At 35.0% G+C, this 137094-nt stretch overlaps 21 protein-coding genes across 32 annotated transcripts; 15 read left to right on the top strand and 6 right to left on the bottom strand.

The window, feature by feature from the left end:
- Nucleotides 1–6009: 6009 nt before the first annotated feature.
- Nucleotides 6010–11286, top strand: LOC102631296 (U-box domain-containing protein 5). 5 transcript variants are annotated; one of them, XM_006466746.4, is made up of 7 exons: nt 6012–6279; nt 6538–6660; nt 6841–6921; nt 7502–7687; nt 8121–8228; nt 8705–9810; nt 10214–11286. In XM_006466746.4, the coding sequence occupies exons 3-7, from the start codon at nt 6865–6867 to the stop codon at nt 10968–10970; spliced, it is 2214 nt and encodes a 737-aa protein (XP_006466809.1). In that variant the 5' UTR covers nt 6012–6279; nt 6538–6660; nt 6841–6864; the 3' UTR covers nt 10971–11286. The 5 variants fall into 5 exon arrangements, with proteins under 5 accessions (XP_015381284.1, XP_006466809.1, XP_006466808.1 ...); XM_006466745.4 differs by having other exon boundaries at nt 6457–6660; XM_006466747.4 differs by lacking the exon at nt 6012–6279 and adding an exon at nt 7220–7377 and having other exon boundaries at nt 6309–6660.
- Nucleotides 11287–15814: 4528 nt separating this feature from the next.
- LOC127898935 (uncharacterized) lies at nt 15815–16907 on the top strand. Of its 2 annotated transcripts, XM_052431522.1 has the most exons (4): nt 15815–15946; nt 16062–16136; nt 16251–16428; nt 16538–16907. In XM_052431522.1, the coding sequence occupies exons 1-4, from the start codon at nt 15854–15856 to the stop codon at nt 16558–16560; spliced, it is 369 nt and encodes a 122-aa protein (XP_052287482.1). In that variant the 5' UTR covers nt 15815–15853; the 3' UTR covers nt 16561–16907. The 2 variants fall into 2 exon arrangements, with proteins under 2 accessions (XP_052287482.1, XP_052287481.1); XM_052431521.1 differs by having other exon boundaries at nt 16251–16907.
- A 15561-nt stretch (nt 16908–32468) lies between these two features.
- On the bottom strand, nt 32469–35028 carry LOC102607292 (tubby-like F-box protein 5). The gene is made up of 4 exons (XM_025098907.2): nt 34130–35028; nt 33954–34041; nt 33630–33759; nt 32469–33537 (listed from the first exon to the last, which is right to left on the bottom strand). Exons 1-4 carry the CDS (start codon nt 34484–34486, stop codon nt 32865–32867), a joined length of 1248 nt encoding a protein of 415 aa, XP_024954675.1. The 5' UTR covers nt 34487–35028; the 3' UTR covers nt 32469–32864.
- A 3152-nt stretch (nt 35029–38180) lies between these two features.
- On the top strand, nt 38181–41164 carry LOC102607588 (laccase-11-like). Its single transcript, XM_006466750.4, has 6 exons — nt 38181–38473; nt 38574–38725; nt 38850–39094; nt 39199–39327; nt 39467–40390; nt 40471–41164. The coding sequence occupies exons 1-6, from the start codon at nt 38183–38185 to the stop codon at nt 40599–40601; spliced, it is 1872 nt and encodes a 623-aa protein (XP_006466813.2). The 5' UTR covers nt 38181–38182; the 3' UTR covers nt 40602–41164.
- Nucleotides 41005–44413, top strand: LOC102608177 (putative glucose-6-phosphate 1-epimerase). The gene is made up of 10 exons (XM_006466752.4): nt 41005–41164; nt 41272–41379; nt 41492–41605; nt 41797–41848; nt 42282–42419; nt 42667–42765; nt 43292–43389; nt 43526–43633; nt 43734–43815; nt 44122–44413. Exons 1-10 carry the CDS (start codon nt 41091–41093, stop codon nt 44185–44187), a joined length of 939 nt encoding a protein of 312 aa, XP_006466815.1. The 5' UTR covers nt 41005–41090; the 3' UTR covers nt 44188–44413.
- On the bottom strand, nt 44334–46409 carry LOC102607883 (pentatricopeptide repeat-containing protein At5g66520). Its single transcript, XM_006466751.4, has one exon. It carries the CDS (start codon nt 46299–46301, stop codon nt 44433–44435), a length of 1869 nt encoding a protein of 622 aa, XP_006466814.1. The 5' UTR covers nt 46302–46409; the 3' UTR covers nt 44334–44432.
- A 328-nt stretch (nt 46410–46737) lies between these two features.
- Nucleotides 46738–51280, bottom strand: LOC102608467 (syntaxin-112-like). The gene is given in 7 exon segments (XM_015525441.3): nt 46738–47840; nt 49187–49288; nt 49402–49471; nt 49712–49806; nt 50220–50279; nt 50705–50776; nt 50890–51280. Coding segments are annotated over 7 exon segments (1494 nt in total). The 5' UTR covers nt 51016–51280; the 3' UTR covers nt 46738–46871.
- Nucleotides 51281–51400: 120 nt separating this feature from the next.
- On the bottom strand, nt 51401–54335 carry LOC102608756 (uncharacterized). Its single transcript, XM_006466753.4, has 4 exons — nt 53580–54335; nt 53395–53497; nt 52184–52392; nt 51401–52071 (listed from the first exon to the last, which is right to left on the bottom strand). Exons 1-4 carry the CDS (start codon nt 54176–54178, stop codon nt 51807–51809), a joined length of 1176 nt encoding a protein of 391 aa, XP_006466816.1. The 5' UTR covers nt 54179–54335; the 3' UTR covers nt 51401–51806.
- Nucleotides 54336–56487: 2152 nt separating this feature from the next.
- On the top strand, nt 56488–59716 carry LOC102609047 (pheophytinase, chloroplastic). Of its 2 annotated transcripts, none has more exons than XM_006466754.3 (7): nt 56488–56693; nt 56815–56916; nt 57194–57332; nt 57714–57884; nt 58108–58348; nt 58933–59024; nt 59315–59716. In XM_006466754.3, the coding sequence occupies exons 1-7, from the start codon at nt 56564–56566 to the stop codon at nt 59586–59588; spliced, it is 1149 nt and encodes a 382-aa protein (XP_006466817.1). In that variant the 5' UTR covers nt 56488–56563; the 3' UTR covers nt 59589–59716. The 2 variants fall into 2 exon arrangements, with proteins under 2 accessions (XP_006466817.1, XP_006466818.1); XM_006466755.4 differs by having other exon boundaries at nt 56492–56693; nt 56837–56916.
- A 256-nt stretch (nt 59717–59972) lies between these two features.
- On the top strand, nt 59973–64549 carry LOC102609520 (uncharacterized). Its single transcript, XM_015525695.3, has 11 exons — nt 59973–61520; nt 61598–61708; nt 61804–61836; nt 62283–62460; nt 62535–62716; nt 62810–62946; nt 63236–63331; nt 63435–63504; nt 63593–63667; nt 63754–63799; nt 63923–64549. Exons 1-11 carry the CDS (start codon nt 60240–60242, stop codon nt 63982–63984), a joined length of 2271 nt encoding a protein of 756 aa, XP_015381181.1. The 5' UTR covers nt 59973–60239; the 3' UTR covers nt 63985–64549.
- Nucleotides 64550–64731: 182 nt separating this feature from the next.
- Nucleotides 64732–67334, bottom strand: LOC102609801 (protein RER1B). Of its 3 annotated transcripts, none has more exons than XM_006466758.3 (4): nt 67051–67334; nt 66458–66847; nt 65205–65385; nt 64732–65098 (listed from the first exon to the last, which is right to left on the bottom strand). In XM_006466758.3, exons 2-4 carry the CDS (start codon nt 66796–66798, stop codon nt 65048–65050), a joined length of 573 nt encoding a protein of 190 aa, XP_006466821.1. In that variant the 5' UTR covers nt 66799–66847; nt 67051–67334; the 3' UTR covers nt 64732–65047. The 3 variants fall into 3 exon arrangements, with proteins under 3 accessions (XP_006466821.1, XP_006466820.1, XP_006466822.1); XM_006466757.4 differs by having other exon boundaries at nt 67143–67334; XM_006466759.4 differs by having other exon boundaries at nt 67000–67141.
- A 4606-nt stretch (nt 67335–71940) lies between these two features.
- On the top strand, nt 71941–75566 carry LOC102610517 (soluble inorganic pyrophosphatase). 2 transcript variants are annotated; one of them, XM_006466761.4, is made up of 9 exons: nt 71941–72287; nt 72699–72847; nt 73054–73082; nt 73456–73521; nt 74151–74258; nt 74345–74410; nt 74750–74870; nt 75151–75232; nt 75351–75566. In XM_006466761.4, exons 1-9 carry the CDS (start codon nt 72205–72207, stop codon nt 75391–75393), a joined length of 747 nt encoding a protein of 248 aa, XP_006466824.1. In that variant the 5' UTR covers nt 71941–72204; the 3' UTR covers nt 75394–75566. The 2 variants fall into 2 exon arrangements, with proteins under 2 accessions (XP_006466824.1, XP_006466825.1); XM_006466762.3 differs by having other exon boundaries at nt 71944–72172.
- A 486-nt stretch (nt 75567–76052) lies between these two features.
- LOC102611246 (gamma carbonic anhydrase 1, mitochondrial) lies at nt 76053–79420 on the top strand. Its single transcript, XM_006466763.4, has 5 exons — nt 76053–76304; nt 77167–77310; nt 77661–77786; nt 77883–78034; nt 78794–79420. The coding sequence occupies exons 1-5, from the start codon at nt 76190–76192 to the stop codon at nt 79070–79072; spliced, it is 816 nt and encodes a 271-aa protein (XP_006466826.1). The 5' UTR covers nt 76053–76189; the 3' UTR covers nt 79073–79420.
- Nucleotides 79421–84551: 5131 nt separating this feature from the next.
- On the top strand, nt 84552–91754 carry LOC102611526 (auxilin-like protein 1). The gene is made up of 8 exons (XM_006466764.4): nt 84552–85202; nt 85960–89353; nt 89421–89496; nt 89630–89727; nt 89802–89867; nt 89959–90048; nt 90607–90783; nt 91310–91754. The coding sequence occupies exons 1-8, from the start codon at nt 84799–84801 to the stop codon at nt 91343–91345; spliced, it is 4341 nt and encodes a 1446-aa protein (XP_006466827.1). The 5' UTR covers nt 84552–84798; the 3' UTR covers nt 91346–91754.
- Nucleotides 91755–93690: 1936 nt separating this feature from the next.
- Nucleotides 93691–98014, top strand: LOC102612005 (pentatricopeptide repeat-containing protein At5g66500, mitochondrial). 2 transcript variants are annotated; one of them, XM_052431592.1, is made up of 3 exons: nt 93691–96355; nt 96948–97115; nt 97622–98014. In XM_052431592.1, the coding sequence occupies exon 1, from the start codon at nt 93979–93981 to the stop codon at nt 95560–95562; it is 1584 nt and encodes a 527-aa protein (XP_052287552.1). In that variant the 5' UTR covers nt 93691–93978; the 3' UTR covers nt 95563–96355; nt 96948–97115; nt 97622–98014. The 2 variants fall into 2 exon arrangements, with proteins under 2 accessions (XP_052287552.1, XP_006466829.1); XM_006466766.4 differs by lacking the exon at nt 96948–97115.
- Nucleotides 98015–100903: 2889 nt separating this feature from the next.
- LOC102612514 (uncharacterized) lies at nt 100904–105305 on the top strand. The gene is made up of 4 exons (XM_006466768.4): nt 100904–101252; nt 101876–102738; nt 103175–103609; nt 104627–105305. The coding sequence occupies exons 2-4, from the start codon at nt 101880–101882 to the stop codon at nt 104806–104808; spliced, it is 1476 nt and encodes a 491-aa protein (XP_006466831.1). The 5' UTR covers nt 100904–101252; nt 101876–101879; the 3' UTR covers nt 104809–105305.
- A 697-nt stretch (nt 105306–106002) lies between these two features.
- On the top strand, nt 106003–109745 carry LOC102612817 (GTPase ERA-like, chloroplastic). Of its 2 annotated transcripts, XR_008056503.1 has the most exons (10): nt 106003–106462; nt 106536–106681; nt 106799–106939; nt 107018–107131; nt 107341–107466; nt 107828–107926; nt 108039–108140; nt 108545–108625; nt 108999–109140; nt 109215–109745. XR_008056503.1 is itself a non-coding variant. In XM_006466769.4 (9 exons), exons 1-9 carry the CDS (start codon nt 106117–106119, stop codon nt 109299–109301), a joined length of 1242 nt encoding a protein of 413 aa, XP_006466832.1. In that variant the 5' UTR covers nt 106009–106116; the 3' UTR covers nt 109302–109687. The 2 variants fall into 2 exon arrangements, 1 of the variants encoding a protein (XP_006466832.1); XM_006466769.4 differs by lacking the exon at nt 108999–109140 and having other exon boundaries at nt 106009–106462; nt 109215–109687.
- A 1893-nt stretch (nt 109746–111638) lies between these two features.
- Nucleotides 111639–114309, top strand: LOC102613112 (mannan endo-1,4-beta-mannosidase 7). The gene is made up of 5 exons (XM_006466770.4): nt 111639–112171; nt 112281–112475; nt 112800–112922; nt 113357–113559; nt 113674–114309. The coding sequence occupies exons 1-5, from the start codon at nt 111839–111841 to the stop codon at nt 114128–114130; spliced, it is 1311 nt and encodes a 436-aa protein (XP_006466833.1). The 5' UTR covers nt 111639–111838; the 3' UTR covers nt 114131–114309.
- Nucleotides 114310–115405: 1096 nt separating this feature from the next.
- Nucleotides 115406–118812, top strand: LOC102613409 (putative pentatricopeptide repeat-containing protein At3g47840). The gene is made up of 2 exons (XM_006466771.4): nt 115406–118037; nt 118138–118812. Exon 1 carries the CDS (start codon nt 115562–115564, stop codon nt 117704–117706), a length of 2145 nt encoding a protein of 714 aa, XP_006466834.1. The 5' UTR covers nt 115406–115561; the 3' UTR covers nt 117707–118037; nt 118138–118812.
- On the bottom strand, nt 118633–121119 carry LOC102613696 (lipid phosphate phosphatase epsilon 2, chloroplastic). Its single transcript, XM_006466772.4, has 4 exons — nt 120666–121119; nt 119963–120188; nt 119287–119360; nt 118633–119059 (listed from the first exon to the last, which is right to left on the bottom strand). Exons 1-4 carry the CDS (start codon nt 120960–120962, stop codon nt 118835–118837), a joined length of 822 nt encoding a protein of 273 aa, XP_006466835.1. The 5' UTR covers nt 120963–121119; the 3' UTR covers nt 118633–118834.
- Nucleotides 121120–132601: 11482 nt separating this feature from the next.
- On the top strand, nt 132602–133450 carry LOC102623882 (uncharacterized). The gene has a single exon (XM_006467085.3). It carries the CDS (start codon nt 132602–132604, stop codon nt 133448–133450), a length of 849 nt encoding a protein of 282 aa, XP_006467148.1.
- Nucleotides 133451–137094: the final 3644 nt, after the last annotated feature.

Below are 137094 nucleotides of genomic sequence, written 5' to 3'. Positions count from 1 at the left end.
AAATGTAATCATAATTCATCTGCCAATTGCCACTAGTTAGCTGTATCAACATCAACATCAGGTTTGTAGACATATGACCTCCATAACTCTTGCGTAGTTTGTGTTCACCAACACTTGTTCAAACTATCAAATTAAAAGAAGGATTTGCAGCACTGCTAGCACAATTTATAGGATGTGTAACGGGAATTTAGGAGGATTCTTAGTGAAATTGTACAGGAAGAAAAGATTTGTACTGGCCACAAATTGATATCGAATGAGGCTTTGCCAAGTGCAAGCTTCTCTTTAAATGAAATTTTCATCAGAGATAAAATTGTAAATTTCAAGTAAGGGTTTTAAGAGGACTTTTGACTTTTGAGGAGTTTTAGTAGCACCTTGAACGGGCAAAATCGAACCCCTTAATTTATTTGTGAAGATGCTAAAGTTTAATGCAATTATGATGAATGCATGCAGAGGAAAGCTTGTGTGGGGCTTGTTGAGGTAGTGCATTTGTTTCCGAAGACTTGTGATTTGATAGGTTTGATCGGTAAGTTTCACAAATTAAATAATATAGTTTTGTATTATGTTGAAATAAAAAATTAGTAAGAATCTTGTTGTGAGACCAATTAGACCAGTCAAAGATAATGCAACTTCTCAACACAAGTTTCTTTGAAAGCGATTCGTCGATTCTTAATACAAATAGGCAATATGGTGAGACTTTTGAATTGGTTGATATATATTTTTTTAAAATTAATTCCGGCTAAATCGTTGTAATTTTTAGTCCAAAAAGCCATAATCGTTTCTTCTTCTTTTTTCGAACACGTTACGTATTTATTGTGGCCGCATATACGTCTAACCTTGAATCCATGAAACCCATTGCCAGTGGCCAGTGAATCTTGACAAAGAAGGGGAAAGAACGTCTGTAAACTCCCCAGTTGATGTGCAAATTAGATTAAAGCAACCTGATTTCATAAAAGAAGATATGAAAGTAACTGAAAAGAGCATGTACCAGATGCCAATCTTGGCTTTTTTATCATGCCAAATTGCCAATGATACACGATGTTTTCTTAATTTTCTGCTTAACTAAAATAAAATTAACTGTTTGCCCTCTGCTATCGAAATGCCTAAGGCCAGGTACCAACTTGCATGAAGCGTTTCTCTCTCAATTCGTGCTTTGTCAAACTCAAACTATTCAATTTCTCCATCTTCTGAATTCATCATTCAAAGTTTTAAGAAAATAGGACAAATTTTATCCGATTTGCAATCATTAAAGGCTTAGTTGTAGCTTTTAAGTTATAGTAATAAATTATTTTGATAAATATTACTTGTTAAAACTCGAAAGTTATTGATTTGATCATATACATATATGACGAAAAACCTATAATATTTTTACTATTTTTATTAAAATTATTATTTACACGTTACATTTACTATATACTATCAACTTTTATTTCATAATTACAGTTTTTTTTAATATTAACCGTAACTTAAAAATTATAGTACCTTAATATCAAACATGTATAAGATAGCTTGCCAAAATGTAAACATCCTTACCTTCTTATTAAGATCAGGAATTTGAATCTACCGTATATGTCGTGCCACAAAAATGTAATGGTGATAATTTAAAATTTGTATTGATGTAATGTTTTTAGAGCAGATGCTAATGCTATTGATCTTGATTCCAGATTGAAAAGTTGGTTTTGCGTCATGTATAGGCCACTTGCTCAGAAAGAAACGTATTCGAAAAGCATAGGCATGAAATACGTGCTGCGTGCATGTCAATTTATTTCACTTCAAACTTGAATGTAGACTATAAACCACTGGCCTTGACATTTCATTGTCGTGCGTGTTTGCACTACCATTAACAATGTCATCCAAATATATGTAAAGCTTATTTATTTCTTATATTTTAAGTTAAGTATTCATTTAATTCATATATTTTAAAAAAATTACCTCAAAATATTCTGTTGTTGCAAAGGCACACAAAATATTAGTTCTTTTATATTGATATTTATTGGTTAATTTGTTAATAAATAATTATTAGTCAATTTGCTAATGAACTTTTTTTTTATAGATAAATTAATTAATGTCAAGAATGTTGTTGAAAGAATATTGTTATAAAAAGAAAAAAAATAAGGGTAGGAATATGACATATTTAAGTACAAGGTAGTTTGATGTAGAATAAATGAAATAAACAAATATTTAAATTAAAATATAGAGACTAAATGAATATTTACATATTCATTAATTCCTTTTTTCCTAAATATATAGAAAAATTCAAATTCCTTTAATCTCAAATTTACAAACCTAAATAGCACACTTAATGACAGTATAGTATTAATATCACCAAAACAGTGAATCAACATCTGATTTGTTTACAAACCTAAGCAGCACGTACATGTAATGGTAGCATTTACACGATGCAAGCCTAGTTGTTCTTGAGAAATTGCTTTAAAGTATACATATAACCCACAAGTCGTCTCCTGGTTCCTTCTTCTTTTTTGGTGCCTATCGCCCTTTTTTGCTTTTGCCTTTTAGGTAGGCCATTTGTGTAGAAAAAAGGGAAGCAAAGCTTAAGACTAAAGACAAAACTAAGCCATTATACGTACTAGCCAGGGTGAGAAGATTTGAACGGACTAAGAGGTGCATTCACATTAATTGGGTCAAACCTAAATTAACATATCAGGTAGTTGACGGTAAATAAATCATTAGATCATTATCGGGTACGTGGTAGCCACATATTTAGATGATAGAATTTGCTACGAAATGTTAGACTTCATTTTCAATCTATATCTCTGAAGACATCCAATCTTCAGTCATCACTCAGAAAATCAACAACATTAAGAAAATATTAGAGAAAGATTACCCTTTCTTCAAGGCATGCACTAGTGGTGCTTGCTCATCATTGAATTCCAAATACAAATACTAATCATGTTCACTTTTTAAGTTTTAACTATCCAATGAGTGCAACTAATTAGAGAGAATATTTCGCTAACCATCTATCATATCTAGTTTAGTGTAAGGTGACGCTACCATGTCATGGGCCCCTCAAAATTCCTAACAATCTGGCGGCAATACGTTCGGCTCTCATAGGTCAAACAGTAAATGATTTTGTATATATGATTTTATAAATTTAACCCACATACATACAAACACACACACATATAGTAGTATTATGATCCGAGATCTTAAAGTGCAAGAAAAGTTTAGGAAAGTTTTAAAACAACAAGATTTTAAAGACTTACAACTTGAAGCACTTAAACTGCACGGTTTATGCGTTTTCCTGGACGTTCCCGCACTTTATAATTCCGAATTGGAACATATATATATTTTATATTTACATAACCCATATACGCTCGCGCACACATATATAAAGTTTTCCTTTAATGAAGACATATTTACTTTAATTATGCAACTAAAATATATAAAAGAGTACATATTTTAATACATTTGAGATTATATTTTTTGTCTTTTGATACATTGACATATGTGTTTGTTTGTCTATCGGTAGCATTTTCATTTTGTTAAAATGAGGTCATCTTTATAAATATTTCTTCTCAAATTAGGACAAAAGTGAGGATGCCCTTAAAAAACCAAAAAAGAAAAAAATTCAATATATGGGAGACAATATTTTTTTGTTTGTTAATATATCAAAATTAATATTTTTTATCTATTATTATTACCCTCACTTTATTAAAATGAATATGTCCTCATTAGACACGCACGCACACCAACACACATGCACACCAACACACATGCACACACACAGTGGTGCTTACATGAAAATATTCGCACGTAATTAATGTGAATAGAATTAAAAGACAAGAAAAATATAGATTTTAATGCATTATATTTTATCTTTTTGTTTACTAGAATTCGTTTTTTTTTTCATATATTAGCTTCGTTCGCATTTTAATTTCATGTGAACATCTACACGTGAACACTAATTAGGAATCCTTAACTATATTAAAGTCGTGATAAGTTAAAAAATAAAAAAACATAACCAACAAAGTGTTGGCTCCACTGACAATGGAGTCCCTTTAAGTGGCTTGATTGGGTTTGCTCCCCAGTTCGAGTCGCAGGGAAGTCGCCTTTGTTGGGAGAACCTGTGCCTCTCAGTTCGAGCGGGGACTTCTAGTCTGGGTTGTGGTACGAGCTTAAAGGTGCTTCCCACAGTTGGGGCCCTCCCCAAGATACCTCGTGGTCGAAACCAAAAAATAAAAATAAAAAAACATAAATTTTAGTATATTATAAGATAAAATATATTATATTAGAGTCTGCATTTTGTTGTCTTTAACTTTGAGATGATAATGGATTTTTTATTGAAACATATTTATAATGCAAGATTCTTTAGGTTATTAAAATGAGAAATAAGCCAAAAGATTAAAAAAAATATTTTAATATATTACAAGATAAAATATATTATATTAGAGCGTATACTAATAATAATAATAATAAATTATTCGTGAGACTTCGTGGCTGTGCTCCTTGTGGTGCCAACCCCCCAATTAAGCATTCAATAAAGACTGCAATATTATCATCCAGGAAAAATGCCAAAAATTTCCTATTTTTAGTAAACGTGACACAGCCGTCACAACTGACAACACATTTACTGACTGTTGGAAACTTGGAATCACTTAAAAATCGTTGTAAAAGTTTTCTGTTTTCGTATATCAAACTCTAAGTTTTATCTTTTCTTTTTAACAAAAATATTTTGCGTATAATTAGTGTAATACAGTCGGCCAATATTTTATTTTTCTTAGAAGAATAAAATCGAAACTTATATAAAATGTATTTGTAATTTTAATCTCTAATTTTTTTTTCCGGTTCGGCCTCTACAACTTCTTCAGAAGTTTGACAACTAACCCAAATATATTTTATTTTATTTTTAATTTTTGACTCCAAAAGAGTTTACTCATATGACTTTTGGCCTAAAATTTAAATTTGGGCTCCACTCAATATTATGCTGGATTTGAGGGTAAGACTTTTTCTATTTAACTATTATGTTCTTCAAAACAAAAAATGTTAAAAATAATGCCAACCTTTATTCAGCATTAAAATAAAGACTGCATTTGCTATGGCATGGTTATAAGTTTATTTGAGCTACGTACTGATTCTATATTTCATGGTCAAATTATTCAACCTCAAAAAGTTTGGGTATCCGATTCCGTCATCTCAAAAAATTCCAAATAATAATAATAATAATAACAACATCAACAACAATAGCCATTAAATTTTTCCCAAAGCGACAAAAGTTTGTGGTTGTAAAGTAATGTTAATAATCTCATTCACTATCAAGCGTTTATAAAAGACTAAACATGTCATATTATTATATCATGCCATGGAAAAAGTCCAATGATATCCGGTTGGAGGTGGTCAAATAAGTTATTAGATCGTGTTTGTGTAGTGTTAAATTTGTATCTTGTTAAATTTAGGTTAATCTGAATATAAATTATTTAATAATTTTAAAATATTAAAATTCTAACCTAACATAAAAAATAATTAAATTACTCAATGATCTACTTAATATTTACATGTTTAATATAAATATACTCATTTCAAACAAATTACATTGTATGATATGTATGTGTGTGTATATATAATAATTTTCTGATACGGGATCTTAAAGTATAGAAAAAATTTAAATTTTTTTTAAAACGGTAGGTTTTTAGAAGTTTAAAATTTAAAGCCTTTAAATCGCACAGTTTATTTGTTTTTTTTGAATTTTCTTGTATTTTGAAATTTTGTACTGAAATATTTCTTTATATATGTGTGTGTGTGTGTATGTATATATATAAAGTTTGTATTAACCATTATGTATTTGTGTCGAATTAATCGGCTAAAACATATTTATTTGCATGGTCTCCGTATTAAATAGTTGGGATAGATGATAAATTTGGTCAGTTCCGTATCCCGTTATGGTCAACGTTGAAACGCGGTAGCCACTCACCAACACAGTCGTCACTCGTCACAACCCACCTTTCGACCGTTGGATTGACGTAAAAGGTAAAAATAGAAGGCACAATCCTACCGTCTACATCATTTCTAATATGTATCTACGATTTAAAGTGATCGCGGCCATCGGAGTGTTGTCACGAAGCTGAGATGGCTGTTCGAACTTTTTTTTTCACCAACGTTATCAATATATTGTACCTTTAACTCTTCTTCAGGTCATAGAGCGAGACGACCAATAAAGTAAAGAAAAATCTGATCATGTTATTGAATTTTACTATAAAAAAAAAAAAAAAAAACACCTAGTTGAGTGGTTGACGATGATTTTATAATCTCGTTGAATTTTCGCCGGTAAGTTGTCATTTTTTTAATTATTTTTTTTTAAAAAATATTTTCTGGCCTCCTCTCTTATTTTCTTCTCTGCAAAAGCAAAACTCCGCAGTGCTGCGAGAGTCAACTATCTCATGTTAACAGTTTGAATGGAACTTTGCTTTTGCCTTGTCGTTGATGACTCACTCAACTTTGCAGGAGCTGCTAGGAAGATACTTGATTACTTGAATTGAATCTGCTTGGAATTTGATTTTTTTTTTTCCTTTCCATTTTCCCCAGTTTTTCAGGCTGGCTGTGGCTTGTTTCCGTTTTGCTTAGACACAGCCTAATATTTTGCCAAAAGTTGATTTGTTCTTGTGGCTTCCTGTCATTGATGTGTGCTTTCCACTTTACTGGGTTGAGGTAGTATTCTTTTTTCCTTTTTCTTTAAGTTTAAAGTTATTCTTTTGATGAACTAAAAATCCAAACTTTATGCTTATTTACCCTTTCACTTTGTTCAATTGTACAGCATAATAGTTTATTTGCTGCATGATATGCACAAGTTTTATGTTTGTGACGCTTTTGGTTGTTAATTCAATGTAGGGATCCGGGTTGCTAAGCTTTTTAATGGGGACTGATGAGTCTGAGATTGTAGAAATTTGGTCCTCTCCTACTTCCTTTAAGGTATGAAATTTCTCCCTTTTTTTTTTCGTGCTTGGGTTTCACTGTTTGGTCTTTTTGTTTTGTCTGCACCATTGACATTTTACAGACTGTTTCCATGAGAAACAAGATATTTTAATTCTATACTACTCATTTTGTTATGTGCTTGGCCATCACATATGTGTATATCACAAACAGAATGTATGAATGGAATCACATATAGTTGCTGCTTATGCAATTGATTATTATTCTTCTGAAGAAACAGGATGATTTGTTGTTTCTGTGATTTAATGAGTTCAATTTTTTACTGAAAATTTTGAAGCTAGGAACAATAACAGAATGAGAAAGTTTCTAATATGTCTTCAGTTAAGCAAGTAGAACGGAGTCTTCTAGCTGTCTCTAAATTAAGTTGGTATTTCACTGAAAAGAGAATGGAGAGGTACAGTGATGTAATTTATTCAAGTGACAACGGATAGCATGGTAATTCTATGGAACTGGGCGAGTTTCAGCTCATTTGCATCTTTGAATGTTTCAAATGCTCTTAATTTAGCTTATATATCCCCTTGGACCACAATTGCTCATGAACTGTGGTTTATGATTGCAGGTACATCATGGTATGTGCACACAACTTAGCAAATTTGTAGAAAGAATTGCAAAGGTATTTCCAGAAATTGAAGCAGCTCGACCTCGATGCTCATCTGGAGTTCAGGCACTGTGCCTGTTGAACAATGCAATTGGAAAGGCCAAGTCACTTCTTCAGTACTGCAGCGAGTCTAGTAAACTCTACCTGGTGTGTATATGCCTTTGATTTGTTATAAAGAATGGGTGGGAGGTAAGAACAGTTTTTTCTAAATGTAATCAGAGTAATAATTGTCACTCAAGTAGACGCAGAAAAGAAAGAAATAAAAATGGGAATATCTCTCAACTTTTTCTATCAAGCATAAAGCAAATATTTTCTGAGACTAATTAATACATAGTGATTTAATGGCTAGAGTTTCTACCTGTAATTGGCTTGTGTTCTTTCATTTCAGCTTTCAATGTGGAGCTCTACGTACTCTGCAATATCTTAGGAAAATCTTTTATTGATGACAATCATCTATAGACATTTGCTTCTTGTCTAACTTTATGTCATGTGAAAAACTGTTCAAAACTTAATGGGACTATTCCAGTTATGCTTATGTGGTATTATCTGTCAATTAATGATTGGTAATTGCATATTTCAGGCAATAACCGGCGGTGTGATAGTCTCGAGGTGTATGAGATCGACGAACATGATGGAGCAGAGTTTAAGCCAAATTGAAAGCATGGTGCCAGTGATGCTGGCAGTTGAGGTTAGTTAACCCTGTGTGCTTTAAAAACATTTTGTTTTCTGTTATATTTATTTCTGGTGGATAGTGGACATTTGCTGGTGACTGGAGCAGGGTGCAGGACGAGTTGGCTGGTTTTGGCCCTAGCATTAATAACTCTTTCTTTACTTGTTGCTCTCAAGACAAAACCATGTACTTGCACTTATTGTGCTAGACAATGGTCCCTATGGACATACCTTGATTATAACATAGAAGCCCTTGGAGGGAACTCTTTCTTTTATTCTGATTTGACCTGATTTAGTCCAATTGTTGATTATAGATTTCAGTTTAATTGTTTCATTTTGGAGCATCTTGTTCTTATTTGCTCTCTTCATTGCTCAGAAACAGTGTTTGACATATTCTGTCTTAGTTCACCTAATTATTCTTCTTTATTTTCTTCCAAACGCTTTCTTTTACTTACGCTGCACTTTGATAGAACTAATGCTAAATGTCATTTGCAGATCTCTCAAATTATTGATGATCTTAGGGAAGCAACTTTTATCCTGGATTCATCTGATGAAGAGGCTGGAAAGGTTTTGCGGGAATTGCTCCAGGAGGACGTGTCTGCAACAGATTCACTGGAGTTCTCAGAAATCAAGGCTTTACAACTTGCTGCTTCAAGGCTTTGTATTACTTCACCAAAGGCCATCTTAATTGAGAAAAGATCTATTAAGAAGCTGCTTGATAAAGTTGGTGATAGTGGCCAATCCAAAATAAAGGTGTTAAAATATCTTTTTTATCTGTTGAAAAAGTATGGAAATTCAGTTCTGGGGGAGCAGAAAGATAATGCCTGTGCTCAGGAGGAGGGTTCATATACTGTTTGCAGTCAGTCTTTTGAAGTCGATTCTCGTGTAGGAGATAGGAAGTTTGGAGCTCAAACCAACAACTTAAGTAGATCTGTAATCCCTGAGGTATTTAAGTGTCCCTTATCTTTGAGATTGATGTATGATCCTGTTGTCATTGAGTCAGGACAGACATTTGAAAGGATGTGGATTCAGAAATGGTTTGAGGAGGGTAATCATACCTGTCCAAAAACTAAAATGAAGCTGGTACGTCAGTCGCTGACTCCGAACACAGCCATGAAGGATCTGATATCAAAGTGGTGTATGAAGTACGGAATCACCATTTCTGACCCAAGCTTGGAGAAAGCTGCTCTTCCTTCATTGGATTCTTCTTCCACTTCCATTTCTAGCCTTTGTAGTTCTATGAATGATCTACATTTTCCATTGGACATCAGCAATATGTCACTTGGATCTTTAGATACCAGCTACGGTTCGGATACTTCATCCAATAAGATTGCAGATGGCTCAAATAGGATGCCACTGTGGACTAATGTACATGATATAGATTTATCCAGACTTACCGAGCTTAATTGGGATTGTCAATGCAAGGTGATTGAAGATTATGAAACCCGTTTGGAACGCGATAATCAAGTCTCTCATTCTCTGTCCTCTACGAATTTTGTTGAACCTCTCATTATATTTCTAAGGGATGCAAGAGATTTACATGACTCAAGGGCCCAAAGAATTGGATGTCGGTTGCTACTGGCATTTGTGAGCAAAAACAGGTAATTTATTCTTTTGGTGGGCATCTGTTACAATGAGATTTCTTCACGTGCAACCAATTTTATAATTCAAGGTTATTTATAGTGTTTAGTATCTTGTAAATTGTCCGAGAAGTTTCTTATTTCATTCAGTTTACTATGACTTCAGAGTTTGTACAAATGAGAAAGCTTTCTTGTCAACTAATCTAACACTTGAATTTTTTGGCAAGTATTTTTGCTAAGTACTGTGTGCATGCTCATTTGTGTGATTGTTATTTTGACCACACAATTTTACAACTTTTGACAGTTTGGAAAATAAAATAGTTTTTCTAATTCTCTTGAGCCATTGTCCTCATTTGTTAATTATATATATTTTGGTAATAGTTTTATATAATGCTTATTCACTGCTCTATGCTGCTTCATGCAGGAGTGGAATACCATACTTAAATGAGGATTTGTTCAGTCTGCTGGCGTCTTTTCTTCATTCAGCAGCAGCGACTGAAGAGACCCTTGCCATTTTAGTAGCGTTGTCTAGCTATGCATATTTTATATCTAAAATTGTAGCAAGTGGTGCTCTTGCTTCCATTTTAAACATGCTTGACTCTCATAATGGAAAATTTCAGGAGCTTGCCATTAAAATTCTGCACAACTTGTCATCAGATGTTGGCATTCAATCTCATATTGCACCTTCGGAGTTCCTTCCAAAGTTGGTTCCATTTCTGAAAGATGCAACCCTTGCAGTAAGTTGCTTGGTTATACTGAAAAACATGTGCAATGCTGAACATGCTAGGGTTTGTGTTGTTGAAACCAGTGGGTGCCTACCTTCTGTAGCGGAGCTACTTGAAATTGGTAGCGAGGAGGACCAAGAACATGCAGTAGCCATTCTCCTTTGTTTATGCTCACAACGTGATCAATATTGTAAGTTGGTCATGAATGAAGGTGTTATCCCTTCCCTTGTCAATATATCTGTCAATGGAAATGACAAAGCAAAGGTGAGTGCATTGGAATTGCTCCGGCTCTTAAGAGATGTTGCATATTCTGTTGAGCAACAATGTTTTGGTTCTGAGATAGACACCTCTAAAGATGCTAGTAGTGACCCCAGGAAAGAGAAACCATCTTCAAAGACTTCAAGGATTTTTGGATGGAAATTTCCTAAGTTATCAAAAAAATCAGTTCTCTCGTGATTAGAAAGAAGGAATAAAACTAGGATCTTAGCTCACTTCTTTCAAGGTTTGTTTTTTTTGAACTTTGTGGTAGACTGAATGTATATACAAGTCAAATAGCAGAGCATCTGTAGGGAGGAGGTTAGAATTTTCTCCAGGGCTGGAGGCATCAGTTCTCTTCAGGATAGATTAGAGATAACTAGTTAGCTGATGAATGGTTTGAATAGTGCTAGTCCATAACATGTAGTTCTTATGAGCTCTGGTTGTATTCTGTGATGTACCTGTCACCAATTTTCTACTGTTTCTTTTTTTCAATAGAATGTGCAGCTTTATTTGATGTTCTACTATTCGTAATATTGAGCCCGTTTTCTTATCTTATTGAGATCTTAACTGCATAAAATCTAATTGGACGTGATACTTGGTGCATAATTCTCGACCCCACGAGACCAAAAGTAGTTTTAGTGTATCGAATTTCAGGTCAAGTGATCTACATATTGCAATTGAATATCAGAAATAGCAGTATAGCACGCGTCATCAGCAGAAGTTCAAATGCGCGTTCCAAGTTGAATTATGTTGTCGTTTTCTGCGTAAGCAGGGGGCAATTTCAGTTGCTGCTGCTCCACATTTCTATGCAAGTTGCAGATGTGTTCACTAAGCCTCGCGGGACGGTCGGGATCTTTTTCATCGTCATATATGCAATTTCGGCGTTGTTGATCTCTACGCTCCAACTTGAGGGGAAGTATGAAATAGTGGGAGTCAAATCTAAAATTTTAGGACAATTGAGATTCTGTAATTTCAGAAAATCCTGGATTATATCCTTGTTTGGTGTGAGTTCCCGTATGGCTTTAGAGAAAATGAGAGCCAAATATTCTTTGCACATAAAGCAGCGAATGAGCGTCTCCATCATGGTACCAAACTTGGTTAGGTTTCTCCTTATAAGGTGGTGCCTAAATGGCTAGGAGGAGCAAAGTGAAATGTCACTGATCATTGTCGCCAGTCAGGCCGTTTTGTTTCCCAATAAGTTGAAACCATCAAAGATGATGTTATTGCTGTATGTGTATATCTTTTCATTAATCGAGAGGAAGGAACAGTATATTAGTTATTGTTGCATGCATAGGGGAGTAAGATTGCATGTTACATATGAGTGAAGTGGAAGTGGGGCTTATTAATATCAAGGAACGCTAACATCAGGCAATGGCCGAAGCTGAAAAGATGTTAGCGTTCCTTGATTTACGATTATGCTTTCGTGAACCTTCTACAGCTGAGGTCTACAGTCTACTACGTCTCCAGAGGCAGATTTGCTCGCATTTATTCTTTTGATATTACCTGACCTGATAGGAAAAATCATACCCAAATCTCCGCATTAATCCGTAACTTGATCTGTCATTTCACTCTTAATTATGGAGGGAGAGAGAGAGTGCATGTAATCAGAAAAGAGTCAGAAAATTACTGCCCACTGATGTTTTCTTCGGCTACTTTTCCCTTCCGGAAGGAGAGGTTACTTAAAAACTCTTGAAAGTGACCGTAATAGAAAGACACAAGAGAAACCATATACGTAATGTAAGTTTGTTTCCAACTGGACAAACTGAACTGGCAAAACTTTATCATCGTGAAGAATTGTCAAAAGAAATTGCCTTTGGCTGGGCTTTATGCTTGATTCAAACAATAGGGAAGTGGGAAAATGGGAACCTTCATGGTCGAATCCACGGAAAATCTTTCAGCATCAGTATAATGACTTTTCTTCGTTTCTTTTTCATTTTTTTTTTCCCTGAAAAAGTGCTTCAATTCCCAGCTGTCTCATTTACAAGCAAAAGCCTGCAAACCACAAAAGTCATATCAAATCAATCTGGTTTTGCAAGCAAAGTTTGCCTACACGTCCTAGATACAGTGACAAAGCGTGGAGTTGGCATGGAGTGGTCTCGACTCTGACTTGATAAGTCCTTATAAGTACATCCCATTGCATTGGTTACATAACTCTACTACTTGGTAATTGTGTCAATTGAAAAAACCTTCTTGCAAGCTTGGGTTTTTGGCCTGGAGACTATTAGTTTGCCAGTCCGAGGCTCCAGGATTTGCTGCTTTTGGTGGGAACTGGGAGAAAAATGGGACTTGGTTTCCGTTTTGTTTTAGTTATTTGTTAAAGGATTAAGAGTAAAATCATCTGGCCCTCCATTAATATGACGCGATTGGCGTTGGCAACAATCACATCGCGATTGATGACAATCCTAGCGGGACCGCTTACGTTTCTATAGAAAAAAACAACTCGCGCTTTTTCTTAGTTATTAAACGTGCCGGAAATAGGCCTTATGCTTGCACTCTATCGAAAGAAAATAGTAGGATCTTTCCATTGCCTTCTCGGGAGTTGCAACATTAACAAATTGGTAGAAATTTCAATTCCATTCTTATTTTTCTTGCAAAAAAACAAAAACCATTCCCTTTTACAAATTTACTCTTTCATCCACGGAATGTTCAATTAAATCCACTCGAATATTATGCCATCGTCAATTTGATTCACTGTGGTTACAATTACGATCTACTGATATTTTATAATTAAAAAAATGATAAAATTTATCATGATCCGATGACATAATAATACATGAATTGAATTATGATTGAGATTTTTTACAATTATTAAATTAAATAAGTTTGAGTTAGCTCATATTTGTTACGATAGGATTACAACATGACAAAAACGAGGATATACAAAGTGAGGATATATATATATATATATTAAAATATAAAAATAACATATATAAAGTTTAATATATTAAAGATTATATTTTATTTTTAATATAATAAAGATTATATTTTCTTTTATCTGATAGTAATGTTTCTATTTTATTAAAATAAAAATGTGCTCACTCAATACACACGGATGTATGTATGTGTTGTTACGGCGAAACATTTGATATCTATAATTGAAAAAAAATCAGTTGTTGTGACTAGACAAGATGCCATTAACCACAAGCCCCTCTTTCCACTATGTGTCTTAAACTCTCAAAAATTTTAGAATCTATATAGGTAGTGTTTACTTTTTAGATTGGATTGGGAATCTTGAGGAGTGGGAATCTTAGGATTGGGAGTGTGGAGTGGAAGTGGGAGTAGGTTGTTTACTTACACTGGAATGGAAGTATGGAATAGAGATCAGAATCCAATTTATGTGTTTACTTTGTCTTGGATTGGGAGTAAATAATTTCAAATTACAATTTTATCCTTATTTAAAGAATTATAGTTTTTAATTACAAAACTAATAAAAAATATATTTAATGAATAATATTTATTTTATTATTTTTGTAAATTTATTATAATTATTAATATTCTTAATTATGAACAATAAATTATTAATTTTAATATAAAATGAAACCTTATTTTATTTTATTTAATATAATTATATTAAATTTATTATTATATAAAATAATAATATAATATTATTTAGTACAAAATTAATATTTTCTTAGAATAAACTATTTATTATTATTAATATTAAATAAATATAGTACTATTATTTTTAAAATAAATATAATAATATTATATTTATTAATTCTCTATTAATATAATAATATTATTTTAAAATAATTTTAACTTAGAATCAATGCAAATTATTATTTAGTTAAATATAATATTATTTATTTTATTTTATTAATTATAAAATATAAAATTAAATTAAATTAAAAAAATAAAAGGGTAAAAAAGGGAGAGGTGGGAGTGGATAATGGGAGTCCCACTCCCCCTCCCCACTCCAAAAATGAGTGGGGCCCACAGAGTGGGATTTCCACTCCCTTCTCATTTTAAGGAAGTAAACGCTGGAGTAAGAGGAATCCACACTTCCCACTCCCACTCCAGCAAGTAAACACAGCCATATTATATCATGTCACCCGTATAATATGTAAATAATGTCGAGAGATATGAGTGTATTTATTTTGTAAATTATTATGTAAATAATGATTATATTAAACTCAATTACTCATATCATACGTGTATTAATTAATTGTAATAGCACAAATATATTGTAAAATTTCTCATTAAACTCTCTCTGTCCCCCCAAAATCAAATGATGGATCACTATCAATCAGCAGTAACGGTCAAAAACATCATACGAGAGAATTCATTAAAAAAAAAAACAGAAACAAAAAAACAAAAACAGAAACAAAGACAAACAAGTCGCTTCCCAACTTATAAGCCAAAAGGCCCGAAACCCTTCCAAGTTCCAACCCTAAGTTCCTGTACAATTTCTTCTGTAGACAGTACATTCCTACATCACATGATGATTAAGACACTGCGACAGTAGCATTTAATAGCCCACAGTCACAGGCACAGCCCTTTTTCTCCTCCTAATTGGCTTCCATTTCCTTCATTACTCTTGCTATGCCGTCCATGTTCCATCATCAATCGTTTCATCCAAATTCCAATATGTACACACATACTCTTTACAAAATTTCAGTTTTCGTTATATGTCTGAGCTTGCAGCAATTTCAGTTTGCGATAGGAGAAGATTGTAGCGAGGAAAGGACAACAGATGCAGCGATGGAATCAATGGGATGCAAAAGGCCCTCGCAAGAGAATGCAGCAGATGCTTCGAAAGCGTCAGAGATCAACAAGAAGTTAGGCAACGTACGAGGGCGGGCTAAATGTGCCGCTAGCAGGAGTGACTCTCAGCGTCTCTCATCAGCTGAGAAAGTAAGTGTTGCAAGTTTAAGATGAACATTATTATTATTATTATTATTATCAAAAAATTATTAATAATTATCATTATCATATGAAAAGCTATGGCCTTTTGACTTTTAGATGGGTAGGACAGATGTAAATCCATCACATCATTTTTGTGATTTATTAAATGACCATCTGTCCATGATTTACAGAAAAGGAGACAAAAATTTCTTGACAAGCTGCAGTGTTTGCGAAATATGGTTCCTTCGGGCAACAAGGAAAAGAAAAGCAGGACAGATGAGCTTGATGATACCATTCTTTATCTGAAATACCTTGAAAATCAATACTTGGTAACAAAGATCATGTTACATTTAATTATGGTCTATATACATACATATACTGGATCTTCACACCGTGGCTTTTTTTTTTTTTAATATTTTCTCATATACATGATAGTATTTTCAGCTCATGTTAGCCGAACCTGGTTCTCCAAATCCCTCCAATCTAGTAACTAAACCTAAAAAATTCATTGCAAATAAGGTGATACTACCAGCTTCTTCCAATATCTATCCACCTATCAAATATATTTATTTTCTCACTTCATTTGTCCATATCTGAGATCTGACTTGTGCTTAACAAAATTTTATGCAACAGAAGTCTGGTGCCTTCTCTAGCAACCAATGCGTTCGCAGTAAATGTAAATTTTGCCCGTCCAGCGCAACAGATAACCGCGCAGTTACCATTTGCTTCTCAAGTCGCAGCTGGGGGATCTTCAACCTCTGCGTTGACTATCCCAGCAGAACAATACCTTCATGGCCCGTCGTCATTTGCAGTAATTTGCTTCTACGCAAAACCTAATCATCTGCATGTCTTGTTTATTTTATCATGCTGCACGTATTAATATTAATATGAATTACAATTTATTAATTGTTTCATTGCAGCAGTAGTTACCCATCACATATGATCCTAAGACACTGAGCATTCTCCATCAGTCGGTTTCTCGCCGATGATCAGCTTTCCTTTTTATATCCATGGGATGAAGCTAACATGGTCCGAAGTTCCAACAAGTTGGATTTCTTTTCTTTTCTTTTCTTTTTTTTTCCCTGTTGCTAACAATGTGTGTAATTACGCCTTTAGCAGCAACATGCAGCCTGTTTAATTAAAGATGCACTGTTAAATTAAAGACGCACTGATAGTTAATCGGTGAATTGGTATTCTGTTTTGTTAATTTTGGACAAGTTACAGATTCTAGCAGCCGGTACTTCATGAATGTCCTTCGTGAGGACTTGAGATTTTAGCAGTATGCTAACATGTTCACTTATCTCTCTAATAAATACTTGTTTCTGTATGTATTTTCACGTGTCTCAGTTTTGATCATATAAAATCTAGGACTGATTCATGGATTGAGTTTATATTTGCACTCTGTATATTAATTCATGGTAAGAAATTGGGAGCATTGGACAAAATTCTGGGAGACTCTGGGGGCTGAAATATAAGTATATACCAATAAATATTTGCTGGCTATTTCCCACTAAAAAGTTTATTTGTCAATCAATTTCAACTCAAAATAAATTTTCCTTTTTTTTTTAGTAAGAAAATGAACCAGAATCTGATTTCTATGTTGAATGACATTGTCGGTTCATAAGTTCAGAGCCACCTGAATTGACTGTTTATAGCTGATTACTTGTCGATTGGCTGCAAGTTTCTCGTGTACGACATCAGCCTATGTCAGCTCAAGGCAGTAAGTCTAGCATGTGATGCTCACGTGCTACCTCTTAAATGAAATGCGCAAAACGACTTTGACTCTGTCGTTTCTTCAAACTTAATTACTCACATGAGAAGCACGTGCGTTAACCCAAGTTAAGAAGCCGTTAAGGTCGTTACAGCAGCGGGAACACGCTGGCGAGTGGGGTAACTTGTGAGAAGGATCTGAAAATGTATATAAAGCTTTATCAAGTGATTCTTGATTCATTCTGTAGCTTGTATCTTTATGTATGGGCTTGTAAATCTGATCTTTGTTGATCTATTGAATAACTCCCCTGATCTTCAAATCGATATTAGTTGCTTTAGGCAGAACCACTGTAAACAGACTGTCCTTCGACTGTTTTTGTATTTTTGATTCGTTTTGTTTTGATTAATTGCTTATTCTTGATTGATAGTCAGTTGATCTTGGTCCAACATTAATAAATAAATTGATAGGTTGGGTTTTGAATCGTATTGAAAAATAATTACTAAATAAATTGTTCGGCCTAAAATGAAACATTATTTTGTCTTATGGCTACTATGAGATCAACACCTAAAAATGCAAAAATTAAAAAAAAAAAAAAAGAGTTTAAATTTAAAAATATATGACAGAGACGGTCAGCAAAGCTTAGCTGCTTGAAAATTAAATTCTCAATATGTAGTTTTTATTAGCTTAATTTTCATCTTTTGTGATATATTCGCCACTAATTTTTCAAATATTTTTAGTTATTCCGATGACTAAATCTGATCGTATTTGAATTTCATGTTAAAATTATATTATTATGTCAGCTACTTAATTGTGTTTTCTTTTGTTTTTGTTTTTACCCCTCAAGGTTAGTAGTTACAATGCAACCATCCATCACATCACAAAAAATAAGCTCGTTAATCCACTTTTAATGGGTGTGAACGAAATTGAAAGTGTCTAGGAACTGTAGAAAAATTTGGCCTGATTCAGACCTAGACCTGACCTATGCATGATTTTAAATATTCGGGTTGGGCTCATGTTTTATATAAAATGTCTAAGTTCAGCCCGCAACTTATAAAAACACTCAGGAAATTTTTAAAATTTATTTACTTTTTAATTAAAATTATGGGTGCGTATATTCCGGTTCGGATTGGATTTTGGTTTAATCAGATTAGGAAAAAAGGTGATCTGAACTCGTAATCTAATCCTATCTTAATATAATTTGGATTAGATTGAGAGTATCTATCATAGATGGCTTGTGTGTGTATGGTGTTTTGGGTTCGATTAAGTTGGCTAAAATCCAACCCGATCAGGTTGGAATCTTCATCTGCATTCAATCTTAACCCGAATTTTTACCGGTCAGATTGGGTCGGGTTATTTACTCACTCCCAATTAAAATACAACTTTTAACATGTATTTAACACATCCTTCACAAATATTTAAAGTTTTAGATCATTTAAAGCCTAATCTAACAAAAGCCCAACCTAACCCAGGCCGGGCAAAAGACATGCTAGGGCCAGCTCGGATTTTACCAATCCCGGCCCGTATCTGACATTTAATCATCTTAGGATCTATTGACGGTTCTTTTTTTTTTTTTTTAAATTAAAAGAGATCAAACTAATTGCACTTTTTAATGGAGACAATTTTTACTCTTGTACTGTTATTTATTATTATTCTTTTTTGGAATAAAATGCAAACAAGTAAGAAATTGGTAAATGACGAAAAAGAAAACTATGAACCGTTAGGTGTACTTGGTATATTTTTTAGTTGGTATTTTTCGTGATACAAAAATTGTGGTTTTAAGTTGATTTTTTTAATTAATTTGAGTTTTGTTCAAAAGTTGAAAGCAAATTCGTCTATTAATAAATTTATTGTTCCAAAACTTTGCAATGCGAATATTGACAAAAAATAAAAACTCCTCACTAATTGTCATAATAATACTAAAAATTTTAACATTATTAAGTCCCAATTGATAGTACATTATTTATAAATCAAAATTTTAGATGCCCGATATTATTAAAGTGTTTTTTAAAATGAGTGGCAATTCAATCGCATAAATATATAACAAAGTCTTTAGTAAACTCGCTAAATGGCCAAATCATAGCTCCTTTTTTTTTTTTTTTCATTTTTCAAATCTTAAATCTAAGAGGATCTTTGGATGCATGGCCAAATGATAAACTTACTTTCATGACGCGTGCGTATGACTGCGAGGTTGGAATCATCGATACATAAAGCAAATCAGTGAGCTGCTAGCGATAGTCCCAAAACTTGGTTTGCTGTTCTTAACTATCGCGTGGGGATTCTCCGCACTGATAAATTATCGAATATATCAGAGGTACTATGACAATAATATAACAAAATAAATAATAGTATGACATGTGTATATTTGTATTGAAATCATTATGCAAGTGGTGATTATATTAAATTTAACCACATATATCATGCATGCATCAATTGGTTGTAATTAGGGGCGAAACAAGTCAATCTTGGCTGGAGGAGCCAAATAATTTTTTCAAAAAAAAATTAATAAAATTTTTAATGTAAATAAGTAATTATTAATATAATAGAAAATAAAGTACTTTAATCAAAGTTCACATTTTGTTTCAAAACATACAGACAAGTGAACAAACAAAATTATAAAATCTCCTAAACTTGAGTTTTGCGTTCTTTCATGGAACAAAAATCAAATACAATAGATTTAATATAAAATATTATGTATTAAACTATTAATTTTTTTTTTTTCTTTATAGGGGTCATGGTCCATGCTGGTCCCTATATAGATCCACCCCTAGTTGTAATACATTCAGAGGTATTATGGAATTTTTTTTTTCCTCATCAATTGTGCAAGTGAAAACTGGTCAAAACAAAATAGCATGTCATTGATTACAATAATCTAAAATCCTGAACAGGACGAAGGAAATTTACCAAAGCCAAAATTGAACCTGGAAAGCACAAGTACTCTTATTTCCCTCTTGCATTTGTAAATTGTAATTTGTTCCCAGTCCTTCCTGTTCCACCATATTCGCTGAGCGAGTTGACATGATTCATTGGAATTGTTTATTGTATATATACTGAGGAAAGGGGTATTAACCGTATTATCCTCTAACTATTAAAAATACAAATAATTAACATCTCATAACCATTTCGAATTTTTATTTTATATTAATTAACTTCTTTTTTCAACTGTTGTCAAAGAATTTAAGATAAAAAAATACTTTATTTTTTATCCTCTTAAAATATTAATTTTCCTTTTTTAACTGAATTCAGGAATTTTTATCTTAACTTTTTTTTAACGATTTAACCAAAAAAAAATTGTTGGTTTGGTATAGAATTAAAATTTACATAATTTCCCCTTAGAGAAATAATAATTACCACGCTGCACAAAAGTTCAAGCAATTAATCCCACTAAACCTTTGATCTTTCATTTCACTCTGAACTTTACGGGAATAGAAATTATAGCTGATGACAATTTGTCAGAAAGCCATTGCTCATTGGTTTCTTCCTTACTCAACTTTTCCTTATTTTATGAAAAAGAGTCAAAGTAACAATTTAACAGGATCGAGATTCCAGAGAGCTTATTGTATCCAACCAACCACGCAAAATGAACAAGTGATGGAAGCCCAAACTTTTTTTAAAAAATATATATATACCGATTTATTATAATAAAAATTCTACTCATATTTTAAAATTAAAAATTATTCAGGATTTTTTTTAATAATTTTATTATGGTACAGTTTAAATTCGATTTTCACTTAATATTAATGATAAATCTATTTTATCCTAAATGTGAGGAGATATATAAACTCTTATTCAAAAGAGAAATCGCGTCCCAACCATTATTAAGAATCGATTATTGAGGGCATACGTTGCCAATGAACTACAGCGATTGAAGCTCAAACTTGAACTTGAAAATGTAGTGCTTGAATTTGGAAGCATGCTGGCTTACATGGAAAACTAATTCACATGAGCAGTTTGGTTGCCATTCCAAAGTATTTGTCAGAAGAACCTTCGTGCTGGGAGATGCATGATCTATTGATCTTTTATTACTCTTATCTTTTTGCGTTGATAATAATCGTCATATTGTCCCCTTGACAATATTGTAAATCTCTGAAAGAGGATTTGTCGGAGTCATAGTTCAATTCTCAACTTCACTAAATCTACAGTCATATCAAAGCAGCACCACCAGTTAGGAAAGGAAAATTGATCTAAACATGTACGAATTAACTACAGTAACAGGCGTGGCATGGCATAAATCGGCACAGAATGGGGTGGTCGCAACCCCCGATTTGATAATTCACTGTTGCACAACATTGTATTGGTTGGCTAAATTTGTACTTGGTAACTGTGTGACTGAACATAAGCTTGTTGCAGGCCTGGACGTTTGGCGCCCGGGCCCTGAGAGAGGAGGCGTTTACCAGTCTTGAGGGTTGGTTTATTTATTTCAATTTCTTTGGGGTCTTTAATCTGTTGACCATTTTGGCAGACGTGCGGTGCCGTGCCCGTGTGGGGGTCGGGTGAAAATCATCAGGCATATATCCCACGTAGCACCTTTGCTTTTAAGTTTTAACATTGCAGATAGCCCACATGGTTTGGGTCAGTGAATATCACATCACCATTGTTGACCCCAAACGACCCCCTTGCCACGTTTCCATCTATAAGGAATTCCCGCTTTACGTTTTCATGGTTAGTGGCCGAAATTGCGCCCGCGTCTACTCCTACATCCTATGAGAAAACAGTAGGGATTACGATATTCCTTTGTAATGATATATATATATATATATATATATATATATATATATATATATATATATGTGGATCCAGCTATGGTGCTACAGTTGTATGGTACCTCAGCTGGATCCAGCCATTGAATCGAGTTCTGATGACAATTATGGACTAGTTCTAATGGTTGGATTCAGCTGTGGTACCATACAACTGTGGTACTATAGCTTTGCCCTATATATATATATATATATATATATATATATATATATATTAAATGTTTCGATCTAAGATTTTAAATTACGAAAAAATACAGAAAAATTTTAAAACCATACAATTTTAAAAATTTAAATATATATACAGAAATGTTCTAACATAGAATTTTAAAGTATAAAAAAATACGGAAAAATTTTAAAATTGCATGATTTTAAAGGTTTAAAACTATAAAATTGTGTGGTTTTAAAATTTTCTCGCACTTTAAAATTCTGGACCAAAAAACTACTATATATATCTATGTGAACACTCTCATTTTTTACATGTTTTTTAGTCATATAATTTAATAGAGTTAGTTTTTATTACTATTAAATCGCATGACTTTATTTTGTATTGAGAATTAACTTTATCAAGTTGTATAACTTAACAATTTGTTTGCATTTAAAAAAATGAGAGTACTCACACCTGAAAATGATTATACACACACATATATAATTGTTATTTAATAAGAGATCATTAAATTATTAAAATGATAGAATAAGTTAAAAGATAATAAAAATAAACACTTTAATATAATATATTTTGTTCTATAGTGTATGATTTTTTTTAACTTATCATTTACTTTAATAATAACTTGACGAGTAGCTTATTGAGAAATTATTATATATAGCACATCATATGGGCAAATTGGGAGAGCGATAGCTCATGCGTATCTGGCTTTTATTGGATAACTAGATATAATAGACATTCTCTAATGTAGGCACCCTCTTTTTTTTTTTTTTTACTTATGCGAACTCGCTTTTAAACAATGCAATTTAATAGAGTTAGATTTTAATGCTATTAAATTGCACAACTTTATAGTGTATTAAAAAAATAACTCTATTAAGCTGCACGACTTAACAATGTATCCTTAACCCCAAAAAAAAAGGCTTGTACCTGAGAATAATTATATATATATAGAGTAATTTTTAATAAATAATCCTCTTACTTTAGTAAAGTAAAAATAATTTAAAAGACATGACACTTTAATATAGTTTACTTTGTTATGTTATGTATTGAAATTTACAATTTTCATCTTTTAACTTATTCTTTATCATATTAAAGTAAAGGAACACATATTAGACGATGATTATATATATATATATATATATATATATAATTTCATAATTTTTCACAGTATCTAAAAAGTAAGTGTTATATTTTAAAATATGTTTAGCTACGGTTAACCAAAATATGGCACCTTCAAGCCCTTCCTCTTAACACTCGATTATCTATTTTTGTATTTTCATGTTTCTTTCTTGATCTCTCCAAAAATTTGAAATTTACCAAGCTAGGATTACAAGAAGGCAAGAGGCTTCCATTTAGGGTTTATAATCCAATGATATTCATGCTCTCTACGTATGTTGAGGGAATTTTCTACTTTCTTATTTCTTTCTTAATCTCCCGAAAGTTTTGATAGTTAACAAGATGGGGATAGAAGAAGTCATCATTTAGGCCTATAACATATGGTATTCATACTCTCAACATATGAGTAAATAAATTTGAGCTCCATAGGATTCATTTTTTTTTAATAATAATAGATTTCTCTCCATATATTATTAAAAGTAAATTATTGAGTTTAATAGTTGGTAAATTTCTCTCAATTATTAATGAAAATAAATTTTCAGGCTTAATGCGCCTCTAGCTATCTGTACTATCTGTATATAATTTCGGATAGTGTGTGTGTGGATATCGATAGAGATATAATGATAATAACAACAACAATAATAATAATAATAAGCCTAGAAGCCTAGAAGAAACCAAAACTCGCAGAGTTGGTACATATTCGCATGGCACATTGGCACATGATGATACTGTTTTTTCACTACTTCTGTGGAGATGGAACCCGGGTCCCGCAGCTCTCCGGTTAATTAATTGCTTTCTTTCCACTAATTTACTTAATGACCCCTTGCTTTTCTTTTCTGTTTTCTCAAATTCATCATCAATCATTTCAACCGATCCCTCTTTCTATAAATTCACTTACATGTCCGCGGTAGTATGTACCTCATTCAGTGCTCTCAAACTCAAAACTCCTTTCAATGAATGTTATTTATTTATTTATTTTTTTTTTGAGAAGCTCCTCTTTTATTTCAAACAGCAGTAAATCCCGTCGCAAAACACCCAGAACACCATTGGTACATATGAGCTAATCAGACTTTACGAATGAATGCTCAACGCGCAAATGCCTTTTGCATGAACAAAATTAAACACGTTTACTAGCTAATTACCAAAATTTCTTTTGTTTCTTCTTTTTTTTAGGTATATTTGTAATAGCTCAAGATGAGTCACGAATTTCTAAGAAACATTGTACGCTGTCCTTGTTCTCCAGTGAGCTACACATCTGATACTAATGAGGCAGTGGACATGTCCGAACTTTCAAAACAGCTTGAAAAGATCAGGTTAAATTGCATGCAACAAAAGACAAATGTTTCCTCTGATAAGCCACAGCCAGGTTATTATGATAATTATAAGCCTGGGGTTTGTGGCCTATTTGACAAACTCTCAGCCGATGACGAGGACGACATGTTTAGTTGGCAGGGAAAGCCCGAAAGTAATGAGGGGGATGACGATGACAGTATAAATTTTAGCGAGCTGTTTCGTGACCTAGGTTCCCGGAAGATGAATAACTCTTCGCCGCAGAGTTCTAGATGCCAAATGGAGGTCAAAGTCGAAGAGGCTGCTACGGAGGAGGAGGTGGTGGTCATTGGATCCGACACTGAAGAGAAGGATGATGCGGCCGTCATGAGTACTGAAATTATTTCATCCATCACCACCAGCTTCAGTACGGAAAGAGCAGAGGCATCATCATTATCATCCGCCTGTGCTTTGCCTCGCCAGAAAGAAGAGTGTAATGGTGATCAGAAAACAACAAAACTTGTAACCATGGGATTCATGGGGAATAAGGAAAAGAAAGCATCTACTAATGCCTTTAAAGCGTCAGCTGAACACAAGCGGGGCTTCAAACGTGCGGGGAAAAGGAGACCAGAGTATCACTTTCAACTTCAAAGAGTATGAGTATATCTATATATATGATTGATTTTAAAGATACATTTTTTTTTTCCTTTATAACCCTAATTAACGTTCGATAAATATCGTAAAAAATCATGTAACTCCATCCGTGCATAATTGACAGAAAAGAAGGCAAAATATTAATGAGAAGCTGCAGTGTTTGCAAGACGTGGTACCTTGGTGTAATGGGGAAAGCAGCAGGAACGATAAGCTTATTAATGAGATCATCACTCAGACGAAATATCTCCAAAATCGTATCGGGGTAACGAAAACAGCAACACTACTTTGTAATAGCTAGCTAGTATTTTTGTCGATCGTATCGTTTTTTTAATAAATAGTATTTCTCACATGTAATTAATAGTTTAGCATTTCTTAATTTGCAGTTCTCGTCAGCGAATGCTGGTCCTCGTCAACATCCAGCCTCAGAAAGTAATTACATGCGTAACTACAATGATGAGGTAAGACTGGTGCTAGTAGTGAGTTTAGTATGAGTTTGAGTTGTGAGCATCACTGCTGACTTGTGCTTTAACTAATGTTTATACATGCAAAATCAAGCATCCTGTTTACGCGGGATTAACAGATGCTAATTTTGGCTATTACGCGCTCAATCCAGCGCAGCAAGTAACTGTAAGAGCAAATTATACACCAGATAAGCAAATGCCATTTCAATTTGTCCCTCAAATTGCACCCCCGAGAGTTTCAACCTCTTCTGCTATGTCCATCCCAGGAAAATACGTTCTTGCCCCGCACTTGTTTTTTGTGAGTACTGCCTCTAAACGGACCTTTTTTTTTAATTACCAGTTTATTATATTTATTTTTTTCATATCATGTTACCGTTATTTATTAATTAATATGAATAAATAACTTGTATATTGCAGCAAGATGAACCCATAATTTGGGAAACCGAATCATTAAGCCTTCACTATCAGTGGCTTTTAAGCCAAAGATGATCTGCCATTTAGTATCCGTTTGCATATATGTTCGGGATGAAGCCAACCTGATCCAAAGCGCGCGCCAGATGAAAGCTGTGAAGCTTTTTGTTTAATGTATAATTACTTAATTTTTATTGCTATATATCATGGTCATGTGTCGGGTTTGATCATAAAATATCCAGAAATGAACTGCTATGTTAATTATTTATACTGCAGCAGCAGTACTGCTACAGTGTTTCGTTTAGGACAAATTCTGGGACATAGCCATTAGCCAATACAATACAGCTACAGCTGATGATGAAATTTCTTTTCTATCGCGAACGCTCTCATTTTTTTTTTTTTTTTTTTCATGCAAACATATTTTTAAGTTCTACAGCTTAATAGAGTCATAGTTTCATGCTATTAAACTGGGGAAATTTACAAAATTAGCCATAAAACTTTTACGTTTTTCAACTTTAACCCCCCAAAGTTTTTTCTATCATAACTAGCCAAACACCTTATGTTTGGACTACATTACCCTCATCACTTTCATCAAATTTACAAAGCCATGCCACTTTTTCAAATTTACAAAGCCATGGCACCTGTTCCATTGCTTGTCGCGCATAAACCCACGGATTTTATGGAGTACATGATTTTGGATTTGATTTGTCTCGTCGTAAGCTTCGAAACGGTATATTATACGCCTAAAACGAACATATATAGCTCAAGTTATGGCTTTCGAAACATATATGAAATTTAGTGAGACAGGCAAGTGGGACAAGTGCCTGTCGCACATAAACGCACTGCATTTATGTGCGATAGGCACCTGTCCCACTGCTTGTCGCACATAAACTCACGGCGTTTATGGAATGCATGATTTTGGATTTGATTTGTCTCGTCGTAAGCTTCGAAACGGTATATTATACGCCTAAAACGGACATATATAACTCAAGTTATGGCTTTCGAAACATATATGAAATTTAGTGAGACAGGCACCTGTCCCACTTGCCTGTCTCACTAAATTTCATATATGTTTCGAAAGTCATAACTTGAGCTATATATGTCCGTTTTAGGCGTATAATATACCGTTTCGAAGCTTACGACGAGACAAATCAAATCCAAAATCATGCATTCCATAAACGCCGTGAGTTTATGTGCGACAAGCAGTGGGACAGGTGCCTATCGCACATAAATGCAGTGCGTTTATGTGAGACAGGCACCTGTCCCACTTGCCTGTCTCACTAAATTTCATATATGTTTCGAAAGCCATAACTTGAGCTATATATGTTCGTTTTAGGCGTATAATATACCGTTTCGAAGCTTACGACGAGACAAATCAAATCCAAAATCATGTACTCCATAAAATCCGTGGGTTTATGCGCGACAAGCAATGGAACAGGTGCCATGGCTTTGTAAATTTGAAAAAGTGGCATGGCTTTGTAAATTTGATGAAAGTGATGAGGGTAATGTAGTCCAAACATAAGGTGTTTGGCTAGTTATGATAGAAAAAACTTTGGGGGGTTAAAGTTGAAAAACGTAAAAGTTTTATGGCTAATTTTGTAAATTTCCCATTAAACTGCACGGCCTTATAGTATGTATTAACCCACTCAGCTTAACAGTGTGTGTATGTATATGTATGTATGCATTTATTACATATCGGTTCTCTACTGGGGTGTGGGTGTGGCTGGGAGGCCGACAGTGCGTTCAGGCTATTCCACTTGATCATTTTTCATTGATTGTGCGAATGTGGTCTTTGTGAGCTGGCTCGGCAATGATATTGATATATAAACTAACACCATGGAATAGGGAACATGTTGAATCTTGAATTAGTGCAAAGCGCTGAAATGCTACATTGGAACATTCGTCAGTGAAAAATTTTCACACAATTTTCATCTTCATGAATACTATATATATGCTATTTGAGAATGTATTACTCTGCTTCAGAAGAAGTTCAGGTTGTTTAATGAATTCTCCTTGCAACTGTTCTTTCAAGTTTTTTTTTTTTTTTTGATATTATATGAGACATGTATCGCTACTTTTTAGATTTGGAGTTGAGCCATATGGCGTAATAATTTCCAAGTAGTTTTACAACCATTTAGTACAGTTCAAATTTTCGTTCACCACTCCAAATTTTATTAACCTTTTAACTGATATTTGGTCTGGCTTGGCTTGCAAATTAAAACTATGCTACCTGAATATCATTTGTTCATGATAGTTAGCACGTATTAATAACACAAAATCGAGGTCTCAAGTTGCCTGCAAACCACGCTCAATAACATACAATCATAGTATCATATTTGTTATATGGATTAAAATCATAATCCAGTTGAGTATATGATATTAAAGGTTCACTCTCAACATACAGTAGGATCTTGATAAACTAATAGCATTGGGGCCATGAAAAATGTATTAATTTAGCGAAGATCAATATATTAATAAATTAATAAAATATTAATTAATGAAAATTCCTTAATTTAATTTAGAAAATATGATCATGTTTATAATTTTTTAACCTTGATTTGGTATTTGTTATGTTTTATTTGAATAACAATTAGTTGGCATATATTACTAGTAATTAGATTATTGTAGAGAATTATTTTCTAAATTAAAGACGACATATGGAGCTCGTCTTGCAATTGTCTTGAAATAACGATGTAAATTATAATTTTGCATTAAAAATGAGTTAGAGATGAGACTCAATTCTAAATCAATTTATAGCAGTAGAAAACAATATTAGAACATATCTTACAAAAGCAACATGCAAATCATGGATTTAATTTTAAATTAGATAATTATTAATTTATATAGTAAGTAGGTCCTATAGTAAATTATGATTTTTTTTAAAAAAAATACATTATCTTATAAATTTATTGAATTATTTATTTATCATGTTGGCCTCAAGTCGTATGACCGACAAAAATTAATATTTAATCGAAGTTATTAATTTATCGAGTGTTAATTGATCGAAATTAATTCTAATGTATATGAGAACCCAAAAAAGATGGAGTTAAAAAAGAGTACTAGGAAATCCGGCAACTCTATATGGCGAAAAACCCTAAAATAACCTAACCAGTAAAAATTCAAATTGATCCTTCAATGCGTTGATCTCCATGTATGATGAAATTGTCCATACAATTTGGTAGTTGAAACGTGACTCGTGTATCATCATTGTTGCTTGGAATATATATATCCAAATGCAAAATTTTCTTATAAATATGATTCCAAAATATTATGTGTTAATTCACGTGATCCTCTTTATGATTGTCGCCAAGGTGGATTTTTTCAATAAAGACATGTTGTTCACATCCTTTCCAATGATTCGAGCATGGAATTGTTAATTGTTAAGATTCAAGTGCAACTGTGCAGCTAAGAATTTTGCTATTATGGGATCCATTACCAAAGCCAAAAAGGGTATATCACTGAATTTTTTTGTTTTGGCCTGATATCTAAATTCTCCAACGCTGAACTTACAAATTAATGCTATAGTTTTACCAATCCTTTAAATTAAACATTTCGTTGAAATTAAAAAAAAAACAAAAAAAAAAAAACAAAGTGATCAAAGCAGCTTAAATATATTGACAGTTAAATCCATCTTTTTATGTTGAGATAAATGTAAATATTTATCTCACACATTTTTTAATATAAATATTTCTTATATTTTTTTAATGTAGATTAACAGAAAGCTATCAATTGCATTTTCAATTGTGACGGAACCCCCTAAAGTAAAATGCATAAAATACACTATGAAAATGGTAACTTTCTGCTTACGCCCAAATTTTTTTGACAAATTATGCGGTGCACCCACAGCTTTCATTATGCATCACCTCACACATAAATCATCAAATTCTACCGTTAATCATCAAACTCTATTCTGCTTTCCGATGGCAGTGCTTTCGGGGAGTTCTTTAATATAATTGTGGGCTTCAGATGGGGTGGTGGGCAGCCACTCTTGGCTAGTATTCAGTTCCCAGAAGAAAGTTAAGTTGCAACTTGCAAGTATGTAATGGTTTTTTTTTTGGGGCCGCAGAGTTTTGTGGGTTGATTCTGAATTATGGGATTTGTTCTGCGTTGAAAATAGTTGTGCTTTTTGTGGATTTTAAGTTCCCAAGATTAGTTATATACATACAGGAATAGGGTCTTAATTTGAGTTTTACTGAATTTTTAAAGATTTTTTGTTATATATTTTTTAGTGATAAAGTATGAATAAAATTTATTTTTTAAAATTTTTTTCCTAACTACCAAATAACATATGATTTATTTGCTCAAAACATAATTAGATAAAGAAAGAATCACATTTTATACATATGGCCAGCAGCTAGAAAAATAAATTTAATAGAGCCATACCCCTAGTAAAATATCTATTTGAGCTGGTGATGGCTTCCACACCTCGAAGGTTTTTACTTTAATTTAGCGGAAGAATTTTCATTAATAAATAACGAATCAGAGTACTCTGTGTTTGGTTGATTTTAGTGTGCCCTTGAAATTGTTATTAGGAGATAAAAAAACTGTGGAACGCGGCAATGATCCTATTCCTAGGTAAGTAGTGAGTACATTTTTTTTTTTTTCCCCTCTTCTACTGTGCCGTTGTTCCTTGTAAGTAATAGTCCAATATTGGTCTTGCTGTATTTGCATCGTAATATATTTCCATGCAATGTGCTTTGCTGTGTCATTGCCTTTGTGCACAAATATTTGATACTTGACTAACTGGGAGACACACAAGGAGATCGAAGCTTATACTTAATGAATGGTGGTTAAGTTCACTGTTCTAAACCTTTTTGCCATTGTTAACTTCAATCTTTTTCACAAAGGGACCGTGGTCTTATTATTCTTCTTACATGAAAAGAAGTGGAATTGTTTCAAAGCCAATATTCAGTTTAATAATCTTTTCATTCGAACTGTTGGTTGCTTGTTCGTAGCTCTATGCATAATCAATTGTAAGTTTAGAATTAGTAGTTATTTAAATTTATTAGATCCATCAATAGAATCAGGCAGAAAATAAGTATAGTTCTGACTGAGACCTATCACTTTGCTGCAGGAATATCCCACATCAACAATTTCAGTTTTCCTTAAAGTGAATTTATTACTTAACCCTACCGTGAGGCGAGAAACATGCTGTAGTGGAAGATCTATATTACCTTGTGGCATGCTGTGGGAAAGTTAAAGCTTGAAACCCAAAGTAATCAGATGATTTAAGATTTATGCCATGTTCTTCAAGGCATGTACTACTCTGGCGTTATGATGTTAAAAAGGATTTGAGTTTTGATATGTGTTTGTCAGTTTGTGTTGCTGTATTCAATTCGATGAGTCCTTGCTACAAATTTATTATCCGTAAAAAGACATAACAGAAGTCAAAGTAGCACCCACAACATCACGGTTTGTTTATACTCGCCTGTCGGGTCCATCTGGAGTCCAGTAATATGTTTTTTGAAAATGATATTATCATTTTATTTTGAATTCAGTGGCGATAGGTCGTGTGACCAGGAATGATTGGGGAGAGCATTGAGTAAGAGCTTCAGCATTAGATGTTGATTTATTGAGAGTACTTGATTAATGAAATTAGACAGAAGGTGATGATGCATGCAAGTTCAAGGCTTCAAATTAAACCGTTTGATTTGAATAAGTGAAGGGTTTCAAAGATGTTCAAATTTAATTAGACAGAAAGCTCGAATAATTGTGAACTTGAGTACGCATTTCTCATGTAAGATGGAAGACTGAAGACAAAGCTTCCAGGTTCCACCAATGTTGCTTTTGGTCCAATTTGGTAAACATCTGATGAGAAACTAAATTGGATCCAAAAAAGCCAACCCAGATGCTGATGAAGCTTAACTACAAGAATCCGGTTGTTGTCACCAGAAATGTTGTACCTCTGGAACAACTTTATTTGAGTGTCAACAGTAAATGCCAATACTCTCAACTGAGTTTGTCTGTCTCGCATGCTAAGATAATAGACTACATTATCAGGTCTCAACCATATCAGGAGAAATATCACTTGCAAATACTAGGTGCTTTTTTAACTTCCCCCAGAACCAATCACCACTAACCTCAATCAAACGAAGGGGAGGAAGCAAGTCTCAAATAAAACAATATTTACGTTGGCGGCTTAGCGTTGAATAAAAGCAGGCAAGCAACAATAGCCACAGACAAATTTGATTGCAGGTTGTTGAATGTTCACAGGAAAATACACTTCCATCGACAAGAATTCTAGAAACTAAAGCTTAAAGGTAATATCAGGCAATAAACATCAGGGTAGAGCATTCAGTGGAAACCTAGAAAGGCAGTATCAAAGGTGCATGTGCATCCTTGGATTTTAATTCCAGCCGAAAGTACAAACAAAAGTAAATCCATCCAATAGAGAAAGCTTAGCCTAATATGAGCGAGGAAGTAGAGCGTCGGACTTTAGTTAATTCCTAAACAAGAAGCCACTGCACAGCCATATAAATAAGATTAAACAAAACTTCTTATAATTTTGTTTTAATAATGCCATGATGATAGATACGAAATACAAGTTAAACTTTCCGAGCTGTAAGATTGGAACCAACCACAGTGTTAATATTAACTGGTAAATGACTATGGATGATCAGCTTCCACAAAGCCCATTAACAAACTAACAAAACTTGAGGAAGCAATTCGGTGAATGATGGCAACAAATGCCACCCTTCATGATTACCATTATTCACAGGCTGGTTTGGTGTCAAAGCTGCTGAGACAGATGGCAAAGGCCTGGAAGGCAGAGAGTGGGTAGTGATAATCCATAGTGAAGATATCTTTCCCGATCTTTCCAAATTGCAGAATTACCTTTTCTTGTTCTGCTAGAGGCACATTGTGAGATGGCTCAACAGCTGCCACAAGTTGGAAATTCTTAACAGAAGCCACTGTGACACGCCCTCGAAAATTTAGGCACCAACATTGTAGCTGCTCATGCCATCTTGGAGCCTTATTTTTAAGAGCCAGTGGCTGTGGAGAGCCTGGAGTTGATGCCAGTGACAGTGAGGGGCTTGGAGAGCTACTATAGGTGATTGGTTCCTTACCTTTCAAACTTGTGAAGGAGAAAAATTGCTCATCAAATGACTGTGCGAAAGATGTTGGTGTTGGGGCTGCCCCCCCTTCCTCAATGGAAGAGAAAGGAATAGTGGCCATGATGCAATTCATTCTCCTTGGTCCCCTAGTGCGGAGAACATTAAGCTCATAGGAGATGGAGCCTATTCTGTAGTTATATGCAGGTAATCTTGGAGACACCTGCTTAGAATGGAATCTGCGACTCATCCCACCGGTTGGCTGAATTGTCATATCACATGGAGGCTGGCTGTCATATATTGTGAACTTGGTACCCAGAAAGTTAGACCTGGCAAACATGTACCATTTAAGTTTTTGAGATACAGGATGGAGAAAGAAAAGTGAAGAGACATATTTAACAAATATTATAGCACCACTTGCCTCAATTTACCAACATATGAATTGCTCGCCCGAGAAAAATCATTGGCAGCTAAAGATATCACAAAGTCTGTGCATGTTGCTCTTCTAATCTTTCTGGCTGCTAACAACAATTTATCACTCCCATCCTCGGCTGTCAATTTAACATCACACCAATGAACACCTCTTACATAGTGAAATTTCAATCTCAATAATGCATATTGTCAAGCTGTTTAATCAGCCATTCTTCTAGAATAAAAGACAGGGGAGCAACACAGACAGAGAAGCAAACAAGAAAGCGAGCAATAATGGCCAAAAAATAGAAATTAAGTGAGCAAGACAACTTACAGGGCACCAGACCGAAGCACAAGTGATATGTAGAAGTTCCTCTATCCCTTCTGATAAAGCATTGTATGGGAGATTCGCGAGGACCAGGCTGTCCATAGTAGTGATGGAACCAGGTCAAACAACAAGCAACATGGTTAAGTCAAAACAACTGTAAAAAGAGAAACAAGAGAAACAACCTGCTTGAGTGAGATGGGAAATGTGAACCTTCCACATTGCTCAGGAGTTTGAACAATCTCCTTGGTAACTTCCCTCCAAGTCCTACAAACAGAAGCACAAAAAACAACCACAGCACGAGCCGGCCACGAAGTCTCACTCTCTTCTACTCTCCTAACAATGTCTAAAAGCAATTCAGGTGGTAGATTTGCCCACAGACTATGTTGACTTGAATCAGATGAGAGCAGTGTTTGATCAGGAGCTATATGAGTCTGTTTACGACTATGCCAATGCTTCCCTGCTGCCACCCCTCTCCTTGACTTACTCCCTATTCCATCTCTCATTTCCTTAAGCTCACGAACAATGCTTTTAAAGGACATCTTTCTTTATACAAGCATATCAAATTTGCCCTTTAATAAAAACAGGCTTTTTATCCAATTGGTTTCTGTCTTTTTTTACTAAAAAATAGGCTTTTATCTGAAGCAGGATGTGATCTCTCCTAACACCACTACAGACCCGATAATCAAATACTTGCCAAATAATCACTCATAAAACAAGAGCTTTGGAGCGATAAGACCATGGTAAAAATAATAACAGCAGAGATGAAGATGGAACAGAATCTTGATTACCTGCACAAAAAAGATCTTTCGAGTTCAAATCTGAGAAACTAAAGAACAAGTTCTGTTCTGTTCTGTTCCAGGAGCAATCTCAGGTCCAGACGCAAAATGGCATCGTCATTGTTCATTTTACGGAACCGTTTCCCACCACCGGCCACCACCTTCACCCAAACACCATCCCGCACCAATCCCCTCCCCTGTATTCTGCACCCTTTTCTCTCTCCCTTTAAAACGGATCCAAACTCACTTACCCTTCTTTTTTCTCATCACATTCTAACATTATCGTTTTTTTAATAATAATAATAATATTAGTAATAATTATTATTGGTGCGTCAAGTAAGTTAAGGAAGTAATATAATAAAATAACATTTTGTAAGAGATGCTGCGATATATAATTCTACTAATGGATAAAGTTCAGAGTCTGGTCGCTGTTTCGGTCGACCGCGTCGATTAAAACACACGTGGCATGGCATTTTCTTTCTTTCTTTCTTTCTATTTTTTTTTCCTTTTGATGTTTTGTTTCTATTCTGTATTACCATATACTAGTATACTACCATACAGAGTATACACTGATGATTTTATTGTAATTTACTGGTAAATGCTTTCTTTTTTCTGCAGTAATGAGAATGATGGCTCGAATAAAGTTGGGTGCGTGTGCATTAATGATTTTGACTCTTAAGGGAAAAGATCGCAGGTGCTGTTTCAAAAGTTTTCAGTTTTCACGTACTTTTGTAATAAACAGTAAAGCGAGTGCGTGATTGAAGCACAAGACTTTACCATGTAACAGCTATATAATCGACTATTATATATTCCACAGCTGGCTATTCTTTGATTAATTAATTGCTTCTGAGCTGAGCTGTACTATTAGTTCTGAACAACTGGCTAATAATTTTACCTGTTGCGACAATTTTAACTTAAATATTATCGGATAAGCAATTGTAATTATATATCAATTAAGTCAGATAATGGGTACTTTTGTGAAAAACACACTTGCTGGAATTGATCTTACAGGTCTTTTCACTTTTAGTGCTTTATTTTGTTGGTGGGTTGGAACTGATCTCAAAATGGGAACCACACGAACGATCGATCGAAACTGATCTCAAATGCTGTTTGTTTGAATTTATTTTCACCTAAGAAAGAAGAAGCCAAGTGTTAGGATCAAATCAAAGCAGAGCCACGTGATGAAATGAAATCACGTTCAGTGGTGCTGGAGGGTCGATTCCGATGTCAATTGAAGCCAGCGAGAGTGTAGGGGCTGGCATCGGCAGCATATGGCCCGGTTAAGCGAATTGAGTTTGAGTGAATGCAGATGGCAACGTGTACATTTTGTTGTTTTGTTCCTCTTCAGAATTTCATTTTAATTTAAGTGGACCACATTTGCACACGCGGCAACGTTCTCTCCTTACAAGGTTCTTGAATCTTTAATTTTTTTTGGGCAAATTAAACATATAAAATGCACATCAATTTCGATTTTGGTGTCACTTCTATCGAGAAATAATCAACCCAACTTCAATATTTACAGTTGAGAACGAAGATGAAATGTTAGATGAAGAACTAGAACCAATAATATAATATGTGAACACACATGTACATTAGTCGTAAAACTAGTTAGAAGCAAAGGAATATTGATTTGATCGAAGTTCAAACCCAGGTAGGTCGCCTTGACTGGTTGATGGGCTCATTGTGGAACCCATGTCTAAGCTAATTAAATGATCTCCTTGTGTCAATTTTAACAAAGATGAACAATAGCAGTTGGATGATGGGGACGAGTCATCTTAACGACAAGGTTGGGCAGCCATCCCCTCTAGTCTTGGCGTCTTGCCACGCCAGTAGACACATGACTATCGCCATTTGCTGACCCTTTTTCCCAGAAAGGTATCTACGAGCTTCCATATGATTTGTGCACATATCAATTGGGAGGGATATCACTGTCGTGTTCAAGTTATGATAAAAAAATTTGTCTTTTAAAGATTGTTTTAAAAAATTTCAAAAATTCACAAAAAAACAAATGATTTTGTCATCTTTTTATTCACTTACCATTTTCTGTTGATGTACTTATATTTATCGGATTCAAAAACATAGCATGTATAAGTTAGAGATATTCTCTCCTGCGGGACATTCGTAAAAGAAAATTTTCAAATACATTATAATAACATGTTTAATCTTCAAAAACAAAATTTAAATTATCAATTTCCATGCGTATGCAGCAAATACCATGTCCAAATGTCCAACTCATTAAGATTATGACTAAATGATTGATGAAAAACAAAGTATAATTTTCTTTTCCCTTAATCAATGTAGTAATTATTAATGTTTAAATTTTGTTCTTCTTGTTTTAATTACATTTGATTTTCTTTGTACATGTACAACTTTTGCAATTTGCACCCATGTCGACGACTTTTGTTGTTCTTTTTGACTTATTTACTGCGAATAAACACAAAAGCACATATACTTGTATCAAAAATCAAGTTAATTTCCTTATTCCTAGAATAAAGGAATCCAAGATCGCGTTCTCTAAACATTTCCAAATGAAAAAGTGTGGAAACAATCATTACTGTTTCGCATTCTTTTAGCAGAAATTGGTCAAATTATGTTGGCTCTTCGCTTAATTGGTAGCAGTTTTGTTTGCTTTGTACTCCTTTGATTTCGTCTTTTAATTCTCAATTACAGAAAAGAAAACAAAGCGTCAGCATGTGGATTAATAACAGCCTGATTTGGTGCATGCTATAACCATATTAAATTTGAACTTGGTTCTAATGTTACTTTATTTTTTATATACAATTAATTAAGCCTGGAATTGAACATAGGCTGTAGTAATTCACTTGTTTCTTTAAGGTTGGTACTTGTCTCCTAAACGTCTTGGCAGAAGCAAAATAGGATGGGAGGTTTAACTGCAAAGCATCTTATTAACAAGGACTGGGACTGGGAGTCCGTCCCTAAATAAGCAAAACGTACAAAGAAATGACTCACAGTCACAGGCTTAGAAGGAAGCTCTCCTCAGTCCCGTCTCCCGAATTAATAATTTTATGTAGAGTTCAAAACCATGGCCAAACCCAAAAGTTACGCTTTATGATATTTAATAATTTGCCAAGGATTTTGAGCAGGCGACTGGGAAATCCCATTTGAGACTTGAGAGTGACATATGACCAACTGCAGTAACAAATTTAAACAAACAGTTCTTATTGGACAGACACCATGCAAATGCGATTCGATGACTTACTTTATCTTGGATGCTAAAAACAATTACTCCTTGCCTTAGTAATGTTAACATATTTATATAAAGCTGATCCTTTTCCTTAACGGTAAAGTTTTAGACTTTTAGTAATGTTTTTTGCTGTAAGGTTGGCCTTATGTAGCTTTCATGCCCAAAATTATTGTCATTCTGGCCTGATGGTAATTTCGGGATACATGCTTCATTTTGGCATTAGCAAATAGCAATCCCAGCCTCTACGTCAGTCAATGGCCAACTTCAAGTCTTTTAGTATATTGCTTACAAGGATTCATCATCCTTACCTAATTATCCCTGTAACAAACTTGTACTCCTCCTTACATATATATAAATTCTCCATCTTTGCCTTGTTTGTGTCATCCAACCATCCACACAAGCATAGACATCTTTATATAGGCAAAATGAAAATGGCCAGCCGAAACTGTAGCAATTTCTTTTCTGGGTTAACATGCTTTCTCTTTCTGCTACTTGGACTTCTTTCTTTCCCAGCTGAAGCTGCCATAAAGAAGTACCAGTTCGATGTGAGTTATACAAAATCGACATGCCCAATTTCGGTTTGTTCGACAATTATATATTGGTGATATTTGATCTTGACATTAGTACTACTTTTAATTTCCTCAGGTTCAAGTGAAGAATGTTAGCAGACTATGCCATGCAAAACCGATTGTAACTGTAAATGGGAGGTTCCCTGGTCCTACCATTTACGTAAGAGAGGGAGACAGAGTTCTTGTCAACGTCACAAACCATGCACAATATAACATGTCAATTCATTGGTAAGACCTTAACTACTGTATTAATTACAGACGGATAAGAGATGCAAAAATTAACATAAAAATTAGTTTTGAGATTTCTTAATTATATGATCAACTTTAATTTGTGATTTTTTTTCCCCTTAAGGCATGGACTGAAGCAATATCGCAACGGTTGGGCAGATGGACCAGCTTATATAACTCAATGTCCTATCAAGACTGGAAATAGCTACACTTATGACTTCAATGTAACAGGGCAAAGAGGAACATTGTGGTGGCATGCACACATTTTTTGGTTAAGGGCTACTGTGTATGGTGCAATTGTCATCATGCCAAAACCAGGGAGCCCCTTTCCCTTCCCACAGCCAAACAGAGAAGAGGTCATTCTACTAGGTGGGTCGTCTGATTAAACGTAACTTAGTCTCGTTTTTCAATTAGATGGCCTTGCAACTTTGTCTTTGAGAGCCGCAGGTTGCTTCAAATTTCAAATTTTGTAGGAGAATGGTGGCACACTGATGTTGAAGAGGTCGAAAAGCAAGGCCAGAAAATGGGTTTGCCACCGAACATGTCAGATGCACACACAATCAACGGGAAGCCAGGGCCCCTCTTTCCATGTTCTGAGAAACGTACGTAAGCTATCAAAATTACTTGAGAAAACTTCAAGTCTTGGCATAGATATAATATATAGTAACCTTCTGAAAAATTCATTTGGTTTCTTAGCCCTTAATCCAACATATATAATCAATTCTGCTCCTTTCTATTTAGATACTTTCGCAATGGAAGTGGAATCAGGAAAGACATATCTACTGAGGATCATCAACGCTGCCCTGAACGACGAGTTGTTCTTTGCCATAGCCGGTCACAACTTCACCGTCGTTGAAGTGGATGCAGTATATACAAAGCCATTCACCACTGAGGCTATTCTAATTGCACCAGGCCAGACCACTAACGTTCTCGTTCAAGCCAACCAAAAACCAGGCAGATATTTCATGGCTGCCAGGCCTTTCAATGACGCTCCAATTCCCGTGGACAATAAGACAGCTACAGGAATTCTCCAATACAAAGGCATCCCAAACTCTCTTCTCCCGACACTTGCCCAATTACCTGCATCAAATGACTCAGAATTTGCCTTGAACTACAACAAGAAACTGAGAAGCCTAAACTCTCCAAAATTCCCCGCAGATGTTCCACAGAAAGTTGATCGAAAACTCTTTTACACTATAGGTTTTGGAAAAGATTCATGCCCTACTTGCGTGAATGGAACCAGACTGTTAGCTACCTTGAATAATATCTCGTTCGTGATGCCACAAACTGCTCTTCTCCAAGCTCACTACTTCAATCTCAAGGGAGTTTTCAAGGCAGATTTTCCTGACAAGCCTCCGAAGCCCTTTAACTATACCGGGGCACCACTTACGGCCAGTCTTGGAACATCCCGAGCCACAAGGCTGAGCAAGATTGCGTTCAATTCTACAATTGAGTTGGTGCTGCAAGACACTAATTTGCTAACGGTTGAGTCACATCCATTTCATCTCCACGGCTACAACTTCTTTGTTGTCGGAACCGGCATCGGGAACTTTGATCCTGTCAAATATCCGGCTAACTATAACTTGGTTGATCCCATTGAGAGAAACACTGCTGCTGTGCCCACCGGGGGTTGGACTGCCATTCGTTTCAGAGCTGATAATCCAGGCATACACCCATCTTTTCTAAACTTTAGTGATTCACACACACACACAAAAAAAAACTAACGGTTTAATTTGATTGTGTAGGTGTTTGGTTCATGCATTGCCATTTGGAGCTCCATACCGGTTGGGGATTGAAAACGGCATTCGCGGTGGAAGATGGGCCAGGCCCAGACCAATCTGTTCTGCCTCCACCAACGGATCTTCCGCCTTGCTAGATTTTTCCAAGTTAAAATAAAAATTGCAAGTCACTTTGTGCGTGTCAAAATTCAACATGTTGAAAGAGTTTGCTGTGAGTGTGAGGATACACTACTAGTCTACCAATTGTACAAAGTACAATACTGTTTGACTTTGAGAATCAAAAAATGTAATTAATGACTTGAATTCCACCCAATGTACAATAAGTTGTTGTTTGCATTCTTCATTTCAATTTACATACAATTTGGAAATGAATCTAATGACAGTATTTTGTATTCTTAATCATGCACATCCATCAAGGGATCAGCCTCTTTTTTCTTTTTTCTTTTTTTTTTTAAATAGTTATTAACAGAAAGTAGAAAATGAAATTTAAAAACGTATATGGACCATGGGCCTCGATAGGCCCAGCCCTTAGAAGCAAATGCATACAAATATAAGACAATAACGACCATATAACCAAGAAAATAGCCGATCGTTAAGTTGAAGCGCCAGAATCAATCGAATTTTTAATGGCAACGGCTTCAATGCCCTTTTCGCTCCCCAGCCTAAACTACCGGGCTGTACGAGTAGGACGAGTCAATCGGTGAGTCTCCCGCGCAATTGATGCATTTTCATTTCTGTTTTTTTTTTCCAATTAAAAATATTCATGTGCATAGCAGAATTATTGTCTTAGTTAAATATTTGTGGCAGAAAACAAGGTGTGGCCTTTGCAACAATGAATAAAGAAACTTTAGGAGTGCGAGTGACAGAAGGTGAAGGCAGTTTGCCCAAGGTTGTGCTTACTTCTGCTGGCGGTAGGTGAGTTATTAATGTAGCATCTTCTGTTTTAACTTCATTTGTTCTTTGATTAGCAATTTCTTTTCTTTTCTTTTTTCCTTTTTAAATGTTTCTGTTATTGAATTGATGGCAGTGAAGCTGAGCTATATCTGTTTGGAGGATGTGTTACATCGTGGAAAGCTTCTAATGACAAAGATCTCCTTTTTGTTAGACCTGATGCTGTTTTTAACAAGAAAAAACCTATCAGGTGTTCCTTTTTTTTCCCTCCTCCCCATAATTTTCTGTTTTAATTCAGTAACTAATAATGTTATCTTTGTTCAAATAAATCTTTTGATCAGTGTTATATGGAATTGGTTTTTTTATTTTGGGAATTGCTTTTAATATTTTTGTAAATAAAGATTAGTCCGGGATACTGATTATATATCTCCATTGGGTTAGTGGAGGAGTTCCACATTGCTTCCCACAGTTTGGACCTGGCCCAATGCAGCAGGTATTGCTATCTATCATTTGTACGCTGTTCATCAATAATGTCCTTTTTAGCAGTGATTCTCAGAAAGCAAGTAGGTTCATAATGCCAAAACTTGTTCTCCGGCCAAGGGCTATAGTTGAAACCAAGTGCTAGTATTCTCAGAGTTGTGATATAGCTTCACGTGTTGGTAAATACATTAATGCAGTGTGCTAATGCGGTTACTGCCACCAGTATGGTTTTCTTGAGGTGCACCACTGTTTGCAAATTGCAAGTCTTGTAAGTGGTAGAATCAATGACGTAGATAAAAGTGGAAGATGATTTGTATTTGCTTCCTCTTTGGTCTACACCTGTCCAAGAGAGATGAACACTTCGATAATAACTAGTATATGAGTTGTTTATTTATTTTAGCTTCACAGTATTGATTGAAATTCTGAGATGTTTATGCAAATGACAGCATGGATTTGCAAGGAATATGGATTGGTCCATTCTTGACTCAGAAAATGTGGAAGGAAATCCTGTTATAACTCTGGAGCTAAAGGATGGTCCTTACAGTCGTGCCATGTGGGATTTCAGTTTTCGAGCTTTATTCAAGGTTGATTTAATCATTTTTCTCAAATAAGCAATATTCGGTTAGTGGCGCTCAGAAATTAGTCAGCTTGATATTACCACACTTGCTGTCTTTTATTTCTTTTCCCCCACTATACATAGAGGATTTGTAACTTGTATCTTTTATATTTCTAAACATTGTATGGTGTCAACTTCTTGCTAATAGTTATTTTCACTTTACACATATTGAGTTTGCTTATAATTCAAACTTATATTCTATTAATATTTTTCAGGTCATTCTAAATACCAAGAGTATTTCTACAGAGTTGACCATCACAAACACAGACAACAAGCCATTTTCGTTTAGTTCTGCTTTGCACACATACTTCAGGGTAAGCTAAAAGTCTATGGTTGATCCACTTTTATTTATTATGTCCTTGAATGCATTTTATCATTAAAGTACCATTTCTTTAGTCCTTGAATGCATTATGTTGTTTAAGTCCCAGAGGCCAAAAGTATGTGCATGAAGATCCATGCTTCTTTCGATTACAATATTTGTATTTGCAATAATGATAAATGTGGGATCTGGAAGTAGAGTGCAACCTCCTTTTGGCTGCATCTATAGAAGTTTTATCTAAAATGAAGAATCAATATGTGGTTGAAGATTATTATTTAAAAGCAGGGAAAGAACTAAAGACTTTTTGCTTTCTATGGATTGATTGGATAACATCAATGATTTGTTAGAAGAAATTAAGCCATTTAAAAGGCATTGCATGTCGCAGAAAAAGATCGGGGCCAATCACTTTCATTCGTTTACTACAAAAGGAAAATAAATTGGAAACAATACTGAGTTTCAATAGATGTGTGAAATATTACACTACAATTACCTGGTTTATGAAATCAAACATTATCATGCAGGCTTCTGTCACAGGAGCATCTGTGAAAGGTTTGAAAGGTTGCAAAACTTTAAATAAAGACCCAGATCCTAAAAATCCAATGGAGGGAAAGGAGGAAAGGTGGGTAATACATTTTTATTGTTAACCGTGGATAAAAATGATTTTTACCTTTTATGTATTGGACGAAATGTGAGTGACTGGTACCTTTGCAGATACTAATCTATAAGAAGCACTAACTGCTCCATTAACAATTCAGGGATAGGGTCACTTTTCCTGGATTTGTAGATTGCATTTACCTTGATGCCCCGAGTGTGGTACACCTTGACAATGGCTTGGGTGATACAATAACTATCCGCAATACAAAGTACATGAGTTTGAAACCCCATTTTATGATTTGATAAGATTATGGTTTTTTTGTTTATCTGTTTCTAATTTCTGTTCTCTTATACTTTGTGTATTTGCAGTTGGTCAGATGCTGTTTTATGGAACCCACATCTGCAGATGGAAGCATGCTACAAAGATTTTGTTTGCGTTGAAAATGCTAAGGTATTAAATGCTTGCTTTCTTCACAGTTAACTGTCTAAATTTAATGGAAGCTGATTTGCCTTGTGCTATCTCATGTCTATTGCTGATTCCACTTTGGTGAGCAAACTGCTCATGGACTATTCAGCCATGAGAAACTATATCAAATACTGTCAATGGCCTCTTTACATTTTACCAGAGAAGTGGATTGTTTTTTCAGCAGCTTTAGACATTCTTGCAGTGCAATGAGCCTAATTTAATTGTCCCTAGACTCTTTTTCTTCTCTCTTTGAAAAACTTAGTTTTGTTTATTTCTTTGGCTATACCCCAGATTGGAAAAGTCCAGCTAGAGCCAGAACAATCTTGGACGGCTAAGCAGCATCTCAGCATCAACTAAAGAATAGCCGTGTGCTTTCTGAATTTGTAGAAGGAATCCACCTTTATTTTTCTTTTCATTTTTTCAGTTTCCAAAAAATTTAACAAGCACTTGAATCATTAAAAGCTCAGTTAATAAAATGATTCCAAGTTATTGTATCTTTAACGTCGGCATAATGTATCCATATGAAAATGGATTCCGTAAGAAAAGTGTTCCTATTTTGAATAGATAACAAAGTTTTACTCTCTCTCTTTCTCTCTCTCTCTTCACCAGTAATCTCCACATGTACATCTTCCGTCCTTGAAATGGTGAAAACGAGTTCTATCTCGCATGACTATTTCCCTATCGTAGATCTTGGAGATAAGCTTCATCACTGTGTGGCAGTCCTCACAGACTCGAAGATTCTTAATGATTCGGATTGTCACCCCTGGTTCAGTTTTAATTAGCCCAAATGCGATTGCAAGTTTCTCACTGTGCTGATGGATTGCTGTTTCTTTCTCATCATCCTCTAGATCTAGTAGCAAGTTCCGTATAGCTGGTTTGTGTCCTTCACGTTTCAATCTCTCTGTAATTTGATCCCACATGTGGTTGATATCATCCATTTGCGGGTGGGTCCTCTCCCCAGCTAAAAACTCGTGAACATTGCCATCCAGAGTAACAGCACTGCAGCCGGGAAGTTTGGCAACTCCATTGTCTCTCATCTGCCTTCTCACTTCAACTGCTTGGTCCCATTCCCCTGCTACGGCATAAATGCTTGCCAGGTGAATATATCGGCCACCATGATCAGGTTCTCTTTCAAGCAGGAGTTCTCCTATCTGTTTGCCTAAATCGGTATTTCTATGCATCTGGCATGCCTTGAGTAATGCCCCCAAAATCACAGAATTTGATCTTGCAGGCATTGAGTCAATCAATTGTTTGGCTTCCTTCAGCAATCCAGCGCGGCCCAGCAGATCAACCATGCACCCATAGTGCTCTATAGTTGGTTTCAAGTTATATTTCCTTTCCATGCTCTCAAACAATGACTTTCCCTCATCAACTAGCCCTGCATAACTACAGGCAGTCAAAATTGCTGTGAAAGTAACCAAGTTTGGCTTAGTTCTCGCCACCTGCATTTTGGAAAACCAATTTAGAGCTTCTCTTCCATGTCCATGAATTGCTAAACCAAATATTATTGCTGTCCAGGCAGAGACACCTTTCTTCTCCATTCTCTTAAATAATTCTAAAGCTTCTTCCAAGTCACCGCACTTTGCATACATGTCTATAAGAGCACAGCCTAGAATTGGGTCGATTTTGATACCTAAGTGTTTAATATACTCATCAATCCATCTGCCTTGATCTAGAGCTCCCAGATGTGCACATGCTGAAACTGCACTTACTAGGGCTACATTATCAGGTTTAACCCCTGCCGTCTGCATTTCATGAAATAGGTGCAAAGCTTCCTTGTCCATGCCTGCCCCAACATACCCAGAAATCAACGTCGTCCAAGATATGACATTCTTTTCCTTCATATCTTTGAAAAATTCACATGCCAGTTCCATTTCACCGCATTTTGTGTAGCCATCAATCATTGAGTTCCAAGAAACAGTATCGCGTTGGGGCATGTGGTCGAAGATAAGACGAGCGGATTTGATGCTCCCAGATATGGCATAAGCGTGAAGCAGGGAATTTGTGGCAAAAACCTCTGAGCTAAAGCCAAATTTTATGATTTGAGCGTGTATTTGTTGGGTTTCTTCTAAGGCTGAAAGTCTGGAACAGGCTTTGAGCAGGAAAGGGAAGGTGTAGGCATTATGCGAAACTGAATGACTAAGCATCTGTCGATACAAAAGCAAAGCTTGTTCTGGTTCACTGCTGTCTGCGTATCCTCTGACCATTGTATTCCACATGAAAGTATTAGGTTTGATGATTCTGTCAAACACCATCTGAGCATAGGCTAAGCTTCCAGAATTCGAAAACGTGCAGAAAGCTAGTAGCCTGCTTACCAAGATGGTATTTACGGTGAGGCCTTTTTTGAACATTTGGGCATGAATCTGCTTTAGTTCCTCCATATATGAACATCTGTTAAGCAGAGACAGGGTATGTGTAGTATTTGATTCCAAAGAGAATTGGTTCATTGGAGTTGGTAAGATGGTTGCCATTTGCTTCTTGATAGGGGTGATAACCTAGAGTCAACAATGTTATATCAAAGTAGAATTGTGCAGCTCCTTAGCAATATGGATAAGGTTCCTAATACCCTATAAGAATATGATTGGTCTCTCCTCTTTAAACTTTTATGATATTTTTCAGATAGTTTTGTCTTTTCCTCAAAACAATAACCCAAAAATATTCAACTGGAAGTGAAAAACCGTCAAACTGAACTATCAGTATTTTTACTCGCTGGCCGGCCATAAAGGAAAGATTCACTTGATACGAAGCAAATCGAAAGTGAAAACAACAAAGGTACCAAAGAAGAAAGAGAATCCAAAAATCAAATATTGAAGAACGCTAAATATAATATTCATTAACATTGGTGTCAGTTTACAGAACCATAAAGGAAAATAACGTAAACTGCATTTTATGAAGTGACATAACAGTATTTAACGGCCCAACACCCGAGCTCAGGAAAACTCAATCAGCCATGAGTATATATCTATCTATAAACCTAACACCACTCAAAAAATAAACAAGCCACTTAGCCGTCTCCAAAAGATTGCATTGCATGACCATTTTCATCTCGAGGTCAACAAAGAAATAAGACAAACCAACAGTATGATCAACCCCACAGCCCAAACCGAGCACACCCACGACCTCTTCTTCCTCGTCTGATTGGCATAGTACAGACTGTTAGTTCCACCACTGATGAAATTACCTGCATTCGCCACATTCTCTTCAATATCGTCCATCTTTTCCTCTTGTGTCTCAACAAGAACAGCCATGTCAAGAAACACTTGATGCAACTTCGTCAAACTTCTCTGTATATCCATCACAGCTTCATGCCTCTCTTTACTTCTCTGTATATCCTTTTCTGTTTTCCCTTCGAGTATTTCAACTTTCCCACTTCCTGAAATTACCTTTTCAATTACATCTTCGCTTGGTTCCTCGCCAGTTGCATTATAGTACCTTCTCTTGAGATCTTCCTTGTAATCTGACAACACCTTTCCTCTCAGAGACTGAAAGTCATTCATCAAGTCCCTAAGCTTGACTCTCAAACCATTAGTGACCGATATCCTTGTGCGATCAACAGAACTGCCTTCTTTAAAAGCTTGTGACAACGTACGATTGATCATATTTGATTTATCAAGTGATTCAAGCCTTGCTTTGACAATCTTGGCTTTGCGAAGAATAGAGGCCACGTCTGACTCCATTCGGTCTCTTAGGCCGCGAAGAACTTTGCCACTGTGAGTGGACTTCGTTCCTTCGTTAAGATTTTGAAGATCAAGCAAGAGATTGGTGATCTCTTCCATTTCATCCTTGATTGCATCCACTTCTTGAAAGAACTGAGTGAGGTTTTCTTCATCTCTGGGATTGAGTTGGCCTCTCTCAATGTCAAGATCGGCTTCAAGATCCTTCTGGGCCTGTTTCTTCAACTCCACATAACTTAAGAACGATTTCGTCATTAGATCATTCATTTTTGCAAGAATTTTGCACAACCAACCTGCAACCATATTGAGTTTAACAAAATTACAAACTGAAGATCACTTGAAAGAAAAAGCAAGAAACATAACAAGCCACACGATGGTAAAAACAGAAGTAAATGAATTGAATGTACCCTGAAACGGATTTAACACGTGAACAAAACTTCTCCCAAGATTCAGTGTTTTCTTTTGAACTGTTTCTTCAAGTTTTCTAGTTCAAAGAGGCAAAAGAAAACAAGAAAACCCGTCAAGAAACATATAACAGAAAAGGGAATGAGAAACATCAAATTGTAAAGAACCATGAAAAGCATATGCCTAAAGAAGAATTTATATTCGAAATGCATGCAATTTTGAAGTGTTTAAAACATTATAGAAGGAAAATGGGTTCAAGAAAACCTTGTGTTAGTGGCGAGATAACCTTTACGTTTGTCAAGTGACAATGCTTCAAGAATCGGAGAGTGTGTGTGTTAGTGTTACTGAAATGGGAGGGTTTGCGATATGAATGACCAAGCCAAATGAGATGATGAGTGTTACTCTTTCAACGGGGTTCTTATAGTTATAGAGAGAATGAGGAATCGCAATCGTTCGGTTACGATTTATGAAATTTGAATTTTCGTTTATTAGAACACATAGCCGTTTTATTAAGGAGAGGCGCGGTGTTGTCCGCCAAAATAGGTCGGTAACGTATCGCCTTGCTTTTGAAACTATCACGTTTAATTTGTTTAATAATGAAATTACACCCTTTTTCTTGATTTTTTTTTCAAATTTTTCCTTTTATTTACTTGTGCATATATTTTTAACATAATTTTACAGCCATGCCAATACTGTACATTGGTCTTATTAAGGTAAAAAAGAAGTTTTTGTGAGGAATAATTTTTTTATAAAAAACTGTTTAGCACTTTATGTTATGGTTCTTGCCATGTTTTATTAGATGTAAAATACAACAACCCAAAAATAATTTTTTTCTACCTCTAAATTATTGCTATTCAAACAATTTAAGAGTAATGGAAAATTAATTTTAAGTCAGCTGTATTTTATATCTATACACACACACACATAATGGGAGAACACGGATCGGATTAAAGATTTGAGTTGTCCTTATTAGAATAAAAACATGATAACCATTAATTTATCTACAGCCTTGATGTCGCTTAACAAGCCTGACAGTACAAAGTTGTTTTATTATGATAAAAACTCATTGATATGTGTGCAAATATCATTTTGTTGACATTTTGGAAAGAGGAAATAGAGGAAGTTATATGGGTCATGATAGGGGTTCCTCGATACAGTGACGAGTTTTTTGCAAAATCTGTTTTATGCTCCCAAAAAAATCCACATCCTTATGCAGTTCCAACCGGGCCATCTCAACCTCAGGAGCTCAACTAAATCTCCAGAAAGTAGTTTCATGCAGGCTGCTCATTTTTTGCCTTCTCTGCCTCAAGTTTTCTTAATGTCGATGAACTTAACTTATCTCCACTAGATCCTTCGGAAACTAGATCCACAACTTCAATCTGCACATTATTCATTATACTGTTACTATAGCCTGATCTTCAAAAAATTTTCCCACAAACTTTAAACAAATCTACTTTGATTTAGATGGTACATGGAAAACTGGAACCCAAACCTTCAGCTGGGATAGGCCTCTGTCAGCTCTCTTCTTATTGACTGAAAGGCCACCAGGTAATGTTTCCTTGCTGCCAGAAAATCAAATCCAATTAGTCAAGATCAGTTATGGAACACATTTTCCCTGAGATGAAGTTCAATTTCTTAATATTGCAAACATGTTGAACTCTCAAAGAACATAAGCAAATTCAGCATTTGAGCTTGATACAAGCAAGCAGCACACAGGTTAAGAGATTAGCAAAATAAAAATGTAATTTGCAGCATCATCCTAAACCTGAGATGATACAAAAAAGAGTTCTTTCACAACATACCTGACAACAATAGCTTCTAAATTTTCATCAACAATTGAAGGGCCATATGTGTCTGTAATAGGTTCAGTTTGCACTACAAGCTCTGGCTTAATAGACTGGAAGTTTTAGAAGGAAAACAAAGAATCATCCATCAGATAGAAAACAAGACCCAAAAAAAAAGAAAAAATCACATGCATTCATTACACCAGAAGATACCAACTGAACCATTTACTTCCATACAACATAGCAAAGCCGGTGGTCCATCTGTTTTCGCCACCAAGTCCAATCACAAGGCAAGACTCACATCAAAATATTTTGCCAGAATAAGTAAAAGCACAAGATGGGCAACACATAAAATCAGTTAGCCTCTGCTATCCCTGTCACAACATACAAACCAGTACCCCTTCAAGTTTAAAGGTTATTAACACACAGCAAAGCAAAGTTATGAAGAATTGACAGAACTCAGTAAATGCTTCTATAATTGAAAATAAGAACCAAAGAATAGAACATGCATCCATTTACCAAGTACCTTGATGTAAGCTTCAACATTACGCATCCTTTCGTCGACAGGTTGAATTAACTCTGCAAACTGCAGACGTGGGAAAAAGGAAATTCAACAAGTCAGAGTGCAATGCAAATAAAATTAAAAAGCAACAACTGAATTTAGATACTCAAGAGTTTGCAATGCATTCTTGCAATATCAATTTAAATAAAGGCCAACAAAGCAAACACAATAAGATAATTATTGATATTGCTACAAAGGTTACTGATTTTGACCACGAAAAGACGATGTCAAAACTTCAATTTAAAAGATCAATCCTCTGAAAGGACATTATTGTTCCACAAGATTATGCAACCTTACACAATGCACCAGCAAAGGCTTGAAAGCTCAGTCACAGATGAGATTTACTTTGAATCAAAACTCAACTAATAAAGTCATCAATCAAATTAAGCAATCTGGTACCGAAGTTTCAGTCAATTAATGATTAAGTAAATAGAGAAGGGATTAGGTACCTGTTTGTTGGTCAACATAGGTCCGTCACAAACTCCGACCACAATTCGATCCCTCGCAAGTTCAGCCGAAGCCTAGGTTTGATTGGAACAAAAAATTGGGTAGAAGATTAAAAAAGGGAAAAAAAACGAGTTTAATTGATAAAGATAATGCATTTAAAAGAAATTATGAAGAGTGAGGGAGATACCTTGAGAAAAAGGCGGTGGCCGTCGTGTAATCGGTCAAAGGTACCACCGAGGACGACAGCTCCGTAAGAATTGTCGGGTGAAATGTTGGAATTGACCACTGATTCATCCAAAATCGCCATTTTCATTTAAAACAGACGAACCAGATTAATGACTAATGATTTCTTCTAGCAGATAAATTGTCCCCTTTATTCCGATTTTGTGGGACCGCTTAGGCAGGTACACCGAATCTGGACTTGATTTGTTTGTTTGCTTGCCTCGCCCTTTGCTGACCCTAATGGTGGTGATCCTGTTACTGTTTCATTTTGGGGCAGGTTACGTTGAGGGTCGGGAGCAGTGTTGTTGTACTTGCATCCGGTACATAAATGATGTGCTACACAACCACAGGCACGTCTCGCATTTTATATGAATTTTCCCTTTTTTCACAATTAAATTATGGAAACATATGTCTAAAATATGGTATTGTACGGAAATTTTATATAACGCTAAACAGAACTTATATGCAAGTTAAAATTTTGTAACGAGTAGAAAATCTTACCGGTTCATTTACTAGAGCAGCAGTGTAGATATTCAATCATTTTAATTACACCTTGAGCCCAATAATAAATACATTGTTCATATCTAATCCACCAGGATCTCTTATTACAAGCTTTGTAAATACAATTGGGGGAATCGAAATGGGCTACAAGTAAACGGAACATTGGTACCGTCCACTACGGAGCTCTTCATTATAACTTATAAGCACCCTCGTAAAGAAACACTTCTAGTAATTGTGAGACTAAAAAAGAATATCGCAGCATAGAAGATGGCAAATGCTTGATTTAGTTTCCTCCATAAATCGATTTCCTATTGTTGATGATGCTCTACCGTGCAACACTAACTCAATGAGAAAACAAATTGTAATCTGCATTAGCAGAATTCACGTCTTCTTTACAGTAGCGAAACACTCTTTCAAGAAATTATGTAGCTCCGATAAGTATCTGCTGGGGAAAGTCCGGAAGTGATCCACGTGGGCAGATGGCCCAAAAATAACAGAAAATACCTTTCTACCTGTCTTCCTCTGCTCCTCAATTAGCAATTCCACAGACTGATATGGGATCACCTTATCACCCGTGCTATAAAGGTAAAGGTGAGGGCAGGCTGGCGGGTTATTTGTGACAGCTGACACAACTTTTTTTATTCTCCTGCAGAACAAGGACCAATTAATTGCTATCCTGAAACAATTTTTTTATAGTGAACATACAGTTCTGATCCTATGAAGCGGACAATTACTTCTCATCCAGGGAGTCAACTTACTGATTTACATCAGGCAAATTTATGATATAAGAAAAGAGCTTCTCCAATAATGACAATAGCATCGTTTCTATAATATCTGGTTCCTTGTCTTGCATCATTGACACACTCACTTGCCCTTCTAATCCATTTATTTTTCCATCCTCAACTGTAGAGTATGCTGAAGAGCTACGCTTCTTGAGTATAGCAGCACCAAACCCACCTGCCCAAACCTGATCAACATTGAAGAGCTATTATAGTATCACTCTGGTGTTGATGATTAACACTAATCAATAGCCAATTACATCTCAAAGGATGAAAAACTAAGCAATGAAAAGAAAAGAAAAAAAAATTACATAGTCCACAAGAAGAACCAATTAACATGGCCAAATTCTAGTCCTTGTATGTTGAACACATCTCTGTCTCCTCCGGATTGTGGTGAGTAAAGAAGTTCCACTCAAGTATGTAAACACCAGAGTATATATGTACGAGCAAGAGCTAAAAAGTGACAGATGTATGTCTTAAAAGTAAGTGTAACAGAAAGGGACACAAGGATCCCAAATAATGTAATGCTCCCACTCAAAGAAACAAGATTCTATGCCATTTCTTATATGTCAAATCAGGGCTCTCTTTTATGAACAGAGTTCACAAATTAAGAACTGGAACAAGTTTAGCAATCAAGAATTCATAAATTTTCATACATGCTTCATGAACACATGGACCTCCAAAAGAGAAGCACATTTTTGTTCACTCACATCCAAAGCGATTCTGTGCCTGCTAGTCCATACCTTTACCTTGAGAAAAGCTTGAAGAGACTTCTTAGAGGGTGGAAATGTAGGTAAATGAGCAAATGCGGAGGACATGGCACAACTCACCACTTGAATAGAGTCTGTGCAGTACAAGCAAGACATTGTTGATGGTGCCGATACAAGCTAATTTTACTATAGATTAGCAGTGTCGGACTTCTAACTTAAACAAGCAAATGTATCTCAGCAACCTTACGAAAGAAATCAACAAGCTTATGCACTGGTATTCACTATTCATCTTACATTTGACTTCCGAAAGATCTAATACATTTTCACAAGCCCGGTGTACAGACCAATTTCATTTTAACGGACACGAACACCACAAATTAACAATCAAATGCTGCCGACAACTGAACATCATAAGCAGAGGATACACAAGAACGTGAGACACTGTGAAGTTAGAAAAAAGAGTTTACAAATTAATTTTACCTTGGGATCAAATGCTCCAGCTCCCCCCGAATCAACAATGAGTCCTTTAATCTTCTGCATCAAATCCTCCCTACCCTGTAAACTGGCAAGGATAGAGCCACAGCTGCCAATAAAAAAATAAAGAATAAGAAAACATAACAAGAATAATAATAGAACTCAGAAATCAAGTGAATGAATCAACTTACACAAACCACCCAGTGTTGCTAAAGGTGTGAAAAATCAAGCAGCGTTGTTTACCATCCTGTTCCTCGTGAGAAACCCACGAAACGATCTCGTTAGACAAGTCGGCTATCCGCTTTTCAACCCCACGTCCCAGATCAAACGACAACAGCTCTTTGGCCTCAACAACGAACGTAATTGCGTTAATGCCCCTCGAATTGTACCACTCCACGTATCTCCTCAAGTGCTTCCTTCTGGCTCCGAGCCAACCTAACAACACGACCGTTACGGCGGTTTCCCTGTGGTCGAAAATTGAAGCGTTTTCTCCGTTGATAACGTTGCTGGGAGGACGGTGCCATGCGAATCCGGCGTCGTTTGGGCCGAAATGATTGGCTGGGGGTTGAGAATGAGAGTGATTGAATAACTTGTTAGAAGAAAGAGGGAGGAAGGGGAGGAAGTTAATGGGGTTTGCAGTGACAGACGACGAAGCGCGGATGCAAGTGCCAGACACGCGCACCACGGCGTCGTTTCTGGGGAATCTGAGGAAATGGTTTGCTGTTGTCTTCGTCAAGAAATGGCGATTGAGTGCTGCGGAGGCGTTTACCAGCCGTACGGCAGCCTCCATTGGATTGGCGTGGAATTTTTTTAATTTCAGTTTCAGAATAGTTACAAGTAGTTAACAACGGTATTTGGTTGGTTACCAAAATGCAATTTCCTGTCACTTAACGCTCGCCCAATTCAAGCTGTAATACTTATAGCTGCACTTTCCCTCCCACCGGGCAGCTCCTAAGCTCACCCAAAATTAATGTTCCATAACTCTTTAAGGGGAGCCTCTAAGTTATAATAATTGTACCATACATCTCTCATATGAACCATATAAAATTGTAAGACTCATAATTTGTGTGGTTCACATAAAAGATGTATGTTACAATTATTGTAACTTAGCATTTGCCTTATGTATTAGATCATTAACAACTGAGTGATATAATTCTTAAATAATAATAACAATAATAATGGAGGAATATACAGTTGGAAACAAATTAATTTTAAGTTTATATAAGTTACTTCGTATAAGACCTCATTTTTAGTGTCTATTTGGTATGATTTATTTAATAAACATAAGTGCTTATTTAATTCCATAAATTTTTGTTATAATTTTTATTATTTTTTGGTTGTTTTTTTAATAGAGTTTTTGAAGCTTAAATAAACTATTTTATCTCTATTAACAAAATCTTAAATTTTAGACTTTTGAGAGTAGAGGTTGAAAAACTTTTTTTAAATGTCAAAATACCTAAAATATCATTTACTTATTTAACAATCTTATTTATTCTTTTTATAATATAACTTAAAAAAATTTACTTATTAAAATAATTTCATAAATTTTTAATAAAAACTCTTATTAATAGTCAAATAACTAACTTTTTTAATAAAAACTTTATTTATAAAAATTTTATTAATATAAACTCTACTTAAAAAATTGTATCAAACAAAGCTTATTATCGAACGGACGAAATGTCAACCCTCCAATCAATCGAAGCGAGGGTTGAAAGCCTAATAACGCAGCCGAAAAAGGGTAGAAAGCCCAAGGCAGGGCCGAAAGCCCAATGTCACTTTTTAAATACACTGTGATATACGTAAATTTAGATTAGATTAAATAAACTGAATTAAATTTTTGTTATTAATAACTCATGCACGGTCGAATCTATAACCGATGTTTAGGAAAGCTCATTCCTTATCATTAGAGTAAAACCTTAACTTCAAGATTGAATAGAATTATACTAAGTACATTGACTAATTAAATTAACTTAAAAGAGAATTAAAAATATACTTAATATTATATATTTAAAATTATTTTACTTATAAATCAATGCAATTATTAATTAGAAATTTTGTCTGACTTTTTTTTTTACAAATTTATTACATTCACCATATGTCAGCATATAAAAAATCTGTATGCAATGTTGTGTATAAATAGATGACATATCGTACAAGTAGCAAATTGTACGTAATAAATAATTTATATATTTAGTATATTATAGCTGTTTGTTACAGCTGATGTAACATAAGCTTTGCCTTAGAAAATAGATGGCATTTTATAAAACTTTCGTGGAAAAATAGTGCGGTTTGTCATTTATATAACTTTATAACAGATGACATGTCATAAAATAGGAGGATGTAGGAGAAATCATTGATATATTTTAGCACATAGGCGACGTATCATATCATTAGTTGATTGAATTATTTAAATAAAATTAATTGAAGTTTATTGTTTTACAATAAAAATAATGGCAAGTACTAATAAATTGATATGTGTATAATACTAAAATAATTATAAAAAAATATTTTAATTTTTCATTGATTGGATCTATTTTACTTAATGGGATAGAATAAAGTGAATAAGTACCATTTAAATCATCATTCAATTGCCATTAGATTGAGTAGATTTAATAGATAAAAAATCAAGTCATGACTTGAATTAAAAAATTTTAAATTAAGGGAATCCAACCTATAAAATAATACATTAAAACTTTTAAAAATAGTATATATATATATTTGCTGCCATAGTAATTTCCTAAGAATAAAACTTTATACAAGAGTAGTTAGTTTATAATATTTATTTTCTAACTTTTTCTTTAAAAGGCATTGCAGGTTAATTTTTCTTCCATGTCATAAAAAACAAGTGTACAAAATAAGTAATCAAACGTTATGATAATAAAATATATAATACATTAGTTGAAAACACAGGAGATACAATATTTTTCAAAAGCTCATGAATTATGATTTACCAAGAAAGGATAAAACTCTCAGTTATAATTTGGACGGTTCGAAATTTCCCGGGAAAAAAAACAAACAAACAAATTCTTGAAATCTCTGTGGGTGTGGGCTGTGGCTGGCTAAGACTCCGCCACAAGGGCCGAACTCCAACCACACTAATAAAATCGCACCCAAAATAAAAATCTTTTAACAATAACAGAATTAATCATTCCTTTTAACAGTCTCCAACTCTTTGATGACACTCTGCTCCCGAAGATTTAGAATGTCTTGTTCGTTCGCTGCATCACCTTTAGCTAGGAGAGAATTCTTAAACCCGGTCTGTGGCAGCAGCAGGTTCATTTCACCTGGGAGAATTTATCAGCCTGGTAAGTAGTCTTAAGCTCTGCTTATTCTTGTTTTCCTTATTCGCAATAAAAATTGGAAAGTGTTTGTTGTTTTCTTGACTGTATCTGTATGTACCTTTGATCTTTCTCTCTACTTAAAAAGGAAGCAAATGTGAAATAAGCAGGAGGGCTTTTGTTTTCAGAGGAATTGTGGCTTCTGGTGCTTCGGTCATTGGATCTTCTTTGGTTACTGAACCTTCGCAAGGTCTTTTTTTCCATTTTTTTCGTTTTAATTCATATGTGTATATATATATATATATATATATATATATATCGTCTGTCATAGAACATACCTCGATTATATTATTGAATTAGAAGAGTTCTTGTTTAACAAGAAAATGTTTTATCTTTATTCTTTGTATTGTGCAACTGAGACTCTACAATGGTTTATATCCAACTTTTCCTTTCGAATGAATTTGGAAATTTGTAATTATCTTACTCTGTTTGTATTTTCTAAAGGCTTAAGTTGAATTTTTTCGTAGGGATGGAGAGGTTACCATTCAAGCCGGAAGGCTATAATTTCTGGACATGGCGGGGTCACAAAATACATTATGTAGTTCAAGGAGAAGGGTCTCCTGTTGTTCTTATTCATGGTTTTGGTGCCTCTGCATTTCATTGGAGGTTTCCTACCTTTTCCCCTTTTCCATGTTCATTAATTTTTGCATTTTGTTTTTAATACAGTTGACTTTGTTTGTTTAGTTATTTAAGCATTAGATTCATAATTGTGTACTTTTTGAGGCTATGTCTAATTTCTCTTTCATTATGGCTGAACTTGAACTTCGGATGAAACTTGAACTGACAAATACTCTCTAATACCATGTTGGAGACAATTTTGGTTTGGTTATTATCTACACAAACAAATAAACCTATTTTGCCAGCACTTTGGCGTCATCCTATCCCTTAACAACTTTAATAGCTGACATTCTGTTGTCTCATGGTGGAAAAATGTCATCATCTTTCTTGAGATTAAGATGGAGTTTTTCATTTTCTATATTTGTACAGGTACAATATACCTGAATTAGCTAAAAGGTACAAGGTTTATGCCGTAGATTTGCTAGGTTTTGGGTGGAGTGAGAAAGCAATTATTGAATACGATGCTATGGTATGGAAAGATCAAATAGTGGATTTCTTGAAGGAAATAGTGAAAGAGCCTGCTGTTTTGGTTGGAAACAGGTAAATAACTTCTTTTTTCGTTAGGTAATCAAATTTCTTTTAAGATGAAGTCTTGTGACTTTGGTGTTCGAAGAGAGATCAAATTCTTATCATTTTTAAGTGCAACAAAAATCTCTCTGTTCTTTCTTGCTGATTTCCTTCCATCTTTAGTGTGCTTTTGATAAGGCTGTCTTTTCAGATGGCATACCAACTAACGATCCTGTGATTCCTGGTAATATTTCAGTCTTGGAGGGTTTGCTGCTCTAGTTGCAGCAGTAGGCTTGCCTGATCAAGTTACTGGTGTTGCCCTTCTAAATTCTGCTGGACAGTTTGGAGATGGAAGAAAAGGAAGTAATCAGTCAGAAGAATCAACCTTACAGAAAGTTTTCCTAAAGCCTCTGAAGGAAATTTTTCAGCGTATAGTTCTTGGATTTTTGTTTTGGCAAGCAAAGCAACCAGCTCGCATTGTTTCTGTCTTAAAGAGTGTAAGTCACTTGCTATCATATTTCACCAAGCCTTCTGCTTTTGAAGTGTAATGGGAACTTTAGCTTAAGTAGTATTTCTATAAGTGGTATGAGGCATACATTCAGGATCTGTTCTCATTTTCTTTGTTAAATGTGAAGCATGGCTTGTCTAATGTACTCAGGTAGTTATTAAGAGTGTTAATGAGACTAGTTTTACTTGAATGTTATCTAAAAGCATCAGCTTTTCATCCATCATCTCAAAAAAAAATCAATGTGTCCTGATTGGAAATTTTGAAGATGCTTTATTAAGTTTATGTTATGCACAATCATTTTGCTATTTTCTTTATAGCTGTTCAGAATTCATGAATGGGATAAAGAATATGTTCATGATTATCGAATTGGTTTTGTAGGACATCAACCTCAGTACTAAAGTGCTGTGCCTTTAACTTGTATTCACTTTGGTTAATGGCTCTAAATTAGAGCTGCATTTTCCCGTTTTGCATTTTTCCATCTGTTAAGACATTGAAAACATAATTTTTGCCTTTTATATATCAATATTTTTTTAATGTGCTCGTCATAAATACATTTTTTCCTGGCTTATGTAGGTATATATAAATTCCTCTAATGTGGATGACTATCTAGTGGAATCAATAACAAGGCCAGCAGCAGACCCCAATGCGGCAGAAGTTTACTACAGGTGTGTATGGTAGTTCCCAACTATGAAAACCACTGCATTTTCTTCAGGATGAGTGCAGGAAAATCTTGAACTCTCATCCAGACTATGCTCCATTTTCTTCTTCGCATTGGTGCAGAGGTGTATATGTGTACTAATTACACCAGCATGAATTACTAGAAGGGCCTAAAACACTGTTAATTAGTTGTTCACAATCTACTGGGAAGTGATAGCACCTCTTTTTTTTTTTTTTTTTTTTTTTTAATCCCTTCTCAACATTTTTTCTATAATCTTTTTTGGAATGTTTTTCACAGATTAATGACGAGATTCATGTTGAATCAAAGCAAATACACTCTAGACAGTGTCCTAAGCAAGTTATCTTGCCCATTGTTGTTGCTCTGGGGTGACTTAGATCCATGGGTAGGTTCTGCCAAGGCTACCAGAATCAAAGAATTTTATCCAAATACGACGCTGGTAAACTTTCAAGCTGGACACTGCCCTCATGATGAAGTACCGGAGCTTGTCAATAAAGCTTTAATGGACTGGTTATCAACTGTAAAGCCACAAGCATCTCTTCAAGTACTGTAAATTAGTCAGTTTATAAACTCACATCTGTCTCAAGATTTTACCTGTAACACAGCTGTATACTGAAATGGCCATTTTCAAAAAGAGAAAAAGATATTTAATGGAGGAAAATTCGATAAGGAAAGAAGCCAGGCTCAACATCGTATTGTTATGCATTTGATTAATCAGTTGATGGAGGATTATTTTTCCATGTTATCTTAAACACAGTTTTTTGAAATGATAATTGAGAATTCATTTTCATTTCTGCCGCAGCCATGCCGGAGATTCATGATTCCTTCGTCTGAGAATCAATCCGACAGAACGGCAAACAGACAAAATAACAAAAGACATAATAACATCCTTGATGACGAGCTTAGAGATAACGGGGAAAACAACACGCCTAAATGTCTTGTTATTGAAAGTTAGGAATTTGCTGAATTAAAAAAATCTAGTGCATGACAAAAATCATATTCACCAATGAGCTGTCTGCTTTGTAAGCATCGCATTTTATAAGCATCTTCTTGGACGCCTTAATTTCTTCATATGCGTCATTGCTATTTTTCTATTGATTCTTTCAGATATCTACAAAGCGAAAATATATGCAAAGTCTCCAGCTTCAATGTCCTTGATTCATTCCTTGTATAGTTTTGCTCACTAGTTCGCTTGCCGAAAGTAATGGAGAGTTCATCAAGATATAGCGGGGCTCTTACTCTTCATTCTCATAAATCTGCCCCAATGAAACAAAATAAGAGCGGATATGAACCGTCTGATACGGAGACAGAGTGGCAAGAAAGTCCCTGGCATGATCACAATGCAAAGAACGGAGGAGACCTCGCTGATGATTCTAATTTACCAAGAAACATCTCCACCAGCTTGAGTACTTCTTCTGCGAGACATGCTTTGAAGATTGACAAAGATGACAGATTTGGTTCTCCTCCTAAATTCAGCAGCCCGGCTAGAAGGAGACAGAGCAGCAAGTCTCCTTATAAACCAAGAACTTATTATAGTGTTAGTAACCTTTCTTCTATGCCCAGAAATAATGTTAGTCCTTCCTCAAAATCTGAGCGTCGAAGACATTTATCTCCTTATAAACCAGCTGTTGGTAACACTCTGGATGACGTTCATGAGACGCCAATTAGATTGAGTGAGAAACCAAATTATAATCGTAGAGCAATGACTGCACCAAAACTGAGACCAGTATTAAGAGATAAAGAACAAGAGAACAATCATGCGATTGTAGGGCAGAAAGAGAGGATAACATCTGCATCATCATTGCCAAGGAACCCGATTCGGAGACAGAGAGAAGTAGTTTCAAAATTCGAAGCACCAACAATTGGCGAACTCAATGAAATGGTTGCCAGTGCAAAGATGTTTCAAGGTCCTATAACTACTACTAATGCTGCACTAAGATTTGAAAGCACAGACTCAATTGGGGACATCTTCTTTTCCCGTGATGGTTTTGCAAAGAATGGAGGGGTTCAAGCTGATGTGCATCCAAGGCCAGTGATTTTTCCACAAAGAAACTCTTCTTCTCACCATGAAAGTAGATCAAATAGTGGTCTTGGTATCGATCAAACTCCTCAAAGACCTTCACTGCCAATACCACCTATTACACCTGCCAACTTAATTGTCAGCAGACAGAGTAGTAATGGCAAGTTTAGCTCCGAGGGTAGCAAGACAAGTTATGCTAGTGTTAAATCAAGCACAAGCTCCACAAAGTTTGCAAATAACAGGCGGAAGACTGGCCAAGCGGATGCATGGTTTTCTTGTATGAAGAAAGGGTCGTGCAGAAAATCAAAATCATCTCCTGAGAAGAGGGCATTTGATGAAACTTCATTTATTCAGAAAGCAGTTGTGATTGAAAAGTTGAGACCATTTTGGGCTGACAAGCATCAACCTAGTTCTTTGAATGGATTCATATGCCACAAACATGAAGCTCAGCTTCTCAAGGAACTTGTAAGTTGATTTTTTTCTCTATGCAGAATTAATTTTTTCATTTTTCTGAGTCTCAAGTCATAATAATTTTCATTTAGGTTGTGGATGGAAACTGTCCTCATATCTTGATCAAGGGACAATCTGGTTCTGGTAAAAGAGCACTGGCCATGGCCCTGCTCCACGAAATATATGGTGACGCATGTTGGAATGTATGTTCTTTTCATTAGATGCAGAGACATTAGAGTTTCCAGTTTCCATGCAGTTAAGCTGACCTTGGTACTTTTTTTCTTTCTTTTCTTCTCAGATATCTCATGATTTAAGATACTTCCCAGTTCAGGTATAATTCACTCCCACTTATTTCATGTTCCGTGTATTTCACATAATCAAGAATCTGCCTTGAAAATAAATGCTCGTGGCCTAAGTGTCTAAACATCGAAAATAAAATCTATTTTCAAGCCATGAACGTAAATAATTAATATCACATATATAAATTAATGGAGTTATGAGTACTTGTTATCTTTTTCTTGACAAAGAACCTCAACTGATGCTCGTAACAACTATAGTAGCTTTGGCTACTGAAATCTTGTTTCACATCTTACTCTAACTAAAACCTGGAACTGGATTTTCTGAGTTTCAAAAAGTGGGATATATCAATCATTCTAAAGCAAGGTAGATTGTAGCACTCTGAATCTTTTGTATCAAGGATATACCATTTATTCAATTTTGTTGTCATCTTAAAGAGAATTAATAATCAACATTACAACTATATTTTCATCTCGACAGGAAAAATGGCCAACGCAAGTATTGGTCCCAGTAGCATCCAGTGCTCACCATGTGGAGCTCAACGTTAATTTGCAAGCGAATGCTAAATATGCATTAATGGGTTTAGTCAAAGAAATAAGAGACAACCTTGCTATTACCCCTGAAGTCAGCAATGCAAGTTGCAAGACCGATCATAAAGGTTTGAATTCTTTGGATGCGTTCAGATTCACTTAGTCATTCGCCTGAAACTAAAAAATCTCCATCTAAATTCAGTGATAGTTATTTATGAAGTCGACAAAGCAGCAGAGCACATTCAGTACCTGATAAAATGGATTATGGACGGCTACACAGATTCTTGTAAACTCATACTCTGCTGTGAAGATGATGTAGACATCATAGAATCAGTGAAAACCCACTGCAAAGTTATCAAGGTTGATCCTCCTGTTACCCATGAAGTAAGTGTCTTATTGATTTTATACCGTAGAATTACTTGGATGCATTTAATTGACTATTGGACTAATGGCTATTCTTGAGCTTCAATTTTCCAGATAATGGAAGTTCTTATTCAGATAGCAAGGAAAGAGGACTTTGATCTATCAATGACCTTTGCTGCTAAGATTGCTACCAAAGCGAAGCAGAACCTGAGGAAAGCCATCATGGCTCTAGAAGCCTGCAAAGCACTCAAGTAAGCAATTGAATTTTCAATAAATTTGCAAAGCCCTCTTATGTCTTAACATACACGTAATTTTCGATTTTAATCTTTGCATATAAATTGCAACATTTTTAACAATAACATTATCTGTATTTGAAGCTCACATTACTTTAAAATAAAATAATTTATCAAATATCTTGAACTATTATGACGATTGTTTTTGAAATCACGCCAAAAACAAACTGACCTACGAAGTAAACAGAAAATAAAACTTGTAAATTGTTTAATAGCTGTTCTCACATGAGATGTTGTGATCATGAAGCTATCCTTTTGCCGATGACCAACCAATTCCTCTTGGATGGGAAGAAGTGTTAATAGAATTGGCTGCAGAAATACTGGCTGATCCATCACCTAAGAGGTGGGTATGAATAATGGAAATAATTATTGTTTTTAACTAAGAATTATATTACTTGAATTGCTTGAAAGCAAAACTGGCATGTTAACATATTTGAAATTATCAGACTAGTTATGGTCCGAGGAAAGATTCAGAAGCTTCTTGCGGAGTTTGTTCACCCAAAACTGATTCTCTTGGTGATGCATTATATATAGCTCAGTGCAATTTAGTTAATTATTTAACAATATCTAGTCTTCTGATAGACTTGTGTTCGCAAAAATGCAGAAGCTAGTGGAACAATTCCTTAAGAGCGTTGAGGCTAGCTTGAAAAGGGAAATTTATTACTGGCATGCTTATTACGTAAGTTTACTCACTTGCACTGCATGGTTTGTTGATTGGTCTCCTGGAAAATTAAGGTGAAAATAACTCAAGGTTATCACTGACAGGATAAGAGGCTCCCAGCTGGAACAAGCGCTTTACTGAAACTGGAAGGTAATTCATCATTTATATATAATTTAACCCCCAAGTCTAAGAGGCTAGGAATGTTATGCAAAAGGAAGTTCTTACTTCCAATGATCGGATGTATTATCAGCTAATCAAACACGTCTTTTGCAGAATTTGTGGCCAAATTCATGAGCATATACAGAGACAGTTGCGTTAATCGCCAATTTGTGTAATTTCCAAGGATTTGATTGAAGGCTATATACATGCATCTTCTTACATATCCATATGGGTTGTCGTTAAGTTCATGTCAGTATTTCAAATTTCAACAAAGTAAGACAATTAGAGGCCCTGTGGCGTTCGAGGCTTTACAAAAACTTAAAATTATTAATTATTGCTGAAGGAGTATTGTCATGAGTCAAAAGAGAATTGCAATTTCCAAGCCTCTGAGAAACTTGGGTAAAGAAGGATTGCCTGTAAAAAATGAATGATGATGATGATTCAGCATCGCAAATTTCTTTTTTTGAGAAACAAACGAACCGCCTTGGTTGGGGTTGGAATTGGGAGTTTGGGACCATGGCTGCTACAGCACATGCACGTGGGCCTCCATTTCAGTTTTTGGAGACATGTTGCACCTCCACTTATGGCTTTCTTGCTCCCATGCTCCATGGTCAAAATTGTTTCAAAGCTCGTTAGTTGAAATTAAATGTTATATACATCAAGCCATAGAATTTGCTCAATTTTAGCATCGTGGTATCAAGATATCCATCAAGTATAAAAACATCCTTGTATCAAATATCAATATGCTCAGTCATTTCCCTAGGCTTTAGAAAAATTTATTTGTGTCAAGATAACATTATCCATTGGCTAACAGGTTTTCCTTTTTCCTATTTCTTTCCACGGACAGTTATCAAAAGTCTTCAGCATCCAAAACATAATAACAAACAGTTAAGTATCGACTCATCAGTTTCTTGCAAAACATCAAAGTAAAATCTTCATCCAACTTTTTTGCACAGGGAAGAGTAGCACCGACCAGAGGTCCAAAGATTAGTAATTTCTGCTTTACATACAAGATAAGCAAACAACAAAAGTAAACGCTATATCCCACAAAGGTTCTCATATTTAATAGAGTAATGACAGAGCCACAACCACCCTGTACAAACAAGTGCATACAACATTGTATAAAATGAATATTGTATTTAATAACATGTGATGCACTTCCGTGAACATCCAAAGGTACAACACTCAACAATATACCCATCCAAATCCTCCCCCATCTTTTTGTTAATTATGAAGCTCTCAATCTCTGGGTATACGGCTACTATTTTCAGAAGACTTCTTACCGTACGTCTGTAAAAAGCAGTGACAGTTTTAGAAAGAATAGAGAAATCATCCTAGTTAAATGACCAACAAAAATTACAGCAGTGGCAATTTGCTGAATTATTAAAGAGCTCACCGGCTTTCCACTATTGAAAGGGACATATTTGTACTTGATCATGTGTAAGATTTGGCGCTTCATTGTGAGCACAAATAAAAAAATCCAGTAGCACAACAGTATTGGCCAGAAAACAGGTACATCTAACACAGAGAAGAAGGTCAAGAAAAATGCTACAACAAAAGCCTTCGTGAGGGCATACCTGTCATAAAATTGCGTTATAAATCTGCAAATTAGATGGCTTATCTCAAACCATTAGATATACATAAGAAACAAGCTCTAGATATCTCCCAAATGAAAGTTGAAATACCAGCTCCAATTGACAAGAGGAATTGGGTAAACTAATGCAAACTTACGGAAGAGTGACAGGATCCCTTAACAGTACAGTTCACTTACAAAAGGCTGCTACTCTTTTGAGACTTCAGCTTAGGCACGAGACTAAAGGATCTCACTCAAATCACTCCAAAAGCCTAAAAGTCTAGGGTACATCTGTCATATATAACTATCCACCAGTAGCATGCCATTAGCACATTTATTTCTCTCTCATTTTTTTTAACAACCACTATGACAAATATTTAACCGTAAATGCATTCGCGATAAGTTTTATTGAATTTTGTTGTATCGTAAGCTTTATCCATCACTCAGAAAGTAGCATCTTTTTCTCGATCTATGATGGTAAAACACACAATAATTGAAAGACGTGTACAAGAAAGATAGCATCATTTCCCAGTATATTAAAGCCCAAAAAAAATCACAGCAATTAACAGAAAGCTGAGACCTATAACTACAGAGTGATATAATTAGTTTAGGCAACAAAACTAACTTTCATTTGAGTCCAACCCTACTGCAGTACAAACAGAATTGATAAGATTAAATCTCAAGAAGCGATCCGATTGTTCACCACATCAGGACAAGAAGCAAAAGACAATTATATAAATTGCTTTGCCTGCATGCTAGCTATTGTGCTATTAGAGGCCACCTGGGTAGTGGACCACAGCAGAATAAAAAGCAATCATAATCATTTAGATGGTAGAACCAATTTTACAAAGCAATGGTCTATATCTCTCCCGCTGCACCCAGGGTACGAAGCAATGATAGTCATCTACGTAGAGCAACCAATAATTTGAAGCAATCAAGCAAAAGTCATGCTATCTCGTAGGGACTAACTCATATTAAGCCTATCAAGCCTTGTACCCAGAAAAAAAATAAAAAATAAAAAATTGCCAAGACATGCAATTTGGAGAATTTAACAAACAGAGAAGATAAGAAATTACCAAAACTTAAACTCAGGCAATCGTCGAACGAAAGGCTTGAATTCATCAGAACCCTTTGTAGGCAATGAAGCCGTATTCAGAGCTTCAAGCTCAGGATCAACACTTGGTGACAGAAACCCAATCAAAAGGTTCAATATGTAGATCCCAAGACCATAGGTAACAATATAAAAGCCTTGAACATAGAAAACACGCAGAACATATATAGCTGCCACTGCCAATGTCCCTAACCACCTCTCCATCGTATTAGGGGTAGACTTATCCAAGTAATACTGAAATTTTCTTGAAAAATCGCTTTTCCATTTCATAACAGACGCGGCACCATCACTTCCTAATCCTTCCATGATAATAAAGACTGTTGCTCGTTGCTCGTTGCTCCTTCTGATGTTAAACCTACATGAACCCAAAAAAATGATAAATTAGAATTGGCAGTATAAAAACTAGGGCAAGAAAGAAACACAATAAATCAATAAGGCAATCTTCATCAAGCTAAGGCAAGGAATCAGTAATTTCCTACACTTCCAAGCAATCAAACAGATGATTACCCTAATTTACAAAAACTACAACTGTAAGTCTTTGATGGGAAAGTAAATTACTTTATGGCTTACGAGATGCAATTATTTGAACTCAAGGCAAATTCAAAGCCAATTTAGCTAATTAGCATTAAGAGATAAAAGTGGAAACTTACCAAATGAGTAAGCTAGGGATTCCAATCGAAACTGGGCTATGAAGGAGGTGAAATTACAACTTGGGCCGCTGGGTAGTGGTTTCTGTTACTTTCCTTGTACAAGATGAAGGGGCAATTTAATTTTAATGAATACCTACGAATATCGGATACAGGCATTGAGGCGGCAAGCGGGGAAACGGCTGAAAGTCAATGTCGTTTTTAGGCTCCGTTTGGTACAACTTATTAAATAGAGCTTATAACAGTAGAACTTATAGTAATAAAGTTTATACCAATAGAGTTTTCAGATAAAAAGTCATTGGGTGTTTGGTTGTTAATAAAAAAATACACTTTTGAACCATTAAACTATGTGATATTTTTTATATTATATATTTTTAAAAAAACTTTATAACCTCTACTCTCAAAAGCTCAAATTTTGGGCTTTTGCTAGTAGAGGTAAATTAGCTTATTTAAGCTAAAAAAACTCTACTAAAAAAATAATCAAACACTATAAAAAAATTTAAAAAGTGCTTATACGATTAAATAAGCACTTATGGCTCTTAAATAAGCCATACCAAACAGGCACTTAGTCTTGTAAATGGGACACAGCAAATTATGCCACATTGCTATACGCAATGAGGCATGTTAACTGTAACTGTCATTTCATAAAATTAATAGGTATTTTTCCAGTATGAAATTTTAAAGTGTGAAATGGTCTGAAAGTTTACTCCATCTGCTTGTTCTTCTTCCCTTTTTTTTTTCTTTTTTTGGGCCAAACGTAAATTGTGAGGTAAAAATTTGGGTGTAAAAATCAATGATGAACATATTCTTTAATAGACAAAAACTAATAATTAAAACTTATGTTAAAAAATTTTTTTAGAATAGAATTTGATTCCATTGTTTTATATACTAAATTATTATTAATTCATTTTGGACATGCAAGATACTTTGATTGGTGTTTTGAGTAAATTAATTTAACTAGTTTAAGTAAGGTATTTTTTTGATATTTTAAAGGGATAGAAAGTAAAACTTAATTTTTTTAAAAAAATTTAGCTCTGAAGTGCAAAAAATAATTTTTAAAGTGCAAATAACCTCACTCGTTTATTACTTGGTGAAGCTTATTCTATATACAAGGATTAATTTTGGATTAATCTCGTGAATTGACTATTTTCAAATTATCCATTTGCATTTTAAAAATCTCAATTTATTCTCTTTTTTTAGTTAAGAAGTAAAATAGTAGTAGTAGTAGTAGTAGTAGTAGTAATAAAAAAATCATAAACTCACCCCTATTTTTTTAACTTTCTCTTATTTTTTTAAATAAACATAGATGTAATTTGAGACTTTCAAAATTAAGAGGAGTAATTTGAATATTAAAAATAATCTGAAATTTATGGTAGATATAAAGATGTTATAATTCCAAATGGCGCCATAAGGCATCAACCCTTCTTCTCTGCATTTGAATGCACTCTGATCTATTTTCTTTAAAAAAATTTAAAAAAAAAAATTGTATATATTTTTCAAGTGCCATTGATACAGTGTATTTATGCGCCGTGCTGGACAAAAGGACATCCACTCTGGGTCTCTTTACTTTATATCTCTTTACTTAGGATCTCTCTAAGTTACATTCATGTACCTTACAACCCTCTCACATGAATAGTGAGTGAACCCACATCATTCACTATTCATGTGAGAGAGGTGTAAGGTACATGCATGTAACTTAGCATTAGCCATTTACTTAAGGCAAAGGAAGGGTCTGAAACGAGGGCACAGAATCCCACGTGTATGCCTTAAAAATAAAGTAAGGTCCCAAAGGTTCAAACGATGACAAAAGAAACTTGGGCAAATTATTCCACTTCTCCTCTTCTCATTTTATTTGAGCTCAATTATATATGGATTCATTATGCTAGTGGTGAATAGTAGTAATGTTCGTCCTTCAAAAAGCACTTGTCTAGTGGACTCAAATCATCAGTCAATCTAAAGTTATTGAAATATATGCTAAAGGTAAGAGGAATAAATTATATCATGTGAAAGTGAATTAACTTTAACAAAAACTCGTTACTTTTTTACACTTTAAAGACTATTCTTATAATTGTGCTAGGAAAAAGTTTGCATATGACTCGTTAACACGATATCAATCAACACGATGAAAATAATTGTTGAATCGACTTTCAATAAATTGGGTCGATGATGGGTTAACCTATTAAAATTCATTTCATAATAGGTCGGATTCATGTTTAAGATCAAAAATCCATTTTATCCATTACCCATTAACATTTAATATGAAGAATTTAATAAATTTTATAACTTAAATTATAAATTTTTAAGTAAAAATAAATTGATTACTTAAGTAAAGTTATGACAAACTCTAAAATTCCTAAATATCTATTGTAAAATGTGTAGCCATCACTTTACATTTGCATCTCCTTACGTAATAAAATTCTCTTTCTATAAATTTATTTTTTTCTAAGATTTTAATCATTGATATCGATGCCTAGAACTAAACAGTTTTTTTTTTTAATCTTATTTGATGGTGTTAAACATGAAACATATTAATATTTTCTTTTGTTTGGTTTAACATTCTCAAAGTGCTTTGTTTTATAAATTGCTATTTTTGTTTTAAACAAAAGATAGGATACCAAAAATAGTGAGTTAAATGTATCAGCCCAGATTTTTATTTTTCGGCCTAATAAGTTAATGAGTGAATTCAGATGTATGTAATTTAACACGACATAAAACTGCTTAGACATGATTCATTAGCGGACCTACTTGTGATAGTCCTAAAAAAAAAGATTTTAAGAACATCAACAACGAATTCAGAACATGATTGCTTGCTCATGAATTGATGCAAAGCAAGAAATTGAAGAAATCCTAATTATATTTAAATGTATAACATTTAGAAATATTTTAATTAATTTGTATTATAGTTTAATTTGGTTTCCTATTTAGAGTCTTATTGTTTAGGTATTGCTTATTTGGGTAATATTCCTAATTTAGGCATAAGTTTTATTAAAATAGGTTTTCTAATCATATTAGGATAAGTCTTACTTAGTATAAATAAGTGTCTTTTGTAACTTTTACAAGCAGAGAATTTTGAGTTCAATAATATTTCAATTTTCAAATCTCTTTGTGAGTATTTGAACAGTTAATTCTTGGTATTCTATGGAATCAACGAGTCTTAACCCCTAAATTCACGGTATTCTTTTGAATCAACGTGAATTTAGTTGTTCTTTTGTTCCGGTATTCTCTAGAATCAACGAAATATTTTGAACATTAAACTTCCGCTGCATCATGAATGCTTTTTTAAAAGGCATATTCTCAAAGATAATTCCTTATGTCATTGTGTTTAGCTAGAGAGTGGTTCTCAAATTGTCAAGAAAATGATCACCATTTGTTTGTAAAATTTTCGATATCGTCATATATCTCAATTTTCATAACTGGTTGTTTCAAGAACACCCATGAATTATCCAAAAGAATTTTAATTTCTCCAAATTCAACCACAATTTTTCCGACTATCATCCAGTCGATTGCAATTTGCAAATGGCATAATGCTCTTTTGAAAATTATGATAGCCACTCATACATTCAATTCAAGATAGAATATAATGAAACCTCAGATGCTGTGGTTCGAATCTGCCGGCTCGTTTTAGGAGCGACATTAGTGCATTACATGCTATGCATTAATTAGTGAATAATTCTTACATTCAATGTCGAATTTGCGTTTAATTTTTTAGACATTTTGAGAATAGTTTGCTGACTGGTGTTTGGATGATATGGTAAAAATTGAAACATATAGTGGAAAAAAGTAATTATAAGAAAATTTTGGCAGTAAAGTAATAACTAATTATACAGTCATAACTATTGTGTATAAAGTGGTAGCAATTATAGATAATTATGTATGTCCTATAATATTTTTATCTAATTAATCTTTTCATGCCATATCATTTTATACGTACTTAATATATGTTTATTTGCCGTGAGTGTTTGTAATAATATGATTACTATGTTATTATTTGAAGTATCATTTCTTCTTTTGTAAAAAATAAGGGCGTAAGTAAAGTTCAAATTGATTTTTTAATATCTTATCTTCCAATCTTTCCTCAAGATTCGAATTCAAATAATCAACCAAACAAACCTACATAAAAACCACTAGGTGACACCTTTGAAAGATATTTGAAGGATTATTTGATCGAGAACAATCTACTTTTCATGCGGACCACTCGATAGAATATAACACAAGCAATGATTTTATATGGTGTTACTACTTGGACGTTTTTGACTGAGCGGTGAAACAAAGCTCATTTGTAAGAGTTCTTACTCAATGATTGGAGACTCAATTTATCTGATTCCCTATATTTGTCGATAAAGGTAATGGTTCGACTATGTTAAAGCCACTTTAAAACAAATCATTTTTTCATAACCATACGATTAAAGTTATAACGAGTTTTTTATTATTATTTTTAATTATTTATCACTTTGCGTGTATGTTTATAATTCGTACTTTATCTTAAAGTAGCTCTAAGATAGCCATGACCCAAAGATAAATATATTTTTTGCAAATTAAGCAATCGAAAAATAAAAAAAATAAAGTACAGAGTTTTGAAGAAGTGAATTGGTTTGAAATAAGTATAAAAACAAAAAAATTGTATTGGTCCTCAGAAAGGACAGCAGTTGCACTTGTAATTTTACTACAAATGACGAGAATAAAGAGGATAAAAAGAAATCAATCAGGTTCTCACGCACCATCAACATACAGAACCGTCGGATATCGTTCATTTAAATCCAACGGGCAAATATCAAATAAAACAAATAGGAGAGATAGAAAGAGAAAAAGAATAGCGCCTTCTCGCAATTGCTCTCTTTTCATTTCCCCAAATGGGCAGAACAGCATAGAGGTCTCAGCTTCACAGTGTTTCTCCATCGGTGTGTAATATTGGGTCACGCGAGAGCGAGAAAGCTCTTAGGCCCTCTCCTATCCGGTCCCCGAAACAAAGGCAAGGCAGCGGCTTGCTAAATACATATCAAGTGGAAGTGCGTTTGTCATTGCCAACTGTGAATGTAAGTTTCGCGATCATCTTCTACTCCTAGTTATGAAGCTCAGAATGTCATTGGAAGCTTACGTTGTGTTGCAATCTTTTTTCCTCAGTTTCCTCTTGTTTATCATCGCCTTGTTGTAAGATTGATTTGTTTTCTTCTTTTTTTTTCCTTTAATTTTCTTTTCATGTAAAAAGAAAAAAAGAAAAAAAGCATTACTTTACTTGCTGCTGCTTAATTACCATTTTAATTACGTGCTTAGTTTCTTTTGGTCAGACAATATCAGTCTATTATAATTTTTGCTGATTGTTTTTTGACAATTCGTTAGGAAAACTTTGTCAAATATATTTGTGGGCTTGTGCATGGTTACGCTTAATTACGCTGCTTTTATGATTTTGAAAAAAAAAAAATCCTGCAAGACTGTGTATACTAAGGTTTTTGTTTGTGTTAATTTTCATTCTTTCTGGTTGGATTTTCTCAAATATATTATTCGAGTTTACCTGGCTTTTTCGTCTAACATTTTTTTTTTCACTTTTTTTCCCCTGTTAAGCTTGTATGATTTGTACGAAATGAGTAACCATCTTGGAACCGCCGGCAGCAATAACTCAGGAGGCCCTCCAGTGGCTCTTAACGAAAGGATACTTTCTTCAATGTCGCACAGATCAGTTGCAGCTCATCCATGGCATGACTTGGAAATTGGTTAATTTTTTATTATTATTATTAGTATTTTATAGAATAAAATTTGTATCCACAAACAATTTTCTATTAGTGCTACTTTCTTTTTTGCATTAGCCTTTACGTGGCTCGGAGTTGTATCAAGGTCTTGCTTGAACTATCAATCATTTCTCATGGTGAATACAGCATAGATCGTGGACTGACCATGCTTTATGTTCTGATCTTTGCAGGACCAGGCGCACCGGCAGTTTGCAACTGTGTAAGTTTTATTTTCTTTCGCACCAGTTGCTAATTATAATTCGCTTTTTGGGCCTGAGAGTCATCCTCCACAAAAATATGGTATCCCATTGGTTTTCATTTAACGTCCATAATATTTGCACATAAGGATCTTCATGTAGGAGAGAAAAACGAAAGTTGAGAGCCTTATTGTGTATAGATTATGTGGAAGGGAAAGCTAATAACAAAATTGAATCACTCGTGGAAAAAATACAGGGGTATGTAGGGAGTTATATCCCCCAATACTGTCACCTATGGCGGATACTGATTGATAAGTTCAGTGTTTCATAAGTCGCTTCTGTTAAAGATAACAAAAATCATTCTTGCACATATCATAGTGTAAATCTCTGCGGCAGGTGGTGGAAATTGGGAAGGGCGGCAAGGTGAAGTATGAGCTTGACAAGGCTAGCGGTCTTATCAAAGTGAGACTCTTCTTTTTCCTGTCTTAAACCTGCCTTGAACTCCAAAATAGTTAATATGCTGCTATTGAAAATTCAAATACGTTCCTTCTAGTGACAAGCTTCTTAGTTTTATGATTCAGATTTATTAAGTGAAGAAGCTGTAACGAATTATAAGCACAGCAGTTCTAATTAAAGCCTCAGAAGATCATGATGCTGTTGTTTCTAAATTAGTAAATGCTCAATAAATTTTGGGCACCAAAAGTGTGTAAAGAAATGTTTTTGTCTGTCATGTAACAACTTTTTCCTAATAAACAATGTTGTAAATTTTCTATGTAGATCTCTTTAACGAGGTTACGCATTTTTAACCTTTATTTTTGCAAATAATATATTGGTGAATGGACATATTGAGATCATAGAAATCGCAGTTAAATAGTGAAATGATAGCTTGTCGTGTATTGAATTTTGTCAGTTACATAATTGCTATGGAAGTTTATACTATGATTCCCATGATATATATCACACTTCATATAGTTCCTTTTTTCATGGATTACTAATTTGCTGGTTTTATTTACTAATTTACTGGTTTTATTATGTTACCATATGAATCTTTTTGCATGAAGTAACAAATAGTTGGGAGTTCTTAATAATAGGTAGATCGTGTTCTCTACTCATCTGTGGTCTATCCACACAACTATGGCTTCATCCCGCGCACTATTTGCGAGGATAGTGACCCAATGGATGTTCTGGTACTCATGCAGGTAGCATCTATTTTACTTTTCAGTGAGTTAGGATGAAGATAACAAAAGATTTTCAAATTTAAATTTTTGAATGTTCTCTTGCATAGGAGCCTGTTCTTCCTGGTTCATTCCTTCGTTTTCGTGCTATTGGATTAATGCCCATGATTGATCAGGTAACTGTTTTCATTTCCATTCTAACTTTTCAATCTCTTTAGTGGTTTTGAGTTGAAACATCGAAACATCATTGATGAACAGTCGGGTTAACAAAAGAATTTGGTATCCAAGGATGTGTAATAAAAAACAAGTTCTCATGCTGCATTTGATACTGGTGCTCTGCCTTGGGATCATTCATTTTAAGTCGGTTTAGCGAGAAACTTGTATTAGAATGCTTTGTTTCACTTGGTTCAAGTTGAAGTAAACAAAAATGTGGTATTAATTAAAAGAAGAAAGATATGGATTATAAATTGAAGACCCTAGATTTATGCATCTGATTAGGAAGAAACTTGTTGCAGGGTGAAAAGGATGACAAGATTATAGCTGTATGTGCTGATGACCCCGAGTTTCGCCATTACAAGGATATCAAGGAGCTTCCGCCACATCGTCTGGCTGAAATACGCCGCTTCTTTGAGGACTGTATCCACTCATTTGTATTTATCATTCTCTCATATAGTCTCATTGATTACTTGAGTCAGCACTCAGCGGTCAGCACCACTCCCAATATGCATAAGTTGCATTGCATTAGCATCAACTGATAACTTAAGAGTTGCATTGCAGTAGCATCGACTGATAACATAGAGTTGCATTGCTTTAGCATCAACTGATAACATGATTGAAAGCATGTACATCTGCTCGTCCGATCTAAAATATATACTCCATACATTTGTAATATCCTTCATTCATCATGAATAAAAAGACAAGAAGAACGAGAATAAGAAAGTTGACGTGGAGGACTTCCTACCAGCTGAGGCTGCCATTGAAGCAATCAAGTATTCAATGTAAGCTTTCTGAGTCCCGTAAACAACTGAACTTGATTGGTTTCAATTGTTCTGTTTAGCCCATTATCAATGCTTCTTTTCAAGTCGTCTCTCTTATGTGGGGGGTTTTCTGTTGCAGGGATCTGTATGCATCCTACATTGTTGAAAGCCTGAGGCAGTAAACTTCAGCAACAAAAAGGCAGTGACTTGTTTAGAATTTCTGTTAGCTACGACAATGGTGGTGAATGTCTGTGACTGTTTATGTAATATATTAACAAGGCTAGACTGTTGGCCACAATGTCACTTCACAATGTGTGTAAAAAGACTCCCTACTTTATGAACTTGTTATTAGGTATCTCGGCGTGGACAGCACCTATGTTGCACTCTTTCAAGTCGTCTGCTTCTTGTAATAAAATTATAAAAATAACAATAACAATAACAATAGAGCCACAAACAATTTTGTACAAGTTAATGTGTATAAACTAATGTAGACTAAAAAAATTGTCTGAAAAGTGATAACATTTTATTTTAATTATGCGGGTTTATGATGGTTTTATAAAATTAATCTTTTCACGTCATGGTAATTTGTATACACTTATTTAAATGAACTAGTTGCGGTTCTATCATTATTCAATAAAAATAATATTTCCAGTTTCAGTAGCTGCTATAATATTAAATATAAAATTTCTTTCTGAGAATAAATTAAAAATCAAAATTAAGTTTTCTTATAGAATAAACTGAAAGGGGAAAACATTGCTTAAGTGTTCAAATCGGCAACACGTGTCAGAAATCTGATTAGCGAACTTGAAGAAATGTAGGAAAAGTAATGTAGCTGTAGAGAACAAGTCGCTACCGACCAAACACAACTGTGACTGACTGACTGCAAATTGCAAATAGAAAGAGTTGCACGCTTCGCTCGGCCCTTTCATTTCTTCTGTTAAATCGAAGATCTTTGAATTTGATTCTGAGCTGACAGCGATGGGAACGCTGGGGAAAGCAATATACAGCGTTGGATTCTGGATCCGTGAAACCGGTCAAGCCCTTGATCGTCTCGGTTGCCGCCTCCAAGGCAACTACTACTTCCAAGAACAGCGTACGTCTCTAATTATCCTTTTAAAATATTTATATTTTGATCATTTTTCGCTCTTTTTTTTTCTAATAATAATTCGATGACCTCTAGTCTTCAGTCTTGAATGTTCTAACTTGATCAATTAAATAAACATTTGTCTGATTTTCAATTCTTAATGTTAACCAGCTAATTCCAGGTTCTGTTTGGGGCATGAGTAATGTGATTGTATTTTTTATTTCGTTGTTGCTGTTGTGGCTTTAGATTGGGTATGAATGACCATTTTCCTTTACAGATAGTTGGGTATCTTTGGTAGCTCAGAAGCACTTTCATCAAATTATATGTTCAACGTTCAATGTAGCTTAGAAACATATGCTCCTGCATAGCTATTAGGATGGTTTTATAATCGGAAGTGATTGAGATTTTAGTGAAATGACTTACGTTAGGGGTCTAATGTAACTCTGCTTTTCACATAATTTTATGACCAACAGATGTTTATGCCAATGTAGGATGGTCGAATTATGCAGTACTGAATCTCTTGCTCTGTTTAGTCTCTATTAATGATGCTGTGTACTGTTTAGAGTAGTGGTATGCTCTTGTTTGCTTCTGTGTCTAAATTTTTCCTTAAAAACTACCTTCCCTTTGTCCCAGATTCTCTCTCTGCACAATGTTTCATTTTCACTCTTTTGGTCTTACAAGCTGGCATAACTGTTTTGTTTATGCACCATATTAATGCCATAAATCTTCTTATGCTTATCCAAGCAAAACATTCTTCATTCTTTATTGGAAGTCTTGCATATTTGTCTTACTGTTGGAGAATTCTCCTGACACTCTGGATTTATTTTATGATATATCATTCTTTCAACTGATCTTAATCTTGGTTATAAAGTCTCCAGGCATCGAACACTCATGAACATTTTTGACAAAGCTCCTGTTGTTAACAAGGATGTATTTTTGGCTCCTAGTGCATCTATCATTGGTGATGTTCAGGTGGGCCGAGGTTCTTCCATTTGGTATGGATGTGTTTTGAGAGGTAAGATGAAATATTTTGCCCCCCAGTATGTTTGTAATTCTGAAATTCCATTTTACCTCTCCTTTTGAGATCTCAATAATTGGTCTACAAGACACTGATTTCTGAACTACTTTAATTATTTCAGTAAAATGTTGATAGTCTAGTGTTCTTTACGACCATACTGTAAAATATGAGCATAATGGTGTAAGTGAACTCAATTATTTATTTATTATGTCAGTTAGTATTTGATTTTCTCTAGAGTTTGTTACTGCTGAGCTGTTAGTTATCTCTTTTTCTCTGTGCGAGCGTGTGACCACTGCCACCTAGTAGATGTTGGTAGTTTTTGTTTGATTAGGGCTTCCTGTCTGCAGGTGATGTTAACAGCATCAGCATTGGATCAGGAACCAATATACAAGACAATTCCCTTGTTCATGTGGCAAAATCAAATTTAGCTGGGAAGGTTTTACCTACTATCATTGGAGATAATGTTACTGTTGGTGGGTGATGTACAGCGATCTTTGAAACGGAAAAGTGATACTGGGGTTGGATTTTATTTAAATGTCTTGAATTATGATTATCATTTAAATGGACAGGTCACAGTGCTGTCTTGCATGGATGTACTGTTGAGGATGAGGCTTTTGTTGGTATGGGTGCTACTTTGCTGGATGGTGTTTATGTTGAGAAACATGCTATGGTTGCTGCTGGAGCTCTTGTAAGGCAGAACACAAAGATTCCATGTGGGGAGGTCTGTGGGTGATCAATATCTATATAGCTTTTTGTATTTTTATTAATGGTATTTAAAGGTTTGAAGATATTTTGTATAAGAATTATTTAGAATATACTGCAGCTGTGCAGCAGCAGCTCCATTAACCTTAGGCTATTTGATCACTTTTGGGCAAGTAGTGAATCTCAAAATTATCACTTCAGTGGTGGGGGATGTATATCCTGGTGTCTTGTTCCCCCTTTCTTGTCCTCTCCCTTTTCCGATTGTGCTTTTTCATTGACCATATTGCTGGCTTGTGGTCTTAAGGAACGAATGTCATGCGCCTCATGAATTTTTTGGGGCCAGATATGGGCTGGGCGAAACTGGAGGTAGTAGTCATCTCTACTCTCACCTTCTATCTCCCGGTCATTGTTGATGAAAAATTGTGATGGAAAGTGGTGTCGTGTCCAGATCTATGATTGTTGAGCCCTATAGATCATAGACAGTTATTTTCCTTTAGTCTAGTTTAGTCATTGGCCAGACTTGATGATAGATTTCAATTTAGTTATAACTCTGATGACAGAAACTTCCCAATCTGCTTAAGCAGTGCCTCTTTAATTTTATTGGTTTCCACTATCATGTAATAATCTAAACATTCAAGTTGAGATAGTAGCTTCAACCTAGCTGGATGACTGTAGCAGGGTTTGGCCACAATTAACTCCTTACTGAACTTTGCTTTATTTATTTCCTGATGTCTCCTGAATTAAAGATCTTAAAATCCATTTATTATTCTGATTACAGGTTTGGGGAGGTAATCCAGCTAGGTTCCTCAGAAAGCTCACAGAAGAAGAGATGGCCTTTATTTCCCAGTCAGCCATAAATTATTCCAATTTGGCACGGGTTCACGCAGCTGAAAATGCGAAGAGCTTTGACGAAATTGAGTTTGAGAAGCTGCTTCGCAAGAAATTTGCTCGTCGTGATGAGGAGTATGATTCAATGCTTGGTGTTGTTCGCGAAACCCCTGCTGAGCTCATACTTCCTGATAACGTGATGCAAGATAAAGTGCCAAAAACAGCTTGAGTGTGATTAATCCAGGATAGGCTTCTCCTCTTGAGATTCAATATCACCGGAGTACCAGATATATTGTTTATTTGCGGGATTAGTAGGAAATGGGTGCTTTTCAATTTCAATAATTTTTGGAGACCGCGCAAAATGCTAAGGTCAAATCATGGTGCAGGTTTCAGGCATATAGCTGTGCTCATCCACTTTGGTTTTAAAGAGATTTTTTTTTTTTAAATGCTTTTCTATGAAAACTTCCAAAACGAAAAACATGTTTGGATGTTTTTGATCATCCAGGAATTGTACTTTTAGGGCACGATTACGTGTCATTTTTTTTTTTACCAGAAATAAAGAATGTGGATTCAGGCAGGCGGCGGTGCATGATATATGTTGCAGTTGCACTATTCTGGATGCATCTTATTTGAATATGTTTCACATATTGGTTGGGTCTGGCAATGGAAACCCAGAACTGGTAGCACTGCCACTCTATATTCAAAGTGGATATCGACATGGGATAATTATTGTTGGCGGAAAGAAAAAACACGCAAGAAAGAATTCAGAATCAGACCATCTTTTGAGAAAATAATAATAATAAAAAATGTTTGTTTTTTTGAGAATAATAAAAAATGTTTGTTGCATGGTCCATTTTGGTAGATTGCATTTTATGTATTCCTATGACTCTTGTTATTTAGAATTTTCTGTTCGTTTCCTATGACTATCTGGGTTATTTATTTCATTTTCCTTTTTTAAAAAAAAAATTTCAGGCTGAATCTGGAAAACTTTTGGAAACGATAATTGCCTGACAGTTGGTGAGGCGTCGTCAACCCCAAACATTACCAGTCATAATTTAAATAAAATGAATGATTGATTCAGCATCATTGCTAATGTTTCTTTCTTTCTTCTTAATCAATTTTTGGAATTCATAATCATGTCAAAAGTTGAATTCTTAAAACTAACGGTACGTGAAAATCTATGGGAAATTTATATAACTAGCTCGGATATTTCAAATTGGCCCCTCAATTTTTTTCTATTATAACTAACTAGCCAACTAACTTTTAGTTTTTTATGCGAAGATACTCTTACCACTCTCAACAAATCATTAAATTTGATATTTGATATTTTAAATGTCATTCTCTAGTTTATTCAAAACAAATAATTAAACAAAATAATGTTATTCGATCAGTAATTATAAAAATTAAAATTAAAATAAGAATCAGCCCAGGCATCTTACATTTCACCGTGACTGGTGGTGAAGTTTTGGTTGGTGCTGTTGAGCCATCTGTATTGTATTATTATTATTATGAAATGGGCAACTTATGGATGAGAAGAATATGCTCTCCCACTCATCAACTGGGATGTAGGGGCCCAATTTTTTGTACTATTTTGCTCCTTTCACAGTTTTACTGACCAATTCTTTCGACACTGTGTTTAGGAAAATAAAACATCACGTTACATTATTTCAACTTGGACTTGGTGTGTGCACATATATATATATATATAATTCAGATACTTGTACACTACTCAAATTGTTATTTAATATTATTATTCAACATATATCATTTTGGTCTGCTTCTAATTTTCTAAACCCACCAAATACGTGCTTCCCATTATCCATTTCTATGCCAACCAAACTGCACGAATAATCATAATTAATAATAATAATAATAATACAGGCAGATCACAGATGCAGGATTCATTCAATTTCAATCATGCGCATTTTTATCTTCATTTTTTCAATTTGTTTTGTCGAATGATTGTTAATTTCTTTCAAAATTCAAAACTACAGAAAGGAATAAACCTAGCTGTGGTATTGTCTGTCCACAAGAGTGATAATAATAGCTTCGGTGACTTGTTTTATCAATTGGGATCGACCCTACAACGCGATCAAATCAATCAATCATAACTCATCACACCGCGACGGTGTGTCTGTTGCTGTAAATCATCATCACCGAGTTGAATTTAATTAAATCTTGAGGCACAGGTACACCGTGCATGTGATCGTATCCCTCACCGGCTCATCCTCGCTTGTATTCGTTGGATTATCATACGTCAACTTTATAATAATATAACGTGTATTGATTACGAATGATGGTGTATTTGAGGTCTGCAAGAAGCTAAGCTTAGCTAGCTACTGACACAAAGTGGCGAACATTACGGTCCCACGATTCCAGGAAGCATCAACTTTTCTGCAATTTGGCTAAAAGGGGCTTCAATAATTACAACCTTCCCCGGAAATTTTACAAAAATGACAGCAAAAATGCAGCACCCAGTCCAGAGAGGCGCAACGCAAGCAGCCGCACCAATGAGAAAATGTTTTCTCATGTGAGATTGAAAGTACCTATCGCTATCACGTTGGATGCAGAGGAAAAAAAAGATGAGTCTCCGTAAAAGTTCGGAAACATTTTGAATCTTGGCTTTCTTTAATACTTGTTACGGCAAAGTTGCTTTGAATTTTATGCTACCTCAGTAGTCAGTTCTATTATCTACCTATCGGAAAACACGGAGAAGTACTTTATAATTTATTTCATATTTGCCTGTACCGAGGACAAGTAATCAAAAGAAGATAGTGTTTGTTCAAAAAAAAATTATATTGTTGGATTCCAAGAACCTAGTTTTCTACTTTCTACTGTTTTGTCTCTGTGTTTTTTACTATTTATAGTACAACATAATTACTTAACCGAGCATTAAATTTAGAAATCTGCCCTCACTTATACAGAATTTAACCTCATTCAAAAATAAGAAACCCCACAAAACTCGAAAGACAAAAAAAAGCATTTGTCATTTTATTTATTATGTTATTACATATAATGAAAATGGGTTAGTAAATTTTAACGCAAGACTATTATTTCTACCTACTAGTTCACGAATCATGTGGGTGAATGTGTTTGGTAGTCAAATTCTTGATATTTTTAAGGATATTTTTAATTATCAGACACACACACACACACACTCACAAACATAAACATATTATAATATTATATATGTAGTCAAATCTCTTTGAATGGTTTATAAAAATGTTTAGTGTCGAGTGTATGTTGTATTCCATCTTTGGAAAAAGAAAAAAAAAACAAAAAAAAAAGGGAACAAGAATCTTTGAGCTGTCGTTTTGAAGAAGAAGCTTGTTGGTAGATAAAATAATAAGAGTGACGATAAATGATAAAATCCATTGATATAGATTATTACTGTTGGTGTTCTTTTATCCAGAAACAACTGGGATTGTATCAATTAATTAAGTGAAAGATAGTAAATCAGTTATAATGGGAAGGACAAGGACAAGGACAAGGGACCATGGAATAGGACATTTTGAAGAACAACTGGACCACTAGCTAGAAAATTGATTTGTGAGGGTTGCAGCTTGCATGGCCATGAAAGTCCACGTTGACAGGCATTACGGGCTGTATAAGGTTCACGTTGCAACTTCGCGGTGCAATCACAAGTCCTTCTCACACGCAGAATGCAGAGTCAGACTGAAAGTGAAAGATATATCATTCGTATTATATATACATCCTCCTCGTTGTCTTTGTACAGCAGCAGGTTACAGGTTGATGTTCTGTTATATGTTGTTGGTGCAAGCGTCGAAGTGGGTCTTCCTCATTTTCATTTTCAATGCCAATCCTTAAATCAATTAATACCGTTTGCTGTCTGCAGCTGCCTTTTGATCATTGGTTTTGTTTCTTGGATTGATTGTATGTGAGTTTATAACATTGAAATCTGATTTAAAGTGCACGTTATGTTGTCCAACGGAATGCGTGTTCAAGATTCTAATTAGTATAACTGTTAACTTGTAGACCTCACAATTCAGGCAATGAAATCTTGACACTTACTCTACCACACTTGATATCGTACACGACGACACACATAAGAGACATGACCAGCTGCTACCACCGGCCCTTTGATGTATACTTTCTGGCTTTAATGCAATTTCAATCACTTTCCTTATACTGTTGTTAGTTTAAATATGCTTTTCAACATTAATAATACGTAATACCCATTTATTTTCCATTGCCAAATTAAATGATCGTTTGCTATTTCAATAGCATAACTACCAATTTAACTAAGTTAGTACATTTTCAAGAACAAGAACTTTATTTAGTGATATTTATTACTATTGTAAATATATTATTTTATTTTACTTTTACAGCGTGATAATATTTTAATGTTAGTTGAACCGGGGTGCATCCATTGAGTATCAAACCGGATCGGATCGAAATAGACAAGGATCCACCGGTAAAATCGGGAGTAAATAAATTAATATTGGAATTAAAAAAAAAAGGATGTACAGTTATGTTTATCATGCAAAACATAATTGGATGTACGGTTACGTTTAAGACTTGGAAATTAACATTAATTTTTTTTTTTAATTCTATCTTTGCTTTTGCAAGCATGCAGTGTGGGGGCATCAATAAAGAATGGAAAGAAATTAAAATTTCATTAATAATTAATGGGTAAAAGTTTATTTAGTCCCTATATTTTAAGATTATTATTTATTTAGTTCTTGTATTTTTTAAAATATCTCGAAACATCGTTGCTGTTAAAGTATTGATACCCCTACCGTTACTTTTTATTTCTTTTGATTTACTTTTACAATACTACCCTTTTATAATAATTTTTTTGTTTGGACATTAATAATAATAAAATAATTAAATTAGTAATTTAACCCTAAAAAAATTATATTAATTTTTTTGCAAGCATCATTTGCACACTTGATAGTTTGCATATAATTTTTGATAATTTAAAATTAATATAAAATTTTCATTTTCTTTAGGGTTAAATTAATAATTTAATTATTTTCTTTTTATTGTCTAAACAAAAAAATTATTATAAAAGGATAATATTGTAAAAGTAAGTTAAAATAAATAAAAAGTAACGGTAAGGATATCAATATTTTAATGACAGAAATTTTTGGAGACATTTTAAAAAATATAAAGAATAAATAGATACTAATTTTAAAATATAGAAATTAAATGAGTTTTTACCCATAATTAATTATAGAATTTTACCGTTACAGTATTGCAAGAGTAAGTAGTGAGCGTCAGAGTCACTGCTGGGGTCCCACTTGATTACAATGGATAAAACCATCTTCTATGTAATGTGATATGTAAATGTAATAACTAACAAGTGTAAGAACCCAACAAATTCCTTCAAAATTCCCAATTTCCCGATTTTGTCCCCCCGAAAGTCCCACCAACCACACTCGTTCCCGCGTTCTCACCGGCCAACGCCCTGCGCCCTTCATTCCTATTTTTTTCAGAAAAATTAAAATGATTTCTCTTTTTCTTCGATTAACGAGTCTTCGTAGTAGTATATCAGTAAACAAAATTACAAATTTAATTAATGTTAACGCAAAAAAACACACGGGAATCTAATTTTTTGAAGAATATTATATTTAATAAATTGTTTGCCCCTTATATAAAAATTCAATCATTTCTGCACTACTATTCAAATCTATCATTCGAAATTAAAATGACATCCAGGAAAAACACTAAATGCTTTATTATTTCATTCAATAATGCAAGTCCTTAGTCGTCATTTCACAAATTTGTTTTGGTTAATTCTTTTTTCTTCTAATTTTGTTTGTTTCACTTTTTCGTCGTTCTGCTTCTGATTCTGCAGAGCCCGGCAGACAGGAAGAGAGAGAGACAGAGGGATTGCAAATTACAAAACATAAAGAGAACAACAATCAAAGCTTAAAACGAGGAGGAAAAAAAAAAACATAAACAAAACGAACCCTAGAATCTCTCACTTTCATGGAAAACCTCTCACATTCTCGGCCACCAAACAAGTCCTCGACCTCGACTTCATTTTCAAAAAAATCATGCAATGGGACCACCTTCATGACCAGAACCACTTACGACGACGTCTTCGGAGGCCCGCCAAAGTTCGCTGCCCCTACACTTGCGCCGAGACCGGAGGACTACACCGAAATCTTCGGCGGCTTTCACGCTCCGCGAGCCTCTTCCATTCCGGTCCTTGATCTTCCGTTGGTCGACAACGACGACGTCTTCTTTGACGTTCAGAGCTCCGGCTTTGACTACGATGAAGTGTTCGGCGGTTTCAACGCTCTTGATTCTGCTGTTTCGTTCCACGACTTGATGATGGACCAATCTAAAGGTTTTAGTGGTGGTGATGTTGACTCCAGTGATGAAGCTTGGTACATTTTATTTATTTCATTTATTTTATTTTATTCTATTCTATTAAAAAATAGCCTTTTTTTTTTCTTTGGTTTACCGAAATGAAGACATTTTTCTTTAAAAAAAAAAAATATTTCTTTAGTTATTTAATTTGTTTTATTTGTAGGATAGATTGATAGTTAATGAGCGGCCTAATGCATGAACTTGTAGAAGTGTTTATGTCTCTGAGAATGATAATACAAGTTTTATTTATTTTTTAAAAGTCTTGCATAAATTATATGTGGTGGTTTTTATTTGTGAGTCAGGAAACAAAGGAGTGACATTTTGAGCTGAGTTGGCTGCTTCTTGCCTGTAACGCAGCTTGTTTTTTTACAGTATTTCAGTTTGAGTAAATTTTAAGCTCTCCTGGATCACAGAATCTGCTACAACCACATGCGTGGTTTCTTATGTTAGGAAAATTGGGCCAGTTTGGGAATTTTTTTTTATTTTTTATTTTTTGACTGAAATGATCAGGTTTTCTCCAACAGAAAGGGTAGAAATATAGGATCACTTGGTTTTCTATCACAAATTTATGCTTTGTCTAGGCGGTGCTAGTGTATGTGAATATGACCTTTAGTTCAAGGACTTTGAAGCAATTATTGGCTTTTTTAATTTACTTGGCATCTGTATTTGTTGCGTGGATGCTGTCTTTTTAATTCAAGTTAGAAAGAATGCATATTAATTGATTTTATACCTCTTGGGGCAGCAGCATTGATAGTATTTGTTCCACATTTGTAGGACCCCGGCAGAAACTGATTCTCTGTCAGAAGAGTCAGATCAGTCTGGAAAGAATCAATGTTTGTCCAATAGAGATTCTTACGAATCAATTGATGGCAGCAGGGAATTCAACATATCTTATCATAAAGCTAATCAGAGAAGTGACGATGAGATGCCAAATGGAATTACCCATGTAACTCAGATACACGCTGTTCCTGGATATACATTTCTAGTTAACAAAGCCACACCCTTGGGAAAGGCTTACTGTGAGAATCCGCCTCTGGAGGTGACTGATGATAGCGATCTTCATATGGATTTTGGTGGGGGAATGATGAGAGAAAAGAATCTCAAAAAAAGCCTGTCTCAACCCTTTGCTAGTAGTTCTGCTGAAGAAGCATTTGCAAGTGGCCTTAAACCTCAAAAAGCATTTGGCAGGAATAGTTCTCTTCCTAATGAGGCATTTGTAACTGTTTCTGAGATAAGTCTTAGAACGCAGCCCTCGGAAGTCCCACCTCCCTGTAGACCTGCACCTCCATTAGGTGTCAAAATGGGTGATTCTGGTAAAATATTTGAAACCTGTAAAACTACTGCATCTGAAGGGATCAATGATGATACTTCTCCACCTGTTTATGATGTGGAGGTTGATACGAGTTCATCTGCTGCCGCCTCTGCTGCTGCTATGAAAGAAGTAATGGAAAAAGCTGAAGCAAAACTAAAAGCTGCAAAAGAATTGCTAGAGAAGAAGAGGGAAGGTGTTCAAAGCTGTAAGCATGACAGGAAGGATAAGGATAAGGAAGGAAGGATGTTTGGTACTGTTGAAGGTTCCAGAAGCATAAAAAGGGACAAAGTGCGTGGCACTTGTGAAAGACAAGCAAATGGAATGACATTTTCTGTCAGGGAGGAAAGACAAAGAGATGTAAAGACAACAAAGGCAGTTCCAGATACACTACAGGTGGAAGAGTTCTTCACCATGGATAGAACATTGGCAGAGAAACATGGACGATCTGGTAAAATTGTCGGAGCTGGTGAGTGGAAAGAAGCTTCAGAATTTTTTGAATTGGTCAAAACAGATGGATCCACTTTTGAGCAGGCAAACTATGATGAGGGTTTAGAGCTGGACGCAAAAGTTCAGGATTGCAGGCAGAAGACTGAAAAGGAAGCAATGGAACATCACCGAGTGAATGGTCGGACAATGGTAACAAAAAGTGAAGATTTTGAACTGGAAGAAAATGAGAAAAAACTTGTTGCAAAAGAAGCTTGTGAGCTGACAGAAAGCAATAGGAGGTCTGGGGCAGCAAAAGCAACACGTAAGCATAAAGGGCACGAGAAGCAGGTCAAAGTGGCTAAAGAAGTTTGTGACCAGGTAGTGGAGGAGAAGAATTTCATAATGGTCCAACACGCTGCAGAGAATGAGAAGAAACCAACTGGAGCTGACGTACCAGAAAAGCATGAAAACCTGGTAAAGGATTACTGCAAGGAAAGCAAATTTGAAGGTCAGAGAGTCATGAAGCATCGGGGGATTGAACAGCCACTGAGAGAGACTAATAGAAGTATGGGAAATGAGACAAGATTCGAGGAGCCTTGCGATACGGCTGCCAATGGAAGAAGACTAAGGGAGGCTGGTGAGCAGATAGAGGATGAGAAAAAGGTGAAGAAGGCTCTTGACCAAGAAGACAATGAGAAGGTGTTAATGGAGGATTCTGAGCAGGAAGATATTAACTTGGTGGAGGCTAACGAAAGAGAGGAAAACATGAGGAAAGTAAAAGAGGCTCTTGAGCAGGTAGAGAGCGAGAAGACGCTAAAAGAGGCTTGTGAGCAGGGAGATGCTGAGAAGAGACTGAGAAAGGCTTTAGAACAGGAAGCGAATGCAAAGGAGACTTTCGAAAGAGAGGAAACTGAGAGGAGACTTCAAGTGGAGCAAGATATAGAAGAGATTGGGAAAAAACTTACAGGGGCGCATGAAAATGAAGAGACTCGGAAAAGCCTAGGGCAGGTGTGTGAGCAAGTAGATAATTTCGAAACATTATATGAGGCTCATGGAAGAAGAGAAGAAAATGAAATGAGATTCAGAGAAGCACTTGAGAAGGAAGCAAGTACTAACTTCTCACAAGAGGCTAGGGTAGAAACTGAGAAGAGTTTTAAAGATGCCGGTGAGGCTAAAGATTTGAAGGAGCTAAACAAAGCACATGAGAAAAACCAATGGGATGAATATGGGAAGAAGCTGAAAATGGCTGAAGGACCTCAGTTGTTCAAGAAGGGGAAGGATATGGCATCAGGCAAGGCATGTATGCTGGATGATAATGTGAACCTTCGAGTGACTCGATTAGCTAGTCAGCAGGAGGTAAACACTGAAAAAGAAGAGGTAACTCAAGGGGCCTTTGCTGATGAAGGAAATGTAGAGATACAGATTGGGAACAGTGACAGTGAACTTGAAGGAGAGGCAGTCGAAACCACAAATGTGTTGGATGACAGAAAATTTGAAGTATTTGGCTTGGCCCAAGGCAACTTAAAACAAGAAGAATGCAAACTTGAAATGAAAGATGTTGCAGAGCCGTTTTGTGAAGACCACTGTGCACAAACAATGGATGAGTCTGGAACAGGCACTGGACAGGAGAAAACTACGAGTGGCCTCCAGCCAGATGCCAGTACCAAAAATCAAGAGAAGAAGTTTGCTAATGAGTGGGGGGAGAGAGAAAATAACATCAAGCAGACCCAAGTTGATGTTGGCTTGAATCAGAAATTAGACCAGGACAAATTCATGCCAACTCAACTGGTGAAAGAATCTGCTCAAAATGGTAGGAAAATGGAAGCTGCTCAGCAGTCGATGCTGGGCAGGAAAGGAAGTATTCAGAAAACTGCTCAGTCGGCAAATGCAAGTGAGAGTTTGGAAAGAAGAGAGAAGAATGTGAGTGTGACACTTACATCAAAAGATAAAGATGCTGAAAGGGTGAAAAGGCAAAGAGAGCTAGAAATTGAACGTCTTAGGAGGATCGAAGAAGAGAGGGAGAGGGAGAGGGAAAGGGAAAAGGATAGGATGGCTGTTGACATAGCTACTCTTGAAGCTCGTGAAAGGGCCTTTGCTGAAGCCCGTGAGAGGGCAGAAAGAGCTGCTGTGGAGAGAGCAACTGCTGAATTTCGACAAAGAGCACTGGCAGAGGCACGGGAAAGACTGGAGAAGGCTTGTGCTGAGGCTAAGGAGAAGTCATTAGCTGAGAAAACATCTATGGAGGCCAGACTCAGGGCAGAGCGTGCTGCTGTTGAGAGAGCAACTGCAGAGGCTCGAGAGCGTGCTGCGGAAAAAGCAATGGCTGAAAGAGGTGCTTTTGATGCGAGAGAACGGGTAGACAGAATATTTTCAGAGAAATTTTCTGCCTCTTCCAGAAATAGTGCAGTGAGACCAAGCTCTTCATCTTCTGTGAGTATACTTGCTATTTTTATGACTTGCACGGCTATGGCAGGACTTTAACAAATTGTAACTGCAGGACCTACAGGATCAGAAGAGTCAGAGTGCCAGCTCCTTCAGCAGTTCAAGATATCCATATTCCTCGGGTTATGTTGGTATGTAATTTTGAAGCTGTGGGTGGTGGTTTTTGGTTAAACTATGTATATATGAATGAAAGCAAAATTGTATTTCCAATGTTTTGACTGACTTGTGCTCAGTCATTCTAAAACGTGTCTTTTCTGCCTGAAGCTTCAATTAATGCTGAGAGATCTGATGGAATTGAAGGTGAATCAGCTCAGAGATGTAAGGCTAGACTAGAGAGGCATCGGCGAACAGCGGAACGGGCGGTATGACTTCTGTTTTATTTTTCCTGTAAACAGTCTGCTTATTTCCAACAAAATAACCTCTTGGAGTTTTGCAGGCAAACGCTCTTGCAGAGAAGAATATGCGTGATCTTCTTGCCCAAAGAGAGCAAGCTGAAAGAAATGTAAAATCTTTGCTCCTCTGAAAAGGATTTCTTTGACTTCATATATTCATTGCTTTCTCTGCTTATTTCTTGGATCTATTTCTGTTTGCAGAGATTAGCTGAAACACTAGATGCTGATGTCAAGAGGTGGTCAAGTGGAAAAGAAGGCAACCTACGTGCTTTGCTTTCAACATTGCAATATGTATGTGTTACTTTCCCAATTCCTATAAACGTATGCTGTAGTGTTATTTAACATATGAAATGCATGTTAAAATTGTTTCAATTATTAGATGAATGTACTTACATTTGAAGTCTGTAAGAATGTAATGACAAAAGTGTGCTTTTGTGAGTTAAATTGATGAGGGTTGGTATGCAGAGGACCATCAGTGGAGTGGATGGGTGAACATCCTGAACTTCATTAATTTCTATTGGATGCTGAGTCTGGATTGATTGATCGTTAATGGTGTTCTGCACATTGAAAGTTTACATCTTTGCTTTTCTGTTGACAAGTTTGTTTAATTTGCTGAATGCCTGGGCCAAAAATGTTGATAGTATTGAAAATGATGACAATGCTCTTTTTATATTTGTGTTTGTAGAATACATGGTGCATTTGAAATGGAAATAAGTATATTAATCCTAGACCTCCTTTTCTAATCTTTAGATTATATCAAACATAGATGGCCAAACACTTTTATTCGGCTTTTATAAAATCAATTAACATTAGTATTTACCTCCTGAACCAAATTTTATGTATTGGCAGATACTTGGGCCTGATAGTGGTTGGCATCCAATTCCATTAACAGAGGTAATAACCTCTGCTGCTGTTAAGAAAGCTTACAGGAAAGCCACTCTTTGTGTTCATCCTGACAAATTACAACAAAGAGGTGCAAGTATCCAGCAGAAATATATTTGTGAGAAAGTGTTTGATCTCCTTAAGGTATCTCTTTTGCTTTCATGCAGATATCATTAATAATGCATGAGAAGTGATGGGGCTTTATATTTGCACATAATAATTATAATGATATTCTGAATCACTGGAAAATATCTGCTATGCACCTGATTTTGGTAACGCAATATTGAAAATGTTGTAACAGAGATAAATATTTTACAGAAAAGTTTCAGTATATCTAGGGAGGTTGTATCTGTACAACCTGTTATTCTGACGATTAGGAGCTCTCATTTGCTTCACATTTGCCCTTAAGGTTACATTCACCTCATTGTGATCAATAATATGGTCATCTGTAGTCTGTTGAAAATTTTTTTGGTAGTTATGGATCCATTTACTTTAACCATGCCTTAGAACATCCTAATATCATCTATCCGGTAGGATTTTGACATTCCCCTACTTGTCTTGTTAATTTTCTAGGAACGAATGCTTCTATTAATGTCATCTTATGAACAATTTGCTTTTAACAGAAACATTCTGTCATCAACTAAAGTTTCTGTTAATTGATGATTTTCAGGAAGCATGGAACAAATTCAACTCAGAAGAGCGGTAGCCAGAACTTAGTATGTATGCTGAATGCATAGTTAACCCCATTTTGTAAATTGATGGTGCTTGTAAGTAATTATCTTTCATGCCCATTTGATAGTTTTAGTCATCGAAGTAGTTCCTAAAATCTAATTTTTAGCTCAAAGCAGAGCAGTAGGCGTGAAGCAAATATTAGCTAGAGAAAAGTAGCCGTCTCTTGGGAATATGCAAGTCCCAATATTTATTTTGCTATATATAGTATGGCTGAAGCCTAAATCCCCCCATTGTAGCTGAAGAAAAAAAAGTAAAGGCTTTAATTTGAAACTTTTGTCTGCTGAGACTAAGATAGTCCATTTTAAGAACCAAAATATATTTAACTCGAATGTAAACAGCTTCAAAAGATCATCAAAGTAAGCGGATTTGAATTTTCTTCAGAAGGAAGCAATGTACTTTAGTGGATCAAAGTTAGCTAGCTGTCCACAATGGTTTCCCCCTTTCTTCTTTATGGGGACAAGATGGTGATAATGATGAGAGTTTACGATATGATGATTTGTTAATTTTTAAATTTTTTATTATTTTTTTGGGTAATGATTATGAAAAAGCTTAACGGATGATGATCGAGATTGCGTGCGGTAAATGGGCCTAATGATGAGTACGATACAACGTTGTCTATTTATTAACTGCTTTTTCTTGCATTCGTTATTCTTTTTCTTTTTAATATTCTTCCGAGAGAAAAATAGTAGAGAGAAACTGTTCACTATAATTTTTGTCCATGCTCATCCAAGAATAGTCATTGATATGGTAATGCTTCTAAATCAATACGATGACACTAGAGAGAGGCTGTTCATCTTCTTAGTTGTAAAAGTTCCACATTGTGTAGACGCCAAGTAAATGAGTACGTGTTAATAAATTAAGGATAATCACTAGAATCTCTAAATCTGATAGATAATCAAGTGTAGGGATGGTAGTGGGGAGAGGAGAGGAGGGACTGACATCTCAGTGCCCATCGTTTCAATCCTCATCCCGATTAGAATTGTTTTAAGGTAAGGGGATTTTCGTTTCTTCTTCGAATAATTTATATGTTGTTAGTTTTTAAATTTAATTTAATCGTATTAAAATAAAAATTTAAATAAAAATAAAATTTTACAATATATCTTAGAAATTTTTGGATGTTGTAGTTTTGGCTTTAGCTTTTGCTTTAGTTTTTGTTTTATTAGATAAAAATTTAAAGGAAAATTATTTGTGCATTATCTTTCTTTTGTCATATATACATCAAACCATCACAAAATTGTAATATGTACTCTACACTATCTTTATTTTTAAATTTGCATCAATCAACTACTTTTACATTGAAAAATGATCATTTTATTCTTAAATGAATTAAATGATAATTTTATTCTACAAAATTTTGAAAAATAAAAAAATTATAATAATAAAAATACCCCTAAGTTTAATAAAATAAATAAATCTTAAATTCAGTATGTTATTTTTTTATAAATATAATTTCATTTAAAAATTATGATATTGATTTTTTGTAATTATAATTTTATTTAATTTGTATAGGGAAGTTTACAATAATTATAGGTAGTTTTTCTCTTCATGTTAATTTTTATAAACTTCTTTATACTTAATTTAATTATAAAAATTAAATAAAAATATAATTAAAAGATGTTATTTTTATAATGATAATTTAATTTAAAAATTATGATATTAGATTTGGAGATTTATTTGTTTTATTGAATTTTGGGGTATTCTTACGATTATAATTTCTTATTTTTTAAAATTTTGTAGAATAAAATAGTTTTTTAATTCATTTAGGGGTAAAATGGTTGTTTTTAGTGTAAAAGTTGTTGATTGATATAAGTTTAGAAACAAAGGTAATGTAATGTACATGTCAAAATTTTGTGGTGGTTAAATGTACATATGACCAAAAAAAAAAAAAAAAAGTGGTGCAAATATAATTTCCCAAGTTTAAAAGAAAATTTTGGGTCAAAGCATTTTGAATAAGATCTGATGGAATAACAATTCAAGACTGCAATTGGTTAACTAAACTTGAAAGTTTCATAATATATTTTTTAAAATATTTTGACGTTTTTTATTTATGCTACTATTTAATATTTTATAATTTAAAATTTATATTTTATTATTCATTATCGATTCTAAAAAATGAACTTAAAATGGGGAATTGGGGAGGGGTTGGGGATTATAGCTCATTCTCGTCCCTCCCCTGAAAAAGAAATTTGATAAAAAAAAAAAAATTATCCTCTTATCTTTTTTGAATAAAAAATTAGATATAAAATTATTTTTATACCCTTTCCAAATAACATCTCTCTTTCCTGTAGGGATTTCTGCCTAATCAAGTGAGAGGTGAGTGCTAAAAGAAATGTGAATTCAGATAATTTTGATGAGGTTCGAGAAATCCATATGACTCACGGTCCAATCCAAACATTTACTTCCTTTTATTAGGACTTAGTTCAGAATTAAGCCCAATGTTGCCTCAGCGTTAACTCATGTCTTCAGAGCTTACATGACACCTAACCCAAATATATAATAATATGTTTTTGTACAAAAATAAATAACATAATTGAAAACCCCCGTATCGCCACCACCACAGAATTTATACGAACCAAATAAGGCGCGTGCCTACTAAATTTCCACGTCATGTTAAGTTTCATTCGCATGACAAACTTCCCCGCCAAAACCTGTATTTCAATTGCCGACGCTCTACCGAAACGCTATGTTTACACTCACCAGGTGTTCGACGAAATTTCTCACGGAGACCTCTCCTCCCTTAACTCCCAACTGTTCTCATACACACGCAGCCGCAACTTTCCTGCCACTTGGGCTCTCTTCTGTTACATGCACTCTACGTGCTTGAACCTCACTGCTTACACTTTCACACCTGTTCTGGGTGCCTGCTCTGCTTTGCCTGCCCCAGAACGTGGCAAACAAGTCCACGCCTTAATGATAAAAGGTGGTACAGATTCAGAACCTGTAGTCAAAACGGCGTTAATGGACATGTATTCCAAGTATGGGCTCTTGGGCGAATCAGTTGAGGCTTTTAAAGAGATTGAGTTTAAGGATGTTGTCACTTGGAACGCTTTACTTTCAAGCTTTTTAAGACACGGCCTTGCTAAGGAAGCATTTGGTGTTTTTCAGGCAATGACTAGAGAAAGGGTTGAGTTTAGTGAGTTTACCTTATCTTCTGTACTTAAAGCTTGTGCCCTGTTGAAGGCATTTCGACTAGGCAAGCAAGTACATGGTTTGGTTGTTGTTTTGGGACGTGATTTGGTATTTTTGAGTACTGCCCTTATTGATTTTTACTCAGCTGTAGGGTGCATTAGTGAGGCCATGAATGTTTTTAATGGTTTCAATGGTAGAGTTGATCCCGTTATGAAAAATTCTTTAATTTCTGGGTGTGTTCAGAATAAGAAGTATAAAGAAGCTTTTTCTATTATGAGTACAATGAGGCCAAATGTGGTTGCACTCACTAGTGCTCTTGCTGCTTGTTCTGAGAATTCCAATTTGTGGATTGGAAAGCAGATTCATTGTGTGGCATTACGTTTTGGCTTTATTTATGAGACCCAGATGTGCAATGTAATGCTAGATATGTATGCTAAATGTGGTAAGCTTTTGAATGCTCGGTCGTTGTTTGACGGAGTTTTTCAGAAAGATGTTGTTTCTTGGACTAGTATGATTGCTGCATATGGAAGTCATGGGCATGGGCTTGGAGCTCTTGAGCTGTTTAAGAAGTTGGGCGAGGAAGGAAGTGGGGTCTTGCCCAATTCTGTCACATTTCTTGCTGTTTTATCGGCTTGTGCACATTCAGGATTGGTGGAAGAAGGCAGAGCTTGTTTTAATTCAATGAGAGAGAAATATGGTTTGGATCCAGGGCCAGAACATTATGCCTGTTTCATTGATACCTTAGGCCGGGCTGGTCAGATAGAAGAAGTGTGGTGTCTGTTTAATGATATGGTTAAGAATGGTACAAAGACTACAGCTGCTGTATGGGCCACGCTTGTAAAAGCTTGTAATCTTAATCTAGATGTCAAAAGGGGTGAGTTTGCAGCAAAGCAGCTCTTAGAATTAGAGCCAGATAAACCTGGTAATTACGTGCTGCTTTCAAATTTTTATGCGGCCGTTGGAAAGTGGGATTCTGTAGACAACTTGAGAAGCATTATGAGGAAGAAAGGACTAGCTAAAGAAATAGGGAGTAGCTGGGTCACTGTTGCAAAACTGACATGAAAATGCCTGTAAACTCAGTTTGGGAAAATGCAGTCAATAGGTCAACATTTCTTTGTAACTTTGTTTATGTGCTGCTTTGAAGGCATATCAAGTAATCCAGTTCTATTATGTAGTTCTGGGAGCATGCTTTGTAAATTTGTTTGGTCAAGCATGACAGGACAGTTTTGTGGACCTTTAAATAGTATCTCGACATTTCCTTTCAGGTAGAAGAGTTCGGCAGCTTATATGTTTTGTTTATTATGCAATGAGAGCACCGATTCTGTCTGAATCAACAAAAAGATTGGTGAAATTCGTTTCTTCTGGGTTTGTTTTAGTCCTTCAGCAAATCAACTGGTATCATTTGGTTGTTACTATTCTGAACTGCTGCCAACTGCTGTTTCTCATGTCTTTAAAGTGTATAAGGTTCCAGATTTCTCCTTATTGTAAATACGCAATAGGCATCGCCAAACGTATTCAGCTTTTGTGTCTTGTTGAAGCAAGGAGATATAAGTACAAGCCGCCAAATTAAGACCCAGAAATCAATCACTAAATTTCATAGACAGATATATGCAGAGATTTAGGAATATAAGATAGCGAGATGTCAAAATAGTTGGCATTGAATTTGACCTAGTCATCCGATGATGCTCGTTTTCAGTTAATTGGAGGTCACCAAGCAACTTCAAGATTTTCCTGTCATTGCTCAATAAGAATTTGAGCTTGCCATTTATCTTTCCGGAGGAGTTTATTCGAAGAAATTTGACAATAAAAGACAAAGGGATGCATGCTTCAAGGTCCTTGGAGGAAGTGTCCTGAGGTATACATCAAATAAAAATCCTTTTGACTAATTTTAGTTGCATCTGTGATCATTTAAAACAAGCTAATTTGTCCTATGCATAAATTAGCTTGTGTCAATATATCTTCAATGGAAATTTTTGCTCAAGTGGTGTGTAAAGCTTTGGGATTGTGTTAATGACTGATTGTTCATTTGTGTGAAATCAACTTAATATTATATTTATAACTCTTTTGTTAATTTGATGTTATTTTCACGTGTTTTCTATGTGTCCTTCAAAATGTTTTAAACTCTATCTCAATGAATAAATAGTGTGAAATGAATGCACGGGATCTATCAGAAGTCAGCAATGCTATGTTTGTTTTGATCTTCCAGTTCTTTGTCAGCAATTGCCTCTTGGAATAGTTTCTCCATAGGTTTGGTTACTGGTGTTTTTTGTGATAAAGTTTGTAGCTTGCATATTATTTTCGGGTTATTGTATAGAAATTAGAAAGTCAAACATTGGATATATATTCCACAATTATTAAAGAGCTACTTCAATGCATACATCAAAGCCTAATGCTTATGTCTCTTAAATTTTCATTCATTCAGTAACTAACACATCATGTAAGAACAGTGAAACGTGATCAGAACCGTGTCAGGAAATCCTTAGACAACTACTTGAGTACAAAAATAATTTTGGGAGGACGATATTGTAGCAGGCTAGCAGCTTCCAAGAAAAGAAAGTAAAGTATGAAACAAAATCAAAACTTGGATTTTGTTGTCATCCAAGTGCTATTGAATGGTTTGTCTTACAATCTTTTGTGAATTCTAAGTGGAATTTTATATTTAGTCCCTCTCATAGTTGGAAATGCAGAATGCACCACAAGTTTTTTTATAAACCAAAATTTTTGGAACCCTGTGGTGAGATCATGACAAACCAAGACTGCTAAACCAACTTCCATGATCCATCGTAGGTGATAGGACAGTGGATAGATGGACATGTATTTGTTGAATAGAAGAGGGAGAGGATTGATGGGTGAGTCCAACATAGTAAGTGTATGTATGGTCAAACTTATAAGTCATGCGCGGTCTTCTTTCTCAATTCTTACTATGCTCTTTGAGGCCTTGATCTGAGGATACAAAGCCCTTGTTGTAACATGCTGTCTCTGGGTGGCCAGAGCATTGTATAAAAAAAAAAGACTGGGCCAAATTAAATTAAATTTCTCCATTGGTAATAGATTCTTGTCATTCATCCACAGTATTTCTGCTTTTTACATATGTGCAATGTGAATCCAACTTGTCTTGCAGGCTGGGCATCTCTTCTTAATCAAACCATGCTTAGAGCTTTGAGTACAAGCAGAAGCAGAAGCAGACGCGCGTATCAACGGTTAGCTGGTGAATCTGCCACTCTTAGTCTTTTTGGAGGTGAAGTTGCAGAGAGTGCCAGCTCAAGTATTTGGTTAAATAAAATTGGCACTCAGGGTTCCGACGAAGCCTTCCAAAAAGATGTACAAGTCTTTTTGACAGCCGCCGTGAGAAGAAAATAACAGCTAAACCAGAATTTTCCAGGGATGCTCATTTAAACACGCCGGTCATTCTTTTCAATTGTATACGAATTGTTTTGCATCTTCTTGACTTCTTGTAATACTACTACCATTCTATCTTATCTTATGATAAAGATATTGATTACAATCTCAAATATTCAGAAGACTGCTTCGATAATCATTATCAGTCGAAGTAAGAACTACAGATCATATTTGTTTCAGTTGCTAGCTAATAAGCAATAACCACGAAAACGAAAATAACTAACAATCCTGGATGATTTCAGTGGACCCTCTTTGAATTTTTTTCTTTTTCATTATATATTTTAGAACTCCGAAGAGGTACTGAGTACTGACAAAAACATTGTGCAACCTAATAGTAAGTGGCTCTGCTAGAGAGATATTGGAGATCCAGGCCCTTCTAATTTCTTTTCCCACCTTAGAATTTCAAATGGGGTATCAATATAAAAAGGAGATTCCCAATTGTCTTTGTCTTATCATTTTTATTTGCTTGCTCTTGTTTGATTGCAATGTTGCGTCACCCCCACCCCATTCTTGGAGTTGGAGATCGTGACATTTCTACGCTTCTAAAACCAAATCCGGTATTGTGAAATAAATTTTATAATCAGGGGTTTTTTATTTTTTAAGAAAATTATCACTCGTATATCCTTAAATGACACTTGTATTAAATATAGTAGAATATTTTTAACATGTATCACTCATATACCCTAAGTTGACAAAATATATACCGTTTATCAAACCATTAGTTGCCGTTAAAAAGTTAATAGAATTGTGATAAATTGATTATTTTACCCATGAAACTCAAATTAAAGGAAAAAGACATATTTACCTTAAAAATTAAGGTAAATTTTCAATACACAATTTTTTTATATTTTTTTGATAAAAAAACTATAAATTATTAATGGTACATATTATTAACAATTATTTGTAAAAAAGTGTCCATATCATAGAAAATTATTAACAATACATATTATTAACAATTATACATATTATACCATAAAAATTCGAGTTGGAGCTTGAAGAAATAGATCTTCAAAACGTTGGTTTACATAGATGACGTCATCGACCGATAAATTGCATGACATGTCATTTTTTATCAAATAAATCGGACGGCATGTCATTTTTTTGTCAAATAAATCGGAAGACATGTCAATTTAAAAGACTATATTACTCTTATGATGTCAGAGCTTGCAAACGGCATCTAACGAATTAGTAGACGGTATACACATTTTGTCAACTTATGGTATATAAGTGATACATATTAAAAGTGTTATAATACATTTGATATAAGTATCATTTAAGGGCATATGAATGATAATTTTCTTATTTTTTAATTTAAAGTGGTGTTGGCAATACATGTTTATTTATTTATTTTAAAGAGGGATGCAAGGATATTTCACCTTAACATGTTTAAGGATATTTCACCTTAACATGTTTCACCATGGAGTTATGATAGGAGTCAATGCGCTCCATGCATGTATTTTTATTTGTAACAAATCCTTTCACTAACCCATTGATTTTTTCATTCCATTTAATTGAATAAAGACATATCATAAAGTGTAAGTGTGATGTGTTATTTTTGTAAGTTCAAAGTAAATTAATTATATTATCTTATTTAAAATAAAAAATTAAGACGTGTAACACAACTCTATTATAAAATTAATTTTTATTTAATTTAGTTAACCAATAGAAAATAAATGAATAAATATTTTTATTACCTAAAAATATTGGTACAACGTCGAACATTACATAAAAGAAGTGGTTTTAGTTACCTTACATTATTATGTAAGATATATAATTTTTCTACAGTCATTTAATAAAAATCCAACGGTTATAGAAATAATATAATTTTATTACCTTATATTTCCACAACCGTTGAATTTTCATCAAAAGTTGTGAAAAAGTTATTAGTTATTAGTTACTTAATCTACAAGTTACCCTCGTGATGAATTGATGATAATGACTAATAATGGCCAAAAATACATTGTGGTAGCACCCACTCGCAAGTGTGTAATGTATTAGACCCGGGAGAAGAATTTTAACGTGGATCTGATTTGTTGACCCATCGACATCCATTCCTCTTTGGTGGGCAAAATAACCGGCGACTTCTCCTTCAGATGAATTGAATGAGTCGTGCAAAATTAAAATAATAATAATAAAAAGGCAGCGACCGCGAAGTTTCTTGATATCCGTGATATCATGACATTCTAGATGTTTCTGATTTGATGCGGAAGCTTTTTATTTCAAACACGGAGGTTGCTATGCTACAGAAGCTGTAACATACGCACCCAAAGAGAAGTGTACATGTGTCCTGAGGAGAGAGAGAAACCATCCAAATGCATCCAATCAGGAGCTGGCTAAGCTGGATCTGTAAGTTAGCCAGCTCCTCTTTAAAAATAATTAATATATTTGTACAGTGGAAGAAAAGGCCGTACCCCGTAACCACGTGAGCAACAGCAACTAACAACTAAATTTTCTTCGCAAGAATCGATTATATTGGGTTCGCCCTTTTTGACCGAGTCGTTATTACCAAAATTGTTGGTTACCAGCTATGCCTGTGACTGCCAAGAACGATGAGGTTGTCTGTCTGTTTATTCAAGAAAAATATTCTAATTTAAAATAAATCCGATTTTTTTTTTTTTTCTCAAAAAAATATGTCACGTGTTTTACTTTTACCAGAAAAAAAAAAAAAAGGGACGGAAGGAAGGACGTATTATAATTGGCGGGTCGGGGTGAGGGTCTCCCATCCATTTGGAAACCCTAGTCCCTACCACGGGGTCCACAGCAACCAAAAAGCGCTTTGCCTAAGTTTACCGCAGCATCTGCCATCTGTCCTCAATCACGTGCTGACCTCCGACTCACGATTCCATATTCGTAATTTGTGAAGACTAAACACAGGGCTTTTTAACTTGTCGACGAAATTAAAGAAAATTTTTTTTCCCACAATTAGGAAGATTCTTCAAACGGAGTCGTTTCAAAATTTCAAATTGTTGCCAAACCAAATTATCTCCAAACACTACACAACCCACATACAAAGCCCAAACAAGACACAACAGCTCTGACAACACACGCAGCGCAGCAACCCTCCTAAATTCAGAAAATTAAAAAAAAAGGCAAACTCAAAAACTCAAATATTTGCGGAAGAGAGAGATGCGGTCGTTGCGATAAAGGCTTGGTCGAGTCGTTTCCCTTACTCTTTTGAAGGTCAGAGATTTTGAACAAAACGACATCATCAATAGAGTCGTCTGCGCCAATACTATGCCGTTTTATCTGTCATACAACTTCACCGACTCTTCTCTGATCCTTCCATGCCTTTCGATGTTCTGTAGCCGCTTCTAGGCTTGTTTTTTTTTTCCTTTTTTCCCTTCGGGCTTGAGGTAACGTTCATCTCCGCTGATTTATGTTCCTTTTTCTTAATTTTCAAGTTATTAATATCCTTTTTTTATTATTTAAATTCATTTTCTGAAATTTAGGTGTTGTTTGGTTGTGTAAGTGCGATAACTGTATTTGTTGTGTTAGATAGAGATATTAAAGAAAGATAAAACAACTCAGCTTTTGAAGTAGCTGTATTTATTCAACAGCTGAAAATTTGAATTAGCTGTATTTATTCTTTCCGCAGCTGAAAAATTGATGGAGGTTTAGGATTAGTTTTGGCTATATGAATGAGATTTTATTGTTATTTTATTATTTTTTATTTTTTGCTGTGAAAGCAAGGTGGAATTTTAAATTCCGTATTGGTTAAATACTTGTTGATTTTCTGTTTTTAAATTCAATTTTTTCGAGTTTATGTTAATTATGATGCAGAACACAAAATTATAATCTCCTATTGAACTTAGAATTTACTCGGCTGGAAAAAGTAAAACCACAAAGCTTTTTTGACCTTTTTCTGCTGAGTATGGTTCTATTTACGTTAAGAATACCACCCAGAATGAGATTTTACTTATTTTCTATTTTCTTATTTCTTCCCTAATAATTTGTTTTGGTAATTTTGCTGATACAGAGCCATGCCAACTTTTACTGCTCTAGCTTTGGATAGGCTGATAGAACCTAGAGATTCCAAATCTGTCGACATGCCAGTTCCCAATTCAAAACCTCCTCTTAAATCAAAATCTGGTCCTAATCCTAATTCCAAGCTGCAAAGGAGAAATAGTGCTTCAGCGGCTGCGGATAGGAAAATGGAGAGGAAAGTTAACCGCCCTCAGATTACCCCTGCACTCTATGCCACTCCAGAGACGACTCCACTTCCTGATTCACCGTCGTCATTCCCTCCTTCTCCTTACATTATCAATCACAAGCGGCGTGGGCCACGGCTTTTGAAAAGTTTCTCTCAGGCTGATGTGGCCTCTTGCAAACAGGGGATGGATGAAGGAGAGGTTGATGGGGATACTACAAAAGATGTCGATGGGGATGCTACAAAAATCACAGGAACAAAGTGTCTTGAATCAACTAGGAGTGCTGCTGTTACTTTTATCATTCCTGATCCTAGTAGAGAGGAGTGTGCATCTGATGTCTCCATAACTCCTATAGCAAAGGAGTGCATGAATGGTCTGCATGTTGGCTCTAGTGGAAAGGAGCATCTTAATGGTGTTAGTAGTGGTGAGTTCGGTAGCTGTAATGAGGAGTCTGATAGCAGTAGTATGGAAATTGGAAGCGCCAGTGTGAGCAATGGTTTGACCCGAAAAAATGATGCACTGAAACTTGTTGTATTGAGTTCAGAGAGAGACTCCGAGTGTGATGATTTCTTTGATCCGCAGGACTCAATGAGTCATACAAGTAACACAGATGGAGAAGATAATATTGGGCCAGAAAGCTCTGCAAAGGTTGCTACACCAATGGCAGGGGAGTTCTATGATGCTTGGGAAGGTACTTTGACTTTTAATTGTTTGCTTATTATTGCTTTTTTTTTTTTAAAAAAAAAATTATTTGACTGTACTTGATTGCATGAATATATTTATTTTCCAAGCTTGGGCGCTGCTGCACTGGACAATCTTGTAATTTTGTTTCTGTTGCATCTTACGTATTTTCTTGTACTGAAAATTGCTATCATGTTTACATTTTAATTGAATATTATGACATATCATGATTGCCTACAAAAAGAACAAGATAATGCCACAATTATTTATCCTGGGCTCCCAATGTTGACAATGGTATTCATTACTTTGAAGAATTAGACCAGGAAGTTCTGTGCAGTTTTATTGACATCTTTAAGATTTATGATGGAAGAATGTGACTGCAAAGTTCTGTGCATAACTTTATAGTTAGACTATATTACTGTATTGACATGCTTGTGTTACTTCAGAATTATCTTCTGAGAGTGGGCCACAATCCTCACATTATGATATTGAGGCTGAACTGCGTGAAATAAGATTGAGTTTACTGATGGAGATAGAGAAGCGGAAGCAAACAGAAGAATCTCTGAATGATATACGAAGCCATTGGCAGAGGATCAGGCAACAGTTAGCTCATGTAGGACTGACACTGCCTGCAGATCCCACAGTGGTGGCAGAGGGTGAGCAGCCGAATATTGATCCTGCTGAAGAGCTTTGTCGGCAAGTGTATCTTGCGCGGTTTGTATCTGAATCTGTTGGGAGGGGTGTAGCAAAGGCTGAGATGGAGGCAGAAATGGAAGCTCAGATTGAAGCAAAGAATTTTGAGATTGCGCGGTTGTGTGATCGACTTCATTATTATGAGGCTATGAATCGGGAAATGTCTCAGAGGAACCAGGAAGCTGTAGGTGAGAACTCTGTGCATTGAATAACATCTTTATCTGCCCGGCTTAGTTTTTGAAATATTTTTCAAGGTTTCTGCGACATACCCTTTTTATTTTAGTCATATGCTTTGCTTAGATTGCATTCTTGTCTCTTCTTTGTGGCCAAGGAAGATCTACTGTTGGATTGATTTTTGTCTTGTTTTGTGTGTCTCATGACTTCTAAAATGCAATTTATACTGCTTTTCTGAGAGTATTTATGTCTGTTAATCACTCAAATCTTGATTTGCTGATGCATTGAGATCAAGCAACACTTTATTTTCACAGGATTAGTAATTAAATGGTTAAGGGCAAGAAAAGAGTTGGGGGTCTTTGTTATTCTGGATTTTGCTTTTGGTGAAATTTGCATAATTACTGCTGATACTTTTGTAAAAGAGAAAAGAAAGAGAAGGAACAGCCGAGATAAAAGCTGCTTTACTAGAGAAAAAGTCAGATATGAGAGTGGAAAAATCTTCTTTTACTTATGTTTATGTTACCTGTTTTGGGTAACAATGGGACTTGTAGCATGCTTTTTAAGCCTTATATGATGCAAAGATTGCATAAAGAATAGTGGAGCATTTCCAAAGTCTTTTGGGACCTTGTATCTGGCTTTCTTGGAATTGAGAACTCTTGAAATCGTTAATTCCTAGCATGCACTATGCTATCCCATTTGCAATAGTTATTTGATTTTGGAATTTTTGACTGCCAGATGCAGTGTAAACTAAGAAATATTTAAAATATATTGAAGGTGAGTATGGTCTCAGATATGAATAATTTTGGTTAGTTAAAATGAAAATTAGTATTTTTTCTAAAAATCTATAAATAAATAAACAGTGCGTAAATGATGTTTCTTTCTTGCTTGTTAGCACTCTCATTTTTTAACCTGTAGTTTAGGGCCTGCTCTCTCTCTGGATGACTGCCATCAAACTGACATTCAGGATAATTAGTTGGATTTGTTGTTCAGCCATTTCAAATTTTGCTAATGTAGAATATTTGTATGCATAGAGATGGCACGGCGGGATAGGCAAAGTAGGAAAAAAAGGCAGAGGTGGGTTTGGGGCTCAATTGCTGCTGCGATTACCCTTGGCACTGCAGCATTAGCATGGTCTTACCTCCCTGCAGGAAAAGCATCGACTTCGAATGGTGGCCCCCAGGCACCTGAGCATGATGATACAGCTAAACAATGAAAAAAAAAAGAAGAAAAAAACGTTCGATGTCATGCGTGGAAATAAAAGAATAAAACGGCCATTTATGCTGCTACTTTGTGAATAGTGATCGGTTGGTTTATCAGTTGCAATTCCCTGGATGCAGAGGCCAGAGGATGTATAGTACCATCAAATAATTCGGGTTATCTCGAGTTGTGCCATTGAATGACTATCCCGGAGGTGATGACTTTTGAATTGAATCAGCCTGTGTTATCAAATTAATATCTTTATTTAGCTGCTGTACGCATTAATCATAGCTCATGTTTGTTGTTGTACACCCAATGGAAGCCTGATGTTTTTGTTCTTAAATGCCTCGAGTAGGGCAATCAGTAGAGGACAACGAGCAGCAGATGGATTTGAAATAGTAGTTTACATGTGATAAAGAGGATTAGAATGTATTGCGGCTTACATGCATCTATAACATATTTGAGTTTGTTAAAACATTTTAAATTTTTCAACAAGGATGGTTGTATGCAGAACCCTCGTTTGTTTGAGCTGTTGTAGTGGATGTGTGAGTTACAGCTACATGTTTATCCGTGCTGTAGTCAGTTGGTCCTGAGGTTATTGTTGTAGATTTATTTTTTAAGCCAGCTGACTGAAAGTGAATATGTATGCTTCCACGTCTCGTGCAGTTATTCTAAATCTTTTTATCTTAAATTTGAAATTGATTTCGGGTCATTAATTAAGTCATTAATTAAGTTGTTGGTAATTTTTTATAAGATTTGATTGTATTATTTTATCAATCAATTGACAAATACTACATTATTTGAGATAATTTTTTAAAATAAAAAATTTAAGATATATAGCACTATTATTTTTGTATATAGTAATGTTACATAAATACGAAGTTTCAATAGTGTGTTCAAGGTTTTCCATTGAATTGATGTGTGATTGGCAAGAGCTTGATGTTATTTATTTCACTATTTGTTAGTGGTGTTCAATAATTGAATCAGAAAAAGTAAAAAATGAAAACAAAAAATTGAAGAGAGAGAGAGAGAGGAAAGCTGTTTCCCAGTTTTCTGAAGCTTTGGCGCGCCATCTTCGTTAAGGATGTAATTTCGAAAATTTATTATTATCTTTTATTTTCTCCAAAAAAAAAAAAAAAGCAGCCCGGCCCAAGTGGAGCAGCTAGTGGAAGCAGTGTGGGGCCTAATGCAGCGGGAATTAAAACGACGGCGGATTAAGGAACTTTATCCGTCAGGCACAGCTGCAACTGAATAACCGAAGAGAGAGAGAGAGAGTTACTTTGGAGCAGGCGAATGAAATCGACATGAAAGCAAAGCTCCGATAATGGAGCTAGGTGTACACATATCCTCTTCTTTTGGCAGTCTGTTCCCTAATTACAGCACACTAACAGCATATAGAGAAATTAAATTTGGGTTCCAAGGCAGAAGTAGTAGTATCACTTGTAGAAGCAATGAGCACCAAAGCTTTGTATTGTCAGAGAAAGAAGTACAGCAACAGCAGCTTTGGAGTAACCAACGGGAAATGGACTTAGACGATGGTGATGAAATGGAATTTGACGACGCCTCGTCGTTTCTATCTCTGTCTGAAAAACCAGACAGGAATATGGCTTCGCCGGACGACTACGAGATTGAAGAACTTGACTACGCCTCTCATCCAAATCACAAAAGCGGTGAGTTTCTTGTTTGTTCTTTTCCAATTAAGACGCAAACGCCATATGAACTGACAGATGGAATTAATCGCAGGATATGTGGCAGTACTAGGGAAGCCAAATGTGGGGAAAAGTACGCTCGCAAACCAAATGATCGGTCAAAAGCTCTCAATTGTTACAAATAAGCCCCAAACTACAAGGCACCGTATTCTTGGTATCTGTTCTGGCCCAGAGTATCAGGTTTGATTTTTCTTTGTTAATATGTTTATTTTTTCTTTATTCATAACAATGTACCTCATTTGATTACAATTATGAAACTAGTTAGGATGATTTAACTGACTGTAGTTATGCTAGCAGATGATACTTTATGATACCCCTGGTGTAATTGAGAAGAAAATTCACATGTTGGACTCTATGATGATGAAGAATGTCCGCAGTGCCGGGATTAACGCTGACTGTATTGTTGTTCTCGTTGATGCTTGCAAAGCTCCTGAAAGAGTATGCTTCCTTGTATTCTCTTTTCATTTTTCAATAATTTCTTTCACCCTTTCTTAATTCATCATTTCCTGTTTCTAGATTGATGAAATTTTGGAAGAGGGAGTGGGAGACCACAAAGATAAATTGCCTATTTTGTTGGTACTGAATAAGAAGGATCTGATCAAGCCTGGTGAAATTGCTAAAAAGCTTGAGGTCACAACTTGTTTTTGATTTATGTATTACCATGGAACAGTTGTATGCATCTGCTTTGGAGAATTTTATTTAATTTTTTTTCCCCCAATTGATTCATTTAGTGGTAAGAAATTTGATGGTTTGCTAACGCCACCGCCTCTGCTGACATTCCATTTATGTTATTCCAATCACTTCACATTCTAACTATATTTTCTTCACTTTCCTTTCAGTGGTATGAGAAATTTACAGATGTTGATGAGGTCATACCCGTGAGTGCAAAATATGGTCATGGAGTGGAAGATATCAGGGATTGGATATTGACCAAACTTCCACTTGGCCCAGCTTATTATCCAAAGGTATGTCAAAGCCCAAGATTCGAGATTTTGGATACTATTTTTGGATACTATCTTAGCCTTTTATATCAGCCTTATGCTATTAACCTGATGTTTGAAATTAGTAGGATGATTTAGACACAATAAATGTTTGGAATCCATGTTGAGTTGATGGAGATGGCACTAGGAAGAGATGGGGAAAAATTTTTGAAAATTACTCTGCACCGAATTTCTTGCTTTCTTTTTTTCTCCTTTTCTTTTTCTTCTATGTCCTTTCCGAACTATCAATTCAATAGTTCTTATTTTCTTATGACTTTTTTTTCTGTGTGGGGAATTAGTTGCTTCTTCAGTGAATCTCTTTACTTGCTGTGTTTATGAGTTTCAGGACATTGTTAGTGAGCACCCAGAAAGATTCTTTGTAGGTGAGATTATTAGAGAGAAGATCTTTATGCAATACCGCAATGAGGTTCCTTATGCATGTCAAGTATGTAACTTAACATTTCAACACTGGCTCATATTTGTAGAATTTAATGCCTTTTTGAACTTTTGCATTCTGTGATTGAAAATTTTGGTTTTCTAATATGTGAAACCTCCAGGTCAATGTTGTAAGTTACAAAACTAGGCCAACTGCCAAAGATTTTATACAAGTGGAGATTGTTGTGGAGAAAAACAGTCAAAAGATAATTCTCATTGGAAAAGTAAGTCCATTCTTGTAACTGTATGAATTCCTAATTGCTTGATGCCTGAAGGAACCTTGGCTTGGCCGGGTCGGATGAAATAGAGGCCTTGACTTGTTTGGGGGGTAGAGCTGCCCAAGAGGCAGCACAAATAGAGGGTGGCAAGAGAAGGCACTAACAATAGTCAAAGATCTAGTATCCAGACCCTTTAAAATGAGGCAAATAATACATTCTATAAGAGTTCTGCATGTTCAAGGGCCGGCAGCATATGCAGTTCTGCAGATAAAATTACAAATGTTATTCAAAGTAATTGTAGTCGGTGATTGTAACCGGAGGTCTGGAGCATATATACTTGCACATGTCCACTCTCTAGCATATCATTTGATGTGGTTTCTGTGACATTGAATGTTTGCAAAACACTGTAGGGGGGGAAAGCTCTAAAACTACTGGCAACAGCTGCTCGGCTTGACATTGAAGATTTTTTACAAAAGAAAGTCTACCTTGAGGTACCAACCTGAACCCTTCTGTAATAATAATAATCTGTAGAGTTTGTCTGTTGATGAAAAAATAATATTGGGCTTTCACATCATATTTGGTGCGCTCTTATCATCAGTATCAATAACAAAGTGATAGACCCTCGGTTTTGTTGTAAAGGAAATAGATAATTTGACAGGAAAGGGATATGTGTTTTATCGAAATTAAGGGAAACAAGCTAACAGCCAGGTAGTTCAAGAGACCTGGTTCTCTCCCAAAGCCAAGTCTCAATACAAATAATTCTCGATATCCCTACACTTTCCCTTGTGCCCCTTTTTATTGCCTACATATTACCATAAATAACTCCTACCCATAATTACCCAGATTCCATGACCATTATGGCAGATATTGGTTACCATATCCATACCAAAACAATGTTCCCAAAACTGCCCGTAAATCAAGGTAATTACCAGCTAGGTACTTCCTTTCTTGCGTCGTGCATATGTGTACCTAATTGGTGGCCTATCACAAAGCTGCTGCATCAAATGTAAGCAATATTATGGGAGATTTTTGTTTGTTATTCATTTTCCTTTGTTCACTTATAACTCTTTTACGGAACAGATTGAAGTAAAAGTAAAAGAGAATTGGCGGCAAGACGAAGGACTTTTGAAGCACTATGGTTATGGGGGGCAAATTCAAGCATTGTGAATTGTGTGATGGTGAAGTTTCATCACAATTGACCCATTTCCCACTAGGTAAGTCAAGGTGGTCCGGTCATTGTAGAAAAAAATGACAAAAAGAGGAAATAGCTCTCAATTTTGTTGACTAGTATAGAATCCTCCCATATTGATTTTGTTTGTGTTAGTGTTTTGTTAAAGATGATTCATATCATCTATGATGTGATCTTGGACAATTAATGTCTTTTAAACTCCCATGACCATGAGAGCCTCCCCCACGGCTCTGGTAACATTGGCATGTTGGGTAACTTGAAGCCCATTTGCAGAGTGGATAAGCTCCTCCAAGGTGCCCATCCTATTCCCACGCCAGAATTATATTTATATATAGTAACCGGGCCTCCGGGAGTGTGTTCGTAATCTTCTAACTTGTCCTGTAATCCTGTTCATCAAATGACTAGACATATGCCACTCCACATGTCTTCATGTAAGTTGATCCGCAAATCTCGCCATTTAAACTGTCGGTGACATAAGTTTCACAGGAGAAGTCACTCGTTGGAAATTAGATTAGATCCTATGTACAGTTGACACTTGGGCCCGTTTGCCTGTACTTATAAAAAAAATATGTGGGCCCAGCAGTTTGATCCCAGACGTGGCAAAATTCTGTCACAGCAAACCCTAGGATTCGGTTTTTTTAGCGGAAATTTTTTCTTACACCGATCTTGCATTGAAGATAATGGGCCCACCAATTTTCTTATTATGTTTGCTGATGACATCATTGCCTAATTTAAAAACTATTAACAGGTTAAATATTAAAAAAAAAATTAAGGGGAGATTTTGTCAATTTTTTTTTTCAATGCTTGGATTTAGAAAAATTGATTTTATGATAGATTATATTTTATACAATTTTATATTTTTTTTTATCTTTTGCTATGTTCAACGTCTAATGCAAGATTTTAAAGCTTTAGCTCTAAAATATGAGTTTATGTGAAGCAAATACGCTTTTGCAGGTTGTGGTGTAAGATTAATTTTAGATAATTTTGATTATATTAATATATAAAAGATATTAGTCACTATTCCATTTAATGGTATACATAGTCTAATTCTAAACTACACCAAGCACACATAAATATTATATTTAACTTAATCCAATCACATCCCATTTGATTTTATGTAGCAATGGCCCCTTTGTGTTAATTAAGTCACTCTTCCTGATTTTTCACTTCTAAAATAAGTTTAAAAGCATTTAATTTACGTTGGCGAAAATTACGACGAAGAGAAGAAATAAATATTAATTACCTTTGGATAATGTTGAAAATTAATACTAAAATGCTGCCAAATACAGACCAGACCTAACCTCTAAAGGAGTAAAGGACGATGATTTTCCACCAAGGAAAGGAGAGTGGCCTTGCGTATCAAAGTTAAATTGAAGTAAAATAACACAAAAGGACGCGTGAAGCAAATGTATATATTTTATATTATGCAGCTATCAGCATTGATGAAGACGTCGCACATGCAAAATCTTCAATGAGAAAATAGTTAGTGATGTTGGGACGGGACCCTACATGGATGGAAATGATTAGAATAGAAGCAATGAGGCTACATAAAAAGAGCACTTGATGCTTACCTGGTTAATTAAAATCCCACCATTTGCGGATGGAACATAGAGACTTTTGTTTGTTTTCCATTTCCATCACGTCCTGCATCAAGTTCAACTGATTGATGAGCCTTCCTGAAGTTTCAATTTTCAAATGCCTATCAAGCATTTTCGCTTTTTGACAGATTTCTTCTTAGGAAAACCAAAAGATAGATGGAGGGAGAAAAAAATAATAATTAAAATAAGATAATAGAACAATCCGACGGCTGCTATTAGACTTTCAACTGGTTTCCCTACATATTCACCCGTACTGCATGGGTATGTACTATGTACATGGACCGTGGTTCGTCAGTGGTTGGGAATAAATTGAAGAAATTAAGAAAACAGTGACAGAATCTTAACCCCCCCCCTCCCCCCAAAAAAATCATTGGATTCGTTTATTTTATGGGATAAATCTTTAATATACATACATGGTAGTAGAACTGAAATGGTAAACTCTGAATTTACGAGAACTCCCATCATTTTGAATTATTATCTTGATCGTTGACCGAGGGAAGCCTAAATCAAAATCAAGTGTTCCCATCATTTTCAATGAGGATGGTAATTATCATATCCCAAAATTTCATTTTATTTTCTCGACGTTTTTTGTTCTCTTGGCTGTGATAGATCCCCCGACTTGTTTCCCATGCGTTATATCATATCAACGCGACTGATGATGACACTGGACATTCCCATGTGACTTTAAATAATCTTTTTTGTTGTAGATAAACCTATTTACCTTTGATACTGCAATAAAGTGGGAATTGAAAGAACGGTCCCAAGGTTGCAGGGGCAGTTTCTGTCAAATTATCTAATTCAGATACTACATTATTTTGGCAGTTCTAGGAGGAAAAACTTCACGAGTTCACTAATAAAAAATATAGCCTCAGCTCCACTGCTCCTTATCCACTCAGACACAGAGAGAGTGAAAGAGGATGAGGCGCTTGCATTTAGCTTTCGCAATCTTCTTAGCTTTTTTCATCCACCGGCAATCTTTCAACGTCCTACATGTTGAAGCAGGAGATGGATTTATAAGAACAAGAGGATCGCATTTTCTGTTGAATGGTAATCTTTACTTTGCAAATGGATTTAATGCATATTGGTTGATGTATGTAGCTTCTGACCCATCTCAGAGATCCAAAGTATCAACTGCTTTTCATGAAGCTGCAAGCCATGGCCTCACTGTTGCCAGAACTTGGGCTTTCAGTGATGGTGGTTACAGACCCTTACAGCGTTCCCCTGGCTCCTACAATGAGCAAATGTTTAAGGTCTTAGTTCGCTCACCCTGTTCTTGTTTCTCTATTCCTTCCAATATTCTGATGATGTTGAATATTTATTTATTTATTTAAATTCTTTTCCAAATGGGTGGTTTAAAAGGGATTGGATTTTGTGATAGCTGAGGCTAGAAAGTATGGGATCAAGCTCATATTGAGCTTGGCCAATAACTATGATAGTTTTGGAGGGAAGAAGCAGTATGTGAACTGGGCTAGAAGTCAAGGCCAATTCCTCACATCTGATGATGATTTCTTCAGAAACCCTGTTGTTAAGGGCTACTACAAGAACCTTATCAAGGTCAGTTATTTAAATATTTGATATTTTTTCTCTTGGTAGTCTAATTAACCCTGGCTTTGTATGGAACAATATTTTTAGGAGTACTTATTTTAGTGGATTAAGAAAAATGAGAAAGTCAACAAAATTGATGATAATGTGAAATTTTAACTTTTGATATACTGTTAAAAAGTTCATTATTCTGCTTGGAATTTCAGTTTGTGGTTGGTAATGGTGTTACTGAAGAATTTCAATTGACCATGATAATGTGAAAATTTCTTGAGGCTCTTCTTTTGTGAGATATGAGATGTATGATGACCACTACTATTTTGTCTATGCTTTTTGCAGACTGTTCTTAACAGATATAATACCTTTACTGGAATTCACTACAAAGATGACCCGACAATTATGGCATGGGAGCTTATGAATGAGCCGAGATGCACATCAGATCCCTCTGGAAGGACCATTCAGGTTGATTGATCTTCTTTCCCTTTTCTTCTGGTATTTCTTTCTTTGTTTATATTTTCAGTCTAACATTTCCTACTAAGCTTCAATTCTTTATTCATTAATAGTCTACTCCTTTTTAGCATGATATTTTTTTCAATCCAATGCTTTAAAAGTTGATTTGCATTTAATTTTGGTTTCAATTTGTTGGTCCACCTTAAATACTAAGATCGTCACTTATTAGTCCTCAAGGATTCACACAGCTCTGCCCACTGACAATTTATCCCCACCTCCATGAGGGTTAGACCCCATCAATGAATGCTTTTGTTGAAAACTCTTTTTACCTTTTCAAGAACCAGTCCAGTTCTAACTGCATTGTGATTTGGTGAAGTTTGACTTCTGTCTTAAACAGGATTCGTGATTAACTCGTGCTCATTGTTGTTTGTATCTTTGTACGACAGGCCTGGATAACGGAAATGGCTTCATATGTGAAGTCCATAGACAGAAATCACCTGCTGGAAGCTGGTTTAGAAGGATTTTATGGACAATCAACACCTCAAAGAAAGAGAGTCAATCCTAATCTTGATATTGGAACAGACTTCATTGCCAATAACCTGATTCCGGGCATTGATTTTGCAACAGTTCATTCCTACCCTGATCAATGGTATATTTCTTATTTAATGGAAACAATTAAATTACATTACTTGATGTCATAAAGCAAACAATATGAAATGAATTTGCTGAAATTTATTTTTATTAATTCTTACTGCGTGAGCAGGTTATCAAGCTCAAATGATCGAGATCAACTTTCTTTCTTGAACAACTGGCTCGACACACACATCCAAGATGCTGAGCACATTCTTCGGAAGCCAATACTCCTAGCAGAATTCGGGAAATCGCGGAAAGATCCTGGTTATAGCACCTACCAGAGAGATGTAATGTTTAATACCGTGTACTACAAGATTTATTCTTCGGCTAAAAGAGGAGGTGCAGCAGCTGGAGGCCTGTTTTGGCAACTTCTGACTGAAGGAATGGACGCTTTTCGAGATGGTTATGAGATAGTTTTGAGCCAAAGCCCCTCGACTGCAAATGTTATTACTCAACAGGCTCACAAGTTGTACCAAATTCGTAAGATTTTCGCAAGAATGAGAAATGTTGAGAGGCGGAAGAGGTCCAGGGGCATGAGGAGACGTCAGAGGCAGGGTGGAAACAGGGGAAGGCGCATAGGAAACTGAAAATATGTATTTGCTTGAACGAAATGAGACCCGGGTTGTATCAGCGCGTGTTGCTATCAACTTAAACGGATAGTCAGTCAGGTTTAGGGATAGCAACTGGATCGCTCCATAATAGATATCCATAATATTCATTTAATTAGATCGGATAATATTCATCTAAAAATTTTTAGATTTTGAAATGGATATTTTAAAATTATATCCAGATGGATATGGATGGATATGGATAATTATTTTTACCTAATGGATATCCGTTTAACCCAACACAAGTTTAAAAAATTTTAATTTTATAAAATAAAAAATAAAAAATATAATAAACAAACAATTATAAAAATATTATATTAACTAGTGAAAATTTTAAATTCCTCTTATATTAAAAACTAAAATTATCTTTTAATTTTTTAACTTATTTAATACTATTAATAATTATTATTTTATTTTATTAATTTAATATTATAAATGGACATCCACCGGAAAGTCGCCGGACCACCACCGGATCTTGCCGGAATTACCGCCGGACCTCGCCGGAATTCACCGGGAAGTTGCCGGACCGCCGCCACCGACCACCGGACCGCCATTTTATTATATATATATATATATATATATATATATATATTATTAGTAATATAAATAATTTAATAACCAAATTTAATATTAGAATTTTAATTATTTTATATTATTATTTTTATATAATAAAAACAAAATATCCATGGATATTCATGGATCTCCATAATTATATGGATAAAATCCATATTCATGTCCAATATTAAATACTGAATATGGATATGGATATATCCATTATGGATAATTATGAATTTATGTTTAGATGGATATTATCCATCTATAATTGGATATTTGTCATCCCTAATCAGGTTTTGGGAAGTTGTTTCTCTGTTAGTGATGAACGTTGGTCATCCAGGAGAGTAGCTAAGACTTTTTCTTTAAGTACATGTTAATCTTTATACTTTTGCGCTTTGGTGCCATGATAAATGTTGGAAGAATTTCAAAAACTTCATGAACCATATTATTTTTAAAGTTTAAAGAAATGAAGTGTACCTAACGGGAAAATAAGTTTACAATTTAATTAATTTCATGGAGAGAGACACTAAAGTGTACTTTTAAACACAGTTTCTCTTCTGAGTTTAGTTTTCAGTTACTTGATAATGGCACAGATACTGCATCAACACTCGACTCAAAAATTTTGAGAACAATGAGAGTTTAGGAGTGAGACTAGGGAAATGAGCACTGGTTCTTACTGAATTTTGATTGATTCATGCCACATTAATGGGTTTGGCCCATTTGCGAATGGCCCACTCTTTGGCAGTATCACTGTGTTTATGGGCACGAAGTATTGGGCTTCAGATTTGTTTGTAAATTCTGAATTAATGAACTTTTCAAAACGTATTCCGAATCGACTTTGAGGTGCAAATTGCCATGCAGATGCATGGCTGCAGCATCTCCAAAGCAAACATGCTTCTTCAGTCGACTAGGCATCGTGTCGGGAGATTATTTGCAAGCTCGGCCATCGCTTGCACCGAACGGCGTCCTCTCCTACTCTTTCAAGGAACCCAATTACCTGTTTATGTAAGCACACCAGAGGTCAATTCTCAGCTAAAGCACCTAGTCAAATCCGGCTACCTGCATGATGCTCGCAAGATGTTCGATACAATGACTCAGCGAGACGAGATATCGTGGACCACGCTGATATCTGGCTACGTCAAGGCCATGGACTCCATTGAAGCTTTGGCATTGTTTTCAAGGGTGTGGGTTGAGCCTCAAATGAACATGGACCCCTTTATTCTCAGCCTTGCCCTCAAGGCTTGTGCGCTCAGTGTAAATGTCAATTACGGGGAATCATTACATGGATATACCGTCAAAACTGGTTTTGTGAACTCAGTTTTTGTGGGTAGTGCCCTTTTGGATATGTACACGAAACTTGGGAAAATTGAGTTGGGTTGTAGAGTTTTTGATGAAATGCCGTTGAGAAATGTTGTGTCCTGGACTGCTATTATTACGGGGCTTGTTCGTGCTGGTTATAACAAGGAGGGGTTGATTTACTTCTCCGAAATGTGGAGATCAAAGGAGCAGGGTGATTCATACACTTTTGCTATTGTATTAAAGGCATCTGCTGATTCAGGTGCTTTAAATTTTGGGAGGGAGATTCATACTATCATGCTAAAGAGAGGTTTTGATGTGGTCTCCTTTGTGGCTAACTCTTTAGCTACCATGTATAGCAAATGTGGGAAGCTGGACTATAGTTTGCGTTTGTTTGAAAGAATGAGCACTCGGGATGTGATTTCATGGACCACAATAATAACATCTTATGTCCAGATGGGTGAAGAGGAAAATGCCTTTGATGCATTTGTAAGGATGCAGGAATCAGATGTAAAGCCCAATGAGTATACTTTTGCAGCAATTATCTCTGCTTCCGCCAACCTTGCAAGAATCCAATGGGGTGAGCAGTTACACGCCCATGTTTTACGGTTAGGCCTTGTGGATTCTTTGTCTGTGGCCAATTCCATTATGGCCATGTATTCGAAATGTGGACAGTTAACTTCAACTTCAATAGTGTTTCATGGGATGATCAGGAGAGATATTATTTCATGGAGCACCATAATTGGAGGGTATTCTCAAGGAGGTTATGAAGAAGAAGCTTTTGAGTATCTAGCATTGATGAGAAGGGAAGGACCTCGACCTAATGAGTTTGCTTTTGCTAGTGTGCTGAGTGTGTGTGGAAATATGGCAATTCTTGAGCAAGGGAAGCAGATCCATGCTCATGTAATGTCTATTGGGTTGGAGCGAACAGCTATGATAAAAAGTGCTCTAATCAATATGTACTCAAAATGTGGTAGTATAAAAGAGGCTTCACAAATCTTCTATGAAACAGAAAGTGATGATATTGTCTCGTGGACAGCCATGATTAATGGATATGCTGAACATGGTTACAGCCAAGAAGCCATTCATTTGTTTGAGAAGGTTCCCATGGTTGGTTTGAGACCAGACTCAGTTACCTTCATGGGCGTTCTTACTGCCTGTAGCCATGCTGGACTTGTTGATCTTGGTTTCCACTACTTCAATTTGATGAGTGATAAGTATGGTTTTGTTCCTTCTAAGGAACATTATGGTTGCATGATTGATCTCCTTTGCCGAGCTGGACGACTTAGTGATGCTGAGAACATGATAGAAAATATGCCTCACCAAAAGGATGATGTCGTTTGGTCAACTTTGCTTCGAGCATGTATGGTCCAAGGTGATGTTAATTGTGGGAGACACACTGCAGAGAAGATTCTTGAATTACATCCATCCTGTGCAGGGACTCACATTACCCTTGCTAACATTTATGCTGCCAAAGGAAGATGGAGGGAAGCAGCGGAAGTTAGGAAGATGATGAGATCAAAGGGAGTAATTAAGGAGCCTGGATGGTCTAGGATTAAGGTAAAGGATCAGGTTTCTGCATTTGTTTCTAGTGATCGGCGACACTCACAGGGTGAAGATATATATCGTATGCTAGACTTACTAGCTTCAAGGGAATCTGATATTGACGACTTGGATTCTCTTGTACACGATGCTGAAGATTAACAGAAGGGCAGATCCATACTTTAATTGTCATTGCATGTCGAGGCTATGATCCATTTACTTAGTTGCTGACTTGAGAGCTGCTTATACAAGCACAACTGCCAGCCAGTACTTGTCAATTCAACAGTGGCAAGAAGCTGATTCTGATAAACAAAATTCTATCGCAATGTGGACAGCAATGTGAATCTGTTCAGGAATATGAGCAAGCACAATCAAAGAATGAGGTTCTGAGGGCATCCATGTTGAAAGCCTATAAAGTCAAGTGAGATGAAATCTGCATCTGCAGCGTAGGGGCTGCCCCAAAATGCGTCAGACGGATTGTCAAGTAATCAAGGTTGTAGTCTTGTAAGAATTTATGGGCACTGTTGTCGATTATGCACATTTGTGCACTTCTTAAAGTGCAATCATAATGGTTTTTGCCTTTTTAAATCCAGGGATCTACCAACTTTCAGAATACTTTATCGGGCTGAGGAATCCAGAGTTTGTGAGATTAGAGTGATGCTGCAACCAATTTGTGTTTTGGTTTCTTCGTCAGCCAAGAAGATATAGGAAGCTGTTGAGGGACAATTGCAGGTGACAGCACAGAGTCTTACAAAAAGAACCGTGAAGATCTCGAGGCTTTGTGAACATCAGTTTCTGGTAATAAATTTGGGATGGAACAACTAGGAGTTGATTGGGCTGTTCACTGTTAAAACAAAATTGACCTGGTTGCACCTATTTTTTTGGCATCTGAGAACACTTTGCTTTTGGACGAGTGAACCATGCAATTTGTTTTCTCTATTTTGTCTTCCTCCCGCCACACCCATGTAAAATTTCTCATTTTCCTTTATCGGCATGTAGATTAGATTTAATGATCCAGCATATTTTAACTCAATCGTCTGGATCGAGTCCAAAGAAACGAGATCACAGAAGCAAAAATAACAGCAGTCTATTGCAAAGTTTCTAATCATTTCATTTTCTTTTGCCATCCTGTTTAAAAGGATGTCTGAACCCTCCTTGACGGGAGTGACGGGGGACGTTGTGTACACAAGCAGATACACATGGTGTCACTCCATTTAGTAATGCCAACTGAGTTCAGAAATGAATTTGTTTGCTACTTACGACCGTTATTAATCAGCTTTACAAAGTTCATTATTCATCCTTAAGCCAATGTTTAATCACATACAAAACAAAGCCTACACAAAATGCAGCCGCCGCCAAAGCAACGATTATCTGTATTGACAGATTGGAATTAAATGCTTCAAGCACGATAGACTTCCATGAAAAGAACCATAAAAGGGAAAAAGTTGACCCCACGGCAGCACCAACTACCACTTGGCCGATTGTATGCAGTTGTTGTGATACCCGTAACCATGACTGCAAATCCCAGAAAATATGATAGAGATAAGCAACCTATTCAATTCAGTTACTTCTCTGCTCAGAGAATTTATCATTTAAAGACCTCAGAGAGAACAGTTGTATTAAAAAGTGCAGTATTTAGCAATGATTAATTTCAGTATTGCTAATGCATCTTTGCTATGGAACTTTTGTAGATTCTATGCTGCATTTAAGGAGTGACATTATCATACATTATTCATACTTACCAGATATGAACCTATTGCCAAGGTAAATCCACTAATCATCAATGAGGCTTCATTTATCCCCAGCCATTCCACAACTGCAACACCAGGGAAACAATAGTTTACTAAACTGTCTACATAAAGCCAAAGCTTTGATAACATACAAACCACTAGCACTAAGACCAACAATCAAAATATAAATGAACCATGCCCTTCCCCAAAGTAGATCCTGGAAAATCAAGAGAACGAAATAATGGCAGATTCACATGAAAAATGTTTGGATTGAATTTTTCTTGCACAGGAATGCACTCTGCAGTTATAACAATCAATTGGAAAAGACTAAAAGAAATGCACAACCATATGTTGAAAAAATGAAATCAATCTATGTAACAGTCATTCTGCTGATTATTAGAATTTTGAAATTTGAAGATTTAAAAACTGCTAATGCAGATAATGAAGCAAACACTTCTGAAAGGTTCAAATTATTTTTCTTCTTACTAGTGCTTCTCTGCTTTCTAAACCATTCATCGCAATTTGACTAGTAGGAAGCATAAACTCAGTATAATGCGCCGGTAAGGCTGCATAATATACAAGTTATCTTGAAATATGCATTCCTCAGACTAAGAATTCAAGAATACCAAAATAAATTAACAACCAACCCCGGCTCCTTTTAATGGTATAAAAGGAAGAAAGGAATTACTTGACAGAATAATAAAGCCGCCAATGAAGAAAATGGATTGTGCATGAGAAGACGGCATTCCAGGATCAGATTTCAAAGTGGGAACAGGTCTCTCTTGGTTTAGAATCCGTTTGAGAACCATAGCTAGTGCAGAATTAATAACAGATCCCATGGTAGCCCACAAAGCTTCTGAATCATGCCTCCAGATAATGATAACACTAAATAATCCAGATACCAGCCACTTGCTCTGTCACCAACAGCAAATAAACAATTAACCTTATGACAACACAAGATTAAACAGCCTTATCAATCTTGAGTCATTTTTACTTTCCAAGCATAGCGTCCTCCGTTTCTCAGGCACATTTAAAAGTGCTTTCAAATAGTTAAAAGCAATTAATGTCCACCTGCAGTGTTCAATTGAAGTTGAGAAAAGACAAGTGCTTTTCTTTCAAGATCAGAAAACACTTGGTGTGCTTTCTGAATAATCACGAATAGCGCTTCCTAAAAACATGTCCCTAAAAGCACAGTAAGCCAAGCTACAGCTTTCTTGGAAAAATCACTCAATTGATCATTACGTTGACGTAATTCAATATAAACAAGAAGCCACGACTGAAATTACACAATCAAAGAAACTATACGCATAGCACCAAATAGAAAATAAATTTTTATAAAAAAAAGAAAAAGAAAAAAGATTTACAAGTTAAAGAGTAAAAGATATGCACACCAGACGATTAATAGTGGACTCCAGCCCAGAGGCAACTAACTTTGATGACCCATCAACAAGAGCTTCTTGTTCAAACACGTTAACATCTTCCTCAATATTACTACTACTGCTACCATTCCTAAACGCTGACGTTTTTATCAATTCAGTCATGTTTCTACTAACAAACCCAGCACCAAAAACGGAGCTTTTAATAGAAATTCGATCCAGCGAGCTTTTTTTCGTAAACGTAGGCTTTAAGGAGCCTCTGTCAAAAATTTTTAATGTGGGTTGGTGCAGAATGTTGGCTGTTGTTGACATTTTGGTTCAGCGGTTGCACGAACATAGAACACGGAAACAGATTTACCCCGCCAGCCATTTGTACTGTCTTAATTGTTTTGCATTTGTTTCAGTCGATGCGTTTGCGTGAAACTTCGAATTGTGAAAATAATAATAATAATAATAATAATGTGCAGCTGGCTGGCTGCCTCTTTTATTTGTTTTTTTTTTTAAGAGATTGTTAAATAAAGAAATAATTGATTCGGATTAATCCAAATGGGGAATCTTCAGTTTGATCCCTAATTTTATGGTTCCGATTCGCTCTGGAGAAGTAAAGAGTCTGATCGTCCACGTGGAACGATCATGCATAAACGGCTGAACTTGTGTTTCACCAACGCATACGTGCTCTTCTAAGTCTTTTTTTTTTTTTTGGAAAAAGGACACAGACACCCCAACGTTTAAAAAAAAGACACAAAATTCTTTAATATTTAAAAAAAGACATACAGACCCTAATTTCTTAACGGAAACAGTTTCGTTAAATCAGTCAAAGGTTAATATCGTAATTGCACATTAACAACAAATGAATTGACCAAAAACCGACACACGAACAAAACGCTTAACACACGCACTAACACTGCTCCTTCCAGATCTTGACAAAATCCTTAACAGACACACTCACACGGTTCGCCGGAAACTGCTGGAATTGCTGAGGTTGCCGGAAGTTGCTGGAACTGCTAGGGCTGCCGCAAGTCGCTGGAACTGCTAGGGCCGCCGCAAGTCGCTGGATCTGCTCGCGCTGCCGCAAGTTGCTGGATCTGCTCGCGTTGCCGCTGCGTTGATCGAGACCGCATCTGGCTGCTGCTCGTTCGTGTGGCTGCTGCTCGTGCGTGGTTGCTGCTCGTTCGCGTGGTTGCTGCTCATGCATCTTCAATCCACAGTTCACTTATCTTAAACTAGCTTTTCCCTCTTTAATTTTCTTTTTTTTTACTAAATTAACTTTATTTCTTTTTATTATCATTCCAAATCCACTAGAATTTTTGAGAATTTTTGGACAATTAATTAATTTTGGAGAATTTTAGACAATTAATTTCACTGAAGAAGTGAGCTTACCATGGGCATAATGCAAAAAAAGCTTGTACTGGTTTATTGGAGATTTATTGTGCTTAATTTATCAATGAAAAGCTTGTACTGGTTTGCATATGGTAACAAATAAAAGTAGGCAATACTACAACGACGTCCCAACAAGCTATGAGAGGAAGTTCACAAGCTAGGAGCCAGAGTTGTCATACAAATTTGTGAATGAATAATGTTTTTTTTTTCAAAAAAATATTATGGTTATTGTTGTAATGATTACCAGTATCAATTTGATACAATATTATGATATAAGGATTATTTGTTATGTTTATTGGTGGTTTTTTATATCTATTCGATATGTTATTTAGTACAATTAAGATGTTGTTAACCAGTTTTTTTTTTTAATTTTGTTGATTATACTAGTTTAAATGATTGACATATGAAGAATTGTTATTTTTATAGTATTAATAATTAATTTTATTTATTTTTATTCTTGAATAATGGATTAAAATTATTTAGCTTGTAGAGAATTTGAAAAAAAATTATTAATAATTTTATTATAAAAAATTTAATAGAGAAATTGGATAACAAGGGTATATTCGTAATTTTATTAATAATATATGGGTAAAATAGACAATGAAAATTTTTTTTTAATGCTAGAAGGATATAACGGTAATTACACGTTAAATTTATAATTTCCGTTAAAACTAACGGTTTCCGTTAAGAAGTTGGGGTCTGTATGTCTTTTTTCAAACATTAGAGAGTTTTGTGTCCCTTTACTAAACGTTGGGGGTGTCTGTGTCCTTTTCCTTTTTTTTTTTAAACTGATGTTACGTAAGGTATTTATGACAGCTAACAGCTTCTATTTTAGTAGATAATTACTGATATTTATAATAAGATGAATAAATGACACTACAATTTTATATTAAATTTTATAAATTACTTGTTTAGACAAATAATTCACATAAGTATTTGAACAATGTCTATTTTACTCACATTTTGTAAGAGAGAAAGACTATAAATTGACTTCACTCAATCATGTTTAATTGAGAGAGGATTTTAGTTCATAAAAACTTGAATTACTGTGCATCGCTCTTTAAATTTGTAAAAACCATGAAGAGTTAAGCTATTTAAACTTGATAAATTTTCCTTTACTTCCATTTTAAAAAAGTAAATTTATTATCAAAAATTTAAAATTTAAAAATCTGAAAAATACTCTTTACTAATCTATTTCTCTCTCTTTTACAATTGTATATTCTCTCTCTCCTCTGTTATTCTACAAACTAAATACTTAATTTCACTCTCTTTTGAATTTTTATTTTTACTTTTCTTAATATATCATGATCTATATTTCATACTTTTTATTTATAAGAGTTTTTTTTTCTTGATATTCATTAGCTTTTTTTTCTTAATATTCATTAGCTTTTGTATTTAGTAAAAAATAATTTCTTGATATTCATTACTTTTCATGGATGACAAAATTTTGTTAAGGTTCATTTTTTTAATAGTGGATTTTATTCTTTTTAATTAATGATAACATTGTTTTGCATATAAAAAAATATGAATAAATTGATTTGAATTTGTGAAATTGAGAAGAGAAAGAAAAGAAAGGGTTAATTAAATTATTTTTAGATAAAAAAATTCTTAATTAAAAAAGATGTAGAGAAAAATTTGATAGGTTCAAACTAGGGACGGCAAAAAGCTCAGGCCGGCCCAACCTATTCCCACTGGTTTTGGCCTAAGTTTCGTACATGAGGGCCTAGAAAAGAGTTTAGAAAGAAAAAAAAAAAAATCTAGGCCAAACCCAAGCACTTTATTTTCGAGTTGGCAATTGGTGAGGTGTATATATGTTAAGCATACGAATGGCCTGCTAAATTCATTCTACTTTTAAAGTAGTTGACGCTCTTTCACCAACAGACCAACTCCTTTTTTGTTTTTTTTTTCATTTTTTTTAAATTGTCAAATTGTCTAGTTTGATTGAGGACAAAGACATCTCTAAGTAACAGTAACTATGGTATTTAATTTAAGTTTTTTATTGTACTTGGCCAGTTGCATTGGGGCATCAAACTATTCAAGCGGGGCCAGATCCTTTGTACCATTCATTTTTTGGGCCATTATAAGTGGGCTCTCTTCATAAGGGTCAGGTCCAAAACTCTGTCGTTTTAAAATTAAAAAGGGCTGCAATTTCAAGGAGTGTTAGCCTACTGGCACCACCCTCCAATCTCCTCATAAAACCTTTTTTTAATTATTTTTATTTTAATTTCAAAAACGTTATTTTTAAATTTAATTTTCTTATTCTTAAATTTCAAAGTAGTATTTTTTTTTTGCAATTTTTTTATTATCCTACAAATAAATTAAAATATTTTTTGGGTAATGGATTTTTTAATATCAATTATTAAGTTAAATAACACATCTTTTAAATTGTACTTAAAAGCAATCTTAAATATAAAAAGTCTTAATCAGTAAAAAGTAGGAAAAGAACAATAGATTATTACTAAATTTTTACAATCTATTTTACAAGAAGGAAGTGATGTAGAAAATAAAAAGGAAAAATATAGATTGATTATAAATAAAAGTAATCCGTTCAACAAATTTATAAATGTGTTTAATTTTTATTTATCTTTAAATGTAATTTTATCTAAAGTGGGATTTTATAAGGATAATCAAGGGGTGCAAATAGGTTCACTCTTTTAGGAATGCGCGAGTTAACTGCCCAGGAGAGATTACCTTCAAATCTATTGTTTCCTGAAATTTTGAATGCCTTTTAAGATATGAACATGACAAAACAATAAAACTATACGCAGTCTTTGTACTTGATAGCTTTTTAACTAAGTACAAAAATATGGAATAATTGAAGATTGCGAATGCCCTTTCGTTCGCATCGTTCAAAACAATTACAAATTAATAGAAGAAAAATTATTCACCGACTACTTGATTTTTTATATTTTATTAAAAATATAATTTTTTTTCTGACAAGAATCGATATGAAAAGTTATCATTGTTCCACTCTTATCATAACCTTATTAGAATCCTGTTGACATCAAAGAGTTAAATTTGTCATTTAAACTAAACAACTGCTGGTGCGTTCTTGCTATCCCAAATACCCAAATTGAACCCAAGAAAAAAGATAAAACTACAAAACAAAACCAAATCAAAATTTCAAAAACCCAAATCATGTCGTGGATAATATTTGAAGGATTATTGCCCTTGTCATCATAGCAAAAATGCCATCAATTGCAGGAATTGCTCAATATCACATTCACAAAGCCACTCGTGGCCCCCAAAGCGTGTCGGTAATAATATGTGGGATGTGGGTATGGAGAAAAGGGACAAGAAGCTTATCAAACAACTCTTCAACACTTCCTCCGATTAGAAGTTGACTCGCCTTTCTGCAAGCTTTGCCAATGGACTGAATAAAGTGCTCAAAAGCTATTTTAGCTTTGCTTATCAAGACTCAAGTAAATGCAATATGTTCACTTTCTGATCTTTTGTACATGAATCTACTTAAGCTTTTAAATTGTTTTCTAGAAAAAAATACTCTATCCAACTATGAATTTAGGAAATTGATTAAGGCTAACAAGTGTAGTGAAGAGATCGCAACAACGGCTACAAACGATTTAGGTGGGGAAGAAGAAGGTGTTTTAGGGTTGTTTAGTTGTTCTTAACATTTGTGATCTAATTTATTTATTATTTATTTTAAAGATTTTTTGTTTGATAATTATTTATTTTTATATGGAACTTCTATTATCTAATTTAGTTATTTTAAGGATTTTTATTTGATAATTATTTATTATTTTAAGGTTTTTTTTGTAATTACCCCTCTCTGACTAAAAAGTCATGTTTTTAGCTTGGATAAAATAGTCATTTTAGGTTTTGCGAGCAAAATAGTTATTTGACCAATATTCTATTAAATACCCTAACGGTGTTATAACAAGAGTGGAGCAGTGATACACTTTGTAGAGTTGGGGTGGATTGTTGCCAAAATATATATATATATATATATTTGTGTATTTTTAATAAAATGTGAAAAATCAGATAATTGGTGGATAATTTTCCTTAATCGAATTGTCAATGATGTGAGAATAGGCCTTGATGACTTATTTTATGAAAAAGAACATTGAGGTGCATTTGCCGTTTGATATCCTTTTTAAAATGGAGTTTTGGTAAATAATAATTGAGAATGATAAAGATGTTTTTAATAATGGTATTTTGTTAGAATGAAATTGCCTTTGGTGTCATTTTAGAAATAACATTTTCTCGAATAATCTATGAGAATTATGGGTGGATACGGCTCGGTCCGGATTGAAATTAAGCAGAACCGATTTAAATCGGTTATTTTATAAAAAGAACAAAATAAGAACTGAACTCAATAAAAACCGAACATAAACGGATCTTTTTGAATCGGTTCGGTTCGGTTTTTTCAGTTTTGGGCCTGTTGGGCCTATTTTGAATTTTTAAATTTTTAGCCCATTAGGCCTCATGAATGTAATAATTTTTTTCAACAATTAATTTATCCTAATTTCATTACAAATATTAACAATAAATATAAAGTATTCAAAACACATTTTATCACTAATATCTTACTAATTACTAATAAGGTATTTACAAAATATTTTAGTTATCTTACGCAACCAATTAAAATTTAACACGTTTCTATTTAAATAAAATTTCAATAATAACTCAATTTTTCAGTTCAATTTTTTTTTTACAAACTATATATTTCGGTTATTTTTTAAAATTAAAATCAATTCAAACGGAACGGTTCGGTTCGGTTCGATTTTTACTAGTGCACGGTTTTTTGGCCCACCTCTAATGAGAATAGAGGTGGAGGAAGATCTTTTAAAAGAGTTTAGAAGTATTCTAGCCAAAGCTCTAGTAGTCTAGTGTGTTGAGTGCATATCTAGTGCAGGTATCTTTTGCGGAATGCGCAATGATTTTCCTCTCGTTCCTCAGTTAGATTTTTAAACTCGTCCAATTATGTATTATATATAATGTTTAATGCTTGAAAATCATCAGTTTAATGTTTAATGCTTTCATGTGCACTGTTGTGAACTTATGTGTACTACTTATCAAGTTGAAAATCAGTTTTCTACCAGCAATAAGTTGAAAGTCAGTTTTCTACCAACAGCACTTGAATCACTTTAGCCGACAAGGCGAGTCCACCATGTCAGCTTTCAAGACATTTTTTTTCTCTCTTCTTGAGGCTTTAGAGATAATGGCCATACGCTTAGCTTTCATGCATGATTGAAACAGTGGTCCTGCAAAGAGAAACAAAGAATTATATATCGTATATGTATGCCAGCGCACATAGAATTTACGTGGCTTCATATTGGCGAGGCCCCATGAATCTTTTATTCTTTGAAATTAAAGCCTTACTGCACAGGAGACGAAATTAAATTCAAGCAGATCTGCTCCGTAATGAAATAGTGTAATTCCTAAATTAAATTGGCGCAGTTTTGATTACCAAAATGCCCATTTCACGTCTAATTGTGCAACAGTTCAATGATATCTCGATCGATTAGAATTTGTTCATTTAAGAATTACGAGAGAAGGGATGGTTCAATACAAATAATTAAATGGCACAAAGATCAAAGCCAAAAAAGAGCGAAAGTTAATACGGATATGAAGATTGAAGAAAGAAGGGCCGCCGGGGGGCCAAGTAAGAAGTCAAGAGAGCTACGACGCGTGTAGTGAGGGGACGTGATGAGATGACGAAAAATAACAGCACTTAAAGAGAGTGTGCGTGAGTGTGTGCATCGATCCGTCTCGGTCAACCGTCAAGTTCTCAATCCCAAGTGCTGAGATAAAACAGAAGACTGTTTGGACAGCAATGAGCATAGGGTCACTGTTTCGTCATGTCGGGGTTTTATCATCCTCATGTTTAATTACATATTTTACTACTCTTCAGCCTTCGCTGGAGCTGTTGTAGTGCAGCAAACTCCTGTCTTAATCAACATTGAATTGAAGAACCCCTGTTATTACTGTCTATTGGCCATTGCTCTGGTAGTAACTACAAGCTAGTGAAAAACTTTAGAATAGCTCTTACTATTAATTTAATTGATGCTTCCATGATATGATGTCTAATAAGTTTAATATAACCATTATTTGTATGATAATATATTAAAATAAATATACACATATTATAATATTATTTATTTATTATATGATTAACATAATACCTCTTATATATTTTAAAATTTCTCAAAGCTAACAATCCATATGTTTATGTGTTTTGTTAGCTTAAGTCAATTTAAAATCACTTTTTTATGAATAAATTATTTTTTATTAAATAATTAAATGGTAATAAAAAAAATTATTTTTAGATCAACTATAAATGACATATAATGTAAAACTTAGCAATGCAACTGCCATACATATATACATACATACGTACGTACATACATATATATACACAGGGGTGGACGCCATGTAAGACTAAAGGGTGCCATGGCCCCCCCGGATTTTAAAATATTTTGAGATTTTTGAATAAAATATGAATAATTCACACACTGATCCCTGTACAATTAAGTTTGGCCCCCCTTAAATTTCCTCCTGAGATCTACCCCTGTATATACATACTCAAATAGTTAATTTACTGGCCTGCCGATATATTATATGTGAACCAGCTTTACATGATTCATGCACGAAAGATATAGACTAGCGAGACTCATAATTTTTGTATGATCTCTTGAATTATCAGCGTTCTATTATCCATGGGCTATGGCCTTTTGTATCACATACGCAATGAAGCTAAATTATTGAGATGTAAGAACTAAGAACGAATGCAAAGGATAGAATATCTGAATTCTTTCTTTTCGACGGTATATCAGTATGAGCTAGCTCATCTGTGATAGCCATTTTACTTTCTGGTTAAAGAACTTAGTGCACGTCATTTCCTAATCAATTTTCTAACTATTTTACTCTGGGAATGGTAGTACTTGAGATTTGGCTTTGAAAATCTCATATCTTTGGAGTGCAATAGACGCAGAAGCTGTACATGCAAATGCAATTGCATATTGATGTGGGGGCCTCGCCTGGCAGTCCAAATCTCCAACTTACAATATAATAATAAACAAACATTATTAACATTAGTAAAAAAAAAGCCTTGCCAGAATATTAGGTAGAAATTTGACAAAATTAGAGGAGCCAGCCGTCCCACTCCCAGGTCCCAGCTTGCTAGCTACCGACCTAGTTTTTAAATATGAATGTTACAAAGTACTCACTTTCAGCAATAACTCATTGCACTATAGTTTTTTTTCTTTGTTTTTTTTTTTCAATTTTTTCAATTCGATATGCAAACATTAGGACATTTAGCATGCCGTTTTATTATTATTATTATTATTATTATTATTATTATTTATTATATGAGACTATTGCTTAAAGTATAACTCATATTACATGAGATCATAACTGATATTTACAAATCAAATTATTATTGAGACCAACTTACATCAATACTTATGAAACTCCGTTTAAATTTTTAACCCTCACTAATATTCAAGAAATATTAACTCTACTCACACTTAAAGAGAGAAGAATACCTTCACTCATTTTATTATTATTTAAAGCAATTGCATGATTAGCCAAAAATAAATAAATATTGACACATTGATTATATGTTTTAAGGTAAAAGGAGAATGAGGTTGAGGTTGAGGTTGAGCAATGGGCAACTACGTTGCCTTTCAAAAAGAGGATTCAAATTGAAAATATTAAAGCCGCTGGCGTGTCTGACAATCACATCTGGGTAGCTCTGGTTTTGAACAGTTTTTCTTTAATGCAAAAATCTATCACCTCGACCGATACCTAACCTGAAGGGAGGGAAACAGAAGACCATTTGTACCAAAAAGCTCGCTTCGCTTTGAACAGTGACCGTGAGGTTGGGGAATCCAATTCAAGGTCACGTGCCCGTAGCCCTCCTGACTTGCTGCAAAATGTGCAATTTGAGTTTCGACTCTGGTCCCCGGCTCCGTTGCGATGCCCGCCCGCTAACCCAACCTTCCCTCTCAAATGTTCATTTTTTAGAAACGCATAATTTGCTGCTTATAATATAACAATATATTAGGCCGATGCGCAGCAATTATTACATTGAAACTTTTATTCGGAAAAAATATAAAGCAAAAAGAGAGGGAATGGGGGGCCACCTTGTTCATATCATAGCCCCCGGCCCGCCCCCGTCGATCGTCTCTATCTCATTTTTTCAATTTCAATCCTAAAGAAAACGACATCGATCAACAAAATCTAATAAATATGAAAATGAAAGTTATCATTACTCTTTCCCTGTCCCCTGGCTTTCTAATCATCGTTCTTAAGTACAGAGTCAGACAAGAATAATGAAATTTAGCACTTTCAATGTTGCAATTTCGCTACGCTGTAATAATAACGAAGGCGGTTTTTGTTTGATGTCTCGCCTCGCGCCTCACATCACGTGAAAGTGTGCAAGCGCCCAACTTCATCGTAGGATCCTATTCATATGATCTCATCTAATCTTTTAGAGATTTTGTACAATATTTATTTTAGCGACGGTTTAATTATATATGATTAAGATTTAATTATCTTTATTTTTTAATTTATTAATATCTAATCACGTTAATAAGATCTGTGAAAAAAAAAACACAGATCAAAAGAGAATCCTAATCCAAGTCATATTGTATATATCACACACTATTATGCACTCTCAATTTACTCCCATCATCTCATCGGCTAAAACAATTAATCATCGTATACACACACACACACGTTTGTCCTAATTTTCGTCCTTTAGTCATTATTTTACTTCAGAGACAATCATTATGAAAATGTAGTCATTATTTTCAGTGCAATGAGATTACATCCTCATACGAATTATTCAAACTGCAATTTTGTTCTTTGGCAATTCCTTTTTCAATTTATAAAGTTGATTATTGGACAAGTTATTGGTCTCGTGTCAATAGTTTCAAAATATATTTTACATGTCGCTTATATATTAGTGTATATCATATATCTCATGTAGTGGTTAGGAAAAATTCTTAAATATTCTCGGTGCATACATTAATTCTAATTTCTACACACATGACAATAATACAAGAAATAAGAATAACATATAATAAAAATTACCTAAGATAGTGGATGAGAATTCTTTTATGAGCAAAATATAGGTGCATGTGTTACGGTATAGATGGTGGTTAATAGATAAAAATATAATAATAATTAAATTTCAATCATATAAAATCACAAAATATAAATAATTTCATGAGAGAATTCTCACTTATAATTAATACAAGGTTTTGTATAAAATGCTTGTATATGTCCTCCATGAGCTTGTTAGAGAAAATTTTTGTTAACTACATATGTATTTTGAATTAAACCAATCACCAAAATGAAAAAAGAACAAACAAATAAAAATAAAAAATCTAAAGACAAGGCAAATTGAGTGATTTGATTGGGTAGTCCCAATAAGATAATCGTGAAATGAAAGAATGTTCAATATTTGTAAGAATAAAAATATTGTAATAGTTAATTATTGGATAAGAATAATATATAACTAAGGGCCAGTTTGGGAATGCTGTAGCTTTTAAAATAATTGCTGTTAGCTGTGCTGTAGAAATAATCAGCTGTGAAGAGAATCAGTTAAGTGTTTGGTAAATTTTGTTTCAAGAAGTACTGCGAGTTTTTAAAGCAGTTATGGACGTTTGATAAATTTTACTGTTAAACTGCTGAGAGAAAATAAATGACTAAAATATCCATAATATAAGATAAAATTTATTTATATATATAAAAACATGTACATATAATATTTTTAATTGTCTATTATAATAATTTTTACTAAAAATAAAATTTATAATATATTTTTTTTATTTTTTTTCTTAAAACAATTGATAATTAAATTAATAATATAGTGAAATAAATTTAATAATAATTCGACCAATAAATTGATATTAATAAATTTATATTTATGAATTATAATACAAATTTTTTTATAAATTATTTTGTTTCCAATTTGAATAAGGATAATTTTGGATTTAAGTAATAATTTTAAGGATATTTATGGAATTGTATTAAATGATAAAATTGATTTTCAAAATCAGAATCTAAAAGTTACTCCTTCCCGGCTTTTCAAAATCAGCTGTAGGAGAAGCTGATTTTGACAAAAGTGATTTTGATTTTTTTTTACCAAACACTAAAACTAGCTTTTAGATTTTCAAAATCACTTTTAGGTCTCTTAAAAGCAATCCCAAACGGGCCCTAAATCTAATTGGTGGATTGCTTGTGTGATAACAAATTATAAAAAGATCGACATGGTTTAACTTAACACTGTATCCAAATTCTATAGAAATATAAACAGAGTCACTACCTTAATATGGTATGGTATGACTCAAAGATTATAAGGAATAATTAAATTCAAGTTAATTTAAAAAAAAAACGATTAAAGAAGAGTAAAGAATGTTTTAAAATTTACTGCGTCTATAAGAGGCAAAGATCTGTCCCCAGAAACATTTCAGCTGTGTGAAGTTGGGAGAGAGAGAGAGAGAGAGAGAGAGGGAGAACTTAAAAACCTTTGGGTGCATTTTTCTCTAGTTATCAGTTATCAGCCACTAGTGTGTCTCACCTTGACGCACTCTGAGTGAAAAATGGATATATTCAACAACGATTACAACAACGTGGAGGCGGAGGAAGGCAACGCTATAGCGTTAGCACGAGATAATGATCGGGTCCGAAGCATGGGGAAGGCTTTCCGAACAATCGAGCTCTGCATCGCTCTCTTTTTCCTCTTGTGGATGCTGCTTCGCCTCCCTTTCGCCATCAAAATCTTCGCCGAGTTACTCCGTCAACTTGTTTTCCTCCTCCTCACGCCTCTTAGCATTCTCCTGCTCTTCGGCGTTACTGTCACCGCTGTCATGGTCAATTCTTACAAAGTCTCCACCCAAAACATCTCCGACCAGGAAAACGTTGGAATCAATTTCTGTCAAAACATCATTAACGTGGGCGACCTTCAGGAAACGGTCGAGTTCCACTTCCACCACCACCAGCTGGAAGTTGAAGCTCCGTACGGTTTTGAAGTTGAGAACACGCCACGATTGTCCGAGGAGCAGCAAGTGGATGAGGAAACTACGACTGTGTACGAGGACAAGGAGATGATCAGCTGTGGCCGTGATCGTGCAGTAAGAACCCCCACTACTGCCGCGTTTGAAGATGATGTCGCTGATGACGTGGAAATGGACGTGGATTCGGATCCGGAACCGGAAGTAGTGAACCAGACGGAGGCAGAGACAGTAATGGAGAAGAGCATCACGATATCCGACGGCGACGACGTCGTTTTACAGATGAAACGACGATGTTCGAGTCCAAGAGATCATTTGAACGACGCTGATTTTAAGAAGACTATCGACGCCTTCATTAAAAGGCAGCATGAATTTCTTAAGTTGGAGAATCGTTGCGATTATTCTGCGGAGAAGCGTACGTGTATTAATTGCTCTTAGCTCTCTCTCTCTCTCTCTCTCTCTCTCTCTATCTATATAGAGCTTGCCCACTCTATCCTTATTAAATTACAAGGTCTAAGAAGAAGAACATCATAATAATTAACTTAATTACTTCTCCAGCATCGTGCGCTGTCCTATCCCGTGATGTTTTAATTTTCTTTTTCATCTGTTGTAAATGTTCGTGTAAAATCAAGGCCCTGTCATGGCGCTAGCTAGCTGTTCTGTATTTCTAGTGTATTATCTCACTCTTTTGAGTGTTTCTTTTCTTTTTATTTAATGTGTATGAGTACGTGTTTTATTAGTTACGATCAGCTGTATTTAGTTATGAATATGTTTTAAACTAAAGAAGAATATACATGCATGTAGCTACTATATATACGCATATATATTTTGGGGGGAAAACAATTCGGGTTTTTGTGGGTTCTAAATTAAAAATGACAAATAAAATGTGGATGGTGGTGTTCTTGTTATAAAAATGATGGCAATAATCATGATTATGGAACTTCCAATTAAGAAGCATGTGTGGGTGAACCGTCATCAAGGCGGCAAGCTTTCATAGCCCATGAGTGATGAAGCTGCTTTTTATCATTTTCTAATTAATAACATACTTGAATTCTGTCACGGAAAAGAGATTATTCGTAGAAAGCTCTACAGTGTCAGTTGTTGGAATGATAGATAAATTAAAAACGCACACCGGGTTTTTCTTGATGGTGCCCATGACCGTGAGCATAATGTCCCCACTCGGATCATACTTAAGCTTTTTGTTAATTTCTAGTGCATAATTAATAGCACCAATCATCCTACAATAATAAAAATGTACTTAACTTTCACTATCCCCCTACAATCTCTCTAGTAAAAGTCACTTTTATTTTTCGATCAAGAGATTAGATTCTTTATATAGCCAAATTAATTATATTGCTTGTTAATTGTTTTGGCCTAACTTTATTATTTGTTGCTTCTTTTATCTTCACTTTAATCTGGGCAGTCATGATTAATTCCACCGAAAATGACTATTTGGGCGGTTCAGTTAGTCATCTAATAACATATTTAAATGTAATTTAAACCCAACTTTTGCACTCAATAATGGCCTTTTTCAGAGACATGTAATGAACCTACATACTTTTGACCTTTTCTTCTTTCCTCAAAATTCTTTTTGTGCTTCTTTAGTGGTTCTTTATTTGAAGATGGTATGGTTATTTAGGCGAGTAGTAATGGAGATTATAGTGGTGGTTACCAAGGGACACTGCCTTTTAATTAAGAGGAAATGCACATTATATATGTAGGATTTCATTTCTGTCCTCAACTTGCTGTTATCCATTTGATGTTAACCAAAAGAGAACTTTTGTTAGACATTTTCGTTTGTGTTTACCTCAAGATGAACATCTTTGTCCATTGCACCGCACTATTGAACTAACATTCTTCCATAAATCTATACTAGGCAAATTCCTTGCCACTAGACTCACTCAAAAATCACTCTTTTAATGGGATTTTTAACAGTTACTAGTCAATATATATATATATATAAGAAAAGCTAGATTGGAACCATGTTCACAGAACTGAGCATCCACTAGACTCTAGAGAATCAACATTATCATCCGAGAGGGACCTGCTCTTAATAAGAATGTGCTTTCCTATTCCTAGCTGCTATCTAACTAGTTTTACATGCCATATTTATCATCTTAAATCAATTAAGGTACTCTACATACAATATAAGAAGTGCCTTGTTCATGTGCTCCATATTCTCCAAGCTTTTCTTTCACCCTATAACAAACAAAATGGTTTACAGACTCGGTAGCTGATATTTTACAGAATTTTGGCATAAAAATAAAGTTCCTGAGATGGGCCATCAATATAGTGATCAAACGGAGCAGCATCTGCACTTATTCTTCTATAAGAAAAGAACCAGCAGTATCTTCAAATCTGGTACTTAGGTTTCTGCTATTGGGTCCTAAACTAATAAACCAAGATGGATCCAGTTCTGAAGTAACTGGCCTCCTTTGTATTGGGTTTGTTTGGTTTCGTAGGATTTATGCAACTCTCAAATGACTCCACCCATTGTGTTGGAGAACTAATGCCATGTAAAACTCTGCCTTTTCATCATGACAACAATGGAATTATCTCTGTATCACATTATTTCATGTACCCTTTACCCTAATTGTTATAAACAACATACTTTCATCTTTTAACTCCTTGTAGCCAAATTCATGACCAACTCGGGACTAGATAAAGCTTTGGGTTCACATGCCCACCGAATTGAGAAATACAATCGTGGGAAAGAAATTGACTGATTTATATCACAACCATTACAAATCAACTTGATCTGAAAAAGCTTTGGAATAAAGGGTCTATGTTTGCTTACATCAAGTGCATCGGCATTCCCAAATACTTTTTGTGAGGACGAGAACCAAGTTACAATACATACAACGACACGTGTCTAGCAAATATCTTACACATGAACCATCTATGGGGCCTATGTAAATTAGTACAATATTGAGTAGTGACAGAAGAGAAATAATGGAAGAGGAATCCCATTATAGTATAGTGGCAGTTCAAATGATCAATAAATGGAGTTCCTGTCCAATTTGTTAGTCAGGACTCAGGAACGAGGATGTACTAAATTATAGCTGATGGGCAGAATTAGTTGGATTAGATTAGAACTAAATTATTATGGTGTTTATATAAACCCTCAAAGGCTACGGAACTTCAAATGATAACGATGTGCAACACTCTTTAAAAAGAGGAAAAATGAGGCTTTAACTTTGACATAATCACATATTTACCACAAAGAATGGGCTACAGCAGTGTAGGAGCACAATCATTTGTAAAAACCAGGCCAAAGAAAAAAAAAAGAACTTTAACAGCTTGCAGTGCATAGATAGACAACTTAGCTGTTAGCTAACAGAGTTGGAAAATTGACAAGTTCAACTTCTTATTGTTTTTTAGGCTCTGTTCGTGGGCGGGTCCATTCGACATTATTTGGTGCTCTTCATTGTTTGTTATTGCTCAACGGTAATGTTTCTTTCGGTGGCTCTTTCCTTTTTCTCTGATGAATTGCTTGTGCTCGATTTTACTTTAATCCTTTCTTATATAATTCTCCATTGATTCACTACGATCAATGTGTCATCGTGACAGACTGCTATATTGGAATTCAATCTTGTTCTTTTCTTTACTCTGCATCCTTAAGCTGAATGCATGGATATCAGCAGCACATGGGTTCTGCTGATTAGCAAATGCCAAAATGATATAAATAAACTGTCACGATGATGATATTTTCTGCTATTTCTTTTGCAAGGATTAGGAAATTGCTTTGATCTCTTTTTATGATTATTCTGATTCATTGTGTGGTAACATGTCATCTATGGTTGCTTAATTATCTAGGTCTTAATTACCTTATAAAATTCTGTGGCAAATTGATTCGCATTCACCGCATTAACTGGCTGCGTATGTGGTCCATGCAATTAAGTTCATGCCCTGTTTTTAAATGTTAAAATTGCCCGCTTTGTTGTTGGGCCTGTTATGTGCATTGCGTGAATAGATTTTGATTGTCTTATTCAAAAATAATGGTTACCAAAAATAAATAGATGGGTAAATTTCCTAATAGAAATGCTGTCTAACTTGAGTTTCTACATGTGTTTCTAAAGAAC

The sequence above is a fragment of the Citrus sinensis genome, chromosome 7 (assembly GCF_022201045.2).
Source record: "Citrus sinensis cultivar Valencia sweet orange chromosome 7, DVS_A1.0, whole genome shotgun sequence".
Taxonomy (NCBI): domain Eukaryota; kingdom Viridiplantae; phylum Streptophyta; class Magnoliopsida; order Sapindales; family Rutaceae; genus Citrus; species Citrus sinensis.
This window is presented reverse-complemented; position numbering and strand designations above follow the sequence as displayed.

What these genes read in the sequence shown, in the direction of transcription:
- LOC102608177 (XM_006466752.4), top strand. Translation starts at nt 41,091, where the DNA reads ATGGCAACGGCTTCAATGCCCTTTTCGCTCCCCAGCCTAAACTACCGG. An exon ending in GTTTTCGAGCTTTATTCAAG is followed by an intron (nt 42,420 to 42,666) that starts GTTGATTTAATC and finishes AATATTTTTCAG; the next exon opens with GTCATTCTAAATACCAAGAG. An exon ending in ATGGAGGGAAAGGAGGAAAG is followed by an intron (nt 43,390 to 43,525) that starts GTGGGTAATACA and finishes TTAACAATTCAG; the next exon opens with GGATAGGGTCACTTTTCCTG.
- LOC102612005 (XM_006466766.4), top strand. Translation starts at nt 93,979, where the DNA reads ATGTTAAGTTTCATTCGCATGACAAACTTCCCCGCCAAAACCTGTATT.
- LOC102607588 (XM_006466750.4), top strand. Translation starts at nt 38,183, where the DNA reads ATGGCCAACTTCAAGTCTTTTAGTATATTGCTTACAAGGATTCATCAT. An exon ending in AGAAGAGGTCATTCTACTAG is followed by an intron (nt 39,095 to 39,198) that starts GTGGGTCGTCTG and finishes CAAATTTTGTAG; the next exon opens with GAGAATGGTGGCACACTGAT. An exon ending in CTTTCCATGTTCTGAGAAAC is followed by an intron (nt 39,328 to 39,466) that starts GTACGTAAGCTA and finishes CTTTCTATTTAG; the next exon opens with ATACTTTCGCAATGGAAGTG.
- LOC102611526 (XM_006466764.4), top strand. Translation starts at nt 84,799, where the DNA reads ATGGAAAACCTCTCACATTCTCGGCCACCAAACAAGTCCTCGACCTCG. An exon ending in GACCAAGCTCTTCATCTTCT is followed by an intron (nt 89,354 to 89,420) that starts GTGAGTATACTT and finishes TTGTAACTGCAG; the next exon opens with GACCTACAGGATCAGAAGAG. An exon ending in AAGTGTTTGATCTCCTTAAG is followed by an intron (nt 90,784 to 91,309) that starts GTATCTCTTTTG and finishes GATGATTTTCAG; the next exon opens with GAAGCATGGAACAAATTCAA.
- LOC102613409 (XM_006466771.4), top strand. Translation starts at nt 115,562, where the DNA reads ATGCAGATGCATGGCTGCAGCATCTCCAAAGCAAACATGCTTCTTCAG.
- LOC102631296 (XM_015525798.3), top strand. Translation starts at nt 6,865, where the DNA reads ATGGGGACTGATGAGTCTGAGATTGTAGAAATTTGGTCCTCTCCTACT. An exon ending in CCTCTCCTACTTCCTTTAAG is followed by an intron (nt 6,922 to 7,501) that starts GTATGAAATTTC and finishes TTATGATTGCAG; the next exon opens with GTACATCATGGTATGTGCAC. An exon ending in CAGTGATGCTGGCAGTTGAG is followed by an intron (nt 8,229 to 8,704) that starts GTTAGTTAACCC and finishes TGTCATTTGCAG; the next exon opens with ATCTCTCAAATTATTGATGA.
- LOC102612817 (XM_006466769.4), top strand. Translation starts at nt 106,117, where the DNA reads ATGGAGCTAGGTGTACACATATCCTCTTCTTTTGGCAGTCTGTTCCCT. An exon ending in CTTGCAAAGCTCCTGAAAGA is followed by an intron (nt 106,940 to 107,017) that starts GTATGCTTCCTT and finishes TCCTGTTTCTAG; the next exon opens with ATTGATGAAATTTTGGAAGA. An exon ending in AAAAGAAAGTCTACCTTGAG is followed by an intron (nt 108,626 to 109,214) that starts GTACCAACCTGA and finishes TTTACGGAACAG; the next exon opens with ATTGAAGTAAAAGTAAAAGA.
- LOC102613696 (XM_006466772.4), bottom strand. Translation starts at nt 120,962, where the DNA reads ATGTCAACAACAGCCAACATTCTGCACCAACCCACATTAAAAATTTTT. An exon ending in AGTCCACTATTAATCGTCTG is followed by an intron (nt 120,189 to 120,665) that starts GTGTGCATATCT and finishes TGTTGGTGACAG; the next exon opens with AGCAAGTGGCTGGTATCTGG. An exon ending in TGGCAATAGGTTCATATCTG is followed by an intron (nt 119,060 to 119,286) that starts GTAAGTATGAAT and finishes TGGGATTTGCAG; the next exon opens with TCATGGTTACGGGTATCACA.
- LOC102609520 (XM_015525695.3), top strand. Translation starts at nt 60,240, where the DNA reads ATGGAGAGTTCATCAAGATATAGCGGGGCTCTTACTCTTCATTCTCAT. An exon ending in GAAGCCTGCAAAGCACTCAA is followed by an intron (nt 62,947 to 63,235) that starts GTAAGCAATTGA and finishes GTGATCATGAAG; the next exon opens with CTATCCTTTTGCCGATGACC. An exon ending in GCTGATCCATCACCTAAGAG is followed by an intron (nt 63,332 to 63,434) that starts GTGGGTATGAAT and finishes TGAAATTATCAG; the next exon opens with ACTAGTTATGGTCCGAGGAA.
- LOC102613112 (XM_006466770.4), top strand. Translation starts at nt 111,839, where the DNA reads ATGAGGCGCTTGCATTTAGCTTTCGCAATCTTCTTAGCTTTTTTCATC. An exon ending in ACAATGAGCAAATGTTTAAG is followed by an intron (nt 112,172 to 112,280) that starts GTCTTAGTTCGC and finishes GTGGTTTAAAAG; the next exon opens with GGATTGGATTTTGTGATAGC. An exon ending in CCTCTGGAAGGACCATTCAG is followed by an intron (nt 112,923 to 113,356) that starts GTTGATTGATCT and finishes TTTGTACGACAG; the next exon opens with GCCTGGATAACGGAAATGGC.
- LOC102609801 (XM_006466758.3), bottom strand. Translation starts at nt 66,798, where the DNA reads ATGGAAGGATTAGGAAGTGATGGTGCCGCGTCTGTTATGAAATGGAAA. An exon ending in TTGCCTGAGTTTAAGTTTTG is followed by an intron (nt 65,386 to 66,457) that starts GTAATTTCTTAT and finishes ATTTTATGACAG; the next exon opens with GTATGCCCTCACGAAGGCTT. An exon ending in CTTTCAATAGTGGAAAGCCG is followed by an intron (nt 65,099 to 65,204) that starts GTGAGCTCTTTA and finishes TGCTTTTTACAG; the next exon opens with ACGTACGGTAAGAAGTCTTC.
- LOC102607292 (XM_025098907.2), bottom strand. Translation starts at nt 34,486, where the DNA reads ATGTCCTTTAAAAGCATTGTTCGTGAGCTTAAGGAAATGAGAGATGGA. An exon ending in TTCCCATCTCACTCAAGCAG is followed by an intron (nt 34,042 to 34,129) that starts GTTGTTTCTCTT and finishes TACTATGGACAG; the next exon opens with CCTGGTCCTCGCGAATCTCC. An exon ending in TCATATGTTGGTAAATTGAG is followed by an intron (nt 33,538 to 33,629) that starts GCAAGTGGTGCT and finishes CATGTTTGCCAG; the next exon opens with GTCTAACTTTCTGGGTACCA.
- LOC102612514 (XM_006466768.4), top strand. Translation starts at nt 101,880, where the DNA reads ATGCCAACTTTTACTGCTCTAGCTTTGGATAGGCTGATAGAACCTAGA. An exon ending in GTTCTATGATGCTTGGGAAG is followed by an intron (nt 102,739 to 103,174) that starts GTACTTTGACTT and finishes GTGTTACTTCAG; the next exon opens with AATTATCTTCTGAGAGTGGG. An exon ending in GAGGAACCAGGAAGCTGTAG is followed by an intron (nt 103,610 to 104,626) that starts GTGAGAACTCTG and finishes TTGTATGCATAG; the next exon opens with AGATGGCACGGCGGGATAGG.
- LOC102611246 (XM_006466763.4), top strand. Translation starts at nt 76,190, where the DNA reads ATGGGAACGCTGGGGAAAGCAATATACAGCGTTGGATTCTGGATCCGT. An exon ending in TGGAGATAATGTTACTGTTG is followed by an intron (nt 77,787 to 77,882) that starts GTGGGTGATGTA and finishes TTAAATGGACAG; the next exon opens with GTCACAGTGCTGTCTTGCAT. An exon ending in CAAAGATTCCATGTGGGGAG is followed by an intron (nt 78,035 to 78,793) that starts GTCTGTGGGTGA and finishes TTCTGATTACAG; the next exon opens with GTTTGGGGAGGTAATCCAGC.
- LOC102608756 (XM_006466753.4), bottom strand. Translation starts at nt 54,178, where the DNA reads ATGGAGGCTGCCGTACGGCTGGTAAACGCCTCCGCAGCACTCAATCGC. An exon ending in AGCAACACTGGGTGGTTTGT is followed by an intron (nt 53,498 to 53,579) that starts GTAAGTTGATTC and finishes TTTTATTGGCAG; the next exon opens with CTGTGGCTCTATCCTTGCCA. An exon ending in CTGGAGCATTTGATCCCAAG is followed by an intron (nt 52,393 to 53,394) that starts GTAAAATTAATT and finishes AATGTTGATCAG; the next exon opens with GTTTGGGCAGGTGGGTTTGG.
- LOC102610517 (XM_006466761.4), top strand. Translation starts at nt 72,205, where the DNA reads ATGAAGCTCAGAATGTCATTGGAAGCTTACGTTGTGTTGCAATCTTTT. An exon ending in CACCGGCAGTTTGCAACTGT is followed by an intron (nt 73,083 to 73,455) that starts GTAAGTTTTATT and finishes TCTCTGCGGCAG; the next exon opens with GTGGTGGAAATTGGGAAGGG. An exon ending in TAATGCCCATGATTGATCAG is followed by an intron (nt 74,411 to 74,749) that starts GTAACTGTTTTC and finishes AACTTGTTGCAG; the next exon opens with GGTGAAAAGGATGACAAGAT.
- LOC102609047 (XM_006466754.3), top strand. Translation starts at nt 56,564, where the DNA reads ATGACACTCTGCTCCCGAAGATTTAGAATGTCTTGTTCGTTCGCTGCA. An exon ending in TGGGAGAATTTATCAGCCTG is followed by an intron (nt 56,694 to 56,814) that starts GTAAGTAGTCTT and finishes CTACTTAAAAAG; the next exon opens with GAAGCAAATGTGAAATAAGC. An exon ending in GCTGTTTTGGTTGGAAACAG is followed by an intron (nt 57,885 to 58,107) that starts GTAAATAACTTC and finishes GTAATATTTCAG; the next exon opens with TCTTGGAGGGTTTGCTGCTC.
- LOC102623882 (XM_006467085.3), top strand. Translation starts at nt 132,602, where the DNA reads ATGGATATATTCAACAACGATTACAACAACGTGGAGGCGGAGGAAGGC.
- LOC102607883 (XM_006466751.4), bottom strand. Translation starts at nt 46,301, where the DNA reads ATGGCAACCATCTTACCAACTCCAATGAACCAATTCTCTTTGGAATCA.
- LOC127898935 (XM_052431521.1), top strand. Translation starts at nt 15,854, where the DNA reads ATGGTTCCTTCGGGCAACAAGGAAAAGAAAAGCAGGACAGATGAGCTT. An exon ending in ACCTTGAAAATCAATACTTG is followed by an intron (nt 15,947 to 16,061) that starts GTAACAAAGATC and finishes TAGTATTTTCAG; the next exon opens with CTCATGTTAGCCGAACCTGG. An exon ending in AAAAATTCATTGCAAATAAG is followed by an intron (nt 16,137 to 16,250) that starts GTGATACTACCA and finishes TTTATGCAACAG; the next exon opens with AAGTCTGGTGCCTTCTCTAG.